The sequence below is a fragment of the Agelaius tricolor genome, unplaced genomic scaffold (assembly GCF_023055355.1).
Source record: "Agelaius tricolor isolate 1412-34295 unplaced genomic scaffold, bAgeTri1.0.p SCAF_18, whole genome shotgun sequence".
Classification (NCBI taxonomy): domain Eukaryota; kingdom Metazoa; phylum Chordata; class Aves; order Passeriformes; family Icteridae; genus Agelaius; species Agelaius tricolor.
In genome coordinates, this window is record NW_027269278.1 from 11,285,482 (window position 1) to 11,429,660 (window position 144,179).

The window sequence follows — 144,179 nt, forward strand, 5'->3', positions numbered from 1 at the left end:
CAAAAGCCATCCTAGTTAGGATATACACTGTTTCCAACCGTGTTTCAACACGCCATCGAACTGTTACACACAGCATAACTGGGTGGATCTTTTCATCAAGACTGACAAAAGGGAAGTTTTAGGGAAAGTTTCCAGAACTCCTTCAGCTACCTCAGACTCCCCACCTACAGCCAGAGGGTCCACTAGCATCATCTGTAAAAGGAGAGTGGCGCAGGCTTTCAAAAATGAAAATTACTTTTATTTTTCACTTTGATACTCATAAGACTACAACTGCTCAACAAGGTAAACATAACAGTTATACAAAACATATGTAATTATTTACAGACTTAACTGTACAAAATAATTTAAAGCTTACAAAAGTTTCATGCAACCTCTGCTGACTGACTGACACAGTCTAGGAAATCTCCTTGAAGAAGCATAGAAGATCTTTGAGTTTATTTATTTAATGGATCAAAAAAAGGATGCTGCAAGGCTTCATCAAGAGTAATTCTTTTGGCTGGGTCATATTCCAGCATTCTGCGAACAAGGTCAAACAGACTTTGATGATCTGTGTCTTGGCAATGCATGAATTCCTGAAAGAAAAAAGCAGGAGGTATTTTAGAGAGAGCTTTCCCAACTGCAGTCTAGCAGAGCAATAAAAATGCTGTCTCCTACCTTGAGAGGCTTACAGCGTCTCCTGACATAGCGGCCCGCAGAGCTGTGCTCGTCCCAGTCCAACTGGTCATGGTGAAAATAATGTTTTCTGCAGGGCAAGGGGAGTAACAGCAAGTTGGTGTCAGTGCACACAGCAAGCAGATGCTTTTCCAAGAAGCTTTAAAACACCATTAAGTGCTCCTGCATGTATCTCTGCATCTGGGAGCTAGCATTTTTTTAATGTGCATTGATTCACAGAGATCTGCTGGGCTTTTATTATTGCTGGACAATAATTAGAATACAGTAGCTGGTTTTTTAATTACTTGAATCTATTGCAATTGCTGCTATCCAAGCTTTTTCCTGGTTTTCAAAATGCACTATAATCAACTGGACAACCATAACAAACATATACATTATCCAACCCAGAGTTACTGGAATTCTACTTTAACATGAGTTACAGAATTATCTACATGAGCTGGCAAGAGGACAGCTTATGTAAGAAACAAAACAGACAATCAACTCCCAGGACCTCTAAACTTTGGACATAGAGGGCTCAGGGGAGAAGCCTGTGCTGGCTGCTTCTCCTTGCCCTGGGAGTGAGAAACTCCTGCTGCATGGAGTTATCTTTGAGGAAGAGAGAAAGATCACTGAAGCACATGTCTGAGAGATAGGGAGGGGCAGTAGAAGAGGATGTCAGCTGTATTAGCAAGCAAGGACCCTCTTCTTCCTTGCAGTAATTATTGTGATGACAACATGTTCTTCATTCTGAGAGTTTAAAGAAAAATTTATATCTCATACTGTTGTGGTGACCATACCAAATTTTGCTTTAAAGAGTTAGAAATATCCATACTCAAGTTACAGTTCAAGAGGCTGACAATTCATACTAAAATCAGAAAAGAGGACTACTGTCAAATAATTAAGGTTGCCTATGAATCTCTGTTCATCTGCAAGAACTCATAGCTTACAATGGAAACTTTACAATTTCTCTTGTAAGAGAAAATATTAGGGAACTTACCACTTCTACAATGAACATACCTGGATTTCTTGATCATGTGAGTGGGCAGAGGCCCCAGTATTCTTTCCATCATTGCCAGGTGTTCTTTACTATCATGAGTCTGTGTGGAAAAAGCAATGAAAGCACTTAGCACATTTTTCTCCTCTGAGCCACTTGGTAACAACAATCAAACCGCAAACAAGTTTTTGCCAGAGCACTGTCACAATATCTTTAAACTTTGCCACTTGCAATTATTAAAAACAGATTATGCAATGTAGATTATATAACACTTTCCACAGTGAGGATGACCCTTGACCAACAGTTCATAAACCAAGTATTGTCCAAGTGTTTTCTTTACTTTTAATTCCAGCAGTAACATGTCAGTCTTCTTCACTCAAAATGCCAGAAAAGATCATCTTAGATACTCTGAAGGAGATATCAAAGATGTAACATTTTCCTGTATGGATGCTGATTTTTCAATCTCATCTATATAATCCTTAAAAGCCCATGGGGGAGGGAGGGGGGGTTCTGCCTTTTACTCAGTTAAGTGCATGTCATTAAAGATTAAAATCAGTAGTCAGTAAGAAACACATTCTATTTAAGCTTACCTGAAACACTGTAAATCCCAGGTAATATTCAATCAGAATACAACCAATACTCCACACATCACATGGCTGAGACCATCCCAGTGCTGCAAAAAAGGCAAAGTTTGTTTTACTTTTTAGTATATTCTCAAAATGCGTATCCCACAAAGCACACGTCCAGTTTCCACACATTCACTGATGCCCAACCCATTCCCCATGCCCCCCTCAAGCCCTGCTGCTTGTTTCTGGTTTCAGAGTATTTCTTTTACTGTTTACTCTCAGTAATTTTACCCCCACCACCTGAGAGATGACTGAGTACCAGAACCATGAACAACTACTTCGGTTTATGAAGTAAAGACATCTGAATGAACTGCAAAGAACTTTCAGAAGGTTTAAGAGTCTTTACTGACCTAAAATAACCTCAGGAGCTCTATAATGTCGTGTAGACACTAATGTGCTGTGATGCTCATCATCAAAAGTCGCACTTCCAAAATCAACAACCTTGATGTCTGTGTTTTTTAAAGTGCGTTCATCTCGTTTCTGCAAGAAACCAAGGTGCTGTTAATACTTTTCAAAAGCATGCTTAGGCAAAAGGCATCATCACATCATCTTCAAAGTACCAGCTAGCATAAAATGTGTAACAAAACACTTCCTCCAAATACTTTAATTCCTGTGCAGCTCAATGCTCCAAGAAAGAAGAACGAATAACAAAGTGATTTAATCTCAATACCCAAAACAGCTGAGTAAAGACCATTCACAGTAACAAGAGTTCTTTTCCTCTTTTGTTATAACCTTAAGTTACTTGTTATCTCCTTTTTTTTTTAAGAGAAGTTTCAATGAAGACAGAAGTGCAACTCAAGTTGGGAGAAACAAAGAACAAACTTACCATTTTGGCATTGTACTTCACTATGTAATCAGACTCCACAAACAAGATATTTTCAGGTTTTAAATCTGTGTGAGTTAGTTTATTATGGTGTAGAACTACAAGAAAAAAGAGAACAGTATTCCATAATTTACACATTAAATTCCTAAAGGAGAAACCAAAACACACCCATATATTTGAAAGGAGTATTGAAATTTACTTACAGTTGATAGACTGGCAAATTTGATAGGCCATGTTTCTAATGTCATTAATATGAAATGGCAGAAAGCTGTTTTCCTTAATAAAGTCATAAGTACTGAGCCCCAGGAGCTCAAAAACAATACAGACATGGCCATGGTGATCAAACCACTCCAGCATCTGGACACAGCGGCTTAAAGGAGAAAAAAGAGAACAAATGAAAAACTATTGAATAAATCACCTTCCTCAAATCCTTGGTATGCTGACTACTCAAATCTCATACTTACAAGTTGCTGCTTGGATCCATGTTGTTCAAGTGCTCCAACACCTGTATTTCTGAACGGGCTGCCTCCCGGTACCGACCAACATTTTTCACTATTTTAACTGCTACATGCATTCCTCTCCTTGGAAAGAAAGGAAAGCATAGCAAACTGAATCAATTATTCTTAAATACCCACAACCCCAAAGCAGCTTGATTTTAATAAAAGAAACACAGGAAGATTAAAGGTCATGGAGAATTATGAGCTGGATTAGGGGAATTTGATTTAAGCATGCTGCACTCAACCAGGACAGGTTTTATAAAAAAAAAAGTAATCCTGATCTTTCCTTTCTCAAATACTTATAGTACATGCTTTATTAATGACTTCTCAGTGTTATCATCTCATCTGAAGCAGAATAAACATTAGGAATCTGCCAGCAGAATGATTAAAGAATTAACAAAGTTTTCATTTGAACAAAAATACAACACAAATTTGATGGTTTTTTTTTTCCCTGCAACTTGCTCAACTTGTGCTGGCTCTTTTCCAGTGTTCTTATGGAATCAGGGGAATTGAGTAATTTCTGAAGTTTGGGTTATGAGCAGTTTATACCAGTGAAAACTGCCCTGCACTGAATGCCTGCATGCATTCAGACTGTAAGGCTGTTACTTGAATGGAACACAGACACAGCTCCTTCTGTCCCATTTGCTCTTAGACAACTTTTGTCTCTGCAGAGCTCTTTGAATTCTAACAACTTCAGAACACTCTCTGCCCTCACAACATGACCTCAAACTCCAGAACAGACTTCACTTATGAAATGACAGAATGAACAAACCAAAGGTAGAGGAGAAAGTACTAAAACCATGTCATAGAACTGCTGATATAAAACATACAGTTAAAATAGTTGAGTTCTAACAACTGCTAGAACATACAGAATTAATGGAAATACAGTTAAGTTTCTTCTCTTTCACCAGACATGTCCCCCACATGGAAGCAATAATTTAATTTAAAAAGCACTCCATACTAGGTTACTGTTGATTAAAAAAACTTTAAAGGATAATTTTGATTATGAAAACTGAGGATAGCAATTTACAGCTCAAGCAATTCCAAGCAACTGCTTTCCAGAAACTGCTTCCACTAAGAGCCAAAAGTACTTTCTCAGTATGTCACTGTACCACCTTTAAAAGTCTCCCAAACTAGTTCTGCACTCTTCAGCTGCTCTCACCTTCTCCAGTTACAGCAGCAGTACTTAATAGAAACAGAAAAATGAAAGAAAACAGAGTTCTCAATCATTAAAAAGGGCATTTGGGCTGCAACCTTCTCTTAAATAAAACACCCTCGAGCTTTAATTTCTGATCTAAGTATATTTTATCATGAGATCCACTGATAAAGATAACCCAACACTTACATATCATGATCTATGCACTCCACTACTTTTCCAAAAGCTCCTTCTCCTAAAGTCGCAACAATTTCATCTAAAAAGAACAAAGATAAGTTAGAATTATACAACTACTTAAAGGAGAATGAACATATTAATGTAGATTTTAAAATGTGCCATTACAAAAGCATAATTACTTTAAATTTCAGCATCAAAATGCATTATTTTATTGGACAGGAGTCATGAAAACAGTTAGCCAAAAAACTATCTCTTGTTCTAATCTCAAGTTCATTTACTAATTGGAACTTTTTGAACACAGTATTTAAATTCTACAGAAAAGAAGATATGCAAAAAAACAAAAAAGCACAAAAAAAAACAGAACAAAAAGAGCAATGAGATTTCTTTAGCCCCCCTCCTCTGACATACTATTCTAAACAGATTTTTTTCTGAAAAGTTTTTTAAAAGTGTTGAAAAATGTTCTATACATCTTGCTCTTAGAACGTCTCCACTTTCACAGATCAGGTGACCCTCCTCATCATCCTCTACACTCCTGGATCTTTTCCTTCGGTGACTCTTCTGGGAACGGCACCAAGATCGTCCAGCCAATCAATATATCAGAGTGAATTCAGGGCAGAATACGCAATTCATTCAGCGGGGAGATATTCAGGCATTCAGTTACACACCAGGCCACGAACAGTTGGCAGGAGCAATTTCAAATTCAGTCCCCAGAAATTCACAGGGCACAGTTTATGTTACAGAAGAAAAACATGGCAAGGAACAGATTTTCAGATAAATACTTAAAGTGATACAAGCAACAGAAAAAAAAAACAACACAATTTTGTCTCTCAAACAGTGGCTTAATTGAAGACAGATTAAGACTGCAACACTGCTATTTCTAATTCTTGGCTAGCAAATAGCAGAAACCAGTATTTATGTACATACCTAAGCTCTCAGTCAGGTGAAATGTTTCTATTCTTAAAACATCCACTCATGTAAACAATTTTACTTCCCTCATGTTTAGAGAGGGGAGAAAAATTACTCTGAAGTCCTTAATTTGCATTTTATTATCTAATACACCTTGCTGTTCTACTGCAGAAAAGTGGTATAAAACACCTGGAAGTGTAGATGCATCAGTGGGCATCATGACAATCATGAGAAATTCAGAGAGTGCACCTTCAAAGAAGGCAAGCAGCAAACTTATCCCATCTCATAAAACATTAGGTGCCATTAGCTGGGCACAGGGCTTATCAAAGCTTTCTGGAATTAGGTGTAAAATTGTTCAAATCCTTTTACCAGACATGCACGTTCATACTTTCAATTCATGTTAAAAAGGCATGTCATCTCAATTGCTTTTAGCAATAGGGTGGATAGCATCTCACAATCTACCTGAAAAAACAGAGTTCACTATGCTGCAGAGCTAAGTGACAACTGTACTTTAAAAGAGGACAGCTGCCTGTCTTCAATTTCAAGATAACATTTTTCAGATCAACCCCAGTGATTTTGACTACCAACCACCTACATTCCCAGTGTACAGCTAGTATGATGATCCCACCCCCACCCAACAACGATCCGAGAATCTCAACTAACAACATATTCACATGCTCCACAAACAGACTCAAATAAATACAAATCCTTTTGCAATAACGTATTCCTTAAAGTACCGTGGATCAGGAATTGCAGCTCTAGCACTCATTTAAGAAGTCTATTACCACTAATTCATGAATAATAAAGTTAAAAATTACTCATACCGAATGCGATTGGTGACTGGAGCAATGATGTCTCTTATGCTTCCTTTTATGACTACTTTTCCTGCTCCGACCAGAGGATTTGCTATAGTGATGATGGTGACTCTTTTCATAGTCTCTGTGATAATGCCTGTGGTCATACACTTCACAGAAGTCATTTCTGTATTCCTCAACATATCTCCGGTCATGATGGTCTCTTTCATTTATGGCTCTATCGTCCAAATAATGACTGAAAATATATTTTAAGTGAATGTTCTCCACTTCAAAAACTTGAGGTTCCAACAAGATAAGTGACCTGAACTGAGTTACACAGTATCTGTCTTTACAGCACAAATGTTTTTTAATTGACTCCCTCCCCAAAAATGGTGGAGCTTTTGACGTTACTTTATTCGGAATTTAACAACATTGTCAGTCTCAAATACATGGCAGCCATCCACATGAACAATGTACAATCTGACCACAGTTTGCATAGTAAGAAACTCAGACTTAAAAAGGAGAAACACTTCCTAAAATTTACTTCAACTTCATTACAACCTTAAAAGTCACATGACAAACCACCTTCAATACAGAAATCATCCCTTCTATGCTTTCAAAGCTCCAGGTTTAAATAAAACCTAGAGACTGAGAGAAGTAGCATCGTTCTAAGTGCTCTGCAACCAACATTAAAACCTCAGAGGATCTGGAACGAGGATCTTTTGCACAGAAAACAGACCATTAAGAAAGCTGCTGAGGCACAGAGTTCCCTGACTGCTGTACGCCTACTCCTTCCAGCATTTTAATAAGCATGGGTATGAGCTTTAAAAAGAATTCCATTGGATCTTTTCAAGGGAAAAAAACCAAGACAAAACAGAAAATACATCTTTCCAGTGAAAGCAGTGTGGGAGAAAACACAAATCACTTGCAAATTAGTAAGAGAGATTCATACTTACCACTGTACTAAACGATTAAACAAACCTTCTCCTCCTTTTGTTCACATTAAATTAAAAGGCATCCTTTTCACTTGAAATTTAATACTGATTGTATTCAATACCAATATTTAACTGACACATCTGAGACAAACTAGTAACATTTACTTGCTTTTATCCAACAATTTCTATTTAATGGTTCAGGTGCTGTGTTAACAACTACCTATCAGGCTTGTCTTAAGTGAGCCAAACCATAAGGAACTGACAACTCTGGACATTCAAAAACTCCTACCCTGAAAACACACTTATTTAGACATGGTAAGAAACATTTGCACTACTCAGTTCAGAGGTTATACCTTTCTGAAACCCGACTGGGTTTATAGTGCTTGCTCTCCTGGCCACTGCTGTGGGACCTCTTTCTGCGCTTGCGGCTGCTGCTGTGCTTCCTCTGATCCCAGCTCCTCCTGTCGTCCCACTCAGGACAATGAGACTGCTTTGAATGCCTCATCTCCCACTGCAAAATACAATAATAATAATAATTCTAAAAAATCAACAAACACACATGTAGGTACAAGTTAACAATGGCAGTTTGATCAAGTATGACAGAACTAAAAAGGCCCATTTGTCCTCAGCTCCCTCCCCCCATTATTTCGGTTTGGCGAGCAGACCCAGCTCCCTCATCCCAACACTAACACTGTTATGAAACACAAATCAAGATTAAATAGGCCAACTCATCCTCATTTAATAGCTTCAAACATGTCATTAAAGCCTGTTTTAAATGAACTCTCAAGTGACTAAGCACAATAGTATCCTTAAAGAGCCTCCTGTAGGAAGAAACCTTCCTCTCCAAACATCCTCTAACAAGAAAAGCTGGATTTAGATCTTCCTACTGAATTGTAAAGTTACTACAGAAAATCAAGAATCAGTCTAAAAACTTCTCTCACTAAACTATTTACAGAACACCAGGACACAGTCACTTTTAGCATCAACCACTGTGAACTCTGATGGATTAACACAACTTTAGAGCACCTGGAGCCAAGTCACAACTTTTGCACCCTATTAGCATGCAGGACTGTGGGTGTTCTACAGTTCAGCTGATTTGCCAAAGACAAAACCCACCAGCTTCTGTTGCTGGATGTTAGGTGCAGGAATTCTTTGTTCAAACAGGTACATGCACAACTGAAAAAAAAAAAAAAGGCAAAGTAAAACACGGCTGTAGAATTAAAGAATGTAACAAAACCAACTGTTATTTTTTTTACTCATCTGCAGCAGGAGTTTTTTGAAAGTGAGAATAACCTTCTATGTCTATTCCAGTATAGTCCAAAGAATGAATTCATAGAAGATAATAAAAAGTTTCTGCAGTAAGCAGTGACAGTGAGAACAGTAGTTTAGAGACAATGACAGCAATAGAGTAGAAAAATCATGACTGTAAATCATGTGTAAATTGTGCAAATCTGTGTAAATTTACAGAGAACAATGCCTCTATACAAAGAGAAGGCATTAAGTCGGAAACTCCTAGAACATGCAAATGACGGGCCAATTCTGAAAAAAAGGTTTTTTTGATACTTTCAGAAGATCCGTGAAAAGCTGATAATTAAAAAAAAAAAAACAACCATAAAACGACAGACATCTGCAACAATGTTTTTAAAAATCAAAAACATATTAACAAACTTTGCAAAACAAGTGCCTTGTACACATTTTAGGTGCGGCATGATTCACAAAAATCTTACTCACTTGTGAGTGTCTAATAAAAACAAAAAATACTAATGTAGCAAATGACTAACAAAACCACCTGAAAAATTTAAACCGACTTGGTGTTTTAATTCACGTGCTTTAATTTCCTCTCTTCTTACACAGCTCCAAAGCTATTTTCCTGTATTTTCACCTTACATAATTCAGGTTCTGAAGCACACTCAGGTTTCAGTTACTCTTGAGGTGCAGAGCTCTAAACAAATAAACTCAGTTACGGATGAACTGAAAATTCTACTTATGGTTGCTTGGGATTTTTCTTTCCCTACTTGGAGGAAGGCAGGCTGCAGAAAAGCTCTGTAATTAACAACTATCTAAATAAAATCACCATTAAATCGTCCTGCAGAGCAGGGCTTGGGGGCAGGGATGGATATTTGACACAGGAAGCTGGAGAAAATGCTTGAAGACTAACTGCTGCTTAACTACAATCAAATGCATGTAGCTTTAGTGAAATTAAGACAAAAATTACAAATTTTGTCCCTAAAGGAGCCAAGTACACTTAAATGAGGAGGAAATTGCCAGAATCGCTCTGAGTCCATTTTACGCTAGAAGCCACCTTAAAATTTTTTAACTACGGTGCTCTATATGATTTTATGCGTCGAAGAACTTCACTTATGTAATACTGACAGCTGCCACGAACATATGCATTCCTGTAGCATGTGGAACTAATCCATATCGCAGGCAGTTTTCACTCCCACATTTTGCCATAAGGCTGCTCAGGCAGGAGCCATTCCCCTTTCGAACAGACCCATGCACATCAGGGCCACGAAAGCCCCGCGGTAAGGTAAGCTGCCTACACAGCACTTTCTAAATGCCTCTCCTCAAAATCTTGGCAGGCGGAGGAGGTCAAAGGCTTTTTCCCTCGGGATGGCCAAAGTCCGGCACAGCAGATCCTGGAGGGGACACCCGCCGCCCCAAGCCAGGGCACCGAGCCCGTTTCCAGGCCACCTTCCCCGGGAGGTCTCCGGGGCCAGCGGGGGAGGAAGGGCCGGTCCCCGCCGCCACCTGGGCGGGCGCCAGGCACGGCCGGGCCGGGAGAGCCCAGCTCCGCCCGCCCCAGCCCTCCGCACCTCCGCAGAGACCCCGGCAGAGCTGCTGTGCCGAGAATCCTCCTCCCACCTCAACCCTCCTGAAGTAGCGCCTGATGCGCCCCGCGCCGCGGAGACAACGCAAGCAGCTCTCCCACCCCACCCCCCACCCTGCCTCCCCTCCGTTTTCCCCGCTGCTTAGCCCCCCCCTGGAAACAGAAAGGACAGGGGAAAGAAACGAAGGTGAAAAGAGAACGAAGAAGGGCGGCCCTCACCACTTACAACTGGAACAGAAAGCGAGCGAGCTTCGTGTCCGCCCTGCGCGCACAGACAAAATGGCGGCTGCGAGCGCGGAGAAGCTGCTTCCTCCTTCTCCCTCGTTCTCGCGGCGTGTGTGCGCTCTGACGTCAGACGCACGGCGTAAGGGCCGGCAGGGCGGGAGACCCAGGAGCGCCTCCGCCCCTGAGGCGGTGCCACCGCCATGGCGGCAGCTGTGAGGGGCGCGGGGCGGTGTTCCTGCTGTCCTGTGCCACACCGTCCCACACGCTGGGCATCTTTGCCCAAATCGTCACGGCTTTGTAAGCCATCCTCATGGAGGAGTTCAAGCATGGAGGGCGAGTTCAGAGGCAACTCCAGATTTCCTCTCCTCATCAAACGCGTGTAGTAGTGCAGAAATCACCAATTAGCCCCAACCGCCAATTAATTCCTTCTAATGAACTCGCTAAACGCAGCGTTTAAGCAGTTTGATGATCCCGCAGTTAGGCCTGGCTTCAGGCTCACAGTTCTCTGTGGGGACCGTTTCTGTGTAAAAACGGTAAAAACCCAATAAAATATTTTATGTGCTGGAGCCTGCGGGCCGGCAGTGTCCCCTCGGCCGTGACTCAGTGCGGAGCCCGTGGGGGATGTGGGATGGCGGATCCCGCTGAGTCACGGCCGGGCAGGTCAAACCCCGCGTCCCGGGCCTGAGGGAGCGCGGGGTTAGTGCTGGACTGCACCGGGAAACTCGGCATCACCAACCCCTCCTGCCCTCAGCCAGGCACAATGCAATAAACCCAAAGAGATTGTTGCAAAGTAAAGAAAAGCACACCCCAAAATAGGGAAAAGTCGAACTGAAAGGCAAGCTTCAGATTTAGGTGCTCACCATTGGGGAAAATAGCAATGTTGAGGTGAACTGAAAATTCTACGTATGGTGGCTTAGGATTTTTTTTCTTTCCCTACTTGAAGGAATATAGCAGTCTGGGGAAAATAGCAATCTCTGAAGGTTAATGGGTAAATTGAAAAATTCCTGGATTTATTGGCACTTTCCCAGAATAATTTTAGCAAGTGTTACCTCTAATACAACAAGGTTTTGCAGCTGAAGCAAAATCCAGAATAGCTAAAGTATCATTTACTTAGAATTTAATGAGTGCTGTTGTCCTTTTAATGTTAGTCCCAAATAACATTAGTAAATTGTTCTAAAATAAGAGCATTTGTGGTTTTAAAATTGTCATTTAAATTCATTTGCCAACAAGAGTAAGATAACAATTTAAACCTGGTTTGCACTAGAGTGGAAATCCTGTTCCTCTTCTTGGGTTTTTTTCTTGTTTATTTCTTTTTTTTTTTTAAGAAGAGAAACTAAGATTCAGAGCACTGACACCTGTTATTGCCCTCTGTGTTTTTAAAAATCTTTTAACCTCATAATTCATGTTGTATACCAAATCTGTTAATGCCAAATATGGCTTTGGTGCCATTGCTTCACTGTTTGTCATTTTGCACCTAAATGATTGGTTATTATTTATAAAAAACTAGTAATATCTGCCAAGCATTAAGAGTTTTCCCAAGATCCACTGATATTGTTTGAGGAATTCTCTCAGACTGCAAGCAGCTGAAAAAAGATAGAAGCATGAAATTAAATTTACAGGGAGTGAACATGCACCTGTGAAGGGGCAGAAAATATCCATGTACCTGACATTAGCCAACAGTACCGCATAATTACAATTTTTCTCTAATTTCTTAATCCAAGAGGTGTGTCTAGGAAGATCATCTGGACTTTATGGAAAGTTTCTTGCTGGAAGGCTGATGACAAACCAGTGGCTGGTATTCCTGGCAGGGCAGAGAAGACAGGATCTGCCTTTCTTGCCTTGCTGCCTCTTCTAAGTTTTTACTGGGTTTTACCTTTGCTAATTTCATCTTCCCTTATATGTGGATGACAGGGCCTCTAACAGGGTGTAGCAGTTCAGGGACAATTTTGGGAAATCACATTTAGCGGGAAAAAAGGAAATGAATGCAGAAGACTCTCAGAACTGACTTCCTTTGGAAGCAGGAAAATTTTGGATCTAGGATATTTTGGTTCTCTCCTGTTAGGAATAAGGATCTTCAGCCTGGAATAGAAAAGGTAGAAATAACTATTGTGCATTGTGAAAACAGAATGAATGGGAGCTGTAAAATTTTACTGGTTTCAGTCAGAGGCTTTCAGGTGACAGTTGAAAGAAGAATAAACCTATCAGAAGTGAATAATTGGACCTTTTTGAAGAAGAAAAGCAGTGTATAAACGTTAAACCACCTTCATATCAAACATACATAAAGAAATTTCCCTCTGAAGTAAAATCCTTACAGTGGATTTATAGAATGTAGCCTCTCTAGACAGATTGCAAAGCAGTTTCTGCTCCTGCTCTATGTGCTGAACAAAGCACTTTCAAAACCACCTCTGCAGACCTTCAAAAGAAAAGCAGGATTAGAAGAAGTTAATTTTCCTTCCTGTTCAGGAGGTGGCAGTGGAGACACAGCAGTGGAGCAATGTCAGCTGGAATTTGGGTGGGGTCTCAGAGAAGGATAAAGTCAAGAGAAATTTGCTGCCCGTCACCAGGCTAGGTAGCACAAAGTGACAGTCCCTCTAGAAATGGCCATTTTTAAGTCAGGGATGAGGTGAAGAACAGTGAAGAATCAAACTAGAAAAATTCAGTCTTCACAAAGCTCAGGAAATTCATTTGAGTGCAGTTACAGCCAGTTCTGCTGTCAGCCCTTATGGTATTTACTTTTGTTGATGTGAGAGATATCCTTCTTTAATTAGACTTGCAATGCCAAATGTGTGCACAGCTTGTGGAGTGAGCAACACACAATGCAACTATGTTTTAGATTGCTCTGTACAGCAGAGTACATGACAATTCAGTGTTACTGTGCTGCTGGGACACATTTGTGAGTGTATGAAAAGATACATTCAAACCATTTGCTTCAAAATGCAATTTTGTAAGGTTCCTCTTTCAAATGTCTTGCCACAGGAGGTGATCCATCCTCACAGCAGCTCTTCAGGAGATATAGATCTTATCGAGTTTTCTCATTGTTTGGATACAAAATTTAAAGCAAGGGTTGTCTGCCTTCCCCAAAGCCTCAGAAAAACTCAGAGGCAGAGCCAAAAGTTCCTGACTTTCAGTACTTCCAGTGCTGTGCTTGCTTTCTTTTAATTACAGATGTATTGGTTTTGTTTTTCCTCCCTCTGGTCTCAGAGGGTGGCTGATTAGGATTTGTTCTTTGCCTTTAGTTGTTTATGGATTTCTGCAGTTCCATGGTTTGATTTTTACATTGAGAGAGAGATTTTCTTAGGTTCCCCCAACTGTGTGGGAGCAGCTCTATCATTGCTTGGGAGCTCAGGGACAGAGTAATGACAATACTGTCTCTTTATAAGGGACTGAACTGAATGGGGAAAGAAAAACCACCACGAGAATTTCTAAGGTACATTTCAGGCAAAAATATATTATTCATTTCACAAATCACTGTAACTACTGATCAAGGGAGCCAGTGTCCCAGATTGTTGTGGCATATGTAAATTCAAAGAGATAATAAGAGCTTGGATGTGTGGATCAGCAGAAAGGCAAAGTGAGAACCCACTGACAGTTGCAATTCCATTCCATGAGAGTTTATTTTTATAAAGGAAAATTTTAAAATAGATTAAAAAAAAATTAATATTATGCAGTAGAATAGAAAAAATGCAAATATACTCACCAGATGAAGAAGAACAAGGTATGGTTATGGCTTAGGGACACATTTTCCTTCTTTAGGAGTTATTAGAATTTTTCTTAGAAAGGCAGTGACCCAGAAACTTTGTGTGAGTGTGGGCACCTTTGTTCATTCCCATGTGCACTGGGGAGAAGTTGTGGCCAGGTAATACCTGAGCTGTGGCCAGTGGCAGACTGGAATGGGCTGTGCTACCCTGAGCATGTCCTGAGGTGAGGGAGACGGGGACACCCTGGCAGCTCACCCTGAGCAGGGAGTGTTCCCTGCAGAGGGCAGGCTGGGTTTTACAGGGCAGGCTTTGGTGATACAGGGACCAGCTGGGCTCACCTTGGGCTGAGCTGAGCTGATCCACTCCCTTTAACTGAAAAGCTCACAGGGGTGGTTGAAACTTGGACTTCTCTCACTCTCTGTGGCACAGCTGGGCCTCCTGAGGATTGAAATGTTTTAGCCTAACAGAGAATTAGGGGCTTCACATGGGGAAGCTTGGATAAGCCACAATTTACAGGAAATTCAGCCAGATGACTCAACAGTTCCTTTTGGCAAGAGGAGCTCTGGCACTGTGAGTAAGATCTCTGCTGAGGAAGGAGGTTGCACATCCATGCTGCAGGCTTTGGAGCCAGTGCCACCACTCCCATCCAGCCGTTCGCCCTTGGTGACAGCAGGCAGGACCAGCTGTGCTGAGCAGCAGTTACTCACAGAACCATCGTGGTGCAGGTGCCAAATGAGACATCAAGGGAACTCCACCACTTCTGTCTACACAAGTTTCACCGCCGAGCCTCTTTCTTCTTTATTTAAAAGGATTTTAAGCTGCTTGAACCAATGATGTGTCTTGCTGTACATTGTTACTGAAACGGGCCCCTCATTTCAGTAGTACCTCTCAGTTTATTATTTGCATTGCCATCAGCAAAACAAATATTAAAAGAAAGCATCTAAACATCAGTTATGCCACAGAGTTTTATAGAAACAAACTAAAAATACTCAGACCCAGTCTCAGCTTTTTCCTCCTATTATTATGAAGTTTCCATTCTACAACTCCTGTTTGGGAAAATACTTTGTTATGGGAACAGTGAATCTGTCTCCTTTCCTTGCAGTGCACATGCTTGAACTGCATGTGTGAGGATAAAGAGAGAAACAGTTAAGTGGAAACGAGAAAGAGCAGAAACCACAGGTTTCTTCCTACACATATATATGGGACATCTCTTTCAAAGCAATGTGAGTTTCTTCACAGCCTATCCTGTAGAAATCTTTCCTACATATAAAACCAAAGGAAAAAATCCACACAGACAAGTATTTTTTTAATTATTATTCTTATTTGACACTCACATTACAAAATTTAGAAACCATAGACAGTTCAGGCAAACTGTTAAAACACAGTATAAATTAGGGGGGTTTAATATATAAATTCTATACATAGGTAAGTTAGCTGGAACATGACTGACAAAAGGATTTCATAACAATCTTACCACAACTGTATAAAAAGGCATGGGAGTAGGATGGGCACTATCATCATGAATGCAGGTTAAGACATTTTCCACAACAGCTATAAAGCGTAACAATGACCATGCTATTCTCGCAGTGTTTATGTGGGCTACAGGATGCATATTACCAATAACATTTTGCAAGATCTATGTACAGTCACAAAATCATAACAGCCACTTTCAAGTAACTTTACTGTTTCCTGCCTGTGCAATTAATAAAATGTTGGTATTCTGGGAATTTCTAACAAATCTACATGGTTTGAGTATTATGGATGGGTTAAAAGTTGGACTCGATGATTTTAAAGGTCCTTTCCAACTTAATGATTCTACAATTTTATGATTCTATGGTAGAGAGATTTCAATTTGACCTGAAAATGCTGATCACAACATGAATTTTTTAATTTAATGAAAAAGATACAGGAAAAGTACAGTTCCTCATTGCTATCACTCACATGATTAATACATACCACTCTTTTAAGTCATATTTGTTTCTTAGCTTGATTATTTTTAAAACCTAAAGTGATAATTTAGTTCCCATTTATCTAAGCACAGCTGTAAAAAGGACTAACACCAGAAGAAATGTAAAACTAAAATTTGGATATCTTTTTGGGTAATTCTTTGAAAGGACATGCTTCCCAGGTAGCCCTGGGCCTGTCATGCAACCTTTGAATTTCTCAGTCTGAAAATAAAGATAGTTCTGCTTACCCATTTTTACTCTGTGCTTTTAGTCCGTGACTAAATAGTATCATTCTAATAGTTTTAAATACTATGTTCTTGGAGTTTAGTTAAGATGGTTGATATTCACTCTTAAAATCCAATCTTTCACCTTTATAAGCTGATGAATGCTAAGAGTTCTGGAAGCCAGGGGATAATTTGTTTTCCATCTATGTTGTCTACTAGTAATGATGTTTTTACAGACAACCTCCTAAGGGAAGTACTTGTACCTTTGTAAGAATCAGACTTTGAACCACTTGAATTTAATAGCTCTGCATGTGCATCTTTCACTAAGTTTTAATAATTTGGACAATGATATTGGAACAACTCCTAGTTCAAGGCAAGGACAGACAGTAAGTGATAACCCAGCTTGGGCTGCTAAAGAAAGACAGATGATGTCAATAGCCTAAACTACAGCCCCCATTTTCTCTATTCTGTTTGCCCACAGACCAATCTTCAGAAACCCATCATATATTCATTTCAAAAAGACTGGAATTTTTGAAGCATAATTCAATAATGAAAGCGGTGATGTAGTACTGACCAGTAATAGCTCACTGAGGAAGTTATGTTGCTCTGAAAGGTAGCTGGAATATGTCATTTTCTGTTCAAAATTCCATCAGATGGAGCTTTGCACCTTTTAGAAAGAAGGTTCCTTTACAAACATTTAACTTGCAGGACTCCTGAGCTCTGCACTCCTAAGTCTTCTGCATTCTAGGAGGCCTGGGAACATTGCTACACTGCAATATTAATCTGGGTTGGCAGTTTTAAGGCCATGGGGATGAAAAGAGAGAAGGATTCTTATTCTGTTATGACAGATCTGGAGTATGAATACAGAGCCTTTGTATGGCAGAGAGCTAGAAAAATGTTCCTTTGGCATTTTGTAAGAGCTGTTTATGGAGCAAAATACCACTTCTGTGGAGGGAAGGGCATCAAGGGAGGAGTGAGCAGTCCAAGCCACTCTGAATTTACAGCACTCCAGCCTGTGCTGGCCACAGAGCAGGGCAGGGAGCTCAGCAGGAGTGACTCTTTCTTAGCTTCTTCCTGCAGCTGAGGCTGCTGCCTGAGTTTGTGTCTTGCACCCGTGCAGAGTGTATGAAACACCAGCCATACAAGCTATCTGCTCCCTAGCTACACTGGCATAATGTAACAATGCAGGATGTGATGCCTTGTGTGGGCATTAGCTTTAGTGTACTTAGTCTTTTTTGCCTATCTGAAAATATGCAGAAAGAATTGTAAAAGAAATCAATACTAACCAGATTAAACTTCAGATCTGTTCCATCTAAAAACTGGTAACTGGTTCAGCTGTTACACAGAGGAGGGAGCAGTGGTTTCAGGGGAAGGGACACATTCTAGCCAATATTAAAACAAAATTATTGGTAATATTTTCTGCACCAGTATTTCACTATTCTCTCCTGCCTTTGCCTGCCTAGCTGCCACTAACAAAACAGAAGATATTTTGTTCCATTCTGCCACCATGCAGTGGAATATGAAAGTTAACAACCATCAAAGTATTTTTCATAATTTTAAAAATACTTATTTTTCTTAGACCTTAAAACCTCTGTCAACTAAGTAACAAATTCTTCACTGTTTTAAGTCCACTAGAGAAAACTTTTAGTTCAAAGAATTTTCTCGTAATCATTCTGTTGGGTGGGTAAGGAAGTATTTTGGTAATCATTCTGTTGGGTGGGTAAGGAAGGCTTTGCCTCAGGTGAACTTCCAAGAACTTTCTCTCCATCAAAAGGGGCATGTCCCAGAAAAGCAGAGTGCAGGCTCAGCTGTGAATGTGCACTGACCTTCGAGATCATCCCCTGGGGGTGCCTGTGCTGCCATCCCGAGAGCTGCGCACCCACACTTCAGGAATGCCCTGCACCACCTACAGAGGGAATTCCACTCCACAGGTGATGTTAGAAAGGACAAAAGAAAGGACAGCTTTGGCCCACAGTCAAGTCTCTGAGCAGTAACAAGGGGGCTTTTCCTTGTTTCTTTGTCACTCCCTAACCCCATTCTGCAACTACAACAATGGAAATAATCAGTTCACAGTCAAAGGGGGTTTAATTTCCAATGAAAGAATAATTTGAGACAGTATGGCTAATTTCTACCAGTATAAAAAGAGAAAAAGGTTCTTAAAGCCAGAAAGCCAAAAAGTAAAATTTTGCTCTCAGACATGAATTAATTCATTGGATCAGATTTAGTCCTTGAATTTGCTGCTGAAAGTTCAACAATGTCAAAGAAAACTTTTGCTAAGGCTGGACTTTCACCCTGTTAAGTGCATCTCCCCTCTGAGAGTTGCACCTGGCACAGAGACTACACCAGCTGGCAATACAGTTTAATACCTATGAATAACTAAAAACTGTACTCCAGTTAATAATTGCAGGGCTGCTCCAAAGCTCATCAGAATTAATTGGAGTTTTTCCTCTGGCACATAGCTGTGCTTGGAATCAGTCTCATTCCATGGAACACAGTCATTGCTAGGCCAGAGACTGTTAACTATGTAACATTTTTACATTGATATGCATAACTATTTTTTCTACTAATATGTCTTTTCAGTTGATAATTCCAATAGCATGTTCAGTGATCTGAGCTCAGTTCTAAACTGGATTTAAAGTCATGTGCAAACCAGTGCTCATGTGCTTAAAAAAAAAGGTGCATTATACTATTGCAATAAAACATGATGAAATAACCAAGATATTAGGAAGGGACAGGCTTAATTTTGAGTGATTATCTTATCACCACTGACCACATCATAAGGTGTTCTTGAGCTCAGAAAAATATCTCTACATTTAAATTGTTTCTTATTTGAAGTGCTTTAGCAGCTGTCCACACTTTTTTAAAGTGACACCTCAGCAGAAGCTGTGATTGCAGTTTGCTCTATCCACATGGGGAGCTCCCAGAGATGTACAACAGGATTGTGTTCATGTCCTAAGAGGGGGAACAATGACAGTCTAATCAGGGTGCTCTGGGGCACAGGATGCTTGAGTGCTTGACTCATTTCGAGTTTCTGTCCTGAAAATTTAGTTGTGCCCAGCTGCCCTATATCCATGCACCTTTAATTTGGTAATGTGATCAGTGTGAATGTGAAATTGAGGGCAACACTGTACAATTAAGTGTCTTTCAAAAGGCATTGAGCAAGTTCATCTACTGACTTCACACAAACTGAAGGCACACAATTCCCTCCTTGCTTTCCACTGAGCTTTATACCCATCCTTGCATTGCAGGATGGCACACACAACAAATGGAAAAATGGGACTTTTGCTACCATTCTGATTACACTGGAGGAGGTGCAGAAGTGATTTCGTGTATTTGGGTCTTTAAAGATACTGCTGTATACCAGAAACTAAGTTAATGCTTCTGCAAGACTGTGTCATATTCACATCTTGCCAGCTTAGGTGTTTGACACCAACAGAGCAGACTTACAGGTCTAGCTTTGCCCTGTTCTCTGTGTAGCATTAGTTCAAGCAGCTGCCAGGGAGTGAATCCACTCAAAGAAGCAGAATTAGAAAGCCACAACATTACTACAAGTAACTTGTCTAGATGTTTGTCTAATGACTGCACACCTTAGAGTGGTTTAGTGCTTAGTGGGAAGTGATCCTTTCAGCATGGCAGGAGTTCTTTATGCCTCTATAGCAATAAAAATAGATTACTAGACATGTATATGGTCTCATTTTCATGTAATATTAAGACATTTTTAGAAGAAATTTATTGCCCAAGTTGTCATTCTTTGTTTTCAGCTGTACTGGTGCTTGTTGGTGAAGCACGGCTCTAACGCCCTCCTGCCAGGAGCTGTTTACCCTGGTTAGGCCACAGATCGATTAGAAATGCAACTGACAGCTGCAACTTAAGGCTTGCATTGTTTCTGTTTAAATAGGATTCAGCTACAAAATTCTGTGAAGACGAGCTATGTCTCCTGAAGTCCGTTTTTTAAAAGCACTGTCTTCTCATTTTAAGTTGTTTTGCACTCTCATCTCCAAGTCATTTTGCAAAGAGCAGTGAATGTCTCTGGAGATCAAACACTACAGATTAATGTGCCATGCACCTCTACAAAGCAATAATTGCTTCACTATTCCCCAAGAGATGAGGATGTTTAGCACCTCTGAAAAAAGACCTTTTAAATGTCTGACTACATAAAGGCTTAAGAATAATTTAGTGCTTCTGACAGTCCCACTAAGCCCTTAATACCCACCTAGATCTGACCTTTATGCTTCCATTTTAAGCACTGAGGTCTGAAAGTTTTGGACTACAAAAGTGATTTAGTTTGCAACATTGATAAACTTTAGGAGATCTAATTTAACCTGTACTTGCAAAATTGCCCAAATTCATGGAAGGTGCCCCAAAAATATAAGGAATTATAATGAGAAATCATATTTTAATTAATTGTCATGGTTTTTAATCTCACCTGTACCAACCTCTAGTGGCTCATTAGAAAAGGAGTGAGGATTTAAATTTTAAAAAGCAGGTTTTAAGAAAGGGCCCATCCACCTGCATTGGGTTTCAGATAAGCAAAACCCCCATATTTCCACTGTGAAGTCACACTGTGCCTAATAAAGATATGCAGATAGTAAAAAAAAATGACCATTTAGGAAACACATTTAAACATTAGCATTGTTGTAGATACATTTATGGTTATTGCTCTGGATTAATCTGAAATTTAACAGGTTTTTAATGGCTTCATTTTGGAAATGGTTCTGCCTGAAGGAACAGCTATGTGTATAGTTCCTCTGTATAGCTCTTAGCTCATGTACAAAAATTAACAAACAGCAGATTCACAGTATCAGCAGAGCAGTCATCATTCCATAGCTGCAATGATGCTGTACCACCCTTACATCCTTAGTTCTTCCATACAAAGCTGGAATAAACACTTTAGAGTTTTATGTCCCCCCATCTGAATTCATCTGCTGATCTACAGGAAAAGGAGACCTGAAGTTCAGCCTCAAGCCCTGTTTGCAAATCCAGAAGAATCCATCCTGCTCAGCTCAGCAAGCCCAAGTGGATTCAGTGAGCCAGACTGGGCTCCCTCAGGCCACAGCCCAGCACAGAACTGCTCTGCAGACCCATCCAGCCTGGAGTGCACCACACAGAGCATTCCCAGGCTGCTGCCCTCAAACTCCAGCCTGCCCATGTCCCCAGGTCAGCAGCTCACTCAGGCATGGACAACTTTGAGCCTGGCAGAGGGCAGGAACAGTTCCAGTTTTCTGGCTGAATAGGCCAACACAGCCAGGTTTTGTGATTACCCTAATTTTTCAAAACACCACAGCCACTTGGAATCTCTCTGTGCTGAAATAAAATTATTACTGATTTCAAAGAAAGGGTTACATCCTTCTGTTGTAGGGAGAGAAGGACTGGAACATCTGAAAAGGTAGCACCAAGTCAGTAATAAAAATGCAAAGTTCAGTATGATGTGGCATTGAGGTTTCATTTAAGCTTTTTGAGATATTTTCTGGGGCAGTTAGGAACATTCCTTCCACACACAAACAATAAGTCTACTGTTAGGGCTTAGTTTTGAATCTAATATAGTTCATTATCATTTAATATACCTATTACAGTAGCACCTTGATTATTGTACAGCTTTAAACACAAGACATTGTCCCTATTTCATGTTATCTGTAAGGAAACTGTGAACTTTACATCCTAAAAGTAAAAAAGACAAAAATTGTTATCTGCTCATGAATGACAAATTCTTTAGTGCATTCATTCCAGTCTGAAACCCTTTGTCTTCTTAAAGCATACCATGTAGTTCCTAAGTTCAGAGCAATTAACCCCCATCCTCCAAAGTATCATGTTACAAAATAAACAGTACTGTGTCAATTGGAACCCCATAGAAATGGTAATGCAGTACCTTTTTTCTTTGAGTGTGATAAAACCCCTTAAAAGATGCAACTCAGCATCAATAAATTTAGGGAATACACTACATACATTAAATAGAGGTAAGTTGAGTCCAGAGTCATTTGCTTCTTCATTCAACCTCAGAAGTGGTGGGGATGTCTTCAAGCAGCACCATCAACCCTCAGTACCCTCCTTAGACCGGCCCAGATTCACAGTAAGGAAAGCAACAACCGCGGTGGGAAGATGAACTGAGCAAGAGTCACACTCCAGGCTGTTCTGTAAAAATCCACGGGGTCAGGACAATGTTCCCATGCTGACGTGGCCTATATGTGACAGACGTGTGTGTGAGCAGTGTCAGTCCTCATCCCTGCAAGCTCCAACCTGCAGCAGTCAGTGCTTTGTTCAACAAGGCTGGGGGACTGCTGATGCAAGGTTAAGTTCTTTTTTTTCTTTATTCAGCAATTAACCAGATTGCTGTTGTCTGTCTTTGATTTAATTTTACAATCCTCAAAGGTTTAAAGAACTGCTGTCTGAAGCACCTGCTTCTGAAATACTCTTGTGTATTTTTGCTTTCCATTCTTATACTTTTCCATTCTCTGTTGCAGTACCATGATTCTCCCTGCTCCTGGTTTTCTTGTATTTTCCTTCAGAGGCAAAATTACAGTGATCCTGATGCAGTTTGGGCACAGCCACAAATAGTCTGTCCTTCCTCTCTCTATCTCATAGTTAGAAAAGCATCATTGTGCACACAGTTCTGTTGATTTCAGTGGATGAATCCAGTTCATCCATCATGTTAGGCAGTCAGAAAAACCCAACAAAAAACTCAAACAAAATAAATTGTCTAAATCCCAAACAGGCATCTTTGGAATCAGTAGTGCAAAATGTTTGCGGATTTCTTTTCCTTGACCTACTGCAATAATCTCTCAATCTTCAAGTCTTTCCTAAAATAGTGGATCTGTAAAAGTAAAACATAAGGACAATTAAAAAAAAAAAAGCAAATGTAAAGGTTTGGGTTGTTTTAATCACTGTCTTCATATTCTTATTTATGTCAAACCATTTCACATCTCTTAGAAGAGTTCTAAACTGTTGGAAGATCCAGTTGACCTGGGGCATTCTTCATCTGTATCAGGCTTGTGCATGGGTACAGGAAGCTGAGGGTATTCTTTACAGGGAGGATAATTTGAGATTAAAATGAGCTTTTATCAGCGCAGCCTTAGCTGTGCAAATTAGTTTTAAATGGAAGAGACCTCTCTCAGGGGTAACAGCTTAAACACCTGGACTTCACAAGCTTTGATAGCAGAGCAGCTGTTTGGAGGTATTTTAGAAATGAACTGATAAAATGAGAGGTTACCTTAAGGATTTCCACCTGTCTTTTTCTGTCTGGTTCTCTGGACTTTCACTTTCATAGGAAGCCAGATACAAACCTGGAAACAGTAAATATGTGTTATTTCCAATAGCATCAGTAACCCACATCCCTCTGCATTGCTGTACACATAGAAAGAGAAACTGTAGAACTTCATGGTCCCTCAGGTAGCTGGTGATCAGTGGGACACTGATGTTTAGGTCACATGTCTACCTTGGAAAGCTGTTAGTTAATTTTGATGGAACAGTAAAGGAGCCCAGAGTTAAAATATGTTAGCCTGACCTTCTCATGACAATATTAATGGTTGAAATGTCTCTGGTTTTGCAGACAGAGATCTGGGCCCATTTCCTCCATCACAGCACTGCTACTCAAGAGTTATATGAACTTTAAAAATGACACAGTGAGAGCTGACACCTAAACACATAAGCTTTTAAAAACTAAGGGTATTCTCATCACATAACACAACTTTATGTTCCTCAATCTTTTTAAAGTTTTTTAAAAGCTTATGGGAACATGGTATCTTAAATGTATACACAATACTGTCAAGGTAAGACTGAGTTGCAGAAACCAGAGAAAGAATGCAGTGGAAGAAAATAAATCTGTTCTTTTGTTGCCCCTGCAACTCCTTACACTGTAGGATGTATTTTATGACACCAAAATGAGTCTATATTGTAGAGTCCCCTCTGCAAAAGCTGGCAGTGCAATAATATCTCACTGTCTTCACAGAATCACAGGCTGTAATTTGTGTTCACACACATTTCCTCATTTGACTGTTTCATGATGCTTTTTTCTTTACTGCTGGAACCATCTCACCATTCAAGTCTGTGCTACAAATGCATTGTATTTTAATATTCAAGTGTTGACCATTCCTCCACATAGTGACAAGCACAGTTCAGCTGCATTTCACATGCCACTGCTGAATCCTTCTCAGTTCTCTTCCCACCTTTCATTCAGGGCATTTCTTTCTGCTCTGCACTGCCCCTGGGCAAAGGGGGAGGTTTCCTGTGGCTTCTGCAAAGGGCATTTCACAAAAGCAGCATGAATATAGGGGAGGACATGAGGGAGAAAATCTGCATACAGTTAGTGGGTTGAGGTCACTCTTTTTTTAGTCCAGTAGTCTGAAAACCCTGACTTTCATTTTCTGTCCCTTTAGAGCCTAAATCAAGAAAAAAATGCCTGCATTTTATCTCCTTTTGATACATATTAGTTTAATCATACTAATTATTGTATTTTGGCAGTCATTCTTAAGATTTAGGCAAGATTTTAGAAACAGTACTTTGCTTTCTGAAGTAGTCTATAAAATAAAAGCTGTCTGGTCTGATTACCTTGGATTAGTACAGAAAGCTGCCTATAGAATGAAGAAGAAATAAACCCACCACCAGAATAGCTTCTGGGAAGGTTGCTGCAGACAATTCTGTGCATGACAATGTATAGAGAGGCAGCTGACACAAACCAGTATGAAGTGACACATACTGACATGCTGGATACCAAACTCACGAGGACAGAAAAGTACCAGAAGACAAGAGAAATAATTTCAGAACAGGGTTTTCATAGCTACAGCTGAAATGAATAGAAAAGATTTTCTTAAAAATTCTTTTCTGTACATAACATGTCATTGCTGTAGAGGAGGAGGTCAGCTGGGCTCCATCGCCCTGAGCTGTGTTTGCTGAAGAGATGACAGTGTTGGTTTGTGAGAGAGATTAGCTCTGGTTCCATCAATCACACAATGAGTGGCTAAGGGACAGCTGACATTCACAGGAGCCCATGACAGGCTTGTGTGGCCTCAATTCGTGATTAAAAAATGAGGCCACAATGGCAGCTTCCTAGACAGTGCCTTATAGAGAAGCTACAGACAAGACAAAAGCCATCAGGCAGCAGCTTCATGTGCTGGAAGGCTGTGTTTGCAAAAACACATTGATAGACTGGGCATAAACAAGCTGCTTGGCAGGAAAGTCAGGAAACAGCTGGGACAGTGAGAGAGATCACCAAAGCATGGATCAGTGTTAATTAGTAGTGATGAAGAAAGACCTTTTCAGTGATGAGTGATAGTACAGAGTCTTACCATCCTCAGTAAAAATGGGAGCAGTGTGCAAGTAGTGGATGATGTTAGGATCTTGCTCAAATGGACACTCCACTTGTTTCCATGTTATAAATTCTCCTACTTGCTTCGCCAGTTCCAGGAATTTCTGTAAACATAAATCATTCCACTCAGATACAGTAATATTACCTCATATTCAGTGTTTGATGGTCTGCACTGAAAATTGCAGGCTAATAGTCTCAGATAGTCCCTCAGCTATCAGAATGGGATAGGTAAAAACATTTTTCAGATCTTACTTCAAAGTTGACGTGTCCATTTGGAAGGCGATTAGCACATCCCTCATTCAAAAAATAAATGTCTTTGATCAATAGGCTGAAGAAGGGGATCACAATCTGTGGAGAGAAATGACAATACCATTATCTTTTCAGTTCAGTATTTTCTCTGCATGAAAGAACAACTCAATTGGGAGAGATGAGAATAAAGAAGTATTAACTTTTCAGTGTGCTGTGCACTTGAAAAGCAGTACAGCTACAGGCCAGCAAAAGGGCAGTAGTGTCTAGAGAGACCTTCAGCCACCAGGAGAGTGTGTGCTGAGATGAAAGTGAACTGAACACAATGTTCACTGAGCACAATAACATGACTAAGAAAGTGCTAAAAGCCCCATTTATTATCAACAACATCACTGTCTGATGACAACATCAGACAGCAAAGAGCAAAATAACACTGCAGAACTCTTCCCTTTCCTGTTGTGTCCTTGTAAGCAGAGATGTTGAACATAAAAATTGATCTATTTAAACTCAGATGGGAACCAAAGAACCAACATTGTCCCTGGACAAGGAAAGACAGCATAAAATTTGGTGACCAAGGACTTGTCTACAAACAGTTAATCAGGAGCTGTTTCATTTTCCACAGCTCCATGCACAGCTACCTCTTGAGGCATGTAATTTCCTTCCTGGTGCATGATTAATACAACCTGCTTCTCCAAATTAACCTGCAGACAACAGGATTGAAAATATTAATCTGGTTGACAGGAAACTGCTAACAGTAGCCAGAGAGACCACTCTAGTTCTTAAAACTAGCCCTGGCCATCATCCAGGGCAGAGTGGCATTCAGCAGTGACCCAAGCCTCCCCCCTAACCCATCAGAGTCGGGTCATAATTTGCTATAAAAGAAGTCTGCATAGGACTCTTGAAATTGATGGAATTACAAGCAGGGAAAAATAAATTTTATGCCAGATGTTCTACAGCAAAAAGCAGTAGCAGCGCTCCTGAAGTGCATCCTCAACCTCAGCAGAGATCCAGAATGAAGCAGACTCTCTCAGGGTCCTTTGTCTCACAGCTCCAAGGGCAAAGAAAGATAACACAAAGGACCAGTCGATGGAAGCTGCCAGTCAAAGCTCAGAGTGCCCACCTCTCCAGCAGTGACACTGGGACAGCAAAAGGCTGCCTGGGGGTTTGAGCTGAAGGTCAGCAATGTCTGTCGTTTAAAGCACCAAGTACAAACTTAACCACCATGAACACAAATGCAAACACACTGCATGGCAGTGCCCAAATGTTTCCACTGCTCTGTTTGTATATTAACTGAGCTGGAGCTTATTAAGCAGCACCAAAGCTAAAGAGCCCTCATGGCATGCAAGAACAGCCAAGAGAGCAATCCTTTAGTTAAGTATTTAATGTTATTCCATCTCATTAATGTTATTCCACCTCATGCTGTACATCAGCTGTAACAGGATATGAAATGGACCCAGAACAGGATTGGCAGCTGTTATTTTCCAGTTTACATGGATGCTACAATGCTGTGATGCTCCAATGAGGGTGAACAAGCCATAGAAGTGAAAACACTGAGGCAAGGAGTCCACAAGCTACTGCCAGTGTGTGTTGTGAAAATGGAAGCACATTTCTGTTCTAACTAAATTACCACATTCAGTAAACTTTTAAAGATCTGCATCTCTGCTGGCTTTCTTATGGGACAGCCACAGAACAACTCTGCAATGTCACTGCAAACTGCCATAAAAAAGCCTGGACTGATGCCCCAAGAGCCACTGGACACCTATCCTGATACATTCCATTGATAAAACTCAGGAATGAAAACAAAGCACAGCCTTATCCTCCCAAAATGCTGAGCCCTCCTATTAGAACCAGGTGGAACAATTTCTAGTCAAACTGAGCTGAATGTGTTTCAGGATTTATTTTCATATTACCCAAACTAGATCATCAACCTGGAGTAAAGAATACAACTCACTCTATGTGGTTTGTTTTCTCCCAAAAATGATGATGACTCTGTAACCAGCGTGGTCTCAAAAGGTGGGAAGATACAGAGAGCTGGAGCCAGACACTGATCCCCAGCTAGAAATCACTGCCAGGTTCTGTCTACATATTTTTTTTTTTTTTGCAGGCAGATGTGAGCTTGTTCTGTCTGCTCCACTGCCTGGGAGAAAGGTCAGCACCATTAGTGGTACTAAACATGAAGGAAAAGCCTTGCTGAGAGGAAAGGTACACAAATGTGGGCTGGATGCCAGGGTAATACAGCTACAGAGCCCCCAGTCAGCTCTGAACATGGCACAGCTTGTTGTCATCTCATCCAAAAGATGCTGAAAGACATACCCAAGGATACCAATTCTCTACACATTTCCATGGAATTGCTGTATTTCGGTCACCATTTATTTTCCCAATAAAAATATATTACCCTGTATGCTTTGCTTTCCAAATTTCTGTAGGAAAAACAACAAAAGTGGTTACAATTATACTCTAACACTGGCTTCACTCCAGGCACTTTGCTAGCATAAAACCTGGGTTCGTGCCAGAAACTCATATTTCTCTCCATTTTTATCCCCCTTCCATGCCATCCAACCCACCCACATGCTGAAAGACAATTGCCTCCTGCAGAAAGAGGACAGTTAATGAGATCTGACTTTTTCTTGCTCCACAGTATCAGACAGCAACAACACACAGTGCTGTGCTGTACATGCTCCCAACATTTCAAAGCCAGAGCTATACCATGAGTACAATGCAGAGTTTCCCAGTGGAATGACTTCATTTTGGAGCTGTCACAGGTCATTTGGCTGCACAGACAAAACCAGACTTGCTTACTAACCAGTATACTCCTCTGCAAGCACAATTCAGTTTGAAGATAAAAACTTTCTTCAGAGCGAGCTTTGCTATGAGTTTGCCAAGAAACAATGTAACATCTATGAAAAAGAAGTCATCATGTTCTTTTGGATGTGTTTAAGTTCATTAAAACAAATAAATTATAATCTTGCTTATAAAAAGAAACTAAATTCCTTAATCCTACAGAAAGCATTCCATGATCTGCTGTATCTGACACTGTAAAATACCCAGTATGAGCAGCTACCAAATCATATCCTGGAGCATTTTCCTGAACTAATGTTGTCTACACAAGAAAAACAGAATATGGGCTTTTTCTGATGTAAAATAGATTCCTTTCAGTCTGATAACCTCTCTGCCATCAGTATTAACCAGCTGGGGGTAGAGATATGACAGAGATTGCTAACTTCACAGGAAATTAAGTCAAACAATAAAGCAACTGGTTTGAATATCTATGATGGTTGCAGAAGAGCTAAACTGCAAAAGCATCTCAGACTGACAGGTCCTTACTGCAGTGTGTGAGAGTTGAAAGGATTGCTTTTCCAGTCACACACATCCAAATGATCCCTCCTTTGCATAGAGAAGTGCTTTTCAGTGCACTCCCATTGCAGCTGAGTCAGCCTGCCACCAGATGCTGATCTCATTTCACTGTAAATGCTGTGAGATTCCATTAGCTTCAGCAGATTTACATCAAATTTACAGGGGTGTGAGATTAGCATCTGGCTGGGCTCCTCTAGTGAATGAATACTAAATTCCATATTGTGCTTGTTCATGCAGCATCGACTTCAGCTCTGCCATGCTTAGTGCAGAGATTACCCATTTATGATTATGGGCAATTGCAGTGTAAAACACAAACCTTTTTTCACATACCAAAAAAATAAAGAATTGAATGGAAGAATAAGAAAATTAACAAGAAACATACTGGGGCCAGGAGGATCCTACACTCTAGCATCTTGTCAATCTGATTTTTGCAGCATCAGTGACATGTCAGAAAGCTCCACATCTGCCATGAACATTGATAAAACACTTCAGTTCTTGCTCACTGAGATGAGAGCAACAACCACATGAAATGAAAATTCACAAGGACAGAATATCACCCCAAATTTGCTGCAAAGGATTTAGGCTAGACTCCCTTGCAGGACTTGTGATAAATCATCTTTCCCTAATGTGAATGGAGATCCACCTCCCTCCATTGCTGTGCCCTTTGCTCTCCATCTCACCTCACACATCACACAATAGGGGCTTCTGTGCCAGAGCCTGGGGCACAGTTGTAACCAAGCACAGCTCCACCTGCCTCTGCCAGGCTCCTCTCCACCACCAAAATAAAAGTCTTTTCAGTCTGGAATACCTGTTCCATCAGGTTTATCAATCTAAACAGTGTGGATTTCCCAGGGATGTAGAGACATTTGCAACAAACTTCTCCATGGTGTGTGTCCTGCCCTCTCTAACCCTCCCAATGTCTGGCAGCAAGTCCACAAGGATTTGCTTTGATCCTATAGAGACTCTTTCAATCACTTTTTTTCCCCCCACATTTTACATTTCCAGTTGCATCTTGAAGCACACAGGCCTTGCACTGGTGACCCATGGAAGGGAGGAGAGCATCTGCATCAAGTGTTGGAGCCACTGACTCCCAGCAGAAATGCACATTTCTCTTCACAGAGAAAAGCAAGACACAATTCTTCCCAAGAATATTTCTGGGTTTCACATTCTCTGAGCCTCAGAGAAAGAAAAAACAATTCTTATCTCATTTGCTGTGCCTGTGTTTGTGCACAAATGGAATGCATTGTGGAAGATTGTTTACCTGAAGGGAATTGATAATTGGATTCTGGTGTGAGTGTTTTGATTCACTGACCAATTGAATCCAGGTGTGTGTGTCAGGACTGTTGGCTGACAGTCACAAGATTCTGTGCAGTGGAGTGCAGTTGAGTGCTTAGCAGATTCAGTTTAGATGTAATGTAATACAGTATGATAAAGTAATTAATTAGACTTCTGATAGGATGGAGTCCTCCTCATCATTTCTCCCTCCACTGGGGTTTCCCTGCAAACCCTATACCCCAGCCCTGTGGGGAGGATGGGCTGTGCTCACACCCACCTTCTCCCTGTTGCTGTGAGCAGTGAGGGACCTGTGAGCAGCTCCCCGCAGCGCTGTCCGGTAGTTGTAGAAGTTTCCAGTGGGGTCCATCTGGTGCTACATGCACAAAACAACACAGTTGGTTAGAAAGTAGCCTGGGCCCTCTAAACACAATTTTACACTCAGTTGCAGCAAACTATGAGCAGAGCCGAGCCTCCATCTTCAAAATGTACATTTCAAAATCCACATGCCTGCAGAGCCCCAAGGATGCAATCAGAGGTCTACAACTCATGGCTGTTTATACCTTTGATATTTCTACCGACAGCTTACTGAGCTTTTATGTGAAGAATAAGCACTGCACATTCTGTGTGTGCCAAATCCTGGAATTCTCCATGAAAAATATTGTGGGGTCTTCACTCAACGTCCAAGGTATAGACTGGGAGCTTTGCATTCAGTATTGTGCCCAAGGCCAAACAAAACATGCATCACTAGAAGCACTGTGACGTGCATATAGGTTTATACTTTGGGGTTTTTTTAATTCCTCTTATTTATTTGAGCACTCTGAATCCCCTCTACATATCATCAGCTTTACACCCTCCTCACTACACCTGGGGTATTTCAGCTTAGAATCAGGCTCTCTGCCTCTGAAATGTGTCTCCACACATCTCACACCTGGATAACAATGTAAAATTCCCAAACAAAAATATCCTGAATATAATTAAAGCAGTGCATCAGGGATTGATTTTTTTTTTTACCTCCAGAATGAAAAATTTGGCTGTTTTCACTTTTGACCAAGTCTTCTTTAGCCTGGAAACTGGACTCATGTTCATTCCAGCTATGAGTGAGAGAGAAAAAAACAGAGCCATTGATAAGAGCTGGGTTTGCTTTTTCATCTGTGACAGCTGATGGAGGACCTGGTTAGAAGCTGTACTTACAAATGATTGCCATCAGTGAATTAAAATTCCCTATGTTAAAGCACTCTCGGGCAACGTCGATGAAGAATTCGATGACTTGTGCTCGCTGCTTCTTTTTTGCAGGCTGTAAATTAAAATAAATGAGTCTCTGTAATGAGCATATGCAGAATTGGAGGTCATCCTAAGCATTTGTTCCATGCATTGTGGGGCTTCATGCACAGCCTGGGCCATCTGCTTTCAGTCACTGGCCCTAATTCTATTCCACAATCCAGTGGATGCTGGTGACTGGCAGCCTCTGAAATCAAAGCTTTCACTGCAGTGACACAGAAGAAATTCATGGCAATTCCCAGCCCCAAATGGAATGTCTGGAACAGGCAGCCCAAGCACAGCCTCAGCTCCCTGCTGGCCTCCCCGAGTCCATAGGCTCATCAGCACAGACTTCCCCAAGGGCAGGATTTCACACCCCTGTAACAGCAGCATCTTTGTTTCAGAAAGAGCTTGTTTCATTGCATTAATCCCTTTCCCCTCTCCTGTCCCTTTAGCAATAGGCCAGACCAAATGATAGCATTTTAAATACACATTTTAATTGGACTGGAATCACCCTAACTTTTCCAAAGATGATCTTCAAATGGTAATTCTTATGTGTCACAGGCTATCTAGGCTCTTTAAACTATTACTATTCTTCCCTTCCATACCCCTTCCAAAGAGGAAAACATCCATTTCATTTTGATGGGACCAAGTTAAACAAACTAAAACCACTACCGGTTAAGAAACAACAGCCACAGCTACATTAATGGGCAGCAGGACAGAGAGCCATGGAGTGGGAATTCACACACAGAGCAGATCTTTAGGATGACAGATAACAAATACGGCTCTGCTAGAATCTTTGCTGGCAGAAATCTCACAGGATAACTCAAGGCATTTTTTTCCTCTCTTTTTCCCTGCAGGGTTCATTATTCCACACTGTGCTCCTACTACATCAAGAGAACAGTGCATTCCCCTGTGTGCCACCACCTCTGTTTTGCAATATGTTTGTCATTTATCAGGTCTCTTCTGCAAGTGCAACACTACTAAAACTTACCATCAGATGCTTAGCTGGGTCATAAGAAATAAATCCCCAGGATTGCTTATTAATATAAAATCTCAGCGTGGTACTTCAGGTATGTGGTAAAACGTGGCAGGTACTTGTAACTTACCATGCAAATTTCTGTTGCTACCAGGTAGCAGAGTCTATTGAACCATTTCACATAGGCCTCAAGGTTACTTGTCTTCTTCTGCTCACTGAAACAAGTCTGGGGGGAAAAAAGCACAGAAAGATGTAACTGTGTTCCAGTCAGTGACCTGATCACTAAGATAAATACTGCACAAAGGTAATTACTGGCCACATCCCTCTCTTGCTCATGGAAGACTGTGCATTTAAGGGCCCATTTAAAAAAATCCTGTGGATACCTGGGTGTGTCACAATGCACAATTCACACTGGTGTCCAAAACCAGCCCCATTTTGCCTGCAGCAAGTGTTCACTGAGAGTCTGCACTGACCCTTGTTCACTGGGATACAAACAGCTGAGGCATTGCAGGATTCTGACATCAACAAGGACGTGCAGACAAAATAAGACAGGCACAGTCTTCCACAGCAGGCTCAGTTTGTGACTTTGATTCCAGGATTTCCTCCACCTCAGTAAATAAAATCACCCACAGTCCTTTTCTGGAGGGGAGGGACCAGAATTTAGTGAAGTGTACAAGAGATAAACAAGAGAAAACACAGTTCTGGTTGATTTTTTATGAAAAAAACACTATTTTCCTTAGTGAGTTTTCAGAAAAACAGGTTCTTAGCAACCAGCTCTGCCTGGATGGCTGTGTTTGAACAGGTCACTTACATGCCAGAAGCACTTCACTGATAAAAGCCATTAGAAGAAGCATATTTTTCACTTATTTATATAAAATTTAACATAAATTCCCATAACTGATACAGACTATGTGAGCAGAGACTTGGCTGAAGTCTTTGAGTTCCTTTGTCATCAACAGAAAATTTTTTCACACAGCCTGAATATGTTGCTTGGGATTGTAAGATTTCAAATGCTTTGCCCAGCTTTAAACTCTTAGACAATCCATCTAGGACACAGCTCTCTAAAGTTCAAGAGATTTGTCTGAACATTCAGGAACATCCACTAGAGGGTACCAGAGAATACTGATTTCTGTTTTATTAGGATGATCATTTCCCAGAGGCACCATAAACACATGTCACTAAGAGGAAAATCATAATGCATAAGCAAAGATCCATTAATGTCAATGGGATCACCCATATTATCTAAGGCAAACCAGTGACTAAAAACCCCTTAGGAAAAGTGGCTTAATATGATTCCCAAGGTAATTCCAGTAAGAAAATATTCACCTGTGATTCTGTATACAGACGTGTTTAGGAACAGAAATCACAGTACCATGCTGTGGAGGAGCAAAGCCTAACAGGACTGAAATTCTGAGCCACTTTATGAATAGACCACAAACACAATAAAAGTGTATTTTTAAAACATCTCAAAAGTAAATGTTAGCAAGCAGCACGTAAATATCAAAAACCCAAAGGAAACCCAAATCAGCCCCAGTCTAACTATAGCAGCTGCTTCTCACGTGCTGTTTCTTGTTTCCTATTACAGCAAAAAGTACACAAACCCCAGGTTTTGTTCTGAAAATAGTATTTCCATCTCAGAACTGCTGTCCTGTGCCAGGGCGTAAGAGCCACAGCTAATAATGCAAAACTTGTGAAAAATGTGCAACAGTAAAGTGGAGACAGACTGCTTTTTAAAGGTTAAGCTTTATAAATGGCAGCAATATTTAGCACCTCCCAAGCATCTTCCATCTGCAGCTCAGAATGCTTGATAAACATTCATAAGTGAAGCCTTTTGAAGCCCTCATGCAAGAAAGATGTTTAATATGATCTCCAGCTGGAGGGAATTCAGACCTGAGCCAACTCCCTGTGTCTGACAGGGATGTTCTCCATGGGTCAGGGAATATGACTCCACATAAGGTTGGTGCTACTTTGTCCCAAGATGTGTCCAGAGAAGGGCAGAGGAGCTGGGGAAGGGTATGGGGCACAGATCTGAGGAGCAGCAGCTGAGGGAGCTCAGCTTGGAGACAAAGAGGGGGAACCTTCTTGCTCTCCACAGCTCCATGGAAGGAGGTTGTAGGGTTGGTCTCTTCTCCCAAGTAACAAGCAGCAAGACAAAAGGAAATGCCCTCAAGTTGTACCTGAAGAAGTTTAGATTAGATATTAGGAAAAATTTCTTCACTGAAAGGGTAGTTGGGCATTGGAACAGGCTGCCCAGGAAAGTGGTGGAATCACCATCTCTGGAGGTGTTCAAAAAATGTATGGGTGTGGCACCTGGGGACATGGTTTAGTGGTGGCCTTGGCAGTGCTAGGTTAAGGGTTGGAGCTCATGATCTTAAAGGTCTTTTCCAACCTAAACTGTTTTGTGATTTTGTGTGCAATGCTCTCCCCTGGGCTATATCTCAGCACAGAAGCTTTGCTAAATCAACCACTCAGAGCCTGAAGAAAAGCTCCAGACCGTGATCCCACTGTGATCAGCCTTGCTGATATGAAGCCCAGGTGGCTGAAATCTCACTGTGGCTGGTTTGGTACTTGTGTTTCTGACACACATTTGCTGCCTTTGAGCTCTTTTCTAAGGAATGTGAACAATGCCCAGAATACCTGGAACTCCATCTCTCCCTATTTCCCTCATGCTGAAACAAACTGCAGAATCTCCACAAGTCCAAGGCAAGAAGGAAAGGGCCCAGTGTTGCACGTTTCATCCATCCATCCATCCATCCATCCATCCATCCATCCATCCATCCATCCATCCATCTTTTCCCCATTACAAGCTATGTTGGTGCTCTTTGTGCAGCAGTACAGACACAGGTCTTCCTGATACCTTTGAGGATCCAATGAGGAAATTCAGCCATTGATGTATGATCTCAGTTGGAATGTATACACACTCCAGGGCAAGAATTTTCCATCCTTTCTTTTCAGACAGTATGTGAAATCTCTGACTCCCTCTCCAGCTAGGAAGTCTCTTTCCTTATTGAGGCACTCAGTGAAATGTTACTTCAAACCTCAGTGGAATCAGTGGAAAGATTCCAAGTGGCTTTCACAGCCTTTGGATGAAGCCCTGATCAGGCACTCTGTTCCCTGTGGTGCTTTGGGTTATTGTGTAGAGAGAGAAGAGTTGATTCATGACTCACTGACTCATGGCTGTGGTGTCTGGGCACACACTGAGGCCATTACATCACACCCAGAGCCTCCAGTCCTTCAGCAAAGCAGCAGACATTCCCTGGCTGTGCACAGCCACAAGCATCTGTCCCTCTCAAAGAGCTTGGGAGGAACAAGGCTGAGAGCACAGCAGGGTGGTGGCCAGTTTGTCAGCAGGGAGGAATGGCAGTGACCTGCCAGTGTCAGCTCTGCCAGCAGGTTCCCATCCTGGCCATGACAGCACAGGCCACCAGCTGGCCTGGCCCATGTCAGCTTGTGTCCCTGCTCGTGGGGACCTCGTCACAACTGCACAAACTGTGGTCACAGGAGACACTTTGTGTGTGGAGAAACCATACCTTGGTGCCATCCAGAGGGTCCTTATGGACAAATGCCTGCACAAACTCCTCAGGTCCAATGTGACTTAGTCTTTCCTGTTGAGGGTAGGGAAGTGGGAAGAGAGAGGGAAAAATAAGAAAGCACCCCAGAATATCTTCTGTTTCTCTTGATAAAACAACATCATTTTCTGTCAGCACTGAGTGGTGTCACTGAGCTGCTACACAGCCAACTAACTGGACATTAAAATTCATAACAACAATTAGAACTATGTCAGCAGAAAAAAGAAAATTAGAATAAATACTGACAAGCCACAGTAAGAGTCCCCTCCACTGTGCTGGATGCACAGGGAGCCAGCAGACATCAGTTCTGCTTGGTGCTCCCTCTTAGTAAAAGAGAGGCCACCTCCAGCAGCTCCTGAAAAAATGTGGCAGCTCCAACAACACACTGACCCTCCTGCTAGGCTTTTCCCTCTCCTTAAACGTGTTTATTAGAAAAATAAACATTTTCAGTAGGTTGTAGGCCAGAAAGGTATTTTAGAGGAGGTATTTTGTAATTCCTACAATCCAAACTTAGAATACTCAAGCAACAATAAAATAAATGGTAATTCTGGTCAAGGGAAAATTTTATGTCTAGTCCTAGGCTTTTTCTCTGGCCCTCTCACCCAAACACTGATAACTGTATAGGGCTCTTACTAATCAATAACTGTTTTCAATAAGTATCAAATAATTCTTACTAACAAATAAGCATCAGACAGTTTCAGTGCAGAGCACTTGATGAATCAGACATAGCAATGAAAGAGAAGGTAGAGAGAATTGATTACAGTACAGTGGAATTAAAATCTCTGGCTGGATCTGTATTAAAAAGGCAGTGAAGCCCTGGTTACAGGGAATTTCCCCTTGGAAGACAGTTGCACTGTGGAAGAGGAAAAAAACAAAAGCAAGGAAAACCTCCATGCAAAAGGACTTCTACTCTCTGGCTTAAGTTACATAAAGCAAAGAGAGCCAAAGCTGCATGTTCTGAAAAATACCCATTCCATTTCTTGACAAACAGAATATAAACTATCATCAGAAATCTGAATTTCTGATTTCCTACTACTCACTCCAATCCACAGTGCATTTCATGTTTTGTTTTTCCATCCTTCCCCTGCAGGATGAGCAGAGGGAAGGAGGACAGGCAGCAGGGCACCAGAGCAAGGAGAGATCTGCAGATGGCAGCAATGTTTTATGTTCTCTGTGCACAGCCAGGAGGTCTGTGGGGAGGACCTGACCCTGGGAGAAGGGTGTGCAGCACAACCAAGGCTCCAGCACTGCAATTTTTCACACAAGAGCCTGTTTGGGAGCAGACTGCAGCCCAGCACAGGGGGAACAGCAGGAATTTGTGGGGGTGGTATCTGCACACCCTTATATGTCCATGCACAAAATCCCAAAGGGAAGAATGAAAGGCACATCAGACAACCCACTGCTTTGTGTATTTGCAGAAATGGATTTGAACTGCTAAAATTTCTTCCAAATTTATAAACAGCTTAATGACCAGCCTTTTATAAAGGCCATTTTAAAATGACCAGCCATTTATAAATGACCATTTCAATAGCACCTGCAGAGCCTGTGGAGCTCTGAGCACCTTATAAAAGTGACATTCCTAGGACTTGACTTTGCTGGGATAGATTCTCATTTCACAAACAAGCAAGCAGAAGTACAGTGACCTGCTCCAAGCTGCACAGGGACACTCTGATATATTGTTTTCTTGCCAAGCATCTCTTAACCTGTCAAACCCTGCCTCCTGCTGCAGTGCTGATACAGCATGGGATAGGCTGCAGCAGTGCAGACATTTTTTGGTTATGTCTGGAATACTTAGCAGCTGATGGCTTAAAATAACATCTCTGGCTGCACAAGTTGGGAACCATTCCCACTTACCAGCTCCACATGTGTCAGCTGCTGAGCCAGGGTGTAAGGGTCACTGCAGACACTCAGGATTTCTCTCTGAATTGATGGAGGTTTAGTTTTAAAGGCAACCAGCTTATCAGAGACAGCAGTACTGATCTTGACAATCCCTTCTTGCCCATGGCTGAGGGTTGCAAGCTTCTGATTCAGGGCTTGCAAAAGCTGATTCATCTTTTTCCAGTAAGCCTGGAGAGACAGGGAGAGAAACATAAGCAACCCAGAAAACTTGACATTGGAGTGGGTTTTTGTGCTGAATTTTCCTTTCTGCAAAATACTCCTAAGGCAGCAACAGGTTACCATTTTATTTCCAACAAGCCTATTTCAGAATAACCAGTTGGCTTAATTACAATTCTGTGCTCTGGACACAGAGACTGCAGACAAGAGAAGAGGCAGGCAGGACTGGTGGGTTGGGCTGGCACTGATACTCCAGATTGCTGCCAACATCAGGCTCAAAGGAGAGGCAAAGCCACCACATGAGTTACTGCAGCTCTCTGGAGCACAGCAGCTTTTGGTACCTATCTTTTATGTCAGCTGCATTTTGGCTGAGAACTCTACCTGTTAAGGCTGCTTTGTCACCTCTTATTTATTAGGAATAGGAAATGTTTCTAATGCTATTTTCTCCATCCTTTTGACCCAAATGCAGAAGAAGCTTGCAGCTGCTTGCTACCCAGCTGGAGTGGCTGGAGCATTGTGTAGCTTTGGGTATTTAATATCCAAATGTTAATTGCTGCTGAAGGAAGCTCATATTGTATTCCAAGCACAGCCATGTGCTCAGCAGGATCATCATTACCAACCTGCCCAGGTTGTTCTCAGAGCTGGAGCAACTCTTTACAGACAATGAATGGAGTCTCTGGCCATGGAGGATGGGCAGAAAGAAATTACTCCAACTGTTCATGACTGACAGGTGCAGACATCACAAAACTGAGATAACAGAACTGCTGGGTGGGTTCTAAGGATAAGGTGAACTGGAAATGTCCTTGGCTAGACTGTGCCTCACCACAGAGAACAGCACACACCTGTGTCCCAAGCTGGATGCAGCTTAAGTGAGCCTTTGGGAAGTCATCCCATGGTTTAGATCCAGCCCTTGTCTTCAGAGTTTTGTAGGCTGTGGATAGTCTTCAGTGTTAGGCATTGACAACATTCACATTTTAAGTGCTCAAAGAATCAGAGACCGTGCTCTTCTCAGCTGCACAGAATCCAATCTGCACATTGGAGACAGCACCTCCTCCTCCTTCACAGTGAAGAATAACTTCTCACATCTACTCTGTCTTCATGACAGGGTAGGAAAGGCTGGAGACCTTTACAACATCCCAAGTGCTTCAACTTTTGCCACAACACTTTGTAACTTTGATGCAGCTTTTCTAACAAAAGGTTTCACATTGCTCTCTTGGACTCACATTGCTCTCCTTTCACTTAAGGAAGATGCTCTCTTGAGCTGGGCTAGAACATGTACCAGATGAGCAGGATAAGTCAGCCTTTTATTTGTAAAGCAGCTGTTAAGTCTGAAATGAAGCAAGTCCCCAGAAGGCAGGAGGGACATTTCTTGGAGAATGACAACACACAATGTATTTGGAATCAAATCCCAAAGGTGGAGTGAAAACTGACTGAGGAAAGCCCCACTCTTTCAGTTTCTATCTGTTACTGATGTATATTAGCTGTAAAGGCCTTCTTCATGTAAATCCTCATGTCAACAGATGGTCACACTTGTGTTTAACAAAGACTGTTCTGGACCCAAACTACTGAGCACCACCTAAATATTTCTCTGTTTTACATCCAGGTGTGTTTGCAAATCTCAACACAGCTTATGAAGCTCTGTGAACACAGTGGGATTTTTTAGTGAAAACTCAACTAGAGACACATTTGGCATTTTGTGAACTTATTTTGTAAATGGGAAACTCAGTTTTTTGGGGGTGGGGTACAGTACTGAAAGCCAAACCTCCTAATGAATAAAAAACATCTGGCTAAAAGACTTGGCTGGAAACCCAGCTCCTCTATCTAAAAGGAGTTTGGATGAAAAATCTTGGACCAGCCATGTCTATGCAGTATCAAATTCTTCATAGTTTGGACAAAAAGCTGCATAAAATTGCTTGAAAGACATGCATATTAGCCAGTCTTTCAATAAATCTTTATCAAGAGATCTAGTTTCACCTCATTTTTTAGGGAATATGGCACAAAAAATAGATATAGACAACAGTAAACAAAGACACAGGTATGCCAACCACCTAATACAGAATGAAAAAAAAAAGAGACACACTGAAAGGACAAAAACAATTACACAGAAATCAGAACTCTTGAAGAGACTCACTGGAAATCAGTTGGGTGCACCCATGCTTAGAAAGCTTTTCTGTGCATATTGAGAGAGAAATTAAAAAAAAAATCCTGCTTTTGCCTTTCTAAAAGCCTTTCCTGCCTTCTTTAAACTACATCCACGAACTGAAAACAACATTGTTCATTACCTTCAACGTGCTGGTAATTATCTTGGCACAAAGTGACCCCCCACTGTACAGGGGCTGCATGCTGGACTTATCAACCAATTTCACTTCCCTGCCACATTAACAGTCAAAAGAAGCACACTACTGTTTAATATTTAAAGAAAATGTTTCGTTCTTAACTAGGAAAGTTCCTCTGAAGACAGCAGGCCTCAGCAGGTGGCTTAGGAGCTCAAATTTTAATTAAAATTTCTAACTCTAAATGCAAATCACAGCACTTACTAAGAAATGCTTCTCAGCATGGACACATTTATAAGCACATGACAACCTTTAGAAAGTGGACTCTACAAAGAACAGGAGCAGACACTGCAGGGGAAAATCCTGCACTGACCTACATGGACTGGATGACATCACAAATCTTTCAGTCTTTAACTTCTGTGATTCACAATAGGAACAAGTTCCTTCCAAAAATCTAATGGTCACCATAACTGTTCTGTTCTGTCCCTTAAAAAAAAGGAAATTTGCATTTGGAGGATATGAGCTGTTTCTTAAATTAATTATTGATCTTGCTCAGGCATAATCACTTGCAATTACAGTGCCTAGTAATATCTGAAAAACAATGATTTGAAACTAATGTAGTCTGAGGGCCCCCAGGGCACCCACAAGGATTTGTACACAGCTGTGCACGCTCCAGAGCAAAGGTGGGCAGTGCTTGCTCAGGTTAGGCAAATAAACCCCTGCTTTGCATGCAGAAATTTAATTTATAGCATTTGTGATTCTTCATCAGGGCAACTGCTGCTGTTAAAGAGCACATTCTAAGTCCCTGTTCTCCACCCTTTGGTGGACACAAACTGTTGACACAATTCTGGAGGGTCTGCATGGGTTTCCCTCACTCCTGATGCTGAAGGGCTGCAAGGCATCTTTTGCTGTGGCTGGCCAGGAGCAAGTCCATTGCCTCTTTTCCTTGAGGGAATTCTACTGCTCTGGTTAATGGAACTAAAGACACTTTGGCTCTTTCTGAATTATTTGTTGCCTTCACCTCCACCGTGTCTCACAGCTTCCCTGTCCTATCCCTTCCCTCCCAGCCCAGCCAGTCAATCCATGCCAGCCTACAGCTGCCAGCCCAGTCCAAGAGCAGCTGTTTCCATTTATATTTCATGTGCATGGGAGAGCCCAATTTCATTGTTGTTGTGCTGCAGCCCTGCTAATTCCTTCTGTCCTCTCTCCCCTCTTCTCTCTCTCATCCTCATGGGTAAGTTCTTGCTGTTCTGCTGGACTGCACCCCTCTGTGGCTCGAGGCCAGGCCTTCATGTAGCCAGTGGAACTGAATTTTTCCACATCCCACAGTTAACCTAGAAATAATTAGAGACTCTCAGTGTACTATTTGCTTATTATTTTCATGAACTTTGTGGTCTTTTTAATGTTTCCGAATTAATTTATGGGGTTCACCCACCTGAATTTGCCTCTCCCAGAGGCTCCATTCACTGTGGCCCACTGTGCCACACACAGAGCTCACATATTTGAACCCCAGGACCATACAGACCTCTAGCCTGAGTCTGTGCTCAGCAGGCCACACACTGCTGTCTTCTGCCACCTCCATGCTCCCAGACAAGCTACATGTCCACTAATATTAGTATTTTCTTTAAATATAAGAACTTGGATCCAGAGAAGGTGTGGATGCTCCACCCTTGGAAGTGTTCAAGGCCAGGTGGAACAGGGCTTGAAGCCACCTGGTCTAGAGGGAGGTGTCCCTGCCCATGGCAGGGATGTGGAACAAGATGGTCTTTAAGGTCCCTTCAGCCCAAAGCAGCCTGTGATTCTATGATCATAGCTTGGGAGATCACAGCTCTGCTACTGTTTAAATTGTCACCAGCAATGACAGTCTATGCTGTGCCTTCACATATTCCTTCTATAAAATGGGAGTGCTGCTATCCTACAATTCCATGTGCAGGAGATAAATTCCAATGCTCACTGCTCCAGGAGCACCTAAAGAGAGATGTAGCTTTCAGGGAAGATACTCCAGGTTTTTACATTATTGGGAAAAAACCCTCTGGGAGCATCCAGGAAGAGGCATGGAACAGAATGCAGAAAAAAGAGGAAAAGGAGGAACCAAGTGGGAAAACGAACTCAATGTATCAGCAGAACATCCCAAGTCAGGCATCCTCACCTCATCACATGGAGCTATCCTGTGAATCATGTCTTTGAGATGGCCAATCATCCGCTCTTCCTGAAAGTCATATGGGAATGTCTCTGTCCACTCTGTCAGCAACTGTAAGATTTTGGGTCCAAACTTTCTGATTCGAGCCTGAAATGCAAACCATTGAATGATGGACTGAAACATGATTACTCATTAAAGCCTCTCACTTTCTGTGTGTGTCACTGAACGTGGGACCAGGTTTTCAAAGAAGGCATTTGTGTTGCACCTGCAAAACCTGTACACATGCATACAGAGTGTGGTGCACAAATATTACATTTTGGCATGCAAAATGTACCAGAACTCAGGTGCATGCACAACTGCCTGTTTTACATGCAGATTTAAGTATTCTGCACATGCAATTGGCCTGTTTATTGTTGGATGGACATTTTGTTGGTGCAACCTTTATACCTTTTTTAAAAACATCTGGCTTTTCTGCTGATTTGAACCATTTGTTCTTCCCTTTTGTACTTACAACCCTTCTATATTTTCGTCCTTCTCTGAAAAACTGCATTGACTTTCTTGACCATCAAAGAGGGTTTTTTGCTCCTTTGCTTTCTGGCTGTATGAAAAAAACTGTTTAGTGACCAGTGGCAGATGCACAATGAAGAAAAAGATGAACAGAACAGCAGCACTTTTGTAACTTTATCTGGGCTGCTGGTAATGTTGCTCTCTTCCCACATGAGCTCAAGGTCATGATGGGACAAGGACACTCACACAGCTTAAAGCTGATGCCCACTTCTGGTGGAGATTTATCTGAGGATTGGGATGGGGCAAGGAGGGAAATGCAGAGAATGGCACAACTGGTGCATTAGTGTTGTCTCAAAAGACAGCCAGTGTGGCTGCTCCCAAAGCTTTCATCCTCTGTTATGTGAAAAGGAAATGGTGTTAGAAAACAAACTGCATTTTTATTTACAGAAAACACAGACTGAAACAAACAGCCTTCTGCATCCCCACGTACTGCAGCTGAAGTGTACCCTGTAATCAGGAAAAATTATACTCTTAAGCTCCCTGGCTCTTTGTTTTTCAACCAAGGTGGTCAAAATGCATATTTCAGCTTTCCACCAACAACAGGTTTCAATGAGCCACATCTCTAAAAATAACTGCTGTCAGCTAGCATTAAACTCAGGCTCAAAAGCAGCAGGTGGCTGCTGAAGGGAAAGCTTTATTGGAAACTACAAAGGTCTGGGGAGACATTTGCTCCAGCTGTGTAAACTGCATTATGAATTGATGGAGAGGACTTTGTGCAAGTCACAGGACATGGGATGAGAGGTTTTGAGTGTACAAGGTTTCAAAATCAGCCCCACTTTCAGGAACACAAAATCAGCTGTGTCCCACCAGCCCTGTATTGCTACAACACCCAGATGAACTTCAGGCAGATAAGAAGTCTTCATAATAACACAGTGTTTTTCATTTCTTAAAAGTTTAATGAGCAGCAAAACTTTGCAATGCTCACATTTAATTCTTCTAAACCTGTATCTCATAGAACTGGAGAACGGAACCTCACACCTTAGAAAACTTGTTTTGCATGGTTCACCCCATACAGATACTTCTATTAACACTGACTGTATGGGTAACCCAAGTCTGGGATTGCTGAGCATTCTGGAGAATGGCTCTCCACAGTGAAGGCAGAGCTCCTGCTACCCATGGAACCAGCTGTCTGTGCAAAAACAAGCGCATGGTCAGATGTTGGGGACTCAGTATTTGATGCCAAACTCACAGTTTCAAAGCTGGAAAGCCTGATCCTGAAAACCATTTCAGAAGTTCTGGAAATTTCCAACAAATGCATGTTCTGTCCCTCTCCCCTGCTCTGAAGGTGCATCTCCTGCTCCAGATAAATAACATACCAACCAAGTGTTCACCAATGCAGCAAGGAGAGCTTGGGCAGAACCCAGCACTGATCAGCATCCAGTGGGACCCATCACCTCTGCACTGTCTGTGGCACTGCCAGAGGGTGCACATGTGTTCCCATACACTGTACCAGGCTGCACAGTCCCTGGGGCAAAGTGGGAAGAGTGCTGAGGCAGGAGCAGCTTGGATTTTCTCATTCTGTTCACCTGTGAGGGCCCCACTGCTGCTCCTGCCCATTCCTGGTGCTCTGAGGGCAGAGGGCAGCAGGGTGGTGGGCACCTGTCCCCCTGTTACATGGTGCTCAAAGTCACAGGGAAGGCCAAGGGGAAATATCACTGTACCAGGAGCAAGAAAGCAAAGGGGCAGAGACAGTCAGTAAAAATGGGAGAGAGAGTGGTGTGTGGACATCAGCACCCAACAGTGTGTGAGGGTTATGTCCTACCTCCTTGCATCCTCCAGGCTTCCCCAGAGCCTTAAAGGAGTTAAGAAGGAAAGTCACCTGGGAAGACTGAGACAGGGGGAAAGGGAAAATTAGAAGAAGAATTGAAGTGACTACTGCCTGAAACATTGCTCTCAGACATGGATACCAGGATGCCTCAATGGCAGGACCTCAGTGCAAATCCTTTATGAGAAAGATTCCTTCAATCTAAAGGGTGGCAAGGGACACACACCAGAGCCCCAGAATCTTCTATCCACTGAAAACACCTCACATTTTTCTGCTGTAAGCATAAACTAACCTTGTCCAGCACGGGGTCATCCAGCCGCTGCTGCTCGATGCACTTGTGACAAACCCGGGACAAAAGCTCATGGGGTTCAATGAAGAGTCTGGAACTCAGCAGGAATGTAAAGATATAGGCTTTCTGCAGGAGAAAGACAAGGAGACCTACTGTAAGCAGCCGCACAGTGGGTAATATTGACTGTAAAAGCCTTGAACTTCACAGCTTTTTCATTTCTACTTGGCAAGATCTTTAGGAACTAAAAGACAAAACAATTCCTGACCCTGGAACTGGTTACACTGGGCACAGGAGCAGCAGCATCTCCTTCCTCCACATCATCTACCTCCAGCCCTTGGTTGCCTAAACTCTGGGCAAGCATCCAGTGAAGAGAACATGCAGGAGCAAGCCCAGGCACAGGAGACAGCCCAGCCAGGGTGCTGGAGACAGTACAGCTAAATGGGCAGGAAACTCTGTCTTGTACTGGGTTGGGAGCTGCAGACTCCCCCACATCGGCCACATCTTGCTATTGCCCTGCAGATATCATCCAGCCTATTTTAAGCAATCTTTCATTTATTCTATTAACTCCCCAAATTTCATTTCTATCAGCCAAGTCATACCATATGCAGTTCCACATCTGTGAAGCTGTGGGAAGCAGGTCTGCTGGATAAATCCTTGGATTATTCAAATTATTCCAGCAGTGAATTTAAAATACATGCATGAAGTCTCAGCTGTTGCATCCTGACCCCTTCTTGCATCCTTGCACCTGAATTATCTCCTTTCCCCCAGCCCCAGCCATGCTCCCAAGCAGCAGGTATAATATTACATATCATGCATTGCCTAATGAAAATCTCACAGCCTGATCTGCCCATTACCTATTTTTATTGCCTTTCTGTTCCTTTTTTTTTTTTTTTTTTTTTTAATTGAGATGCTTCTTTATTACTTATTTTTAGCTGATCAGAAACTGAGCTCCGGGTAATTTAAAACATGCTGCCTGCTCTGCATTGATAACTTTCCCAGTCTCCTCAAGTACCCAGAAGTCAATGTTCCTCTGTGCTTTGAAATACAAGCCATGGAGATATATTAGCACTTAAAAGTCTTCCAGTCAAACTCTGTCTGAATTCCACTGAGGATGTCTGAATTCCACTGAAAATCCAGTGAAGTCAATAGCTTGCAGGACCATAAACCTGCTTCCAGTTTAGATCCTCACACTCTTGGCAAGGAAACACTTAATTTCCACTGATACAGCAACGATTGGGATCTGGATTATGCTGTCCAGTGACTGCAAAGTTGTGAATACAATACAGGTAAATTATAAACCCACCAGAAGAAGCATCTCTGTTATCACCAAGGGAATGCTCTGTACATACAGGCAAACCTGGATGACTTCAGCAGCCACTGAAACTCAGCTAATTTAATGCCAGTTCAGACTTGGGAGTTCTTTGCTTCAGTTTTTCTCTAAACCTCTCTGGGAAGCGCTGCTATTTTTGAAAAGCTCCAACATTAGTGCTACATCACTAATTCATCACCACGTCAGCTCCCCCCCAACCCTGTTCTCTTATTTAAAGGCAGCATCATCTTTGGGATCTGCTTCTTCATGGGAACAATTATAGAGCAGTGAAACAGCATTTAAAGCAATGCATCAATTTACCAAGCTTTAATTGTATGCAGCTTTTAAATGAGCCCTCTTAATTCAAAATTTAACATATTTGCACTTTTGCATAAAGTGCTGCCCCAATTCATCAAAATTAAACCATTTATTATACTGTGAATTGCTTACTTCAGGGTAGTAATCAGTGGTAGGTATCAGATGCTGGATTAGAGCATCCAGAGATGCTGAGGTAAGGTTTCCATCCTGGAAGATCAGTCCTCCTTGTTCACCTTCTTTTGAAGTATGTAGATGAGGGCTGAAGCCACATGGGGTAAACATACTGGTAGAACTCAGTGTTTGGGGCATGCCTTCCTACAAGAGACAAGGACAAAATCCATCAGATCCACAGCCACATTTGTCTTCTGGCTGATTTGACCAACACAGCCACTAATGAGAGCTTCCTGTGCACAAAATTAACATGATCCCTTCTTGACAACCTCCACATCTCTTTCATTGCTGGCACTGGCAGATCACGCCTGCAATGGGCAGAACACAGAAAATGGGACATTTTGATTTATGCTTTTGGGCCAGAAAGTGATGGCAGCTACTTTGGGCTCCCCCCAGTCAAGAGTGGATGTGATGATTCCCTTTTCACTGATATCTCTGGGCAGGCCCACACAAGAGAAGGGAGATACTTGGGACAAACCTCAGCAGGTTCCTGAACAGGATGAAGCAGTTTGTTTGAACCTCTGCCCTCCTGAGAACGAGGCAGGGAGAATTTAGGGTGTGAGGGAGAGAAAAGGGTGCCACATAGAGCTTGCTTGGGATTGGAGCCCTGTGGCTCCCATGGGACAGCAGAGGTGTCAGAGTGAGCGAGGAGATGGGAGCAGGAGTCAGCTGGGGGAGGATGGAACAGTGAAGGGAGTTGGAGGAAACAGAGAATGTGGGAGCTCATGAAGAGATTAAATAGAAAGGAAAAGAGAAATGAGGAAGAGTGAGAAGGCAGACACCTGAACTATATTTGGAGCCCAAAGTTAGTCAGTCCTAGATCTATACTTAGGTACTAAATAAATGTTTCAAAGAAATCCTGAGCACTCATCGCTTTCACTAGAGCTGCTCAGTCCTCAGCACTTCTGAAAAGGAGGCCAGGCAGACTCTGAGCACATAGCCCAGATTCAAATCCCTATATTTCACTTATCTAGGGTTTTCTGGTTGCATTCTAGGTTTCATCTTGATTTTGTGGTTTACAATCAGCTTTGAATGTTCCTCTTGTTGAGCAAAGTTGTTTTGTTTTTGAATTTCTGCAGGGGGATGAGAGATTTTGCCCTGAGAACTTTAAAGCATCTCCAGCTGCCTCTGAAATCCCTCCCTGGAAGCTGCTCCTCTCTCAGCTAGAGGCAGCATTATAGGACATGGATGGGAAAAGAACATTGTGTGCTCCCTTCCAGGTCTGCAAATGCATCATCCAGAGCAAGGGACCCCTCTGTGACATGACTATTTGTTTTCATGTTTGATTTTACCTCATAAAAGGGAGGATAGGAAAGAGATAAGAGAGGAGCACCAGAGCCAAGCAAGATCTGCACCCTGAGCCCTGCTGAGCCAGCAGTGACCTCCCATGGCAGAAGGCTCAGGTGACAGCACAGGGCTCAGGCACACACACCTTGGGCTTTAATACATTCCTCTGCCCTTTTCTGTATCCTGTTCCCTCTGCTTTTCTGCCTCTTTACTATCCCATACCATTTCAAAAGCTGACTCATGGATTTGGCTTAGAATTTGGAGTTTGCCTTTCTCCCCTATGGATATCAGCAGCTGTGCTGTGACCCAGGCAGCTCAGCCTCAGCTCCAGGTACAGCTTGCTGAGCTCTCTCCTGCAAAAAACCCTTCCCTTCCTGGCACAGCCCATCTGCTCCCCCTGCTCAGGGCCACCAAGGAGAAGGGAATCCTTCCTGTAAGCCAGGCAGGGTGGGAAGCCCTGGGAGAGGCTGGCAGCTGAGCCCCAGCTCCGTGGGAGATCAGGCTTTACAAGCAAAACTTGGGTGACTTCATCCTTCAAAGGAGGGAGCGTTCCCTGGAGCCAGCACTTCCATCCCTTATCTCCTTCTGGGAGGCTCACACAGGCTGTCTCTGGCATTTGCAACCAACAAAAAGGAACCAAAATGTCAAAGCTGACCAATTCCTGCCTTGACTGGAAAATAAACTAGATGTTGGATTCTAGTTTAAGGACCAGAACATGTAAGTGCCATCCCAGCCAGGATGGAAGTTGAAGCATCCAGTTCTAATGAATGTGCAGATGTGCCTGTTAATAAAGCTCTGAGAGCAAGTAATTGCTGCTTTTTGTAGCACATAGCTCAGACTCTGTGCAGTAAATGGGAAGGACTGCCAAATCCCATTTGTTACTTCTAACACGCTCTATGTTATGGCTTGTTTCTATGGCAATAATCCCAAGAAGGATTTCATGTCCACATAGATCAAGAAATAAATCTCATGGACATACAGCTGTCTAGATGAGGAAAAGAAAAAGTTAGAACAGCTGTGAACTTACAGGACACATCCTGGCTGCAGCATAAAACAGAACTCACAACGAATGATTTATTCAGTGCAATCTCTCACTGTCAATGCCATTTTCATTATCAGATAGAAACCATCTAAACAGGATATTGCCTGAACTTCTGCATATTATTAAATGAGAAATCTTGCTGAAATACATGGTAATGCTTTTTAAGAAAAAGTACATTTTTAAAAAGGAAATAAAACAGCTGTACAACTGTCACTGAGACATCAGTCTTGGGTATTGTCAAGAAATTAAATTTGACTTATTTATTATGAAGTTCCTGAGTAACCTCAAGTTTTCAGGCAAGGCCTGTGTCATACCTGAGCTGGTGCATGATTGCCACCTTACTTGCCACCAAAGAAGACTTGAAGGTTTTAACAGATGTCTTTTGCTCCCTTTTATGTTACATTCACAGCAGGATGAGGCCAGCTGTACAAAGGATAAAAGCCTCTTGCACCACTAAGCTCAAAAATAACTAACATTAGCATTTGGTAGACATGAATTCAGGACAGGGACTTCACTGCCTAATTCCTTTTCCTGTTCATACATTTCCAGAGCTCTCTTTTCAAGAGTACTAAATAGAAACAAGATCTCTCTTTGAAAGAACCCAAATACACAGACGAGGTTCTGCTGTCGATCACTCACAGAACATAGAAACAAGGGCAGCACTGAGAGGAAAACAAACAAGCAAACAACCAAGGAGATTTGTCTTATTGAGCTCTTTGGGTGATGGAAAAGGCAGCACAGGCAGAGGCAGCCCCTCCCATGAGAGCAGGGACAGGATGAGAGGCAGCACTTCCAGGCTGCAGCAGAGAAATCCCAGCTGAAGAGAAAAAGAAAATCATCCCCTGAGCACTGTGGAAGAGGGACCTGGAAAGGGTGTTCAATTTCCATCCTGGGAGGTTTTCAAAACTCAACTAGGCAAGACTCTGAGCAAACTTCAAGCCCTGCTTCAAGTGGGAGCTTGGACTGATGAGTGCAAGAGGTTGCTTCTGATTAGCTTCTCTGTGACTCTAATACACACCTTTCCACTCAAGTATTGCCCCATTTCTGAGCTTTTTTATATACACCCTGGCAAAATTGAGTCCAGAATATTAGATATTTGTAAAGAAGTCTGTCTTGGCAAAAAAAGGTTTTTCTGCTTTTCCTGGAAACAACAGCCCGAATGTGATAAAAATGACTCAAAACCTCACTTGAGAACCTCTTGGACTTAACCTGAAGTCAATGAGACTTAAGCACATGATTCAGCAGGTGCTTCCATGAACTTTCATCCAATTCAACACACAATGTTTTGCTGTTCCTCTCATTTCAGAAGCAAATCTGATGCCAATTTCAGTTGATAAATGGTGCTCTTGAGGAAGTGAGATGGTGAGATGTTAGTGAAGGGCAAACTTCCTCCCCCAACATGCAAAATGACTGATGATACATGTGGCTGCACACACACAGCATTTAAACTACCTCTGTGCTCTGAAGGGCTGACACCAGGAGACAGGAAAGTGTTTCTCCACCGGCTAAAAAATCCAAAAAGAAAATCCAGGGGCAGACTGTTTCTGGGACTGGTCTCTGTTACACAGAACCTCCCATGTGGCAGAAGGCAGGGCCTCCTTCCTTGCCTACAGGAAAGGAATGTGATAAATTGGAAGCAAAGGCAGATTGGACTCAGCACTACCTGGAAAAAGGAACACCAAATGCTGCTGGGCTGGGCTGGCTACATTTTGTGTTAATTTTACCAAAATGTCATGTCCACCAGCAGTGGCTAGAGCAATCAGCTCTGCCACCATTTAAAAATAATGGCAACACACACCTTTTTATCTGCCTCCACTGGCCAGCACCAGTATTTCAACACAGTGATAAAAAAGACTCTTGTCACTACCAATGATGCTGCTTACACAAAATATTCCAGGACTTGATTCACTGAGCTAAAGCACAGAACCAAAGGATCACCAGTGCTTGGGACAAAAATTACCCACAAACCCTGCACCTATCTACATCTACAAGTGCCTTGAAATCTCTGGAAAACCTGATGGAAACTGTGGAGAAGTGCCCAGACCTGGAAGACTGAGGAGGCTTAAAGGAGTCCTAAGCATGCACATGGGAGAGGTTCAAGGTGCCAGAGGATGGCTGCAGGCTGCAGCTCTGCCTCCCTGGGCCAGGCAGGTGACCTGCAGCACAGCCACGAGGGCAAATACCCACCAGCATCCCCCAGCTCCACCACTGGCTGATACAAGTGTCCCCATGGCAAGTGCAGTTAGTGCTTACGTGGACGCGAAATGTTCAGGAAACATTTCATGTGGTTTTCAGCGCCTTTGATGTGATAAGTGTTTTATCCTTTATCAAAAACCTAATCACACTGTTTACTTTTGATCTTCATTTCATCTCTGCCTTCCATCTGCTCTGCCTCTCTCAAGGGGAAACAAGAGCTGGTACCATGTGATGAAGGGAACGGGGCTGCCAACTTATCTTCCTTCCCACCCACTTAACTTTTGGATTAACCAAATAAATAAAAGCCTTCCCACTTCAGGGATGAAAGGCACAAGGTTCTGACAATCTCCCAGCAGAACTACAGGATCTAGAGAGGGTGGCAAGGGGAGGTGTGGAGGCTGGGGTGCCCATGTGTGCCATGAGAGAGGCTCCAGTGTCACTCCAGCCAGTCAGCATTCAGGGAGCATGGGCAGGGGACACACCAAGGGTATGGCAGACCCAAGTGAGGCATTCACTTGGCAAGGCACAGGCTTCAACAAACATACCTAATCCAGAGTGAGTTGGGAATCAGGGTAAGAGACATCTCCCATCCCATCTCAATCCTGCAAAAGTCTTTTCTGATCAAACAATCACCAAAACCATAACTAAAGGAAGATGGTTTGCAATAGAACAGTTTGGAAAAACATCTTGATCAGTTTTAGTAACCAGGTCTACTACCCAGCCATCACTACATGGGGAACAAACCCTCTCCACAGCCCCTGTCAGAACAGCACAAGCCACAGAGGTCTCATCAGCCTCAGTACCTGCCCACTGCTGTCACACAAGCCCCAAATACCACTGAGCTCAGCAGAAACTGCAGCAGCAGATGCTCATTTTTCTTTACATTACTTTCAGTAATTTTCCAGCTATTCATCTTTGCGACAAAAAAAAAAAAATTGGGAGATAATCATAACAAGTTAAAATTCAGATTTTTCTCTGCTTCTTTTGTAGGGAGGGAAGCAAGGGAAAGAAGAGAAAAGAATTCTGGTGTTTCAGAATACAAAAGGAAAACCACTGCAAAGTAATTGCTTCCAGTCACCAAGGCCATGGTTAGAAATGTATTTCAGCAAGAGTACCTGGCACTAACAAACTCAATGTATTTGATGATGATGTAATTAGGAAAGTGGGAGCAGATGTAACTTTCTTATCACCTTTTCACCAGGCCCTAAAACATTCAATTTACAGCCCATGAAGTTGTGAGATTGCTGAAAACTCAACCTGTCAATCCCAATACTGCTGGAAGTGGTTAAATGAGCAATATAATGAAGTCTCTACATGAGTTAGAAACACAAAGGAAGCACAAGGGATAAGAACAGTGGGGAAAAACATTTAACTGCAACATTCTCCAATCTCAATAATGATGATTACATCTCAATGCAGGTTCCCTCCCATTTCCTACCCACTCCTTGCAGCAGCTGAGGACTTCACTGAGATTCCCATGAATGAGGCTGCAAGAGCAGTAAGTGAATGTGTGGCTTTGGATATCTAATCAGAATTAGATGACAATTGTGTTTCCTTTGATCCCACCTGGTTCTCACCTCTTACTCATCCACCCACGCGTATCACTTCCCTAAAGAGTTCACCCAGTGAAGGCTTCTTAGAGAGGAGGGGAAGGAAAACTCCTCACAAATCTAAACCAGCTATCACAGAAAGCAGCCTTGGGTAAAGGAAGGGGAGCTGAGCAGCAGGGAGGACAGGACAGGACAGGACAGGACAGCTCCATGATGTGTTGTGGCAAACAACACTCAGAGCAGGGGAAGTGGGGCAGGAGCCTCAGGATGCCTGGAAAACTCTTCTTCTTTTTCTCCTGCAAAATTGAACTCCACCGAAATTACTGGGCTCTCCAACTCCACAGATTTACTCCAGGCTAGAACAAAATCTTTTGTAATTCCCCAAGAAATACACATAGGTGCATTCCAAGCTGCAGCAGAGCCAGTGTATGTCTGCCTGCTGAATTCATTCCATCATGCCAGTAAAATGATCTTGTACTAGAGGTTTATGAGAAATACCTTGCAGTCAGAAAAACAACCATGCTAACCAATTACCTCGAAATCTGATGGACATGCCTCAGAAAGAGGCCCAATTTATAGGTAAGGAGGCATTAAATCAATTACCAGCACGGTGCAAGCAAGAACAAGGTCACCTTGCTGAAGGAATATTTCTGTTTGTGCTCATGTCAGAGTATTTTGCTCAATAGAGAAAAATGAAAACCTGATTATCATGAATTTGGTAGACTGATCTGAAGTAGAATGTAAATCAGAAAAGGGAAGATTTATGGCCAATTAAATTGAACTCCAATCAAAATCCCATTCAGGCAACAGTTCCCCGGGGGCTTCAATTTGTTAGTGCCACATTTTTTTAATAACTTTCTTTTTCATGTAACATCAGCAATAATAAAATCCCTTCAATAACAAGCAGAGCCATGAACACTTTATTTATCTAAAAATGCCATCATTGCCTGGAATCATAAGACATTGAAAGGATGAGCTGTAATCGCTCAAGAACAACCCCCCACAGCACTGCAATGGGTGTAAAGCTTTTTTTCTTAGTCTCAGAGCAATTTCTCTTTTCATTAGTCTGGTTCAAGTCTGAAGTATTTCTTCTGAGTAACAGGGAGTTGGTGCTGACCCTGCCAGGAGAGCAGCACAGCCTCTGATGTCTCAGGCCCTTCCCAGGGCTGGGTGTGCACGTGGCAGACACAGCCCATGGCAAATCTGTGCCTCATCATTAGCAGATTTTTAGAATTATTAGAAGGAGAAGGCTATCAACATATTCCAGATGCCCTTGACAATATTCAAATGCATGCCAAAGGCAGCAGTCTGGATTTCTCTCTTTAGGCTAGGAAATCTATTTTCTGCTCTCTCTCCCCTTACGCCTCCCCTTCCTCCAGAGTTCCTGGTATCTTGGTAAAGCCCTTAGACAATATAAAAACTATTCTGGTGCATAGAATTTTTTTTTAAAGTAAAAGTTATCCTTTCTTTATCTGCTCAGAAATTATCCATTATCCTTTTCCTCCATTTTTTAAGAAAAGAAAGAGGCTAAATAGAACATAAATGAGAAAAGGAAAATGAGAGTGCTTAGGGTGGGAATGAATTACTGTACCTTTTGTTAAACACTAAATTGCAAACTTTCCCCTGAGAGGAGTCAGAGCTCAACCAGGCATGGACAGAGAGGGAAATCCCAGAACAAAACCACAGAGGCAGCATTCCCAGAAACCACTGACATCAACAGGAGCCTTTTGGCTCAGTTCAGTCATCACTGACAGGCCACCACTGGGACTGCCTGGAAATCAGTCAATGCTTGGATCTTCTTCCTTCAGCAGTGGAAGTGGTGAGGAGAGGAAGTTATTTAAGGATAACTAACACTTGTCAACTGCAGGGCTGTGTGGTTTTGTTGGGCAGCCTGGGCTGTGGCATCATCAAACTCACACCTAAAATCAAGCGAGCCACTGTGGAAATTGTATTTAAATCCAAATACCCAAGCATGACATCCTGACTGCCTTCAGACCTCAGCAGCCACCTCCTCCCAGGAACAGCTTCTGCCAGAATCTGAGGAATCAGAGAGGCTTAAAATCAGCATGGCAGAGTCTGGACCTGCAACCCCGACAGCTTTGCAGGAGCAAGGCTGCCTCTCTCCAGCTAAATGAATGCTGTCTCCACTGCATGCTGTCAGAATTACAATGGAAAGCCCGTAAATAAAACAAAAATGCAGATCTCAGTCCTCCTCTCATGACATCTTGGTGAGAACAAGCCCTGACAGGAATAAAAAATCCTCCCACACTAAGCAAAGCAATTCTGCTATTTATGCAGAAGGAAGAAGGAAAGCTGTATATCAAACAAATAATTACAAGAGCAGCTTTATCAGTCCCTGCTGATTACTCTCAGCTCAGTTTGATGATTCTGCCAGCGCTCTGCAGGTTGTTCAGAGAGGTGGATGTCACAACATTTTACTTGCAGTTCTTTCCTTTATTAGCACCTACTGCTACCTGTCTCAGTCAAAAATCTTGGCATACATTTAGAAATTGGTCTCCTGGAATCTGTCAGGGAGGTTTAAAAACCTAGAAATCATATTTTTATACATACACAGACATCCTCAGATAGACACCACGTGAATATGAATGCATAATGATGTATTTTGGGTGTTACATACGTAAATGCAGTTATATAGAGACATTCATGTAAGTGCACCCCTCCTCCTCAATATGTAAATACAGAAATTCAAGTAACTTCCTTACCACTGCTCCAGTTTGAGTGGGACAACATTTCTGTTGACCTACTTTCTTCCCCAAATTTGCTTAAATAATAAATGGAAGAGGGTCTCATTTTTATCTCAGAAAACATCAACACGCTGATGAGCAGCATAAGCTCTGACTGCCACCAATGTCAATTTATCACCACTGTTCATTACAGGGTGTTCAAGCAATGCTCAGTTACCACATTAGGAGCAAAAATTTAAGTGACATTTGTGCCAATTACCAGGGTCTGGAGACATCCCTGAGATTTATGTCCACCTGCAAGGCATCCTTTGTGTGGAGCATCTCTGTGCCCCAGTGCGCAGTGCCTGGCTGAGGGGACAGACAACCAAGCTCCTGATTTATGGTGCTTACATCCCTGAGCTTCAGCTCACCTGCAGGAGCTGTGCACAGGATTGTGGGCAGGAAAACTGAGAGGTCAGGGCTGAGCCTGCCTGTCAGTGATGGATCCAGCCATGCAGGCTCCCTAGCAGAGCCCTCCCTCAGCCTGGGCAGGAGAGGCACTGAACACTCAGACATGGAGGCAGGGAGGGTGGCAGAGCACAGGGGCTCCAGCACCGGGCTCCAGCTCAGACACAGATCCAGGTTATTCCATCCCAGCGGCCTCAGAGTGCTCCAGACTGATGAGCAGGCTCTCATCCTCCATGGGTGACATATGGACATGTCTCCCTAAAAGAAATGAGCTCTTGAGCTTCTGGATTTCCCCTTCTGGAGCACCATCTGTGCCTGCTCCCATCCCACACCCGCTGCCACAGCCTGACCCCGCACGGCCCAGGGAGCAGCACAGCATCCCTGGCTGCCCCAAATTTCAACACATTCACGCTGGAATAGGCTCAAACCCATACAAGTTCAGCCTGCATTTGGGCAGGCAAGGAGTCTTCAGCAGACAGATTTTCTCTGGCTGCATTAAGTATTTAAAAAAGAAAAAAAAAAAAAAAGAAAGAAGAGACTGCTGACATTTGGGATAACACTGCAAGTCTGTAGCTGGAAAATAAATCCCTCTGCTTCAGGAGGAGGAAATCTGAGCTGCAGCCCAAGCAGCAGTGCAGGTGAGGGTGCTGGGCCCACGTGCTGGGGCTCCCAACACCCCAGGGAAGCACCATGCTGAGCCCTGACCACCCCTTCCCCAGGGGCCACGGGCAAGGGAGAGTCACTGCTGAGCTGACTAATTGCTCATTAGCCGAAATTAACTCTGCAAGACAATTCTGTGATCACTGCTAGAAGTCTGTCATTAAAAGGGACTGCAGACATCAGTTCTTAGCTTCCAATCAAAGCACCAGCAATGCAATGCCCTGGCTTTGGGATCAACAATTTGCTCTCAGAGACACATGGGGATTGCCCGTGGTCCATCCAGCCCTTCCACCTGCCTCTCACGCTGGCCACCACCACTGGGTGCATCTTAGACAGGCAAGAGCACTGCAGGGGCAGAAATGCAACACTTTGCCCACTACAGCTGCCTCTTTCTACTCTGAGTTAGGACAACACTTTGTACCCTGAAGCATGAGATTTAATATCCATCCAAAACCTGCTCCTGTTAGTGATTCTCAGTGCCCATGCAGAAATTATAACTCTCAGGAACCAGCACCAGAACTCTAAGAGCTATGGCAGGGAGCTCAGTGAAATACACTCCTGTCAGAGGAGCTGTTTCTAAATATTAGGAGATTAATTTTTTTCTTGGCATCATTCCACTGATTTTTGTGGTATAAAACCCAGGGGTGAACATGGTCCAAGATATACACAAAACTAGCTAAATTCTGAACTGCACTTGCTGACCTCATAACTCTTCAGCAGTTGAAATGTGGGCTACAAAGCCAATTTTCATAAAGGACATGTCCAGTTAACAGTGGGAGACTGTGCTGACTCGAGCTGTGTGAGCACACTACTGAGATATTTCCCACATAATCTACATTCATTCCATACTTTTTGGAAGCGCTCCTCAAAAGATGATGTCAAGGGTGCAAATCCTGTAGATCAAAAAGATATGTGGCCCATCAGAAGGGTTTTAATCACTCATTATTTTGTTGCTCTGAGAAGCCCCAAACAACACACATGGGTTTTCTTCCCCTCAGCCTCAAGACTGCAGGGTAGCAGCTTGCCTAAGGTTTAGGCAGCCCAGAGGGGGACACAGACACCCCTCTGGAATGCTTGGAAAAGGATATGCTCTACAGAGACAGTGAAAATCCCAATTTGTGTCTACTGATAGCACCTAACATATAAAAAACTACATTCCTTCATTTTGCATATTGTTTGAGCAACAGTGATGTTTTAATAACAGCAACTCTCACTGTTATGAAATTGCACTATTTTAATAATATAACAAACTGGCTGATACAAAATTTGAATGTACACCAGAGTTGTTACCCTGTGGCTAAATGTCTCACCCTTAATCTTCTCAGGCTCCAGACCTGCACAGACAGACACAGGACTTTAAATTCCACAGGGGAATTTCTGGTAAACTGTGCACCTACAGATATGCAAACAGGGAGTATTTGCAAAAGGAAGAGTCTAATGTCACCTGTAATCTCTCAAGCCTGTAGATTTATACCTGCAATTGAAGAAAACCCTTGACTTTCCACTCTGCGTGGGAAATTGGATGATTCACAAGCTCATATTTGGCCTGGCATCAGCTCATAGCTGGGGCCATATTCTTGCCATCTTAATTCTGTTCTGTGGGCTCAAAAAGCTCTTGAAATCAGTGTGAGTATTCCACAAGGATGCTTCTGCTCATGTGGGTAATGGGAGTCACCTTTGCTCCCCAAATACAACTGAAGGCTCATGTCAACATTTACAGCAAAAAGGTTGGAGATCACATTTAAAAACTGTCTCTGGTATTTGCAAACTTTCTAAGAGTGCTAATACCAAAAGCAGAAATGTGCAACTTGTCTTGAAATGTTTATTCACTTAAACAATTATTTCAATTTGAATCATTATAAAGAAGCTGAGACAGCATCCTGCTGCAAACAAAGAATATTGACAAGAATCCTGCTTTATGCTCAGTTTAAGGCAGTAGCTAGAAGATACACACAGCCCTTTGTCAACAGGAATAACCCAAGTAGGAAAATGGGATAGCACAGAGTGGCCCCAAGGACTGTTTTAAGAACATTTATAACTTAAATAATCATAGAGATTAGGGGTCAAGCCAGCAGCATGTGCCAAAACCTGCATGGGGGGTTCCAGTACAACACACCCTCCATGGAGCCATCTTTGGAACAGGACTCAGGTTGTACTCACACAAACATTTACTGCTGCATGAGTTTGCAGGAGGATGGACAAGCAGAAGTGAAGATTTCATTGCTGAATGCTTTGCTAGGATGTCCCAGCTGCAGCTATGATGGACACAGGGCATGGGAATCTGATTAAAAACCAATGTGAACTCCATAAAGAGAAAACCGTGGAAGGGAGGAATGTTGTGAAGTGTGCAGTATTGAGTGAAACCAGGGGGCTGAATGTTTGTAAATTACACTAATTAGACCAGAAAACATAATAATGGCAGAGCCACACAAACCTCCATTAAAGTTTCCAGCAGTAAAACTGAGTAGCTGAAACACCACATCCAAACAGCAAAGCCCTTGCTCCTGGCTACACTACAACTCTGCATTTAGACAGAGTTATTGTTATTCTGTTCTTTGGGAGGGCACTTTCAGATCCAGTAAAATTTCAAATTTTCCAATTCCCATTTCAGCAGTCCCTGCTGTACTTTTAGATGGCACTGAAATTTCACAGACTATATTCCCCTACTGAAAGAATCTATTTAGGAGGGAAGCAGGAAGGTAACCAGCTGGAAATCCATGATGGAGGAAAGACTACTTGTTACCTCCCCAAGGGAGACAAAGGAGAGTAGAAGTTAATGGAAGGATAATCAGGAACTCTTCAGGGATATCAGTTTATATGCCAGGAGCATATATAACTGAGACTTGTTTGCATATCAAGAAATTACAGGAGAAGGTGTGACAGCCAAATGCAGCTTATGAAAATGTGGCTATCAGTAAAGCTGATAGCTGCCTCGCATGTGAAAACCCAATCCTAACACTCAGCCTGGCAAGGGAAGCTAAATAACATCAATATGTCTGCTCTGGGCAGCCGTGCAGTGAAATCGCTTCTTATGACATTTACAGTGTTTTCAGAAGACGTGCCTGGGACTCAGAGAAACAGGCTGGTTTCTTAGGGATTTCAAGGATGCCAGCTTAAAATATCCACAAAATTGAAATACTCAAGCTTTAAAACAACATGGTAGAAGCGGGCGCCTTTTAATAGTCAGTGGAAAAAAACCTCAACCCAGCAACTCAGAGATTGCTTGAAAACACCACACTGTGCTACATGAACAGGAGAAGACATAACTCAGTTTTTGACAGAGCTCTGCATTTTTAAGTTCTTCAAAGAGTTTTAGCAGAATAAACTCCAGAGAGGCTGCACTGTGCAAAAGCAGAGATTTATCTGCTGTTTATCTGCTCAGCAGTGCACACCTGCATCACATCCCCTCACCCGGAGAGCTCCATGTACCTCAGTGGGGCCAAGAGTCCCCATCAGTCCTGGCATGGGAGGGCTAATTCCCTTTGGGAAATAGAAGGAATTCATCCACATCTGAATTCCCTCCATATTGTTACAAGCATTTCTTTCAAGAACTATCTTCTAAAGAGAAGTGCCCGTGAAGATCCTCCCTTCACACCAATGCTCCCATTCACTTCCATCCCACACATTTAATAAAGCTCCCAGCTGGTCCCTGCAAATGCCACTGCACTGTGGCCAGATCTGTGCCCTGAGCTTCCTGCCAAGGCCAGCACAAAGCTCTCCTTCCCTCCCTGCTCCAGGCTGGTTGGCAGTGCTGCTACAGCCTATTAAACACTGTGAAAAGGAAGGACCACGAAAAGCCTTTCACTGGGATAAGTGATCAAATGCAGGATATTATTATTAGAATCTGTTTTGCCAAAAAGGAGGATATTGGCCAAGATTATCTCAGTCCATTTTGTGATCGTTTCAGTGAAATCTTTCCCACTGGCCAAATCCGGAAATGTGTGGGAAATTAAGTGATTTAGCCTATTATACATCTTTTACCACACTAATGACCAACATTCTTCTTGATTGTCCAGGACATTTTTTAGTGTGTGCCTGCCATTCATAAATACATAATTGCTTTCTTGTTTAAAATCTGTATTAACATAGTGAGCAGCTAGATGGCTACCACAATTACCTGGGGGCAAAAAAAAGTTCCATCTCACATATGGTACAATCCACCACCATTTTTCAGGGCTGTAGTCCATTTTGCCAGCTGAGTAACTTCTCTGTGAGAACTCAGTTTCAAAATCCCCAAATCCTCTGCTTTTAAAGCTTTTCATGTTACACCAGCTCTTGATTTTGCTTCACTGCCACACCACATACCATGAGAAGCCAGAGTCAAGAGGTTATTGTGGAGCTCAGTCCATCATTATTCAACACTCATTTCTACAAAAGCCTCCAGGAGCTTCCAAGTTCCAAGCGACTCTTCCACAAAGAAAGAGTTTGGACCAGCACCATGCCTCCATCCTCTGTAGAATCCTTATATTTTTTTCCTTCTCTCTCATATCTCCAAATCTTTGATAATTTTCACCTTCTCTAGGCAGTTCAATGACACTTTTGATTTGCAAGTGAGCTCAGGCACGCATTTTACTGGATGAGTAGTTTCACTACCTGCATTTCAGTATCACATCAGTACTGGCTTTCTTCCAACCAGGAGACCCAGAAGAACCCTGAAGAGGTCTTTGTATTCAGACCAAGCCTTCTGCTGAGCTGCAGGCACCATCTGTAAAGTGACTCCATGCAAATGACATCACGGCGTGGCCGGCGTGTTCTTCCGACAGTAAATTTGTTTGGCACACCGAGTCAAAACGGAGCTTTTTCAAATTGTCAGCATCTTGAGCTCAGTCTTGCAGCTAAACACCACATTGTGTTCCTTCTACTCCATGTCTCACACTTCAGCAACAATGCAATCTCAGCAATCAAACCTGAGCTGGCACTTTTTGTGATGACTCGCAGAGGTGATGAAAATAAGATTGCTCTCCCAGACTGGCTCAAAGTGGCACCAAACCTATCACAGAGGTGTCTCTTAATTCCCCACCCTTTGTTCAAAGAACTAAACATGCACACAGAGAAGAGACAGATGCAGCAATGAAAGGGCCATTTTACCCTCATTTGTCACCAGTCTGACTCTTAACTAATGGGGCTTAATGTAGTTGTACATTATGGTTTCAGATGGGTGTCTTTACTCACACTGAGTTATGCACTTCATGAGGAGCAGCAGCAAAACCATGTGCTCACCAAGCAAAGCACTGAGAAATAAGGCTGGAGTGAGACTCTGTAAGTTAAAGTGACATTTAGTAGCATAACAGCCACATAACCTCCAGATGGAGGCTCTTAACCCACAGCAGACTTATTTCTAAAGCTGCGTTTGTCACAGGTGACACGCAGCTACATGCTCCCCAGACACAGTGACACACAAAGAGAAACCTTCATTCTCTCTGAAGGCACAAATGTTTGTCCTTGTCACCCAGTGAAAGATGGCAACTCCAGCCTGGTGTGTGCTGCAATCACACCAGCACAGGGAACCTGGCGGGAGGAAAATTAAAGCAGCCAAGAGGCAGTGCCTACCTTTTGAATCAATTTATCTCAGGGCATGCCTGGAGCCCTCCTCTGTGAGACACCACAGCTGTGCACTGGCAACGTTACTGAAATAGTCAACAAATATCGACCTCTAAAACACCAGCCAGGCTGTTCTGCAGGAACCCTGCATGTGACTCAGCGTGGGAATACCTCTTCAAAAGCAAGAGTTTCAGGCACCGTTCTCTTAGAAAAAACTGAAACAAAAACCCAGCTCCCAAACAAACAGTTCATTTCAAACCACTCTTCCTCCTTCTTTTCATTTTTAATGCACCAGGAATGAGCTTTCCTGGAGTACTATTTTAAAAGTCTTGGAAAAGTTCTGCCAAGTCCTAGAAAAACACAGTGTAATTTTAAAATTACAGTCTGACAAACTGCTGCTTTGAGAGAACAACCATCTTCTAAATGACTGAGCAGGAGGCCTCAATCGCTGCTTTACACGGGCTAGAGAAGGGACTGCAGGAGCACGTAGTGGTCACTGCTCCAAGTCCATGCAGGCCACAGACTCCAACAATATCTGAACATCACCACACTGGTAATGAAAATCTCAAGGAATTGCTCTGCGCCATCTTTGCTGGGCCTGAATTTGGTCACTGTCCTGAAAACATCAGGATGGTACCACTGCACGTCTGTGTCTTGTTACAATGATATCATACAGCTCCATCAAATAATTATTAAATCCATTTGTGTTATTTCAGCCTGAGCTGGACTGTGCACTAGAGAATGCTACACAGAGACAGGGCACAATGGGTGCAGCAATGATCACCTGAATGAGCTCATGGTCCAGACAACCTGGATTGAAGCTGGAGGTGGGACACCAAAAGCAGTGACAGATGATCTCTGCCTCTTACCACAGATGGGAAAGTAATTTATTTTCATTTCTACAAATCCTCTGCAGCTTTCAGACCTGTCAGTAATAAAGCACTTCACAGCAGGAGCAAAGTGGTCTAGGATAATCCTGCAACACAACACTTCCTAATAAACTGCAGTGATGGGCAATGGCACCTTTGCTTACTAGCCCTGCTTTGGAATCCCCCTCAGCACCCGTGGGACCACATCAGGCAGGGAGGATTTGGGGAGCTGTCAAAGGGCAGAGGAGACCCAGTGCCACCAACCCTTTCCCTGCACAGCCACACTACAGGTGCCACAAAGATGTCCCACACAGGACAGGATGACAAAGAGCAGAAGCTGGCGGTCATCCACCCTGGGTCCAAGCAGAGTGACAGTGTGTGACATGTGTGACATGCAGCCCCACTGCTGACAGCCTTGCTGGCAGGAGATTAAGAGCTTTGTGTTGCTGGACATGAACCCACGTCCTTCAGCTGATCCAGAGGCCATCAGACTTTGAACCTGTGTATCACTATGTCCCTATGCCAAGGCCACCACAGAGCCACCCAACACCAGCACAGCTGCTGCCTCCAAGGAAGCTGCAGGAGAGGGTGAAAGCAAAGGAAAATACCATTTGTCTGGTGAACATTTGATTGTGGCACAAGACAATTTATCCAGGGTGGAATTCACCCCTGAATTTGCCCCATGGAGGAAGGGCAAATTCACTTTTAAGCTTTAAAAACAGACTTCAAAAAAATTCCAGCAGCTGGACACACCACATCCCACAGCAGGAGTGGGTCCCGGTCTTCCAGCTTTAGTGATCCACCAAGCTCTGCTTGCTGCTGGCTGTAACCTAGGGTATTAACAGTACAAGATTTATGTCTAAAGCATATTAGTAACACTTTTAAATGGTGAAGGAGGCATTTTAGCAAACACTAAATTCTGCAGAAGCTCTGTTTGGCAGAGTTATCGATAATCCTATTAATGACAAGGTGCAATTTACAGCAAACTGGCAGTGGAAAGGAGATACAGGACTTATGTGAAACAAAAAGATAATGCAATATTATTCCATTGACTGTGCTTTCTTAATTGCCTTGTTATGTATGCTCAGGGCTCACAATCTATCACGGATGAAGTTGTTTGTTCATAAAGCAGCACACAAGAGGTTTTTAATCCAAGATCCCTCCAGCTGCATTTCAGGATTCATTTCAAAGTTGTCTTTAATTTTTCTGTTTTGTGTAGGTTTATCCTAATATTAGCAAGCACTCCTCTGAAAAGAAATTGCTGTGCTCAGTTGTGCTGCTTGTCCTGGATTATTTGACTGCTTACTAAGGCTTTACTCAGTAAGACAGCACAAAGAGACATAACTTGCAAAGCAGACTGCAGGGTTCAAGTCACTCATCCCAGGTTTGCAGAAGGGCTGCTGGCCCTCAGGACTGAATCCAACTCATTTGTGCATTTGCACAGACCTTTTGCACAGTTATGAAACAACTCTATCAAACTGAATGCATAATTCTAATGTAACAAGCAAACTCTACCTCTAAGAACATACCTCTCCTATTAACACATTAAAAATGCATAGGAAATTTTTAAAGGTTGCAGAAAGATGCATTTGAGGCTTTAAAATTACTTAAATTATTTGTTTTCTTTTCAACATTATCTCATCTTCAGGTGTCTGTGTGGGAGGGCAGACAGATGGTTACTCAGCTGAGGAACTTGAGGCTGCTCTGTCTTTGTACAATGGCATCAACCATCAGTCTGGAAGGAAGATGGGCTTCAGCCTGGGCCAAAGTCCAAATTCAGGAGAAGAGACTGTGGAAACATCCTTTATGGGAACTGCTCAGATTCAGCTTTTGTGTGGTTTTGCTTCAGCTTCAATTCCCAAGACTCTCACGGATGGATTTGGTCATTACACCATGAACAGCTAAAAAACCCAAGGTGCACATTTTTATACCATATATAGTGGTAAGAATGTCAGCTATGCTGGGAATGAAGATGATGAATGAATTTATTTTATTTCTAGTTTTAATTATTGGGTAAATTCCATTTAGCACCTAGAATGTGAATGTGTTTTACTGCAATAATTCGCTTCCGGCATGAAGCCAAGATAGAGCTTCCAAGCAAGGGGGAGGGGGCATTAAACTGTGCTGCTGGTGTTGAAAGCACTTGACATTTCTCCATTTCATTTCCTAGGTGCTACATCATAAATAAGCTCAATAAATTGTTACTTACAGCCCTGGCCAATTTGAAATCCTACCTGATATTGGTAGGATTTATTTCAAGTATACCCTGTCCTCCAAAGCTGCTGGGAAACAACAACTTGACACTGCCAACCGGTTATTTCTAGATCTGACAATGTCTGTACATCAGTAATGCCATTTCCAGTGCTTGTTTGCAGAGATGCTGAAAGTCACAGGAAGCTGATGGCTGCCTCCATTCTTTGCTGAAGACACAACAGGTAAGCCAGGTGACATTCAGCTGTCCTACATCACAGGCACTGCCCAAAAATGGACACCACAAAAATGAAGAAATAGATTTGGGCTTTTTTTCAATTTGTATTCCACAGTTTAGCCAAAATAGAAAAATATCCCTTGCTTAGGATTAACAACATTGGCCAAACTTTACCTCTAGCTCTACTCACATTGCAACCAAGTTGATTTGCACCAGAATAACTCGAGTTTCTCAGAACCTTCCCTTATAAAAGCCATCAGCTGGCATTACCTGCCTCCAGCAAATGCAAAGCAAAAACCCCCAGGTGTTTCTCTAGCTGTGTTCTTGTTAAAATACACACTTGGCTGGTGTCCTCCATGCAGATTATTGATGTGAAGAGGACTGGGACTGGACTTTCCAATTTGCAACAGCCTTACCTCAAAACAAACCGCAAATGAGAGTGACACAGTCACAGCATTAATTCAGGTACATGGTGAAATTAGTGAAACCAATCAGTCCTGGGTCTGACACAGGCAGGGCAACTGTTTCATACAGCTGATGTAAGCTGGGAGCTCACACCACAAGGACCATCTGCAACCACACCTTTGGGCCCTCCAGCTTGAGCTGTTCCACACTTGAGCTGCTCTGGCTGAAATTTCAGCCTCAAGTCAAACCCTACCCTGTTCATCCCTGGACAAGGCTGCTCACCACCAGCACCCTCTGCATGCCCAGAGTCCTCCAGCAGCATTTGCTTCTCACACACTCAGTGCAGCAGTGAGCCCAGCTGGAGCTGCTGGCAGAAGGAGACAGCCCAGGAGATTTCCATGTTATCATGGCTCTCCATGAATGACTGTGAAGGGATTTAGAGATCCTGTCTTCAGGAGACTGGCTGGAAGGGCACTGCCTGTGCAGGCAAGCTTGTTCCATCCAGACTTTTATCTGTAACTTGCAGGATCTCCACACAGCTGAGAAAATCCAGAACCACCCTTGCCAAAGCCTCCTACACAAGGCCTGCAGGAAGGTCATTTCCAGCTGCCAGGGCAATAAAGGAGGATGGGACAACACAGCCTTTCCTATTGGATAAAATGTTTATTCCAACCTACACATCAACCACCATTGTTTTCATTAATAAGTATTCAAATCTCGTCCTGTTATGAGTTCCAGAATTACTTTTACTAGCTAGTTTACACAACATACATAATTACATTTCCATGAACACAAGCCCCATTTCCTGTCGTGCCTTTACACCCAAAGAAACAGCTCAGCAATACATTAATGCATGGCTGGAGGCTGCCAAGTCCCTGGGAGCTCTGGGTGCCTCCTGACAGGAAGGAACTTTGCCTGCAAAGCGGGGAACAGGAGCTGCACCTGCCATGAGCAGTAACCAGAACTGTTGTGCAAGGGTGCTGTGGGTTCCTGTGCACAGCTGTGGAGCCCAGGGGAAGCTCCACATGCTCGGCAATATCTGGTTGGTGCTGTCAGACAGAGGCTGCTTGGCTCTGCCCAGGCTGCTGGGGCTGGGACAGTCCCTGCTCTCCCACAAGGCAGGATTCCAGCAGCAGCTGCCTGGTACTCAGTGAAGCCACTCACACCAGTGCCTCTGGGTGCACTTGTAAATTTTCACAAGTGTCTCAATGTTTGGCAGACTCCCTGGATCCCCTACCACTGAGGAGCCAGGCACAGAAGAAGGGCCACTCTCCACACATTTCAGCCACTGCAGAAGTTATCAGAGAGACTTCAGTGAAGGAAACATGAGTTGAGCTTCACCTCCACATTCTGCTCATGCCAGCTGGAAAGGGGAGGATTGGGCAGAGAGAGAACAAATCACAAGGCTGTGGTTTCCTTCCAACAAACAGAGCTCAGTGCAGTGGCTGCTCTGGAGCCAAACCCCCTCCATTCCTCCCAGCCTGTGCACTCTCAGGGCTCCCAGCAGGGCCTGCCTGCAGGATGTTTCTGTTCCCTCATCTACACTGAAATGTGAACAATCCTCCAAGTTACAGGGTGGCAAAGATCAACACGGTGCAAGTTTCCCTTTCGTGGATGAGACATCAGCTCATGCCAACCAGTGCTGCATTATGCACGTCTCAAACTGCTCCAGCTCTGCATTAGCATTCTGAAGCACAGCTTCATCCTCCTGCTTCAGAGACCAGCCCCTGCTTTACATAAATCTTTAATGAAACGCTCTGCCTCAAGCACCGTGCCTGGGAACAAAAGGCAGAGTTGAAGGAAAACAGTTTTACCTCCAAAAAACCAAAGCAGTTCTACAAATAGCACACAGAAATTACATTTGCTGCACCAATCTGGAGTCCCTGGAGCACCACTATAAAGGAGGCAGAGCACTGAGAAGTGTGAGAAGCTGGGACAAGTGTAAGTGCTTTCCAGAAAGAGAGGCAGGAGAGCCATCCTGCTGAGCTTCATGCTAAAAACACAGCAGGACAGACCCAGCCTCCCAGTGCTCGTGTCTGGCTGATGCCCAGTGGGAGGCTGTGAAGCTGCATGTGCCAGGCTGGCACCAAATGCTCCCCCAGCAATGCAACAGGTCAGGAGACTGATGTTAAAGCCTCGGGATTTAAAAACACATGCACAAGCCTATCAAATTCCTATTCCCTAACCATAAGAGTGCTTATGGTTAATGCTGTCAAGTGTTTCAAGTGCTTCCCTCAGGAATTTGAAGGCTGTAAATGTTCATCACCCCCTGCAACACATGCTAAGTAGAAATAGGACTAGAAACTGAAACTGTACGGATCAGGATGAGGAATTGTTATTTTAAGGTAAAACTAACTAAGTACCATGAAGCTAAAGATAAAATTCCAGGGGCTGGCAACACAGTGTGATAAGCACAGTGAGAGTCCTGATGAAAAACAGTGACCAGGAGATGTTACAAGATCCTCAGAGCTGGGAACCTGCAGTGCAAAGACATCCAGAATTTAGGGCTTCACACTGCAACACTTAATGCTTTTCAAAGCAGTCTATAGGAGTTAAGACATGTATCTACCATTAAATTTCATGGGAAATGTTTGCTTAAATCCTCAAAACTGCCTTGAAAACATCTATTTCAGATTCACAATCTGGACTGGATGCTTTAATTTTAATTTTTAATATTCACATCTGCATGTAGGCCCCAGGTCAGTAAATCATTTAAATGTGTGCTTCAAAATGCAACAGCCAACAAAGCTACTCATGTGCTCAAAATTTAGTAAACATATAAATGTCCCATCCAGCAGAGATGGAGCTGCTCAGATGGTTCTGGGCTTTGCTGAACTGATGCCTGAAGCCTGCAGAGGCTGCCACAGGGAGTTGCCATTTTGCCAACACGTATCCCAATGTTACCATGCTAAAAACTATAAATCAAGGGAAACAGCAATGCCAGAGACGTGCTCAGAGACAGCCTGGTGTCTTGGAGACATTGGTTACTTGTGCACTTTGGCTTTCTCACCCACATTTTGGGTTCCCTAATCAGGGATCTGAACTGAGTTGAAAAACTGGATCCAATTGGATGTTTTTCAATTATGCTTTAATTTTTACTGAGCAGCAGGAATCCTAGACTAGGTTTTAGGTATCACACAAACATCTGTGGAGAAGATTACAAATAAAGCACAAAACTGTCCAAACACCCAAACCAATACCATAAAATAACAGTAATGTAGTGTAGAACAAACCCTCCTCCCCAGCTGGATTTCAAATACACAAGATACAAATGGCTCTGGCAATTCAAAATGCCTTCAGGTTTGTCTCCCCCTTAGCCCTGCAGGACATCATGGGATGACCAGGGGCAGGAACTGAACTCAAGAACTTGAGCTGAAGGCCCAGTGGTGGGCAGGGAGTGTTATGCCCCTTGGGATGAGGCATTTTAGGAGGGATCACCATGAATATTTGAGCTTAACCTCCAACTTGGGAACTGAGGTCTCTGAAAGTGTGGAAGTATTTGGATCTCACCATCAGCTTCTCACTTACCCCAGCCAGATTGAGTCTGACAATAAACAATCACTACATGCACCCAACATTTTAGCTTTATAGAGCCAAACTGCTATTTGTGGTTGCGTTTTTGTACTCATAACTCAAAATTAACCATATAAAAGCTCAGCAGTTTCCACTTGCAGTCACATCCAAGGTAAGAAGTAGGCAAGACAGCATTTGGATGTTAAACATGATGTGGTGTGACTGTGCAGAGAGTGCAGCAGAGTTCCTGCTCTCCCACTGCTGCCTGTTGCTGTCCTTGCAACAGAGAGCAGCTGGCAGAAAGTGGGATGGGGCTGCTCAATCTGCTGATCTAGCACAGAATGGAAACACTGAGAGGTAAAAACCCCTCCAAGGACTGCCCTGCCCCTTAGCAAAAGCAAACATTGCCCACAGAGTGAGCCCAGGGAGCCTGCTGCTGTCAGTCCCACAGCCTGCAAACATGAGCCAAGGAGAGGGAGGAGATTCACAGCTCCAAAGGAGGGAGGAGACTCCCTTTGGGCATCAGTTCATGGGCAGGGTAAAACCTTCAAGCCACGCTCTCGGTGAGCAAGCGGCATCCAGCACATGTGGGGAGGAGGCAGCGCTGTGGGATTTTGGCTCTAGTCAGCAGACACAGGCAGGTTTGCAGAGGAGCACATAACACCAGTGCAGGCAGAGATGTGCACATAAAGATCCCAGCACGGGGCTCACAATGTGGAGCTGTGGATTGCTCCCCACAGCTGAGCCAGGCACGCTCACACAGGGCAGCACATTTGGCTTCCCCTCGCACAGCTGAGCCTGGACAAAGCCCTGCCAAGCACAGAGCAGTGCCAGTTTCCCACCAAATCCCTCCCCACCCCCTGAAATCCTCCTTGTGCCCTTGTCATTTGGAAAGAGGAACACATGTGAGAGAGGCAGGAGCTGCCCACATGCTGAGTGTTCAGTGCCTGGTGCTGCAGGTATAAGGAACATTTGCATGGGGACAGACAGCAGGCTCATGCCAGCAGGTACCAGACACAGCAGCTCACAGCTGGACAGCTGCACAAACTCCCACCCAGGCTGTCATCACAGTCTGGGCTGTGCCACACTGTCCTTGAGACACTCAGCTGGGCCCCACTGAAACCATCTCTTATCCACTGCACTGGTGCTGCTGGCAGGCAGACAGCAAACTGCAGGGCTCTCTGCAGCCCTTTATTCCCATTTTCTCAGTCAGGTTATCACCCTGGCCCTTCTGCTTTGGAATCCTCATCCTCCCAAACATGCAGAGACCCCTACTCCTACATCACAGCAAGGCAAGGACTTCCATGAACAGGTACTCTGAGCATGCCCTGCATAAAGAACAGGGCTCCCTTGAACTCATTTCTGTGTGAAAGACAGCTTCATTTTCAGAAAGAGCAGCTCATCTTGATCCTTCTGAGTAATTCCACTGATTGGAGCCACCAGTAGATTGCTCTGTGGCTCATTGATTAAGCTCAATGTGAATAATTGCATTACTGAAATAGATTGGCTCAGGCACCACTGAAGATAAGTGAGAGCAGCCAGGAGTGGCAGAGGCAGTGCACCCACCTGCACAAGGGCCACCCTGGCACCCTGATTCTGGGAGGACAGGAGAAGGGGCCTGTGTGGCTGCCCAGAGCTGACCTCCAGAAGGTCAGCAGCTTGCCTGTTCTTCCCCATGGCTGTATTTCACTCCCAAGTGCATGGGCCACTCCACCCTGTGGCCCCAGACGTGGATTTAGTATGCATGGCAGTCCTCCTGGGGGCAGTGCTACACGGAGCAATGCTAAACATGCTGACAAAGGCAAGGGAAGTGACCTGGAAATGACAAAGTGAAGCAAGGGAAGGAGCAAAGATGAGGTGGCTGAGGAGAAGCATCTGCACAGTTATTTCTACAGAGCCCACTGAGGAAACACAGTGAGGTTTGTCTGGCACAGTTGGTGCAGTGCAGGCACTGCTGGATGTCTCTGCTGTGGGCGAAGCTCTGTGGATTGGCAGCCAGAAGATTAATCCTGTACCTTTCAGAAGTGGTGGGGGCTACACACAGAATAAAAAAACAGCTACTTTAGTTTTTCATCACGTAGAAGATGATGTTGAACGGCAGAGACGCAGTGTCCTGAGCACAGTCCCAGCTTCTGGCAGCATGCACAGAGCTGCCACACAACTCTGAGCAGCTTAAACTGTAATTCTCAAAGCTGAGGTCCCCTTTTCATAACAAGAAACAGCAGGAAAATTACTTTAATTATGCAGAAGGAATCATTTATAAAATCAAGGATGAAATATAAAAAACCAAAGAGCTCCTTTTATGATAGATGAAGTTTTAAACACCACATGAGAGAAGAGACTTCCCTTAAATAGGTGCCAGTTAATTAATGAGATTTGGTAAATGAGTGCATTTCCTGCGCAACAAACTACAGGCTTCCACTTCCAAAGTACATTATGTTAAATTGGACAAAGGCCCATTATTCTGGAATAAAAGATTGCCCACTGGAGGGTTCACACTGAAGTATTCCAAGAATATCTTCATCCAGGAATACAAGCTGTGTGTTTGCAAGCGGAAACCAAGCAATCCTTAAAAATACCAATACCTCCTACAGGAGCTGGTACATTCCAAGATTTAGCACTTAGTTGTAAAAAAACCCCACAGTAGCTCAGCCTATTGGCATTACAGAAGCTCAGGAGACAGGGATGAGCTGCCTCCTGTGACCAGAAGGCTCTTGGGGCAGGTTTATGCTTGGCAGTATAAAGCAGTGAAGTGGCCCCATACCCTGCACAGATATCACATCTGACACTGTCAGCACCTGGGGGCCGCAGTGTGAGCTGGTTTGGATGGGGTTAACAGCACTTGTGCAGTGTACCCACTGCAGGGTATGGACAGGGCAGGCTCAGCATCATCCCCAGCACTGGGCAGAATCCACAGTGGCCTTGGGCACCAGCAGCAAGGGCTGAGTGCACGGCTTGAGCACACAGAATGGTGGAGCCCACCAATGATACCTGCTCCCACTTCACTCTGGAGCACACAGCATGGCAGCTTTCCATCACAGCCCCCAGACACCCTAAACCTGCTGGGAGAGGGCAGGGGCATCACTAACAAGGTCAACAGCAGACAGACCAGTCACGAGTGCAGAGTGGCTTATCAGGTACCTGCCCAGCTCCACCTGTAACACTCCCAAAGCCACTTCCTCCAAATTCCTCCCCAAAAAGCTTTACAGGCACAGAGTGCTCAGCCCAGATGAGGGGACACTCAGAAGGCTGCAAGGCAGGTAAGGCATTTGGGACACACAACATCTTGGCCACACAACTCCAGGTGTTCACTCCCCAGGCCAGCTGATCATAACCCTTAGCAGACTCTGTGCTACTGATAAAAGACTATTTGAGTTGTTCTGTGCAATAATAAGCACCAATCTGGCCACCTTAGGTGCAACTCTGAGCACTCTCACTACAAAGAGTCAAAGTCAACTCACCAGGATGCCCAACTCTTGACTTTCATTATGGAAAATTATTCACAGCAGAAGTGTCATTTCAGCAGTGTACAATTTCTTGTCACCATAAATATTTTCATATCATTACTTTCTTTCTCTTACACCTGTGGAGTCTTAGACCACACTGATTTGTTCACCTGTGCAAAGCTTTTCCCTGACAGAGGACAATCCTCAGCTTCCTGGAACACAGAGCAAAATTCACAGGGACCCACTCCAGACTTTTAGAAAGATGTATTAAGAACATCTCACAGCACTTTCAATGATTCTTCCCATTTCCTAAAATTCATTTTCCTTTCCTACCAGAAGACCCATCTCTGCACACACTCCACCTCCAGTATAATCAATAAATTGATAAAGAAGTGAATGCCTTCCCATACATCTTTTTCCTGCTGACTTCTCCCTATGGCTGTTTGAACTAAGTCCATTCTAAACCCTTAACTGTATTTCTGTACCAATGATTTCCAATTCAAAGGCTTTGCTTTGTCAATTACACACATGCATGCACACACCTACATGTGCATCTTCTGTTAATGCTTTAAGCAATACTTGAATCCTTTAATATTCTCTTCAAGGCCTTTTACAATTTTCCCCACAATGCTATTTAGACTAGCAATTAACCCCCCTGAAACACCACTGCTACCTAATGCTCTTCCAGCAGCACTCAGAGACAGGACAATGTGACAGAAAAACACATTCATGTCCTCACATGCTGGTATGAAGTCCTGGCTTGCCCACAACCATGTTTTTGTTAACTTATCTAGGGATGAAAACCCTTAGTTATTCACAGCTCTGCTTACCCTGCTCTGGTTTGGTAGCTCAGAGCAGGAGCACTGAGTCATGCTGGCACAATCATCCCTCTTTCTCCAGGGATGTTTGGCAGGGCCAGTGCCATCAGTTAATTTAACTCACAGACTGACCTGGGCTGTGCAGCAGCAGCAGCAGAGCATGCAGGGGTGCTAGAGCAGTGGCACACAGTGCCCCTCACCTCTCCAGGTGAATGGCAGCAGGAAGGAGCACTACTTTCCATTTCCAGGGCTGCTTTCATTCCCCCAGCCACCCCCAGGCATGGACGTGGGCAGCAGATGAAGCTGCCACAGACAGGACACAGCTGAGGTCTCCAAAGGGCTTTTCCTCCCTGCAGCTCCTGCCAAGACAGCTGGGGAAACTCCACAAGTGGAGACTCAGGCACACAGACATTGCTCAGAGCCCCAGTTTACAGTCAGCCTTCCAGGGAACTGCTTGTGTATCTATGGAGTCTCCAGGAACAAATTGCTTCTCACCTGTAGGAAACCCAGAGTAGAAAGGGTCCCTCCCACAAGCCATGGCTGCCCAGGTGTTCCTGCTGATAGCAAATGTTGGACTCCAGCTGGATTTTAAATTGAAGTTCACCTGTCTGGAAAAGTATTCCCTAACGTGTCTATGGGGATAAATGCACATTTCTGCTTAAAAACTGAGACTTTTCTGATCAAAGGAACTGGAACTTCTCTACTGCATAAAAACAACAAATCAAAATACACTTTTTCCTATTATGAGCATGAAAAAAAGAGAAACCTTCCTACATAAACATGATAGAACAGACACTCAAGTCACATACTAAGCATTTTTCAGTGCTTTGGGAAAGAAAAGAAATACAAAATGTGAAGTTAATATTCCTACTGGAATGAGATGAAAGATATTATTTTACGCCCTACTTGAAACATCATAGTAATTTTCATCTGCACTAATAAAAATAAATCAGCAGCTGATCTTCCATGCATTACAATTACCATTTCATGCAACAGTCACAATGCTTCTGAGATACATTTGCCCTTTGGAACTCCTGCCACAAATAGAGCTGAATTTAGGGACTGCCGAGTGCACAAATTTATAACATCAATTCTTTGAGGACATTGTCATGTAGAAAATGCAATGTGGGCAGCTAGAGAAAAGCATCCAGAGAAAAGCATCCAACCCTGAGTAAAGATTTTTGAGAGGAAAATAATTAGAACTGAACAACTGAAAAAAGAAAAAGTCATCTTGCACGGCACCAACTGTTGGGTGGCCAGGAGAGCCCTGTTTGGAGCAGACTCCTCACCCAGACAGGAATTCATGAATTCCCAAGCAGCCCCCCCTGCCTGCAGCTCAGCCTCTTGCAGAGCATGACACAACTTGCTGTTAGACAGGAGAAGTTCAATATTCATTAACCAAAAGAGCCCCCACCTTGTGCTGCTGCTGCCTGCAGTACAAGTCACCCAGCCTGGGTTTTATCAATCCTGTCACTCACTGTCCCAGGAACCTGAGCCTCAGATGCAGCAACACTCCCAGCCCTCAGCTGGGGCATTGGCACAGCCAGAGCCCAAAGCTGGGGACCTGTACCCTCTCTTTGAGCAACTCAGACAGAAAATGCTGGAAACACAAAAGGTTTAATCTCAAATTTGCATATAGCAACTCATCCTTGCAATAGTTCACTGCTAAAAAAGGAGCTGCATGAAAAGGAAGAATTGAAGCAGGCAGCTGCACGTTGGGAGATTTACTCCAAAGCCTCCCAGGAAGCCTATGGAAGCTTGCAGCACATGCTTTTCTTTTACAGCCCAGGACAGTAATACATTCAACTGTGCTAAAGCAAAAGTGTCAGGCACAGAGATTTAAGGAGATAATACAGTGAAGGCTCAAGGACTAGATAAAATCATAAAAAGATGCATGAAAAAGCTGCTTCTTGCTTGCTGTTTACTACCAGTTGTCCCTTTGTATTGGACAGGGAAGGCAGAGCACAACAGGGGTGGCTGGGGTAACCTTCTCCTTGGCTGCCCAAATCCAAACCCAGCTTGTCCCTGAGCACCCCTGTTCTTCTGGCTCAAAAAACCAACTCTGGTCACCAGTGCAAACATCTGCACCCAGCAGTACAGGGCAGCAGATGTACAGGGGTGCAACCTGCTCCAGTCAGCAGCTCCAGGTGGAAATCTACATTGCTTTAGGGACTGACTACAGCCTTGGATTCTGCTGTGTCTGCTGAGCTCTGCAGCACGTCCTGGCAACACACAGGTTATCCAAGAAGATCAGTAAAACATGGCTAAGGTAGAGACCCAACAGCACATAAACTGCCAAAATAAAAAATAACAAACAACCAAACCAAACCAAACAACCACCCTGCTTTCAAATATCTGGAAGCTATGCAGAAAAGATCTTCATGGCCATCTGCTTGGTGCCTGTAAGCACTTTGTCCCACTGGGAAAACCCAGCAAACTGGAAAGCCCCACAGCCATCCATCCATCCTCCAGCAGCACTTGGGCTGAAACTGCCCCAGCGCTGGGGATGCCTGATCACACACTCTGCCTCTGCTGGGAGCCTGGAAATGCTCCCTTCAGGACCCTGGAAATGCTCCCTTCAGGACCCTGCTTGGCCAAATGGGTTTGTCACTGTCTCCCAAATAACTCACATGAATGTCTTTCATTTTTCAAGCGGTGCCATCAAACATGGGGCTGCACACGCCACAAACACTGACATATTTCACTAAAACAATCCAGCAGCAGCATATGGGGAGTATTTATACAGGCCTTTATTATTATTTATGGAAGGTAAACGACCCTCTCCAAGATGTGGTGACTTGTGCTGACAGCATCTTTGTTTTTAGGAAAAAAAAAACCAAGAGGGGAAGGTTGAAGGCTTTGCAAGTCTAACCCATGGTACAAATTCCTCCAGTCCTATTACCAAGCATTCTCTTCTTCCTCTGTTTTTATTGTCATTCATCTTACAAGCTGCTCTTATTAAACGTGTTACTCAACACAGTAATTAGTAGAAATAAAAGATATATATATATATATATATATATATAAATAAAATCCAGACATTGGCTATAATTAAGTCTTCTTAAGTGTTATTTTACTAGTTGGGGTGGAGCAATTTTGTCACGATTGAACTGTTGAGGAACAATTAAGAAGAATGCAGGTTTAATTCCTTCCTGATCTCCTGACAAAAGCCAACACACATTCAAACTCGAGTGAGAGAAACCAACACCAATTAGAGCAATGTGACATTGCACGTTGTCTCACCAGGTGAGAAGCCAAGCTGGGATGGTACCGAAGCCTCAGGTCTTTGCACTGGAGCTTTAATCAGTGCCAGCAGCAATGCCCTGGGGCAGGGGCAGGGCCAGGTCTGTGCCAGGGGTTTGTTTGCCCTCCCCAGGAAGGACAAAGGCACCGTGTGGCCCAAAGGATGAGCGATGCACAACTCGTGGGACCAGTCTGGCTTTTAGGGTGCCAGCACTTCACTCTTGAGCTCTGACACATCACACAGCAGCCACTGGACGAGTCCCAGAATCTCCCTGTCCCTGTTCCTATCACAAGTGGAAACCAGCCCATCTCCAGCATGGCAGGACACTTTGATAAATGCAGTAATTACCACCAGACACCCCACCCAGCCAGCAAGAAAATCAAGGCCATTTATTTGTCCACCTAGTTATAAAACTACCACCAGAAAACTCTGCAAATCAAGCCCCTGGAATCTGATTTAATTAAATCAATGAGAATTATATCATTAATTCATCAGAAAGCTCAAAGCTAATAGGAAATTGTTTCTATCGACTACAAACTCCTTCCATGGAGCTGCCTGGTGGTGCCCCCGCTGTGGAACTGCCCAGCTGCACCTCTGCTGCTCCATTTGTCATCTCAATGCACCATTTGTTCCTCTGAACACAGATCAGCTTACACAAAGCAGTTGTCATGCTTCTTCCAGCCCCTAGCATCCCAAGCACTTTGCACATTCCCCTCCACACGTGCTCATAAAAATCACTCGCCATGAGAGCTTTTAAATGGGACTTGTCAAAACATCAGGATGGAAGGTGTGCAGGAGAGAACCTCCAGTTTCCTTTGCTGAAACACCCAAACACACAGCCTGGTACCATCAGGCTTTTCTTTCCTCAACATACCCCTGAGATGTGGCTGTAAAGAAGAATTCTGACGGGTGGGAAGGGAGACACAACAATCTTAAAAGGAAACATCACATGTAAAAGCCTACAAAAGGTAAAACCTGGATACCTGTAACAGAAACCATCAGGAAGTGATTTAAGGTAATTTGGAAATACAGCTTCAGTGGTTGGTTGAACACCTTTAGAATACAAATAATCAGCAGGCTATTTACAGTATAAGGGGAAAAGTTTCCACCTTCCCCAACCCCACAGCAGAGCACAGTCTATTCTCAGTGAGGAACATAAATTTTGAGCAAGTCCAAGAGACATGAAGAAGTCATTGGCTTTATCTCAGTTTAACTGATTTCAGGAAACTTAAGCAATACTCAAGACGAGGGCTCTCAATCTCAAAGACACTCAAACCCTGCTAGACCTGCCATTGTGTAGACAGCAATTGCTGATTTATTGACTGCATAGAGCTGTGGATCAAGCCTTAGTATTTGCTAATATCTCTCCTGGAATTGGCCTTTAATGGCCCGATTCAACTGCTATTAGTGAGAAAGGAACAATGCCCCTTTCCTTCAACAGAGTTGGACAAAGTTGTATCACTTAGCAGCTGAACTGGAAAAATAAAACATTTGGACCAATTAAGCTTTACTGCCAAGATATTTAGCACACATTTTATCTGATATGAAAACTTCAAATCTAGGGCTAAACCAAAGAAATTATAGTACAGTTTGCAGATGAAAAAGAAAGGTGTTGAGAAGTGGAAATCCCCCTCTCATTCCCTTGGGTGCAATTCAGGAGTTACCCTGGCGAGCCCAGGGCAGCTCCAGGAACATAAATACGAAGTGACAGGGAAATCCAGCCTACTATTCACATCACATATTCCATGGTTCTTTCTATTTCACAGCAATACACCAAGTTAAGCTGCTTATTAGATGGGCACATTCTCCTAACCACAGCCAGGCTTGTATGTTATGTTGGGCTTGCCATCAGTACTGACCGCCCTTTAATCCTAATTCTGCTGTCATTTGTGGTTCCACTTCAGAAGATCCTTGCTTTAATTCACAAATGGGATCGCTGTTAGCACTGCTGCAGCCCAGAAGAGAGGCATGTGAGAAATGCCACGAGAGGGACTCCCTGTAACCATCCCTTATTTATAAAACCCTCCTGCACATTTTCCTAACAATCTATACTTTCAAATTCTTCTGTTGGCCTACAGGATGTTGTGGCATATGCTTCTAAGCCCCACAGCATGCCCATTAGCAAATAATGACCTTCCTAAAATGACCTGGTAACAGCTAATAGCTGCCATAAAGCATAAAAAGGCTGTGGTACAGGTGGTCTTTTATGGAATGAAAAAAAAAACCACCAAAATTTTTATTAGCAGAATCACTAATGGACACAGAGTCCTCATGTGCTCCATTTACTTTTAGGAAATGTCTGGTATCAGATAATGAAATTATCTCCCAAAACAAAAACAACCCCCAAAGCAGCACTTTCCAAAAGCACACTGCAGTCTGGCAGCTCATGAATGAAACACTCCGTAGGTGTTTGTGTACATTTATAATTCACTACACCACATTAAGAAGTAAGACAACTGCAAACGACAAGCTGCTGCTCTCCCAGCTGTGCACACTATGCAATGATACCTTTCACCAGGGCTCAGCCAGCCCTGATACCAACCTTCCAGTTGGGAGAAAGACAGGAGGATCCAAAGGATCCAAATCAGTTCCAGCAACTGAGTAACAAATGGCAGCAACTCTGCCTTCATAAAGTTCTGAAGCAATACACACTGAAATGCTGTTTAGTGTGTGCACATGCCAGGAGCAGAAGCACAAATCCCACCCCTGATACAGAGCAGCACCTGCTCCAGACCTTGCTTTCATCCTGCACCCCAAACTTGTATAAAATCACTGCTAATCTCACACAGAGGTGATATCCATATCTGGCAGCTCACGTAGCACCAGGTTCAGCCCTGCTGGAACAAAGCACCAAACCCAGTCACTCACACACCTAGCTTTACACATGTTCCCAGCTCAGAGGGAAATCTCCAGGTGCAGTTTTCAGCACGTAATTAATCCTACAAAACACAGCAAGACAAGCTTTCCTTTATGCCCTCAGCAGGAGAAGACTCAATGTAGCTGCATGGAAGTGCCTCACAGGATATTTTCTACAACATTTTCACCTGCTCTTGATCTTCCTACCTCAATTTCTCTATTGGACCCACTGTTTGCAGTTGAACCTGAAACCCTGGTGAATTATTCCATGCAGGCTCATCCTAATGGCTGAACCATAAGTGACCCACACAACCATAACTCCAAACTCTTTCTGCACCCAGGTAAGGAGGCTCTGCAGAGTTTCAGTTCCATGAGCAAGTTGACAGATTTGAATGAAGCGATGGAAGATCTGCAGATCTCCACAGTCATCTTTTCTCTCTGCAGATCCACTGATTAGACTCAGCATCTTGTCTGTGTTCCAGTTTCAGTACAGCTGAAGTCTCCTGGCAGCACTCCAGGGACAGCCATGGATCCCTGATGCTTTCAGGGACCTTCTCCAGCCCACAGGGCACAGCAGGGACTGTCTGAAGACATTCCTTGCCCAGCATTCATACCCCTGCATGATCCCATTCCTACACCCTGTCCTGAACTCCAGCCCTGCAGAAAGCATCAGGCCTTTCAACAGCGTCCATGTGGAACATCCCAACTTCCTGCACTTGTGGCTTTCCCTTCTGTTTGTTTTTGAGCTGTGGAACATGATCCTCGAGCCAGGTGACCAGGTTGAACATGGTGTAGGATGTTTATACACATGCACTGGAACAGCCTACACCACGTTCAAAACTGCTGTAATCAGGAAATGAGCCATGAAATGTGTAAGCGGCGGCACATTAATAATCTGGTTTATAGCTTAAATTAGAATCTTTGGAATTTCACAGCCAGACACTTTTAAATAGGTCAAAAAATACAGTAATCACACTTAATGATCACACTGTGATGTGCACAGCATCAGAGCTGGGAGTGAGGAAACCTGAGCAGAATGGATATGAACTACTGCCACACTCAAAAAAGCATTTAACAAACCTCAAGAACAAAACACATAGCTCAGGCACCAAGTTTTTTATCTTTTGATCCTGCTCTTCAGAAATGAGGTGTGAGATTTCATGTGATCACAGACAACAAATGCTGTTCTCTGTATTTTCATTTTAGTTCGCACTGCAGATTAGCAAAGGATTTGACCACTTGCAAGTGGTGAGAATTCAGTGATGTTAACAAAGCCTTCCCCAACTGAGAAACACAATTTGCCCAAGCTCGTGTCACCCCCAGTGCACAGACTTGAAACACATTCCTGAGTATCAGCATTTGGGTTTCTTTTAAAGAAAAGAACAAGAATCCACAGATCAATCTCAGTTATCTTTTAGTCTTCAAACCAGGGAAACCCTTCACAATTTTGCTAAATTTAGACACATGCTTATGTTCTCTCTACACCAACTTGATTTCAGGTATGATAAACATGATGGAAAAATTGAATAAAGAATGAGAATTACAGCAAAAGATGCAATCATTGACTAATTAATCCAGTCCTGTCAAGCTACTGAGGCATAACCAAAAAGGCAAACTAGAAAAAAAAAAAAATCTGCTATATTCTGTGAAAACAAAGTCAATGTTTGTCTACTGCAAAAGTACAAAGTCAGCAGGGGAGACTGCTTGGAAGCTTGTAAGAAAGCAGTAGAGAAATGTTTTTTTGGTTTCTTTTTTCCTCCAGTCAAAACTGGGCTTCTTCTAAAAAACAAAGCAAGGCAAAAGATGAAAGGCCTTCTCTTCTGAAGCCAAAGATGAAGAATACAAAGAATATTAATGACTAACAAGTCTGTCTGTAAATGCCATGAGCTTAGCTGTAGAAGGGACTAAAAGGAAGAACAGCACTGCTATTAACTAATAAGTTTCTGATCTAACAAGCAGTGATGAAGGCTGATTGGTCATTTATAGAAGGGAACATTAGTTCAGAAGAACACAGGTTCCCTACAGAGGATAAAAGGAAAGAAGAAAAGATGCCATTATATACATGAAAAGCTCAGGATGGCTCATTTACCCAGCACATAAAGGTAGTAAATTTCCAATTAGGGCTTGTCTGTCCCTCACATGTTTGTGTGTACAGGTACAGCAGATGGCTGTCTTTTGGAAAACTTGAGAATTGGTGCAGATTTGTCATCAGCCTTATATTACAGAACACTGGATTTTGATGAATCTCATTTCCTAAAGGAAAAATTCAACAAACACAGAACCTTGTTTTTGTCACAGCAAAGCCTTATTACTGGACCCAGCACAAACAGGACACAATTTCCCAGTGTCCTGGAATCCTGCAGTGGCCCAGGAGGGTCTCATGGACCAGGGGCAAGGGAGGCAGGCACTGGCCTCTCACCTCTGCACAAGCACAATGAGACCAGTGCAAAGCATGTCCTTCCATGTTTGAAGTTTGCCCATTCTCTTTCAAGAAACTCTTCTAATTTAAACAAGTGAAACACAATAAAGCCAGGAAGATGAAAAACAACCAGCTCGGAGCCAAAAGCGACACCACGCCAAGTTCAGATTTGGAAACTGATTCATTTGCCAGCTCACAGGCACACACACCTAGAGAGTCTATATTTATACACATGGACTCAGGCTCCCTGCCTGGTACAGGCACTATGAGTATTTTTAAATCAGCAAGAAATCAAGAATCACTGAGAAGATGGAAAAATTCCCTTTCCTCTAAGCTCAGATTAGAGGAGTCTTGACGCATCAGCTCTGCCTGCAGCACCCAGCAAGACTGAGAGCCAGCACGGACACAATTCCCTCTGAAATTCCTTCCCTTAACAGGCCACTGCTCACTCCTGCAGACAGGCTGTGTTTTGCACTGCAGCCTGATCCAGCAGATGACATGAGAAGCTTCTGTGTCAGGATGGAAATCTGGGAAGCATTCTGGCAGTGTGAGAGATGGCAATGTTGGACCCAGCACTGCCAGAGAGCCCCAGTGCTGCTGCCCCTTCCAGGCTGGGAATTCACAGCCCCCTGTTCCATGCCCAGCTTTGTCCAGAATCCACAGGGGTCTCAGGAGATCACCAAACTCTCTCAGCATCCCCTTCTGGAAAAGGGGGATAACAAGATGTCTCAGCAGCACCACAAAGGTTTGTTAATGCTTGTAAGCACTTTGTAGATAAGCAACATCAAGACAGCAGTTAGCAGAGGGATTTGGGGCACAGACAGACATAAATCCAAAGCACTCATATCATATATTCCTTTCAGACAAGGATAGCAGCAGATCAGCTCCCTGCATTTAGTGGTTGTGGGCTCCATCCTCTCAACAGACTGAGCACTCTGCCTTTGATCCAAAAATGAGTCCGTGGAGAATATTCACATGTTTAATGTTAATCATATGCTTAAATTCTCTGAATCTATAAAGAGAGTAAAAGAGAAAAGTGCTCCCCAGCTCCAAAACAAACACAAATTCCCAGAAGTTATATTTAGGACATGAGCAAACATTTGGCCAGCAAAGGAAAAGCCTTCAGTATACACCTGCTAAGCCTTTGCATCCCTCAGGAAACCTGCAGGTGGGAAAAGTGTCCAGAGTGAATTTGCTTAGACAAAACCTTTCAAAAATAACCAGCATGGTGATATTTAAAAGAAGCATCCCAGAGCATGTGACCTACTATTCTTACACACAGAGCAGTCCTTGAGCAAGGAAATCAGAAAACAGAATAAATGAAGTTAATTAAGAAATTCACCACACAGATTTGAACTTCTGACTAGGAATTTATAGTTGCAAAAGAATGCAATAATCTATTAACTGTCTACAGTTAGAGAAGAGGCTTTCCTCAGAGGACAGGCACTGCCACCCAGCCCTCACAAGTTCCATATGCCTTCAGCAGCACCTAGAAAGCATCTTATAACTGTATCAGAAAGGAACAACACTGAGCAAAAGGAATGGAACCCCCTTAAAGCCTTGTTCATTTTCAGCACATGCTGCTCTCACATCCTCACTATCTGAGACATCTAACTCAATTTACATCCTGCTAAACTCCTGGGCTAGCTAATGGCTTGGGGCTACCAGTCTGCTAAATCAGCTGGCCAGAGTGCCCAGGAGTCTCTGCTCCTGCACCAACCCCACCCTGACCCACCCTGCCCATGGATCAGGCGTGTGGAGCGAGGACAGAGCTCCTGTGGTGCAGGCAAGCTGGGCAGGGTGAGAGCAGGGAGCTGCAGTGAGCTCCAGGCACTCCTGCAGAGCAGAGCACTTGCAGCTGCAGCCTGGACACAGCCCTGGCCAGACGAGCAGCATAAACACAGAGCTGGCTCCCAGAGATGATTTTCAAACCCTGCTAAACAAGCATGTATAGCAAGAAAAGCCTCAGGCAACCAAAGGGCCACTATGCAGAGCTTCACTGCTGTAGCAGAGCCATAAACATCATCCAGCTTACTCACAGCAGCATCACCTTTTGCCAGCCATGTGAAATGGACAAATCACTCTCTCACCAGCATAAATTGTCCAAGAAGTTAAATAAGGCTGCTAATTATTTCTAAGGATTTTAAAATGATCTTTCAAGATTTCCGCCCTCAAATTTGATTTAAAAATGCTGTAAATATTTTCAACCAAATATCATTAGATGAAATTGACTTCATGGTATAAAAGAACCTTGTCTTTTTTAAGTAAAGGCTTTTTGAGAAGCATGTTGTATTCTAACAGTAGACAGCACTTTTACCTTAATAAACCAGAGGGAGCTGTATTAGTCACACCTTACAAATGGTTAACAAGGTGTTTATCTTCCTTGTTTGGCTGAATTAGAACCACACAAAATGCCCTGACTCAAAGGAGGCAGAACAAATCCCTACCTTCACCTGCCGTGAGGGATGGAATTAGAATGCTGGGTGAGGCTCTAAGAAGTCCAAGGGAAGTTAAGACATCACAAGGAATCCTGGTTATACTTCTCCACCTCCTTTGCAAGACACTTTGCTGTCCCAAGGTTTGCAGACACTACAAAGCAACACAAAGGTCACTGCTGTTGCAGTTATCAGCATGACCTGGCAGACCCCACCTCTGGAGAGGGCTGAAAGCCCCAGACTACACATCCATGACTTTTTTTCACCAGTTTCCTGGAGGAGGAAGCACTGTCTCCTATGATGGGGTAAGCTCCAAGCCTGTGCAGTGTAGGGCATCTCTCACAATAAGCTCGGACCTCTCAGACATCTCTGGTGCCTTTGCTTTGTTCAGAGCCTCCATTAACATCACCCAGGACTTCATTAGCAGGCACTTCCCCCTGGCTAGAGCCTTGACTCTTCCTTTGCTCTGCCACTTCTTCACTGAAGTGCACAAAGAGCCAGAGTGTAACAAAGAAATGCACTCCCCATCCTCACTCCTGTACCAAGTCATCCTCCCCATCCCTCAAAGGCAGCCCACCCTACTCCCATCCCTAACAAAACAGGGAGATTAAAAGAGTCCTGGGAAACAGAGCAGCAGCAAGGGGCATCTTTCAGTGCTCAGAAGGGCAGACACAGCCCCAGGCACGAGGTGCCACTGGCTGCAGCCCAGAGCACGGGTGTCCCACAGCAAGAGCTGAACCTGGGCAAGGACTGCTGGATACACCTTTTTAGCTACACTGGCTTGAGAACAATAATTAAATTCCAGTCTAATTTCCTCCTGATCTACAGCTCTAACTCCTTAGTGACTCCTATGAAGCCAATTCCCAACTGTGGTACCACTCTGGGTGTTTGCCTTAAATAGAGAGCCCAGGAAGCCACTAAACAATAACTATCTTTCTTATCTGGAAAATACATGCCCAGGTAATTTCTCCTGTGGAATACAAATGTCAGGATTTCAGGTGTCAGTAACATCCTATGTGCCATCACCACCCTACTCAACACATGGGCAGAGACCATCAAGTCTAGAGAATACAATCAAAGCCTAAACGGTTCCTCCTCTGCGCTTCTCTCTTTCCTCATCATCTCCCAGTGTTTAATGCTGTGCCAGAGGGAGCAGTGCCCAGTGTGGGTCCCCAAAGAGCCACCGGAACGCCCGAGGCTATGCAATGTCACCCAGGAACACCGCGGGCATTAGAGGCGCACGGGCTGAGGAGGTTGGTGCAGCTGCTCCCCTGTCCTGCTAATTGGGTACTGCGGACACGCTCACGCCGTAAGCGCAGCTTTGACATAACACAGCATGACAATTTTTCCAGAGTCACAGAAATGCAGAGCATACAAATAAACCTGAATGCTGAAACCATTTCATTGTTCATAAGAATATGCACGCTGCACCTGTTACGACCAAGGGCACTGTCTGAGCCTTGGAGCTGATTATTTCAGGCTCTAACAAGCCTGTCTGTCTTGGAGGACTGTTAAACTCCAGGAGTTAATAAAGCACAACAAAATCATTTTGCAAAAAGAAATATACAGGGGAAGAGATCTTTAAATGTAAGGCAAAGAAAACAATCCTCAAACTGACATTCTCCTGTCAGCTTCCCACAGCCGCTGAGTCAATTTAAATCAAATTCACTGAAACAAAATAACTCTAAAATTGATACCGGTGAAGTCCTACCCTGAAACACATGTTCGGGAGCCCAAGTGCAAGCCCAGCCCGGGACTCCCGATAGAGGAGGGCAGGAGCGGGGAGCGCTCCCAAGCCCCGTCCGGCGGGAGGGAGCAGCAGCCGGCGGCGCTCCCGCAGCGCCGAGAGGAGCCGGGGCCGGGGAGCCGGGGAGCAGGTGGCAGAGCCGGTCCCCCCAGCCCAGCCCCGCCAGCAGGCGCGGGGAGCTGGGCCGGGGCTGATTTTTCGTGGAGAGGAGCCGGAGCAGCGCAGCGAGGAGCGGCAGCCGCGGCTGCGGCAGCGCGGTGCGGGCAGGGCGCGGCGGAGGGAACGGGACCGGCACTCACCGAGCTACGCGCGGCTGCTGCTGCTGCTGCTGCTGCCCCCGCTGCCGTCCATGGGGGCGGCGGGGGGACGGGAGCCCGCTGCGGGCCACAGCCGCCCCGCGATCCACCGCATCTGCCCGGCGCCGCCGCCGCCGCGGAGGAGGAGGATGAGGAGGAGGAGGAAGAGCGGAGCGCGCCGCCCCGGAGCCCCGCACGGCCCGGCCGCAGAGCGCCGCCTGCCTGCCCGCCGGGATGGGATGGGATGAGATGGGTTCGGATGGGATGGGCTGGGGAGAGAGCGGGGGGGCCCGGCCGCGGGGGCAGGTGCAGCCGCCCGGGGCGGGGGGCGGCGCGGAGCCGCAGCCGGAGCTGGAGCCGGAGCCGGGCGCGGCTCCGGGGCGGCGCAGCTGCCGGAGCCGTGCGTGGAACGGGGGCGAGGAGCGGCTGGAAGCGCCTGTGTGTAACGTGGCGGGGCGCGAATCCGCCCCGCGAGGGCTTTTAATGAAGTACAGATGTTCCCTAATATAATTATATCGTCCTCTCGCCGATAATTGGCTTTGGCAGGCGCGCTGATCAAATCTCCCCGTGCCGCTGCCGTGCGCTCCCCCCGCCGGCACCGCAGAGCCGGGGCCGCCCCCGAGCCCGGGCACTGCCCTGGGGACCCCGCATGGCCGGGGCCCCGCTCTCACCTTCAGACAACTGCGATTATTCTGGCTCACAGCAGGCGAAGATGAGGGACAACGCTTATTTACTTATTTCTTAAAGTGTGTGTCCTCAGAGAGCATGGGCTTAACTGGCTGCCCGTAGCCAGGGAGGAGGAAACACCGTGGTTGTAGGATGGAAAGGTTATTGCACACACTGGGGAAGGAGGGACCTTGTTATTGAGCAGGAGCTCAGCTGCAGAGGATGCCCTGGCTGGCTGAGCAGGACCAGCACCCCCTGTGCAGCTCTCCTGCTGTACCTGTGCTCTCAGCGGGCCAGGTGAGCTGCAGATGGTTAAAACACCCCGGTTCTCCCCAGCCTGGTTTGTCTTCAGGGAAATTGCCAATAAGGACACGCTAATACAAGTCAGATGTGTGGGCGTTTTATGCATCTATGTGAGGAAAATGGATCAAGCCCACAAATTCATCTTGCAGAGGACAAGCAGCCAACACAAGGTAATGATTTCTAGTCACTACAGGCCCCAGACCACACTGCTTTCACCCCATGACTCAAAGCTGAAACCCAGCCATGCCATTCCTGCTGACACCTGGACACTACGAGGTGTGTAAATACTTCAGATAAACAGGATTAGGGAATTCTTTTAGCCCAGGGCTGCAGAGGGGAGCCACAGAGAGCTGACACATCTGTACTTCTATCAGCTTGGGCAGTGTCTGAGGGGATGGGCAGTCCTGCTTGTTAACACAAAGTGCAGGTTGGAAGTCAGCTCCCCCATCCCCAAAAGAGATTCTATCCTGCCCAGTCCAGGGTCTTAACCAACAGCTCCTATCAATTTAAGTGAAGGCAAGAGATTACAGTTCTTTCAAGCAATTACAAATTTCTCAGCCTGAGCCCACAATGATAGTCACACTCCCATTTCATATTTACCAGTGGTACTTAGGTGACACCTGTGAACAGAGAACCATTTTGGACCTATGGAAAGGGTCAAGAGGTGGCTCTATGCAGAGTCTGGAGCTACATCAGCATTAATTCTGCTCTCAGCATGAGGAGCTCTGCCTTTGCCTCAGCAGGAACAGTAAAATGCTCCTTGTTTTCCCACCAGTGCTCTGCAGATTTCTGAGGGACCAAAACAGAGAGAGGGCTTCACAAGCTGGGCAGGACATGGAGCATCCTTGGTTTGCCTTCAGCTGGGCCTCTTTGGGGTTTTGCTCACCCTGGAATAGGCCCATGGCTGCTCAGGAGACAGAGAATCCAACACAATCACAGAGACATAAGTGATGCTGGTCTCCCAGACACTATTTTTAATGTCTGCTTTTTGTTCTTGATTCAGTTCTGGTCCCAGAGGTGAAGGCATGGGGAAGGTGTCAGAGGCACTGTGTGTGTTCTTAGAGAGCAGATGCCTCTGCAGTGCATGTCTTAGGAGGCAAGATGGGGACAAAGAAGCTAAGACTATCTTTTCCTCCATTTTCCCTTCAGTTATAGTAGAATCTTTTCTTAGAAGGATATAAATATAGAAGAGTGAGGGAAGCACAAAGGCAATATAACCTGGAACAACATGACTTGTAACAGAGGACAAGCAACCTGACAGACTGACTCTGCAATTTCTCTTTCAAGCTCTTCTCTTTAAATGTTTTTTTTTTTTTTTTTTAAATTTTAAAAACCAGCCCATCATAATTACAGGCTCTCACTTAGACTTCCCAATCTTCCTTTAAAACCAACACAGAAATTACTTCACAGGGAACTACCTAGTTTAGTTTTCCCTCAAGGGCAGATGCAGAAGAGCATTCACCTTAAACAGAGGAGCTCTCCAGTGGAGGTAGAAGCAAACTCTCACACTTACCTTATCCTTGCTTTTCTTATGCTTCATGGCTGACCTCTCAGCAGGAGCTTTCTGCTGCCCCCAGTTCCACAGACACTTTCCAGCTCTCTCTCACTGGCTGAGTTTCTCTGCTGTCTTTCCAGGTGTTAAGCTGATAAGTGTGTGATTTCCAAGGATGAACTCTGTCAGAGAGAGAGGGAACAGTGGACTTATTCCTCTCTGACCTCTCTTATATTTCCTGTCCTCCACCCATTATTAAAGGTAGATGGTTCAGATCTGGCTCCACCTTGTCCCTCAGATATTCCAGGGTAATTTTCTTCAGGCTTTGCCATTTTCAGTGTACTTTTTGTTTCTGTGCCCCTCTGCAAGTAGGGAGGTGTTGTTTCCAGAAAGCATTCTGTTTGTATTTTCCTGGAAGCAGAAAACAGGGAAACTTACTGTAAAATTCAACCAGTAACAAGCCAATCATTGATTCTGTTCTTTATTTCATTCCATTTTTAGAATAAATGCTTTCTTAAAAGGAACAAGGTAACATAACTGTTTGATCCTGACCAAATAACAATGCCTTTTCCCCCAGTACAAGGCACCTGTCCAGCATTTTATTAACTTTGCTAATTGCATTAAGCATCCTGCAGTGCTGAACAGCCATCAGCTGCTAAATCCCAGATCACTATAGCTGAGCTGGCTGTCAAATGAGAAAAAAAAAAGACATTTTACACCCAGAGTAGTAACCAAATAATCATACAGTTCTGAATTCTGCTCAGCTCCTCACAGTGATCATATTTTATGAACTACAGGAAGATGGTGTTAGGATTCACACAATAAATATGAGCTGTATGGGTGCTGGTGAGATTGATTAATAGATCTCACATGTTCAGACATTTCCACAAACAAGAAAAATTAGGTTTCTCTATGTGAATATTTTATGCAGATTTTTATGCAGATAATTTGTACCTGCTCTTTCATTTTGTTACCTGTAGTATTACATGTGAACATAATAATAATAATAATCTAAATTTACATACACAAATTACTGGAAGGTCTGGATCTGGCACACTGGGGAATAATTTCTGGCTGGAAACATTAGCAGTGTGATAACTATTTAGACAACTATATGAAATGAAATAAGCACTTGTCAAAGGAAAAATGCATTGTTATGAAAACTGGAATTGGTACAGTCTCAAATAAAAATGGAGCTTGTGAAAACGAGTTAATCAGAAATTCTCTCCTGCCACTCCCCTGCCTTATTGCTTTTTCTGTTTCTTTCCTCCTTTTGTTGGGGTGAAATCCTGCAGAGCAGAGAGCTGGGGAGGCAGAAGCAGCCAGACCATTGTGAGGATGTGGAAAAGCAGTAAATCCTGGCTCAGAGCAGAGGGCTGGCAGGATCCCTCAGTGCAGGCTGGTGGCTCTGCCTGCAGGGATCCAACATGCCTGTGCCAGAGGGGGACCTGCCCCACACACACAGGGACTGCTGCTGCACTCACAGGACATTTGACATGGGAAATCTTGGCCCCAATTTTGGTCCTGATGGTAGTCAAGACCTGAATTCTGCTCAGGAGCTAACCAGAGAAGCAGCAAGGTTAGAGAGGACAGACAGAAGAAGCTGCAGCTGTCCTGCAGGCACTGTCAGGCAGTGGGTTTCAGCTGACCTGCTTCCATTTTTAAGAAGAACAAGGGCATTTTGACCACAGGTTTGTGAAAGTAATATTATTTCTGCCTTTCTTTATTTGTTCACCAAGAAACCCATTCTACAGCCAACCAGAACAAGACTCAAAAACAAGAGAAATGAAAGAAAAAGCCAGTCAAGTTATTGCTAATCATATTAATTTATATGTGTTGTTCATAACTAGCATTTTAAGCATTCATTTTCTTTCTTCAATAAAGGCCACATCTCTCCAGGACCCTCACCATGTCCATTGTTTTTATGACAGGCAGTAGAGATAGATACCAATTACTTGGCTCTTATTTAGTGACTACTCCAAAGTACTTTGATGCAGCAGCATTGTAAAATCTCTGTAGCAGCTAATTGTCTCATTTTAATTCATTTTTAGTGAGACACCTGGGAGAGTGAAGAAACATCACAAAACCACAAAAATCCCAGAATACTTTTGAATTGGTCTCCCAATGTCTCCTTATTTCTGCCTTCCTACAAAAGGACTTTTTGGTCCTAGCACAGAAAGGTGCAGCTTCAGGCAGCTGTGGGACAGCATTGCTCCCTGGCATATCATAACTCTCTCCCACAGGTGAGGGAGGATGGTGGTAGAATCTACAAAACACCATGGAAGAAATCCAGAGAGGTGTCTCTTGTCTTCAGATGTTCTACATCTTCATCACTGCTGTCTCTCAGACAGCTGAGCCACATCTCCTCTGCTGGCAGATGGGAGTGCAGGGTTCTGAAGGAAGGGTGGGGTTCTCGCTCATCATCATTTGCCATGCAGATGTGACTTTCAGATAAAAAGAAAAGAGGTGGTAAAGAGGTATATTTTCTTCATCAGCAGCTGATTCATTGCATGCTTTTTTGTGAAAGGAAAAATGTGTCCTCTGACAGTCACCAGCATGGTTTCCCCAGTGAAGAAACCTTCTTGGTTCTCACTCCCATGGCTCAGTGCTGCACTCTGTGCTAACTTCAACATCCACATTTTAGTGACTCAACAGGGGAATTAATTCCAGTAAGACAGAATTGCCCAAAACTCTTTCAGCAGTTTGGCTTCAGCAAGTCCCTGTCACAGCATCCCTGGTCTCTGCTGCTGTGGTGGCTGGGGGAAGAGGAGCAAACTCCAAGGCAGCCTTTAACCAAATCACACGAGGAGCTCCTAGATCAAAACCAGCACTGCAAGTGGAGAAAGAGCACTGGCCATTGAAAAACATATGTGGGATGTTGCCACTTTAATTAGAAAGGTACCTGTGGTGGCAGATTGATGATGGTAAAATCACTGAGGGATTTACCATGAACTGAAGGCACACCCAGAGAGCTGTGTGGTTTCACTAAGAATATTCCCCTCTCAATTTTAGTAATTAGCTGTGCTCTTTTGTTAGTGCTGTGATAATTTTTCCCAGGTGAGGCCCATCAGCAGCCACAGGGCAGTGGGGCTGTCCACAGCCACCACTGCAGTTATCACCCCTGGGGCAGAGTCCCACCTGCCCCCAGGGTCAAAGTCTGCAGCACCTGGTGGTGACTAAACCCTATCCTTGCCCCACATTTCACCTGGCATTCCTCATCTTAGGCTCTGACACCTTAATGAGGATCTGGTGAGTGGTCAGGGCTGTGGGAGAGCCCACAAGTTCCAGCAGTGGCTAGAAAGCAGCTGTGGATGCTGATTCTGTGGCTGAGGACTGCCAGCCAGGCACAGCAGCAGATGTGTCCCTCTGGTGGGTGCTGGCCTGCCCAGATGCCACAGCCTGCAGTCACTGACTGCTTTCAGCAAGGGACAACTCTGTCCAAGCTCAGTTCCTTTCATCTTTAACAGTACAATGACATTTAATACTGTGAGCATGCCAAAAAACTGGCTGCTTCTTTTGTCCACATTTTAGCTGCTTTAATGCATAAAGGAGCCTTGCACATTTGGAGCACTGGGACAAGGGGCTTGTTGATTCCAGCAGAAGAGCTCTCAAGCCTTTGCTGCAGGCATGGGGGAGCACCCAGCACAAACACTCCAGGGTTTCATCCTCCTCAGCTGCAAAACTCCCATTTTGCTGCTTCTGGGAACTGAGTACGGGTAAGGTGAGCTGGCCCCTTGCATAAAAGGCTGCCAAGCTGCTGAGTTTGTCTGCAGTGAGGGACTGGGGGTCATGTTGTGACCAAACTGTCAGGGAGGGCATCACTTTTGGGAATGAGCATTCATGCACTGAATCTACTGTTACAGGAAAAAAACCCCGAAAATCCCATAGCATTTAAGAACCCTTTGTTGATGAAGATTATTTTGACAAGAACTCTAGGAAACTTTCTTTCCCACTGAAAACTCATTTTCAGGCTATTTTTGTCTTTACTGTATTTCATCTCCTCTTCTAAGATGGATTTTTTTTTCACCACAGACAAGATCCCAATTTCTTTTCAGACTTGGACAATGGTGCAGTTGAAGAGGGTGACAACAACAAGCTGCTTCTCAAACTATCACACAAAAGACTTCAGTCACGATATTTACAATAAATACAGGCCCCAAGTGTGAGGGCTCCCGTTTCCTGGCAGCATTGCTTGACCAGTTTTTTCTCTGGAAGGAATCTATTACATCAGTGGCCTCGGGAATGGATATTGAGATGGTTTAATCAGAGCTGAAAATCACAGCACAGAAAGGGGCTTCAGTTCCCTGGCTGAACACGATGTCCCCAGTTTGGGAGCTGCTGAGGAATGTCTCTTACATCACAAAATCCTTAGCTCCTCTCTGTCCAGTGTCAAAGTGGCTGGTGGCAGCATTATGGCCCTGATTCAGCAAAGCACTGAAGCAAACTTTAATTTCTTCAATTAGGCTTAAATACATGCTTAGGGCTGAGGATATGCCACAACAGCCACAGAGATCACAGCGCTGTTCGACAGGTAATTTGTTTTGGCCAGTGAATCCCTCTGTAGATAAAGGTTTTGTCAACTTTCCTGTGCTCCTGTCTGTTGCTGGGATCTCCCTGTTGCCTTTATCCTTGCATTGCCAGGCAGTCTTTCAGGACACAACACTTCCTCCTCATTAGATATTCATACAACATCAAGTACAAATAGGGCTGTAGTTCCTGTAGCTCTCATAACACCAATAATTACAACAGGAATGGATTTGAGCATGGGCTTTATTGTCCTCCTAAATGGAGGTTTATATTTAGAGGCCTTATCTTTCTTGTGTTTTCCTCCATGTGTGAAATGGGTCTTTACTCAATCCAGCTTGCTTTAGATCCCCACGAGGCAAAGTGTCTGTGGGTGGAATGACATCTATTTGAAGGGAACAGTATTATGTGAGGAGTAAAGATTAAAAGGTCTGGAAAACTTCTAAGACTCCAGCTGACATATTGAGTAATGCCAAGGCTGTGGCCAAGTTCCTCTGTGGCTTGGAAGCTATGGAAATGCAGAATGTTTCTGCAGTACGTTAATCTGCTGATAAGAACCTGAAACAGAGTTAATTACAGAGCAGGTTCAAGGGAAAGCTGGGCTGAGCCTCCAGAGTTATTGCATCAGTGACACAGCCTGAGGTTTGGAAAGCAGCACAGAGCACAGAAAGGTGACCTGGGAGAGATGGCCCAGGCCCACCCTGCTCCAGCAGGGTCAAACTGATTGTCAGCAGGAGCAGACCCAGCCTGGAAACCCTGGGAGCTCCAAGGAGTGCTGGAATCAGCTGCCTGACTGCTGAGAGTTGTGAGGGAATGACAAAGGTGGATCCAACTCATCATCCAGGGGCAAGTTCTAACACTGCTGGACAAACATTTTGCTGAAGGGTCTTTCTTAGCTATCAGGTTTTTATCTGAATCCTGTCGACTGCATTCCTTGGAGGAGGAAAAAAGCCTGCAAGGGCAAACCCTCACCCAGACAATAGTATCTGTTTGATTGACAGTCATGTACTTTTTTGTTTGAAATTAGATTTTTCAAAGGAGTAGGGTCAAGGGCTTTTTCTTGCAGAAGATCAAAGGTTACATCCTTTGCTCATCTAAACCAACTTGGCTTCAGTGGCTCCTCTGTTGATTTGTAGCAGCTGAGTGTTTCTACCAAAAATACAGCCCAGACCTGGAATCAGCAGCACACCCATGCCTGCTTTCCAACTATGAAATAAAACATGATTCATACCCCAAGCACAGAATTGGAATGCAAAAAGCAAACAGAACACAAGGTGAAAAGTAATTATATTCCCTTAATTGCAGATAAAAAAAAGTATAACACCAAAAATTGCTCATGAGATTCTTTCCTTTAAAAACCTGTAAAACATGAAAGCAGCCTTTTCACTGAATCCTGGGTTTTGCTAGAAAAAGAAATATTGTTGTAGGGATTATTGGAGCATACATCTGATTAAAATCTTCAAAAAATGCACTGTAAATGCAAGAGCTATTAAGCTGGGCTGAAATATATAGATCATATTTAAGCTGAAAGGAGGTAAATAATCCATTGCTTAATATGATTGCCATTGGCAGAAAATAAAGTTATGTGGAATTATGATAAATAGTGCAGCCAGTAATGGAAGCTATGGCCAACATTCCCAAAGGAGACACCACCCACAAGTGGCAAGCAAAGAAGTAAAGTAAATAAAGTAGTGGCAAGACTGGAAGTACAAAATCTATCTTGTAAACCACAGGTTTGAATGTGGAGAGTTCTGTTGTGATGGCTGAAATCACAGCACAGAGTAGCAGTGTGGTGGCAGAACTTCCTCTAAGTTGACATTCTGATTTGATTCTGAAATTTTCACCATTTTCTCCTGCTGTGTGACTGAAGGGATGTGTGTGAATTGGGGCAAAGGCTACTCTCCACTTCAACCCAGCCTGGGAGGTGATGGTTTGCTTTAATTAGTTTTAACTGGTTCAAATTATGTAAACATTGATTTTCACACTTACAGGTTGAGTAAGTAGATACTGTCAAAAGAAAAATTAAAAGAAAAATGAGTGCATAAGAGTAGAAAGGGCTGAGCAGCAGAGAGGAGAAGAAAACTTTGAAGTGCTCCTCAAGATGAACACAGCAGCCACCTTCACCAGGTATTGCCCCATTTTCTCAGTGAGAAGAGAAAGTGATTTTGATTTTTGCCACAGAAGACATTTAGGCTTGATGTCTGTGATGGAGTCTGTGTGACTTGAGAACCAGCAGAATAATACTCTGTGTGTCCAGTATCATAAAAAACAATTTATTTGCTTTTTCCATCAGAACAGAGTATGTTCCTGTGGGGGCATAATTTCAGAGCTCAACTCTCATGCTGGCTCTGAAAGCTTCTATTAAGACAGAAATCTCCCAGATAATAGAAAACTGTCTCAGGCCCATTCTCTTGCACATCAGGCTCTGTCTGTCCATCTGGGAGTTTATAGCAAGCTCATCTTTGCAATAATAGAGACTTTAAAAAAGGTCTTCAAAGGCCAATGATTTCCAACAGCATCCCTGTTTCCTTCCTCTGCTGTTGTCTCTTTTTCCTCCCTTGCTCTGACAGTCTGTTGTCAGTACTGGTAGAGAAAGGGATATTGCACTGGGTTTGGAGGGGGACAGGATTATCCAGTGGGGAGGATAAATTCAGAGTCCTGAGCAAAGCTGAAACCCCCCAGGAGCAGCATTCTGTGCCTCCACATCTCCCCAAATGCAGCCAGGCTTTCCCCAGAGGGGAACCTACTCCTCCTTTTCCCAGAGGGGATCACAGACCCTGGGCTCTCTTACAGAAAGATGAATAAATGAAAGAGGAAAGAGGAACACAGCAGGCAGCCTCATTTCATTACTTTTTGATTTAGTCATCCAGAGTTACAAAGTGATAGTAAACACTGTTATCTCTGTGTTCTGGGTGGGTGTGAAACATGGCTTTAAGGACACACTCAAAGCTGTTATTAACTCACTTTGTGCTCTAGACTTTTCTAATAGAGCTGAATTAACTTCTCAGTACTGTATCACAGAAAGAGACCAGGTTTATTTAATATCTAAAAGTATTGTCCCAAACAGGTGGCAACACTGCCCTCCATCAGCCAGTGGAGAGGAAAAACACAGCCTGGTTTTTTTTAGTCTATAAGTTTTAACATTTTTCATACCCAGCATTCAATTAGTCAGCAAGGTTAATCTTTAGCCAGAGCTCAGTGGAAGGACTGTGTTTCTTTCCTGCTTTCTGCTGGAGCTCCTTGTGCCCAGAGCCCTGAGTTTGTACATCCCCACAGCAGGGACTGACCTGGGGAAAAGGCAAAGCTGAGCCCTTGTCCCCCAGACTGTCCCTGAGCAGGGAAGGTGAGGCTGCCTTAGCACATCCCCTCTGTCCTTGTGCTTCCCACTGACCAAAGCCGAGCCCAGAACAGCAGCCCAGCCAAACCACCAATGATGTTACATTTGCTCCTAAATATCAAGCTGAGGAATTTGCCCCAGTCATGTCACTTCCTGTGCTGAAATCGAATTTCAGCAGCCTCACTGTCTGCGCCGGTCAGAACTGGCTCTTGGTGCAGCTCTGAGTGGGTTTATTGCAGCTCAAAGCTGTCAGGACAGACAGGGCAGAGACACTTCAGGAAAAAGAAAAATAGTAATAAACAGCGCTCATACTTCACACATGAACTCATTATTTTTTCTGAAAAAGAAAAAAAAACTTGCTAAACCTCAGAAGAAAGACTCCAGATTGTGAACTTTAGATCTCTTCCCAGCAGAGCTCCTTTATCTTGCCCCAGACTGAAAGGCAGGGTGAGAGCCCAGCTGAGATGGGATCGCTCCTTCTCCTTTTGTTATGCGGAACTTCGGGGAGGACCAAGCCAGGAGAGACGATTGCCGGTGCATTAGTCAGCCAAGGAACTCGTCCTCTTGCAAAACAAAACCACCACCAACAATAATTCAGGCTCTCCGAGGAGCATGCCAGGGAATGTAAAGGCTGGAGAGGAGGGGGAATACTTTCCTCCCTTTGACACGAGCAAAACATTCACATCACTCATCCCAGCTGGGCAGAGGGGCTGAAGCACCTCAGGTGAGAACTGTACTGACCCCAGCACCTGGAAAGCTCCTGTAGGAGAGCTCAGCTAAAATCAGGCGAGATAACAACGCCATTCTCGATTGCACCATAGGGACCCGTGCCTTTGTATCTCAGAAATGCATTTGGGAGTTTATATTTCTTGACACTTCAGAAAAATAAGCCCTGCACGACATTGTTGGTTACATACAGATGCAAAACATTGAGCAATGGGAGAGGATTTTAAAAAGCTCTTTACAGGAATTTGTTATAGGTCCTCTAAGCAAGGAGGATAAATGTAACCAGTCACAAAAAAAGGATGCAGAGAGCCCAAAATCCTAGCAATGGATTTTCATCCATCCAGGCAAACTAGAAAACACCATCAGGGAAAATTAGATTGGAAGTCTTTGTTTTTGGTGCTGAATCATGGTTTTAGAGCTAAAGCATATCCAGTAGGGAATGAAGTTGTATGAAATTTAATCAAGCAATACAGGGGCCAGACTGAACTTGGACAGAAGGGGCAGAACAAAGCACAGGCTACAGAGATTTTAGAGGCAAACTGCACCAATGGAGAAAAGCAACCTTCTCTGAAAGTTAGGCAGGCAGGCAAGGTAGTTTTCCAAAGTACATTATCCTGCCATTGATCTAGACATGATATTGTTTATTCCCAACAACACCCAAAACTTTTATCAGCATTATTTACAAAGTCCACAGCTATTTGGTAAACAGGACTTAAGAAGTGTCAGCTGTAAGGGGATCCTGCTTTGAAGACAAATAGACAAAGAGTCAAGGAGGGGCTCCAGTGTTTCAGCTGCGTGGCCGAGAGCCACTTCTTTGTAGCATATGGCGCACACTAACAGGTTTATTTTCCCCGAGGAGGATGTATAAACTGTCTGCAACTGCTCTTCACACTTGTCACTCTAAGTCAGCTGATTTTTCCAAGGCCTCCTGCCGAAAGAGCCCCCACCTGAAGCCGAACAAAGAATTTGTGGACGCCTTGCAGGTTGTTGGGGGAGCGAAGGGCTCTGCCCGCACAGCCCGAGCGCGATAAGAGCAGATGGGGAAATGTGTCATGAGATCCCAAACGAGAGCAATTAAACGAGGAGGGGCAGGGCTGGAGGGGGCACTGCTGGGAAGCGGAGTTGGATTCGGGTCAGGGCACAGAAGCAGCAAGTGGCAGCGTGTCCCCGCAGCTGTCCCAGCCCCGCCAGGTCCCGTCTGCGCCGGCAGCCCCTGGGCTCTGTGCCGGCACCAGGCAGCGCCGCTGGGTGCTGGGGCTGGCCAGCACCTGCTGCCAGCCCCACCGAGCTGCAGCCTGCCCCCAGGCCCATTACACACCGTGATTAATATGCACAGGCCAGAGCGACTGGCAGAGATAATTACACAGCGAGTCAATTGGCTGGCAAAGTTAATTATGCGGGGAGTCAAATGAGTGGCAAAGCGAGTGACTGAGGCAGAAGAAAGAAACATTTGGCAGTGACAAATGGCAAAACAAGCCGCTCAGACGGGGGGTCAAGCGGGCTGGACGCTGGATGGGCTCTCCGGCAGCGGAGGCTGGCGCGGTGACAGCGGTGTCGCTGCCGGGCATCGCGCCCGGGGCAGGGCAGGGCAGGCTCAGCTCCAATCACCCCCGAACCCCGAGGCTCTGAAGTTCCCCGAGCCCCGGGACTGAGCGCTGTCCCCATTGCGCCACACGAGGAAGTGTTTTGCATTCTCTCCAGCCGAATATTAAGCAGACGCATCGACCTGGAGAGCAGAAATGTGAACTCACCCGGAGCGAGCCGGGCGCGGTGCCGGGGCCGGCACCAGCGGTGATCGCCCTGCGCAGAGGCAGCGACAGGGAAAGGAAAGGTTTTCCTGCTGCCATTACCCATCCAAAGCAGGAAAACCCTACTGACTCAGAGAGGTGTCTACTACGACAGACTAACAAGCCACATTTTATCCAGAAACCAGCTAGATCTACTTTTCCTGACTGTGAGCAAATGTGTATTTTTCAAGGACTTCGTGAAAGAAGATGGCACAGAGCTTTGAGATCCCTTTGGGAAATGTTACATTCTATTCTATTCTATTCTATTCTATTCTATTCTATTCTATTCTATTCTATTCTATCCTATTCCATTCCATTCCATTCCATTCCATTCTTAGTAAAACCCCTGAAGTGACCTTTAAAGGGCTAAAGGGAAGCAGGTAGCTCTGACCTTTTTTATTTCTTTCAAGGTATAACCAAACCCAGAAGTATTGATATGCTGGAGTGCTCGGGACTGTTCCTTACTTTCTTCTGCAATAGTTAACTTACATGAATGGCAGAGCCAGAGTTCCCAAAAATTATGCTATGCCTAGAAATTACTGGAACAAATCATTGAAGAAAAGAGAATGTTTAATCCTTACAATCTGCAATAGTTTTGGTTTGTTAGCATTTACTTCACTCTGCTGGCCAGTTAGCATGGTTGGACAATGAAGGGCTTTGAGACCACACCTGCTAGGAAAGCTCAGGTACCTATAATGCACATTTACACACAAGTTCTCTGATAAACTGAAAGAAATTAAAGTCAACTTTTGTTAACTGCCTACAAAACCAGTTTTCCCAAACTATATCTGGTGTTTGCCAGATAAATTCTGTTCTTTGCATGCAACACTTTCATATCTGACTCCAGCATTTTATTTGAAAGCAATGTATTTCTTCTAAGTTGTGCTACTATAATCATGAGGGGGAAAAAAGGGAAATAAAAAGAAGGAAAGGCAACCCCAAAACACCAGGCAGTTTAAAACAAAGAAGAACAAATAACAATAGCAGAGAGTCAACGTGGTACATGAAAAGTAAGTAAGTCCTTTCTAGGTCACGCTTAAATTTGCATTAATGGCCTTCTTGTCATATTATCTCAGGGGAACTTCAGATTAGCATGCAAAAGAAGCATGGTACAAACTAGAGCAGTAATACTTGTTTTCTTTACCAGACCATTTTTTCCAAAGGAACTAAATATGAGAATTTTGAGGGATCTGACTTTCATCTTTTAAAAGGAAGCACAGTCAGGAAGAGCTCACCGTAATTAGCAGCTAGTCAAATAACACATAATTCCTCTCTGTATTTACTCAGCAGTGTGTACTTTAATCATGGCAAATATTAAACTGACCCTAGCCACCTCCTTCTATAGACTGGCTCAGGAGCCCATTTGTTCAGCTATTGGATTAACTTTTAAGAAAACAAGTGTTACCAAGTGCATTTAAAAGTAAACACGGGGTATTCCCAAATCTGTGCCTGAAAACTTATCTGATAAATAAGATAGAGAGTGGAGGGGAAACAAAAGAAGTCATAAGGATTTAGTCTGGCAGTCCAATAGAGATGTAATAGAGATGAGATGGCCACCTAAGGGTTGCTGCTGTTGTTTTGGAGGAGCAGGGCAGTCTACTGGCAAGATCTGGGAACCAGTGGAGCTCCTGGCTTTTATTATTGTCGGGTGTGCCAGTGAACAGCGAGGATCCCCAGACTCCTGCTGCTCCAGCAGATCGTGTGGGACCCTCACCCACTGGGTTTTGGCTCACACACCCCATCAGCATCCAGAGACCTTTGCCCCTCTTTGTCTCCCCTCTCAGCAGCTGGAAGCATTTCCTGAGGATGCTCCACACCCCCAGGGCTGCCAGGAGGTGGAATCTGGAGGTGGTTTCGTGCTGTAGCCTCAGGCTGGGAGGGTCAGGGTACCACACATCAACTCGGCTTTTATTTAGCAAATCTGCTAAGGTTTGCTACAAAACCAACCAGTTCCTTGCACAAAGGCAGCCTGGAGATAACAAATGGACTTCAGCACCCAGCTCTGAAGGGTGAGAGAGCACACAGACATAAAGGCTGTCTGACCTCTAAAGGGAGTATCACTCATGCCATCAAATCTCTGCTGTCAGAGCTGGGAACTGCAACAGAAAACCTTTTCTCAAATGCTGAAGTCCCAACACTGGCCTAGGAAGATACCAGATACAAGAACAATGCCATTATCATTACTTCAGGATGAGAAAAATGAAACAAATCTTTTGAATTAACACTCAACTTTACAAATAGCCCAGAGCAGTCAAGTTCTGGCACTTTCTTGAAACTCCTCTGAATTTTAAAGCTCATCAAGACTTTGCAGCTGGAGTGGGAGTAGATAACCCAGCCCAGACAGTGCTATGGGAAAGAAACTCAACAGGGTGAGACAAGAAACTGCACCTGGCAGAAACTATTTACACCCAATTCATGGAGTCACCAATTGCTGCAGGGGGCACAAAGTACTGGAAAAAACATTCATTTAAGGCACCTAGGGCAAGAGACAAGCAAGTTGCTAAAATCATGGTTTTTATAGATGTGCCTCCAGGGAATACACAGTTACCTGTTTGCATCCTGGTATATTCAAATGCTGATTTTCAGAATTACAAGACCCACATATTAACGTGGTTTGATCAGCAGTTTTACACTGTTCAGCCACGGCTGCTTTCATTATCTGCCACCCATCTGTACTGTTGGTATGCTTGGCTCTTTTACAGTGTTGATCATGTCTGATTTAACATGCCAGGTTATATTAACAGCTCTGAAACCCAAATGGCCACACAAGTCCTGGAAAAGCGCTTGGGCTGCTCTGCTGTTGTTACACATTACATTCCCCTCCTCATTGTCACTAAATCCAGCCCGAGAAGCACTTCTAGGGGGAGAGACCATTAGCCACCCAACACCCCAGGGCATCACAGCAGCCCACAAAGCTGATACTTTCTGCCAGCCGACTAGCAGCTCTAAAATGTGCAGAGCTTGTCAGGTTTCTGGGCACCCCTCCTCCCCCCAATTAGTCATACCAGTGACTTCTCTGTACAAGGAATTAGGAAGAGGGAAAAAAAAAAAAAGAGCTTTTCCTCTGGCTTCCAGTTTAATGAAAGGCTTAAAAGTTCAGTGAATTCAGAGAATGTAACCTTTGGGGCTCTCATGAAGAACAATGAAAATAATAAGAAAATCTAATGTTTCTTTTATAAGTATATCTCTTAAAACTCTTATAAATCTTAGCCTTTTTGGTGGAAAAAAACTTAAACCAGAGACAGATCAGAGTCTTGTCAGCCTGCTATAAGATTAAATAGTCTATTAATCAAAAATCAGATTAACAAGACTTTGTTAAAACCAATTATGTGAGGAAAGCCAGCTTCTTGTTGCATTGCCAAAATATTGGATATACATTTTTTTTATTATTCATTGCATCATTTTAGACCAAATGTTTTGGCAGCTTAATTAGAGGCAGGTGGTGCCGTTGCCATAATTACACAGAATTCCTCATATTTTGTCATCATGCTTATTAGAGCCCTTGATTCAGCATGAAAGGGAAGCATCCTGGCCAACCAAATATTGCAGCAGTTTTTATGAGAAATGCAATGCACCTTTACATGAGAGCTGCCTTGCTTAGAGGATGCCAAATATTTATTTCAGCTGCGGAACAATAGTGCCTTTTCCAGTAGGAAACAGTTAAATGAGACCAAAAGCTCTCAACCCAAATGAAACCCAAAAATGGCAGCATTCCCATTGACTTAATTGGGACCAAAACCCAGCTGGCTTTCCTGAGCAGGGTAAGACTGATTTATATAGGATGGATATGGGACAAGTCCACAAACACAACTGAGATCAGAACTTGGCTCATTAATCTCTCGGGAGTTGGTCTGGCTGTGGCCAGGGAAAGCAGAGCTGGATTTGGCTTGCAGGACAGCTCAGGATCACAGCCCTCAGCCCACTCAGCTCCACAAGGTGAGAATGCTTTTTTACGTGGTCCTGATAAGGTTTATGCTGAGGCTGTAAAGAGAAGTGGCCGTGTTCAGTTCAAGGTCACAGAATTGTTTCCTTAACCTGCACATCTGAAAAAACTGATAAACTTTAACTGCTACTGCCACCTTCACAGATTTCTGCAGTTAGAACAGTCCTGAGACTTGCATCGCACCAGCTGGCACAAAGGGGGAATTCAGGTCTCATGCCAGGCACAGGGCTGTTTTTTCAGAGTGACAGAGCACTTGTAGATGGCAAAGTCACAGTCTGTGCATCCCTGGCAGTCAAATGACCTCTCAGCCTTGGATGGTCCTTCTGGGCCAGGGAAATGCTGCCATGGCACACAAAGGAGGGCTACAATCTGTATCACATCATGGTTTTCAGCACTCCAGATGCAACTCCATTCCAAGTCCCAGGTTAACAGCCAGACTGGCACCTCTGAACACACACCATGCACCACAGCTGAGCCTCACTGAAATGGAGCTAAAAGATAATCCATATCTGCATTTTGAACACCTTTGTCCCCTTTCCCATTTCTACTATCTTATTTTTTCCAACCACACAAATTATTTTATGATCATGCCCCTTAGAGTGAGATCTGGGGTCTCTGTGTGGAGCTCCCTCTGATGTGGATATGGTGCTTCCAGCATGACAGAGCTATTAATGAAAATCAGTGCTACAGAATGTAAGCAATAAATTTTTTTAAGCACAACATTTCCCTTAAGCCTTCTCATTTATCCCTGGGACCTTACACTGCCTGTTCAAAGTTAGAGACAGGACTGAAGTTCCAATCTCTGCTGGCCAATTTCTTGTTATCTTAAAGGTTTCAGACCATTCAATCCAGGCAGCTCTTCTACAGGGAACGGGGCCAAGACAACATATCTCAAAGAGCAAACCAGGAAATTTGGGAATTTCCCAGTTGTTGGCCATTTGGGAATCACTTGGAGGAAATCAGTGCTGTACTTCCCTCTACTTTGAATTTGGAGCCCACACCCCACGTAGGTAAGACAGAAAGCAGCAGCAGCTTCAGTGGGATTTTGGTTCTCCCATCTCAGACTTTTTCTGTGGGCCTGATTCTGTTGGTGCAGAGCTGATGGGAGCTCAGCTTCCCTCAGCATGATCAGCATTTTCCTGGTTCATTGGGTTCATTGTCTTAAAGAACTGTGAATAAATTCCAGTGTAATCAATATATTTTATCCCCTTTCTAATGCATGCAACAGTTTTAAACCCTTGTGGCTACTGTTATTTTAATGCCAATAACCTGGCAATAATCATCTTATAGCTGTAGCTTCAATGAAGTACTTAAGATGTCACTGAGTCTCATAAGGTGCAATCAACTCAACAGCCTGAGTAAAAGCATTACAGATTATCAGATTTTAGGGTGTTTTCTATATACACAGCTAATAAATCCTGAAAGGTATTAGAAAAGACCAACAACAAATAAAGATTATGATACCATAAAAGACATTATTTAAGATACTTATGTAACTAAAAAACCCAACAAGTATATCCTGGCCCCTCATGTAACTCTAAAGCTGCAATGAAGAAAATAACCTCCCAAAATGAATCTTTGGGCTTCTGAGTTTTCAAGAAATAGAGCATGGTTTTCAAGAAATAGAACTTGAGCACTGAAATGAGTGTTCAGCTGAAAAGGAAAGCAAGACCAAGGGCTTGAGATGAAACCTTGTGTTGTTTTTCTGCACAGGGAGAAGGGATGGAAGGACAGGATTGAGCAGTTGTCACAATCACAGCTTGTTCTGTATTTCTGCATTTCTGCTTTGGACAGACTCCAAGCTCCAAATGAAAATACTCTGCCCTACACTACAAGGGAGTTTTAATCCACCCCAAATTTAGCAGCCACAGCATCTCTTCCCCTGTGGCAGTGAGCATTTAACAGAGCACTGCTGCAGTCACTTCTGTCTCTTCCAAACCCACCACACTGCAGAGGAAGCCTCAAAGTTTCATTTTTCTTACTTCCCCAAGGAAACCCAGGGAAGTTTCCCCAAGGGAGAGCTCACCTCCCATTCCTGCTGAGGAGGGGTGAAAGCACAGCAGAGGCTCCAGCAGGAGCTGCAGGGCCCCTGGGAGGCTCAGCCCTGGCACAGCTGCCTTTGCCCAGGGTGGTGCTCCCAGGGCTGTGTGTGGATGCAGCCCAGGCAGGGAACCTTCCCTCTCTATGAACACCCAGCTGGACACATCCAGCCCCGCTGGGAAATGGGCAAAGAGAGCTTTGGGAACTGCAACAGAGCTGAAATGAGACTGTCACTCCTTTAATTTCTTGGGAAGGGAGAAGAGAAACATCAGTCCTTAGCACAGTCACAGCTGGATGGCACATTCCTTGCTACAGCATTTTGCTTGCCTTAATTACTCAGATTTTTTATATTTAAATTAAAGGTATTTCCTGGAATTGAAAGACACAGCACAAGATTTGTTTGTAGACTTTAAGATGAAACTTATGACAGTCATAGCCAAAATAGTGTAACAGATCAGAAACACTCCACAAAGTTCTCAGCTTGTTTGGACAACTGTACCTTTAAAATATTCTGAATTTGTCTGCAATTGATGGAGAATCCAGCCCCTCCACAGACTTTGATCAGCCTCCCCCTAGGACAGCATATCTCTACATTCTTACAGGGGACACTTTCCAAATAAAAGCAATTTTTTATCAGCAGGCACTTGGAAGCCCAGCCAGCCATAGGGCTGACTTTCCTCATGGAAGAGTCAGAAGCAAAAGCAACCATTGTGTTTGCCAGCTCCATGGCACACCCAAGTGAACCAGGATGTTCATTATCACTCTGGCCATTGAGGTTAGGAACACAGCACTTCCTGAAAAGCCCCAGTTCACATGTCAGTAAAAGTTACTTGAGACTGATTCTAAATCCATAAATTACTTTAAACAAGAAAGATTCCAATGAAGAAAAGAATTTTTTACCAAAACACATCTTGCTTTGCATTCACCAGGACTCAGAGGTTCCAGCTCAGCTCAGCCCTGGGTTTTCAGTCCCTGCTTGAACTGGAGGAGCACCTGCCCCCAGCTCTCTCCCACCACTTGCAACTTATTGACTTATTTCCAGTTCTGACTTTCAGCAACTCCTGCAATGCTCTATGAAATGTCTGGTTTTCCCTGGCCATTCTCACACCTACACTGTGTAAGGTTGGATGGAAAGTGTTTTTCAATCAAAGAAAAATGATCCCTGTCAGTTTTATTCACTCCATATTTCAAAGGAATAGAGAGGCCAAAGTGTGTATTGCCTTGGCAATTCTTATTTCTCCCTTGCCAGCTTGAAGAAAATCGATCACTGCCACTCCACAGGTGTGCTTGGGTAGGGCATGGCAGGTATTCCATTAATTAATGTAATGTTCTTATCATTAGCATTCACCCTTTGATCATTCCCTATTGCCTTGTCTGCTGTTTGATTCAAACTCCAGGTCAGTGACATGAAAGAGCCCAGGCTTCTCCTTGGTGAGGGCTTTGTGACAATGTCCCAAGCCTGGTGTCACCCATGGGAGAGTGCAGCAGCCATCCCCCCTTCTGCTGCCAGCTGTTGCCTCCCAGAGCAGGCAGCTGAAGGAGCTGCAGGATGTGTTTGATTATGAGTGAAGGATTTCTCATCCTGCTGCTGCAAGTGGTGCTTGAAACAGCCAAGGGGGGGAAGATCTTCACAGTGTGCTCAGCCCTGGTGTTCCACTGCACTGTTCAAGTCAAAATGAATTAAGGCCATCCTTGGCAGCCTCTGTTTTTTCCCTAATAATTTTCCTTGCTGCTATCCTGCTCCAGTGCTTCTTGACACAGTTAATAGAAGTTCACTGGACAGAAGTGCCCACAAGACAAGGGGGGGTTCAGAGACAGCTGCTCCTTGGATACCCAGCCCAGACCTGGCTGTGACAGGATAAACTCCTTCCCAGAGCAAGGGCGTGTGGAGAAGCTTCAGGGCTTTCTGTGTGTGCTGAACAAGGCTGCTCAGCAGCTCCCTCAGATTTCAGGGGATTTCAGGGATATCAGGACCAATTTCAGGGCATTGGTCCTGCAGCCACAAGCTTGGAGAAGCACAGAGTCACCTTTGACAGGGACTGCAGTCCCTGAGTGTGAGAATCTGGGTGTCCATTTCCCACTCCCCCAAGCCTTGGCTCTGCCCCTTTTGTACTTCAAAGCCTTCACCTGTACTTCAAAGGCTTCTGACCCCACAATCCTTTATCAAGGAAATCAAAAGGAATTTTACTAGATTAAATCAAAAGCAGATTTACAGGATTAAAGACTGTAGGATCAAGAATTCAGGTTGAAAAGGAGAAACTCTGAAGTATTCAATGTACAGTAAAGTAATATAGTCATCCTTACATACCTGGGATGGGAATTTCCAAGAAGTGTGAGGCAGGAAGGCACCCAGATCCCACTGAAATTCCTGGGAGCCTGGCACATAATTGCATTAGGGCACTTAAAAAATCTCAATCATGCTTATTAACTGTCTGTTATAACATTTAAGCTATATATTTGCCCTTCTGTTTTACAAGGCAATAACCCAATTAATGTGTGGATAAACTAGGAGGCCAAAGGGAATTGGATTATGTCTGAGGAAAACAGAGGAGCAATTAAAGTATCACTGTTCTAGGAGAGATTGAATTAACATAGTAATGAAAACATTCCTGCCTGTTTGGGAAATGGGGACTGGATCTCCAGTTCTGTGTCTAGGGATTAAGCAGCAAGAGCCCCTTGTGATACTCCATCAATTGACATCTCAGCCATCATTCCATTGCATGTGAGGTGGCCCAACAGGGAGACTGGAAGAGCAGGGATTTAAAGAGTGAAGGTTCTTGTACTTCTTTCTGCCCCAAAGCTGCACCTTCCCACCAACCTCAGCCTCCCTCTCACATCCACACCCAGCAGCTGCTGCTCTCCTGCTTCCAGACAGTATTTCAGGTTTGAGTTCAAGTGAATGTTTTAATTAACAGAGAGCAACTTCTACCTGGAGCAATCCCATTAAACAGATGAATCCAACACTGGTCCCCTTTTCATTTGCCCTCAAATTGAAAATGGTGCCTCCAGGAAAGCATCAGACTTTCTTATAAACCCGCAGAAAATTATAACCATAAACCAAAATGCCTTGGAGTAACAGAAAAGCCATTTTGCCCAGCCTGCCAAGCCTATGGCAGACCTGCAGTTCTGTTTGGCTTTCCCAGGTGTAAAAGTGCTCACAATGGTTAATGTTGGTGTTTGGCTTCCCTTCCCCTGGGGTGCCAGTGCCAGGGTCAGGCTCTCAGCCCTGACAGCAATATTGGTGTGCACAGTGGTGGAAAATGAGTTATTACTCAGGGTAACAGGATGGCTCTGAAATCAGTGATAATGTTTAATTGTGTACTCCTCAGATGTGCTCCCCAGAGTTATAAGGATGCAAAACAGTGCTGGAAATACATTAGCAGGAGAAAGAAGAGCTTCCATCCCTCTTCTGGCTTTGTTAAAACTCTGCATTTTGTGTTATCCTTTTTGGCAGTGTGAGTTTAGTCCTGGGAATACTCAACAAACTGACAAGCTAACCAGTTTTGCCAATGAATAGGATTTCACATTTGAGGCTAGGGGAGAGTTTGTTTTAATTGAGGATTTTGATAAAGACATTTTCAGCTGTGTGCTGAGAAGTACTTGCTCCACACCAGCGTGGATTATTTGGTTGCTCAACCAGAAAAGTAGGAGCAGAAAATTACTGCTCATACCCCAATATGGATTATTTCATTGCTCAACCAGAAAAGTAGGAGCAGTACTCCTGATCCCCTTGTGTTAGCAACATTACAGCAACCATACAGGCTGTGATCATGTGTAAACTAGATGGCAATAATTTTTGTGTGTGTGTTTTCTTTGCTTGACACTTTTTGTTTGTCTGGTTTGGGCTTTTAGTTTTATTGGTTTGTTTGTTTGTTTGTTTGTTTTAAGGTGAAGACAAGCCAAATTTTAAGCCAGGTCACCTCTGTGCCCTTCTTGGGCAATGTTTTCAGTATCCAGGCTCAATTTAGCACATTAGGCTGAACATCAAAGCCAGTTTTATGGACTTGCCTACTCAACTGAAAGGCATCAGCATCACAAAATGCACTTCTAAGACTGAAGACAATTTGTAGGTGAACAGCCCTCTTGGGGGATGACAGACTGGTCCTTATAGCTAAAAGATTTTTTTTTTCTCAATTAGAATGGAAGGAAAAACTCTGATGTTACAGAAGTCAGGCTGGATGATTTAAATGGCTTGATTCAGTCCCTAAAATGTACCACTATCATTTTCAAAGCCAGCAACACAAATACATGCCAGGATATTCTTTACTTGCCTGGAGATCTTTATCTGCCGTGTCAGCCAAGCAATCTCTGGGGCTTTTGCAGAGTTTCAGAGTCCAGGGTACCTTAACCTGAGGCTCTGGTTGCAGAGTCCTTGCCAGATGTCTCCTCCTGTGAGTCCTGGTGTGCCAGGTCAGAGCAATGGGCTGTCCCAGCACAGTGTGGGGATCTCTGCCTGTGTGCTCACAGCAGCTGGGGGGGAACAGGAGCTCAGCTCAGTCCCTGTCCTGCTCCATCCCCACATCCCAGGCAGGGCTCAGTGGCATCGGCTCAGCCTGTGCCAGCACGTGTACAGGTAAGCCCTGAAATGCAAACTAGACTGGAATGGGGAGAGATTTCTTGCTTAAAATCCAATCTAAATAAGAACTACAGATGAATAATACTAAAAGTCCAGGGCAAACATTCCCACTAAGTCTCCCACAGAATATGATGCATCTGTCAACAGACTTTGCCATCTGTATGCTGCTGGGAAATGAAACAGGGGCTCCTTGGGATCCCAAAGCTTAGAGCTGAATGAGTGACAGTCTGCACTTCAAATATTAATAAATCCCCTTCCATATTTTCAGCTCCCCCTTCAAACTCTTAAACCTATCCTCCTAATCCACACTGATTAACAGCAGAAGTGTCTTTAATCACATGCAATCTAATTGAATTGTTTCAATATCTGTGCCTGTAAACCCTGAAACAAGCTAAGGTTGCACACACATCAGTGCAGTTTTTCAAAAGCAAAGGTGCATTGCCACCTTTCCTGCTCCCAGGGCAGGATATCTACTCCACAAACTTGTAATAACCTCACAAAAATTAAGACACTTGACTTAACAAATCTTCCTTGTTAACTCTACTTCCCAGTTAGGGACCGAGAGCTGAGAGAGCAGCTCTGAGGGCAGAGGTGCTGCTCCCTGCCCTCCTTCAGCTCTGGGTTCATTGGAGCCTGTGCTGAGCCAGCTCTGGGCCCATTCTGCCAAAACCAAACCAACCAAAACCTAAACCAAACCAAAGACCACTTTTTAAAAATTAATTTTAGTTAATCTTAGTTAATTTTCAGTTGGATTACCAAAAAGATTCAGCTCCAGGCAGGGTCCAAAAAGCTTCAGATCCAACCCAGCACAGGTAAAAAGAGCAGAAGGCTATTTATGGCTATTGAGCAATAAATAAAGAAGTTGATTAATTATTGAGATAGAGAAGCCTTTTTAAAGCAAAATGTCCTTATGAAAATTGAATGCATCACCCACTGCAGCCTAGATATTTGAGCTGGTTTTAGCTATGAGTACATCCATTATTCCTAAATATCCATCCAATTTTGGATCCAGTTGCTGCATGAGACCATTACCAGTGCAATTAACCTGGGCATGTGCACACCAGGTCTGGTGTCCCAGTGCAGACATAAAAGACTGATGCTCATAGAAGCAGCCAAACAAATTTTCTGCCTCATTTGATTTTAAAGTGTGTAACAGGAAGATCTGAAAGGACATTTATTTTTCCTCAAATTGAAGTGCTTTTAATCTTTCTTGGAAAGAAAGTAAGGAATGCATCTGAAGAATCTTTCTTCTTTGCCTCCCCTCCAACAGCTGCCCCTCTGCTATTTTAACAAGCTCTCAGTCTCTTAACACTTCACTGCATTCAAACATTTCTTAACAAGTGCCTAGAGAGAAAACAGGAAGAAGAAAAATTATTATTTTCAATCCAGTCCCTAGTCAAACTCTTACATTTTAGCTGCACTTAACATGAAATTCATTAGCAAATTATGGGTAAAGACTCGAAGCAGCTTTCTCAGAGATGATTCCCTGCAGTCTGCTTATTGGATATAAACATTTGTCCTTTGAAAACACTGTTTAAAAAGGCTATTCCTCTACAACAGCAACATTTCTCTTTAAATGGTTAATGCTAATAATTTACTAGTACTGAAGGGATTCCAGCATTTTATTTCATTTTTGAGCTAGAGCTTTGCTTTTATTTTTAGAGGTTTAAGTCAGCCAGCATATAGCTGAGATTATGTTCACAGAACAAGACTGAGATCATTCTGCAGTTAAGGCCCTACTTAAGGCCCTTAATACTCAGGAGCTGTAAGTTCAATTCTGCTTCTGGAGTACATGTGAGACCCTGGGGAAGTCATTTAATGGGTTTGTTCTCAAAGGCACATTTCCTCCACCTTTTCTATTAGGCGATAAATAGAGCTCACCAGAAACAAGACTTTAACAAACAAAGAAAAAACAGCAAAAATTTCCAGGATCATTTTTGTTCAAGACCTCCTGCCTTTAAAAGAAACTGAAAGCCTTTATTATTCATTCCATTTGTGTGGGGTTTTGGAAGGGCTGGGGTTTCTAGGAAAGCAGGAAACAGTGTTCATTCAGACATGGATGTGCTCTGGCAGAGTCAGGGAAGTCAGGTCATTGCCACAGAACCACCCAGCTCTGACTACTGGAAAATTCCCCATTCAAAAAGTTCCCTGTGAGTCCTGTGCACAAGCTCAAGCTGCAAGTTCTTCAGGACAGAGATGAGCTCTGACTACCCAAATGTGGCTGTTAGCACAGGGACACCTGCCTATTGTTGATACCTTCCTGTCCTAATGACAGTGTGTGTCTAACGAGGAACAGCTTCTTCAACATGCAGGATTTGCACTATGGAATTAGGAAGGACTTGCTGGCAGCAGCCTCTCATTTCCACTGCAAAAGCTGCTGCTTCCTGCAGTAACCAGGATGGAGAGGAGGCAAAGCCCAGGTAAGCTGATCCTCTCCCCCAGGTGCCCCTGCCACAGCACAGCAGGGTCACAGGAGGCTGAGGGCAGAACTTCTCCACAGAGAACCCACTGGAGCAGCCCTGTGCTCAGCCAGGACCCACTGGAACACTCCTTGTGCTCAGCCAGGACCTGGAGCACACCCTGTGCTCAGCCAGGACCCACTGGAACACTCCTTGTGCTCAGCCAGGACCTGGAACACTCCTTGTGCTCAGCCAGGACCTGGAACACTCCTTGTGCTCAGCCAGAACCTGGAGCACACCCTGTGCTCAGCCAGAACCTGGAGCACACCCTGTGCTCAGCCAGGACCTGGAACACTCCTTGTGCTCAGCCAGGACCCACTGGAACACTCCTTGTGCTTAGCCAGGACCTGGAACACACCTTGTGCTCAGCCAGGACCCACTGGAACACTCCTTGTGCTCAGCCAGAACCCACTGGAGCACAGCCTGTGCTCAGCCAGGACCTAGCAGGTCTCTCTGATGTGCAATAAAAGCAGATAAAAGCACAAGGGGAGAGCTAACAAAGTTTTAGAATGGGTGGGAAAGGCATTTACCAGCCCAGGGTAGTTTAATGAAACTTTTGTGCTTTTCTACAAGAGCCCAGACCCCTCTCAAGCATGAAATGATGCAAACAAAGGCACCTTTTTCTGAGTAAGATAATGAGAGAATTTAAATCCACATTTAAAAAAATTAAATAAAGTTTAGGCTGCTTGTGAAGATTCTTATGTCCTTAATAAATTATTTTCTGCTCCTCTCAAAGATGTTACTGATTTGGGAGAAAGAATATGATTACTGAATGCACTTGTTAACAGCTCTGAATCAGCCTTCAGTGAGTGACCTCATGCTGGTTTAACCTTCTTAATCCTACAGAAACCACCAGCAGGACAGATTTGGCCATCAGCATCACCTCCAGGAGAGAAGGGAGGAAAGCAGCTTGACAAGGTAGATGGTAAATAATAATGGCAGTAATAATGGCAGATCCCCCCATCTGAGATCATCTCTGCCTTTGATACTGAAAAATTCCTGGTACAACTGCAACTGTCACTTGCAGCAGATGACAATTTTTTAAAATAAATTTTGACACCCTGGCAAACTTCAGTTTCAGACAAGGAGTTACAAAATTGTCCTAGGAGACTACTCTGCATGAGCATAAATCTAATAATAACCTTGGCCTTGTCCAATTAGCTTTTAAAACACAGTTTTTAAACCACAGAATAAATTTGTTTGAAAGGAAAAGGATTTTTTAAATAACAAGATGTCTATCATACAGTTTTAACAAACTTCACACAAGAGGATGCCAACACTTCTCTGAGCCATATGTGGATTTCTGTTGTCAGTTAAAAATCTTGACTACCCCATGTAGTAACTACTGAATAAAGCTGTTTATACTATAGAAGTAAACAGAAGAAATTTGGATGGTTCTCTGTGTTTCATCATCATTACCAACTTAAGGCACTTTCAAACACAATAAAGTTTGTTATGTTCAAACCCCAACAAGTTTCATGAATGGGAACAGGCACAGATTTAATGTGATTTCTTGAGCCAGCACAGCTGTAGCTGACTGCAGAGCTGAAGCTTGTCAAGCCAAGAGCCATCTTCTCATGTTGTGATTACACATGGGAAGTTTATCCTTAAACCCCCACTCCTCTGATGGAGGCTTCACTTTGAGGAGCGATCTGGCACAGAACTGGCCAGCCCCATGTTCCCCTGCAGCAACTTCCTGGGACACTGGTGTCCTGGGAAAGCTGAGGATTCAAACTTGCCATCACAGAAAAACCCTGAAAACAATAAACTCCAGGGTGTCAGTTCCATCCCCATCATCAGAAACACAGAAAGCAAGGGCCAGCACCACAGCCCACTGGAACTGAAAGCCACAATCCAGCTGCTCTGGCTGGTGCAGCCCTCCAGCATCTCTGGAATTCCCCAGGCACTGCTCTCTCCTGAGTGGGATGAGCCTTGTTTGTGCTCAGCACAGTGTCCCCAGCACAGAGCCAGCTCAGCTGGGGTAAAACCCACCCACAAGAGCAGGGAACACTCCTTGAGCTCTAACACCACGTTCCTTGCACAGCTCATCACCTGTGCCTCTCTTTTCCTGGGACAGCTCAGCTCATCCCTGAGTGCTACTGGCACTGGGAGCTGCTCCAGGAGCACATGAAGTGAAAATCCTGGCAGCATTCAGGGCAGCTGCCCCTGCACTGATGGACTTTGCAGACACCAGAGGTTTCAAAAGAGGTTTTTAAAATCCCATGGTGGGGTTTTAGCAGAAGCCACTCCCCTGCACCAGTGCTCACCTCAGATGTGGGGGCACATTTCTGCTGGAGCAGATCAGACTGAGGTTAAGCAGAGCTGTAAAAGGTCTCAGCTTGTGTTTTGTAAAATGAGAGTACTGGGATTAGCATCCTGCTCGATACTTGGCTCTGCTGCCAGTGTTTTTCCTGCTCTAACCATGCTCTGTGGTTTCTGGGGGATGTGAATGGGTCCCTCCTGTGCTGGGCAGTGATTATTATCCCAGCTCTGGGCCAAGCTACAGAAAGGACCACTCCTAGTTACCTTCTTGGGCTGGGTCTGATGTTTCTGAGGTGTTGCTGGCATGCAGGTGCTTCCAAAACAGGAGCACCTGAGCTCCATTCCCAGAGCTCCCACTGACATTTGATGTTCTTGGTCACAAACTCTTCTCCCTCCACCATGGGCCTCCTCTTCTGCCAGGGCACAGCTCAGTTCTTTGCCACAGCACTGCCCCTCCTCAATTCCCCACCTCATCTTCTTCTCCATCCTCAGCTCCTGTGAACTTCCAGCTCAGTGTAGTCTGTCTGCACCTCAATGTAGTCTGTCATTGCATTAAATGACAGCAATAAACCAAGGGCTTTATCCAGTGGATGCTGCAGTTAGAGTCACTGTTTTGAATTCCTCTCCTGAACTACAAAAACCCCTCTGAATTCCTGCTTTTTAAAGAATTTTCACTGACAGCAGCTTCCTTCCTTCAAAAAGGAATATAGATTTTTATCAAAACCTACTAAAATGCAAATCAATGAATCTTTGCTATTTTGGAGAACGATAGTTATGAGTTGACAAACAGTCTACTCACCATCTGAGAGAGCTTGTCACAACACACATAAATTAACCCTCCCCCCCAACAAAGTATGGTAATCTCAAAAAATGGATTTTTCTTTTCTTTTCTTCAACTACAGCCCATGGAGAATTATCTTCTTTGCAGAGCTTCTTGTGATGTATTGCTGCTCAATCATGCATGCACCTTTGAAACAGCATCACAAGTTCTTCCTGACAGAAAGGAATGTGTTCCTACTCCAAGGTTACCTTTGTTCAAAATAGACAATAGGAACTAGATGCTAATGAGAAAATAAATGCACAGCACAGTCTTTGGAAATGGCACTGCTGCAGCCATCACCTTGCCTGAAGCAATAAATTCCAGGCAAGCACAGACTGTATTTCTGAAATTTATCACCCCACAGATGAGCAAGCCTTCATTGATTACATGTTTTCCTTTGAGTAATTGCCAATATCATTAATGTGTTCAAAATTACACTTAAAAAGAAAACACATTCTGAATGTTTTTACAAAGGAGAATATGTCTGAAGAGCAAAGACTAAAATGTCTCTGCCAAAGGAGGATCCTGACAAGTCCCCAGCTATAGTTAAGTGGGACAAGCTCAGTGAGGAAGCAAGATCATCACTGAAGTGAAGAGCAGTGAGAACAGGGAAAGCCCCCTGGGCCCACACTGGGCCAGGCACCTCCCTCCTGTGGGAGCCAAGCCCCCTCAGCAGCCCCAGGCTGCAGCCCCTGCTCAGGACCCTGTGGAGAAACAGAGAGCAGCAGCTCTGCAAGTGCTTCCAAAGCAGGAGAGTCCATCTCCCACAGCCCCTTCACCTTCTAGTGGAACTGGGTTGTGTTTTTCCGATGACTACATCATTTCCATCAACTTACCCAAAAATTGTTCTGAGGGCTTCCTTCTTCATTTGGTGGAGAGAAGCCAGAATAAAACTCTCCTTCAGAGCTGATCCTACAATAGTATTTAACACTTAGGTCAGCACAACCTTGCAGTGAAAGCCAAGGCAAGGGCAGGGCACGGCAGTGGCTCAGCTCCCACTGCACCCAGGACAGCTCAGGAACAAAGCAAGGAGAGGAAAGCACCTTCTTTCTCCTGCATTTCAGAGGTGCTCCCTGCTCTCTGCCACAGCAAGGAATATCTGCACACAGCAGCCACATGTCTCCATCTGGCTGGCAAAGAATTGACTCTCAAGTAGTACAGAAGGTACTGGTTAAAATTCTAGATCAAGCAGGCTCCTCAGCTCTGGGAGAACAGAATTAACAGCATTTCCCAGGGGAAGGGCTTGCCCTGCCTTCCTGAGGAAATTCTGGGGGTGCCCTTGGGTCAGTGAGACAGAGACTTAGTAGAGAGAGGCTGTGTGGAAGCCTAACTTCATAACTCTCTTTTACCCTAATCAGAAGAGCCCCTCTTGATCCTTCACACACCCTGCCTGCTTCACCAGGGCTTACAGAATGAAGATGAGACCTGGAGTAGCATTTGTTGCACCGGCCTCTGTCATATTTCTCACACTGCCACAGGATGTTTCCACTGAGATCCTTAAATCCTATCTCAAAGAGGCAGCAAAAACAGGAAAGCTCTGGATAGAACTGACAAATTTTTCTTCACACAGCATTACAGATAAGAAATGAGCTGTTCGCTTCTTGATTTTCACCATTGTATGAATGCTAAAACTCTTTCATTTCTGAATATTATCATTAAACATGTCCTGAACAACTAATTAGTATAAAAAGAACAAATTAGCCAGTCCACAGTGCAGATAAGAGAAGCATCTCTGTGGAAGAGGAACCTTAAGAAATCTAGAGAACATTAGATATAGATCACATATTCTAAATTTAAGACTGAGTGTAGTTATGTTAATGTTGAACGTTCAATCACTGCTCACCCTACAGAGCTCCCCCCATGGATTTGAGTTTGAGTAATGTAGTAATGACAGCATTACCACTTGTAATAGAAAGAATCATTACAGCATCATTTTCAAGAAATTACTCTTGCAATTAGTAATAATTCCCACAGTCACAGTCAAATAAGTAACACTTTCCCCAGTAATTCCCACAGTCAGTGTCAAATAAGTAACAATTTCCTCTTTAATTTAATTTTCCCTGTAAATCTAGGGTAAGCAACTTTCATGACTGTTTTAAAATACCTGTCTTCTCCTTTGTCTAAATAGTTCCTAATCCTCTACTTTTGAAGAGTGCCATGTCTAGTCAGATAATTTCCCAAAGATCAAACTACATGGTCTGTCATGTTAGCAGGCAGGTAAAAAACCAAATTCCTCATGTTTGACCTGGTTCTATAATGTACTCCAAATGGGAATCACACCCTTCAGATGCATTTACAGCAGGAGAGGCATGATAGCTGAGGACAGTGTAAAACCTCATCCTGTGTTCATCCAGTTGTTTGCAATGGCTCCTGAGTGTTGCTGTGTCATTTCTGGGAACACATTCCCATTTGCAAGGCTTGATCCCAACCTACCCAAGCTGTCAAGAAGAGCAGCCCAAGTTCAGAGCACAGGCTCAGTCAGGACATGGGAAGTGTTTTCACTTGTTCTTCTGAGTCTACACATTTCTCCAGGGAGGCCGAGTGAGGTCTTTTCCATCCTGTTTTATCAGCCTCCCATCATGGGCTACCCCTTCCAGTGGAATAGCAAAGAACAATCTAGACAGGCAATTTTATAATATCATAAAATCATTAGTGTTGGAAAAGACCTCTAAGATCATAGAGTCCATCCATTAACCCAGCACTGCCAAGGACACCACCAAGCCATGCCTCTACATCTGCACATTTCTAGAACACTTCCAGAGACATGGATTCCACCACTTCCCTGGACATCCTGTTCCAATGCCTGACCACACTTTCAGTGAAGAAATTTTTCTAATTATCCAATCTAAACCTCTTCTGGCACACTTTGAAGCTGTTTCCTCTGGTTTTATCACTTGTTACATGGAGAAGAGACCAACCCCCACCTCACTGCAACCTCCTTTCAGTTAAACCTGTGCATGAGGCCTTTTGTAGCACAATGAACCATGAAGGCTCCAGATGAGGACATCTCCATCTTGCCAATACAAAGCAGGGATACAATGCGGTGCAGAGGAAGGATGAGAGCTTTTCCTGGTACTTTCAGTGAGTCCACTGGCAGGGTTAGCTTACAGAAACAATCTGATGTTCCCTGGTTGTTTATCTTGGATAAAAGTTTGGCAATTCACTCAGGTAAATTTTTTCATGCAAAGTTGCCCTGGTCAGTGCCATCCCACACCAGCTGCACTGAAGAAATTGCTGCAGCATTCCAAACACTGCACTCCCTTTGTCCTGTAACTCCCCAAAATGCCTGTAGGCAGCCCCCTCAGTGCAGGCACTGGGAGCAGGGCACTGATCTGTGTGTGCCCCATTCCTCTGGGCTGAGCGTGACGAGCAGCATTTCCCCATGGCAAAGCCAAGGAGAAAGTGCTGAGCACAGCCCTCCATTTGAGACCCTGGCTCCTTTGTACTGGGCCTAAGTGGGAGCTAAAGTCTTATCCTAGATATTGATGCTGAATTTCTGAAATGCTTTTTTAAGTTCTAAGCACAGAGGGAGAACAAAACAACCAACCTTATGACACAGCCCATGTAGCACATTAGATGGATGTGCCAATCTTATGTATAATTCTATTACATTTCCCTTCATCCCCCAGCTTAACTCTGCAGAAGCCCTCCTCAGTGAGATCTTACAGCTGCTTTGTATGAAAGCTGATGAATACATTTATTGTTCTTACACAACTCCAAGGCATATAGTTCCTTAGTAAATCAGACATTCAATACATAGAGGAAAACACTGTAAAATAGTACAAGACAGAGGAAGAAGTACTTGGATTACTATCAATAATTAAATAGAAACCATTGGCTAGTAAATCTGCTGATGTTCCTCATGTAGATTTTTCCCCACTTCACTGATGTTACACAGTCTCTTTATTTCAGCTTGCATTCCCCCAGGACTACAGAGGATTTTGAGCCATCACAATTCAGCTATCACATGCTCCCACGTCATGCAATCCTTCAGATACTAATCAAAAGCCAATTTATTGCTATTTCAGGTGCTTTGCCTGAATACTGTGAGCCTTTCCCAGGGAGAAAGCTCTCATATTTGGAATCCTCCTCCCACTGAAACCAAATTTATCTCAACTTGACCGTAAGTCAAGTCCCAAGCATAGATGTACCACAGCTGCTGTGGTCCAAAACTAGAAGAAAACCAGAGTCTTCTAGGAGAAGTAACATCTTTCAATAATCCATTCATACAATGGGAAAGCACTGGGCCAACTGACAGATACACAGGCCAACAACAGAGTTCTTCTCCCTCCTGCCATCTATTCCTCTGGAATTTATAGTCAGCAAGCACATTCTCTCTTCAGCTCTCACTTCACAAAGCAGTAAAAGCTGTTTCTCCTGTGAGAGCCTCAACCTCCCTCTCTCAGGATTAGAAATTCCTTGTTCTTCATAACAAGACCACCCCTCACAGCATACCTGTCCCAGACTGGGATGCAAGTCCTCCACTCTACCCTTTCAAACACTGAACAGCTCAGGGCCCACCAGAGGAATTCTGCCTGGAGGAACCAGAATTTCAAGCATCCTCTGAATTTATTTCTTTTTGTTTTATTTGCACAGTCTTATCACAAAGGAAAACCATGACATGCTCACATTAACAATTCTAATATCAGTAACAGATGCGTGTTGTCTGAGCCTGAGTGATGATTTCCATTGCATGATACTTAAAACAGCCTTGAGTGATTTGCTTCTGCTCTCTAATAGTATTCATAATTAGGGATCCACTTCTTGCCTCTCTCATTGTGAAAAACAATGTTTCCCAGCTTTAGCATTGATAGGAAGGAGTGGTGAAGGGCCTGTCACAAAAGTGATTAATGAAACAAGTAGGAATTCTGTTCCTGCACCACTTGTAAAAATGAATATGCAGCTTGCTTCATAGGAAGTTCTCATTCCTGGATGATTCTAGTTCATTGCACTTTGTAATGCCCTGAGGTCAGGTAAGTTTTGTTGCTAGAAGTGAATGAAAAGAACTTGGCATTCTTCCAATCATAGTAAAATGGAAAACATTGAGATCTCTCAAAGCAATTTGTTCTAGCAGAGTATTCAGGCTATGGGACTTGAGCACAATCCTGCAAGTCAAAGCTCTGCAAACAAAGCCCTGTATTTATAGCAAATCTGCTCCTCCCAGTGTTGGAATTCCAGTTTAGAAGTACCATACAAGGACCCAGCTCTGCTGTGAGATGCTCCTGTTTTCTTCTGTTCAGGGCATGGTGCTCATAGCAACATTCAACCCAGAATCCGGGAGCCAGGTAGAATTAAGATGGAGACTGTGATTGGGATCAGGTTTCTGCTCTTAGAAAAACAAGGAAAGGAAGTCCACACCCAAGGGAGTGTGAAACAGTGGCCTCAGTGGGCTTTGATTTTAGCTCCAGAATTTGCCTGTCCCCCAAAACCAACTAATAAATATTATTACAAAGCAGCTTGATTGTTTGCATCAGAAACACTGCTCTGCCATTGCTTTGCACAGCACCCAGCATGAGGGGGAAGGAGGTGAGAAGGGTTGGAGAATGTTTGTTGTTGTATTTGTGTTGTGAGCATTTTGTTTACAGGGGCAATCACTATGCTCAGCAGGCCAAGCACAGTGTAAAGATCATAAGAAGAACTTGCCATGAATTAAAAATGAACAATTGTTAAAGATCCCATTTTCCTATTCTCTTGGCAGCATGCAGCACAGCAAGGGAACTTTTCAAAGCAAGCCTCAAAAGTTCTGACACTTCATAAAATGCAGAGCCTGACCTGTTCAGCATTTACATGGTTCACTGATCAATTAGGATGCAGCACTAAACAGCAGTGCTTGGAGCACAGATATTCTCCACCTTGGCCCTCTCTGACCTCCTCGTGCAATAATGAATTTTCTTCCTGCTTGCCCTGCAGAACGGATCAACCTTAATTATCCCACAAACGACCAACATTGACCCAAATTTATTAGAAAATTGAGGGACTGTCATACTAAACTGGAAGTCTGATGTCACATTAAAGCTATCTCATGGCCCTGTGTCCCTGCAGGGTGGCTCTCTCTGACTGGAACACGTGGCAGCCCTGCAGGGAATCAACACCACAACACTGTCAGCAGTCTGCTGTCCTCCTGTCTTGCTCTGGGGTCCCAGCACCCTCCAAAGTCACAGCTGAGGTCTCACTAGAGCTGCTGAGTGCCATGAGGGTGAAAGACAGCATCCACAAAGCCAAGCTTCTGGGACAACAGGGGTATCCACAGGCACAGGGCACTCGACTCATGGGATGGAAGTCTGAGGACCACTGAGCATGAACTTGGTTGGGAGACCAGGGCTCAGAAGAGACCTTGAACAAGTTATTCACCTCCTCTGTGTCACAAAAGCTGAGATCATCTTCAGTGGCTGCTCCATTCCAGAATCTAACCTTAGATTAATTTAAAGCTAGTGGCTACAAGGGTATTTCCATGTACAGCTTCCACCAGTGTGAAGCTTAGATTGCAAGGCTCAATTAAGTATATAGGTAGGATCCAGACAAGAGAAGTTAATTAAAACCCAATCATAAATCACTGTAATTAGAAATTAAATAAATGTGAGAAATAGCCATAATGAGAGAGCTGTTCATGAATACAGAAGAGACAAATCATGCAAATGGGTCTCAGTGCAGAGGTCGTGCATTGTCCTATGAAGTGAATTTCCCAAAATCCAAGTTACAGCTGAAGTGTTTGGACTCTGTGGCTTTTGTTCCATTTTTTGGTGCCTTGTCCTGTGCATGCCCAGAGCAATGGCAGCTTATGAATACAATCAGTCTGGGCTGATGCACACACAACCATTCTATTTAAAGTATTGAAATTTCTGAGGTGTTGCTGGGACTGAGAGCTGATCTGAGGAACAGCAGAGCTCCTTGCTGGGAAAATTCATGTTGTTTTATGTATGATATGGGACTATGGCTGGAACATCAAATGTGCACCATAAGCACAGCTCACTGACCATGCAAAGCACCACTGCTGCAGCACTGCTCTGCCCTACACATTCAAGGCAGAGGTGCCTTGATTGAGCAGTGCTTTTTCTGGGAATTGATGGGAAATCATGATGTTCAGTGAGTGAAATAATCTTTGCATATAGGGTCATTCAAGTGAAAGGTGCCAATTTTATCCAAATTACAAAGAATTATTACAAATCCTGTTTCTGGACAGATTTTTTTTTTCCTTCAAGAAATAAACATTCTTCATATTGAACCAAGAGCATTAAAATGCATTGGTGAGCCTGCCTGTGAATGAGATCCTGAGCTAGCATAACCCTCTGCTCCTGCTGGGCCCAAGGAGATGCTCAGACCCCAGCAGGTCACATTTCTAGGGACATCTGAAGACCCAACAAGGTCACACAAACCAATCCAGCCTAAGAGCTGAAGGATGTTGAGGCTTATGTTTAGGTTTTGCACCTCTGGTTGAGTCTTTCAAGAGAAAGACAACACTGCCAGATGCGCAGCTCTTGCTCTGAGCCAAGCACCCATCCTATGAAACTATCAACAGTAAATCCCTGAGCCAGGGAACTTGTACAGTGGGACTCAGACATGCTATACAGCCTCCTGAAGGGCCCTTAAACAGTGTTTGGAAGATTTGTTTGTCATTTGGAAATTGTTTATACTGCAGCAGTACCCAAAGACTTCAGTTAGAATTGGAGTCCTATTGTGGTAGATACTGTATAAACACAAGAAATTATTCTCCTCTGTGCCTTCTTCCTCAAGCACCTGCAATTTTACTGGAGATGAAGCTTGGAAAATGGAAACTGCCCTAATGGGAACTCATAGGCTGCAGCAATGCAGATGTACAGTCCAACAGCTCTGAAATGCTGACACCTTCAAACTTACTGTATAGTGCATATCAGCAATACCTGCAGCTCTGTGAACTATCAGATCTACCCTTGCAGACAAGGAACCACTTTGAGTCAAACTGCAAAATATTTGAAAGCATTTTTTTCAGACTCTTAATTCCATCTTCATTAGTGATTGTTTTACAGTGGAGTAATGGAGCAGGAAAATTATGTACTCAATATACCAAGTAGCCAACTGAAAGTAGCTCTTTAAATTCATGTGCTGCTCAGCTCCAAATCTAATATAAATTGTTTCTTTTTATTTTTGTCAGCTTCTTTGCTGGGGTGTATCTGTGTACCATTTAGGGTGTGATGCCCACTTCCATCAGATTAGAACACTTCATTGTATTTTCTGCCTGCCCAGAGGAGCTGGCTAAAATATCTGACTCCCATGGGTCATTCCAGTCTGCAGAAATAATTAACAGTAAATTCTGATATCTTTGACACAATCCTGTTTGCTTTCAAATTATGTACAAAGCCTCGTTTCGCTTCACACACCGGGAACGGAGCAGCAGGAGAGAGCTCCAAGTCCTTTTTTAGCCAGCAAAAAGCTGCACTCAGCATTTTCTCCAGGCTGTGCTGCCAGTGCTTGTCTCTGGCTGCTTACACACAGGATCTGCTGCTGCTCTGCCAGGACAAGGCACAGCACAGCACCTCGTGAAGCCACTCCAACTCCTCTAAGAGGCGATTTCAGCTGGTGACTGTGCTGGGTGCTTTGCCAGGTGGGAGGGGACACCAGGTACTGATGCTGCTGTACCTCCCCAAAATGCAGCTCAACACAAAGGCTTGCTGTGACTGAGCAATGCCTGGATTTCACACAACCATAGCAATACAAATTACACTTTCTGCATAGCAAATTGAAAGAAGAGGCAGAGACACAATCCTGGTGGCTTTCAGGTCACTGAAGGGCTTTGGGGTGTGGAGAATGTTGCTCTGATACATCAGCTACATCTGAAACCTCTCCCCTTGCCCTGCCTGACCCAGGACAGGGAGTTTCACTGTTAGCTAAAAGGCCAATATTTTGGCAGTGTAACCATCTGACTGAGGCTTTCACACACAAGAATTTGAGGCACTCAGCTGCCTGGCACCAAAACACAGGCAGCTCAAAAGCACTGCATGACATGTGCTGCTTCTTTGTGTTCAGCTCTGCTCTTGCCACAAAGTGCTTCAAGGTTCAAACCTTGTCACTGCCTTTATATATATATATATATTTTTTTTTTTTTTTTAATTGTCATCATGTATTGTCGCCATCCTAGTTCCATTATAGCCCACATGCTGAGGCAGCATCCCACTGTTTTACTGCCTGTTCTTCCCAGACTGTGGGCTGCATCTCTCAAACATGCACTCACATGCACAGGAGGCAGCCCTGTATGAGCCTGTGTGACCCTGTGCAAGTTGTTTCAGGACCACACATTCCTCACCACCCCACACTACTGTGCTTTGCACATGGGAGACATTTGCATTCAGATAAGTCTTTAAAAGCCCTTTTGCATTTGTTACAAGAGGCATCATTGGAAAGGTGGTGTAAATCAATGTGCTAAGGGTGGGATATATTGATTTCTCTCTGAGGTTTATTTGCAGTATGGCTGAGAGACCTAATATTATTAGACAATAAATTGAGCCACCTCCCCACTCAGGGGCAGTTTGGAGAGGGTTACATGGGTGCAAGAGAAGCACAACAAAGCAGGCACAGTGTTACCTGCAGAGAAACACCCCCAAAATCCAGACAAGTGCCAGGAGCAGCAGATTTGACCCTGCAGCAGAAGCCCCTCCATGCAGCAATGGGCTACACACCACAGGAAAAAAGGCAACTTTTTTAGTGTTTAAACAAGGTATTTCCCTTGTTATGTTTGCCTCATGGGGACAGCTCCTCTGCAACGGTTCCAGCAGCTGCTGCCCTGCTCAGAGCCTCAGCTGGGGCCAAGGGCAGGACAGGGCACCTAACCCTGCCCCAGGAGCCTGGCACAGGGGAGGGGTCTGCTCCTGGCCCCCAGGCAGAGGGGACAGCCATGGGACAAAGCCCCAGAGCCAGTCCCTCAGCACTGTGCCCCGGGCAGGAACAGCACCTTTTTAATGTTCCTGACCTCTGTTCTCCTTTACTGGAGTGCACCAGTGCCTTCCCCCCAGAGGCAGCTGTGGTAATAATAAAGAGCCTGACCACAATTGGCATTAGGGGAGATACCTCAGGTAAAGCCAGGGGTGCCTTATCCACGGGGACACACAGATCTCCTGCATTCCTCCCTCCCATCAATCTCCTCAGCTCCCAGGAAGTCTCCTGCCAATACAGGGCCCTCTTCCAAGGGAAGGACAAGCCAGAAACAGCAACATGGGCCAAGACTGGGGACAAAACTTTCCCTGTCCCTCACATTGGGTGATCCTGTTTCTTGCACACCCCTGCTTTTTAAAGGGAAAATGGGATTGTGGTGTTTGTAGTTTGCTCAGTCCTGGAGGAAGGGTTTGGAAAAGGCACCTGGCTGTGCCAAGATGGACATGCCACATCCTTTCAGTGAGCCACAAAAGCCAAGAAAACCAGCTCCAAGATCAGCACAGGGGACACAACTCTTCAACTGCTCCCACAGGGAGGCAGAAATGCTGCCAGGGGCTGTGCAAACATGGAGTTTATTCTGTTGCTTCAGGAAATTAATTTCTACTGAATTTTACATTTTCCCTCTTGCTCCCTGGGCCCCATGATGGTCATTTGTCACCACTGCTCACAAGAAAGGCGATTTTCAGGAGGGCAATGAGGCATTTGACAAGGTCTCCAGTTAAGTGTGGAAACATCATGCACTGTCAAATAATAGAGCTGTAAAAGCAGCAACACCTCTCCAAGTTGTATGGTCACATCTCTGGCTAGTGATGAAACCTCCTTTTGTTACATTAAGGAGAAAGCTCAAGGAGGATATTCTCTAGAGCAGGCAAAAATAGAAATAAGCAGGAGAGGATTAGACACTCACAGACATCATGCAAATAAATTGGTGTGGAAATCAGAAACCCCTTAATAGAGTCAAATTTTGCAGCCCTGCCTCAGCCCAGCCTCCCTGCAATGGTTCAGCCTCAGATCACATCCTGGTGATAGTATTGCTTTACCAGTTTGATAATCCACCTTTCCATGTACCCCAATTTACATAACATAGACAAACCCTGCCACTGACATTTGCTACAATCTTTCCCAAAGCCTACACTGAGTGAGCTTTTCTTCCCAGCAGTCCAGGCCTGTGTTGAAATCCTGCAGCATTTCCTCACAGAGCAGCTGAGTCCTGCCTGACATAACCTGCAGGTGTTTATGTAGTGCAAGAAACAGGCTGCAATGAAAGCAGCACCCTTTTGACCTTCCTGAGTAAAGGGATTGCAAAAATATATAAATATTCTTTATTTCAGAACCTATTAGTGAATAGTGACCAATCTCCTTGCCACTGAAAGAGAATAGGACTCCCTCTCAGCAGAATGGGAACATGGCTTCCTTGTCCTGGTAACCTCCCAACCCTCTGCTGCTCTTCCATTTTCCCAGCTAAACACCTCCAACACAAAGATTTAATTCATAGCCTGGATAGCACACAGAGGTCAGAGGGAAGATACAACATGGTGTATGTTTTAGTAGGAATAAATTTAACACCCTGGCTCCAGTGGAGAGTGAAATCTAAAAGGAGGTGCAGCCTCCTTCAGTCACCACTTCTTGTCTTTCTAGATATATCCTGCTCTTCTGGCTCTTCACACAGAAACTGCTCTTGCTCAGGTAAAAATGACACAGTGCTGTAGTTATGTGGGAGTAATTATAATACATGTGGGTGTCAACCAAAGGGCAACAGAACTGGTTTCACTGGCACACCCGAGCCTGGCAGAAGGCGTGAGTGACACCAGTTCTGGCTCAGTTGTGAAGTTACCATTGTCACCTCCATCACAGTTTACTGAGACATCTCTGTGTTTTCACTCTTGTTAGCCAGCTCTTTCCCGTTCTGAATGGATAAAATATAGGGCTTATTTCCATGTTGCCTTGTGCAGTTCAAGATCTCATTTTGTGGAGCTCACAAATTCCAGCCATTTTCCTTTCACATTCACCTGTGCCTTCACTTGCACTGCACCACTAAAGGGCTAAAGTCCAAGGCAAAGTTTGATGTTTGTGATAAACAGGAAGATGCTGACCTCAGACAGCAGAATTGTTTTCTTTGGGAACTAAAGAGCATCACAACCTCTCCATCTCCTATCCAAACTACCAGCTGTGTGTTCTCCAGGCTGACTTCAGGAACAGCTGAAGCAAATCCCATTTATAGCAGCAGAGCTGAGAAGAGATGCAGAGAGAACACTGAGTCCCTCATGCAAACAGCACACCTGTGGTTACAGGAACATGCTCTCACACTGGTTTTGGAGGTTTTGTAAGAGCCTACATGGCTAAACATAGAAAAATGGAGATTCAGAGTGCTCATAATGATGTGATCACTTTTTCCTCATGTCCCTGTTTAACTTGCACTAAATGAAATGTTTTCTACTCCAAGTTTCTGACATTCAGTCTATAGTTTGGGGTGTACAGGCCACCTCAGGGCAGCCAGTATTTTGCATAGGTTTTGCTGATTCTGGCTGTCTCCAGAAGAGATTTGGTCCAACTCCAAGCTGATGTCTTGTGAACAGGCAGGTTGAAAGATGGAAAGAAAAAAAAAACAAAGCCTATTAAAAATAAAAGTAGCTGCCTGGAGGAACTAAGTGTCTGAACCTTCAGATTTAAAGCTAGAGATCATCTGTAGCCTTAAATGAGTCCAGAGAAGAACATTTCTGAACTCCTGAGGGAGAAATGCATGTGCACATTAAATCTTTAGCTTCCTCACCTGGTTTGTTCCCCAAACACCCACTAGCTCAAAAATGGTCCTGCAGTACACGAGTGCATTGTGCATTCAGTTTTTAATCTGTATCCTAATTTGAGAACTTGAAACAATGAAAAGCAGGAACAGGACACATTGGATTTACTCCTATTCCCAGTCACAAATTTTTTTCCTAGCTCCTTCAATTTCAGCAAAAGCTGGATAAGGTTCAGAAGCACCAGTTCAAACTGGGACAATGCTTAAGCAGGTACTGGCTTCACCGGAGTCAGGAAGCCTCAGACTTCCATCTGAACACATCCTTAGGTGTGATTGCAAGCTGAATATCATTATGGAACTCCATGAGAAGGGAATCCATCCCTCTAATCTCAGACATCTGTAGAAGTGACACCTTTTTTGCCCAGGGCAGTATTATGGGTTGTCTCAGTTTTTATCTGTTTGCACTCTGAGTGAGATTTGTCACGTTTCCAGCTGTTCAGAACATCACGTCTCTCACTGAAATGGCCATGAAACAAGACAGTGTTTGTAATAATTTAAAACAGTCACTTACCCCTAAGCAAGTCATTTGTCTCTGAGCAGAACAGCAGAGTAATAACCAGGATTAAAGATAGAGCAGTCAAGACAAAAAAAAGGTAAATCAATCACTGCATTAGGATATTTGAAGAATTATTTGCATGCACTCAGAAAGTATGATACTGGCTATTAAGCCCAGCTGTAGCAGAGTCACAAATTCATAAATATTCATCAAATAACCTTTTAGCAAAACTCTGTGACTATGATGGTGGCCAGCTACTGAATTCAATCTAATTGAAAATCTGAGAAGTAATGAAATGATTGCATGTCTGTCTCTTCATTAAATCAGTGTGCAAATTTGCATAGATTAATTTGCGTCAAATTAATAGCTCCACTCTTGGCTTGGAGCCAAGAGGACTTATGATCAATCTATAGTTTTAATTCAATTCTGCACTCTTAAAATGTTGGGTGGCTTTTGCTGTTTTAGAGACGGAAAATCAGAGCTGAATATGATTTTCACTTTTGGAATTTCTCCCCCTTTCTTGGGTTATGCTGATTAATTATAATGAAATGTGCATTATTTAGAAGCAAAAAATAAACATGTAATCTCAGCCATGGAGAACTGAGGTCTGGTTTCCTTCTCTGGAAGTCACATTGGAAGGCTCAGCCCCCCACCTGCACTGAATTCAAGCACAGGGTGTGAATGTCTGGGGCTGATCAGGGTTTTGTGGCCCAGAGCAGCTCCCAAGACTGGTGGGGCCCTGTGAATTTTAGCACAGTCCTGCCTGTCCTTCACCAGGCTCCCAGCCCATCACACTCAGCCTTTCCAGAGGATTCAGAATTTGCTGTTCCTATGCTTGATCTCCACAGTGTTTTAAATCTCTTTAAACACTCTGATGTTGCATGTGCTAAGATCTGTCAGGAAAACAAGGATTCCTTCAGCCTTCAGTTATTTGAAGTTAATGCAGTCCCTGCATTTACATTGTCAGCTTGCTTTTAATTTTTAACCTACTTTTTTTAAAAGAAAAACAATCAGGCTTTAATTCAGGACATTTGATTAATCAAACTCAGGCCATCTGCTGCAGTCCTGTCTCCTGCTGATCTGCATTGCCTGAAGTCAGTGACATGATTCAGGGCTGCAGTCTCACACTGTCTCTTCCCCTGTCAGCTGTTCCACTGCAAATCTGCTCCTTTCACCCAGCACACACTGACTGGGCTTTGTTTACTGTGATGACCATTTAGGATAGCTCTGGTGCTAGACAATTTGTATCAAAATACAGGACATGTGCAAACACTGGTTATACAACAAATCCTTGTATCTGCATGAAAATAGCACAAACTAAGGAAATCACAGCAAGTCACTATGACCCAAGCAAGTCAAAGAGATTCTTTACTAAAAAAAAAAATCTCTTCACAAGCACTTCTAGTAGCAGTGCAATTTTAGTTTCATTATATTCTGTGCTTTAAGTCAGTAATGAATATCTGCCTTTTTTTTTTCCTGCATTCAGAGATGTACTCAGGAACTCAGAGCAAAGAGCTAGGCTGTCTGAACTTGCACAGCTTGGGGGTTTTAATGGGATTAGATCAGTTTTAGTCTAACAGAGCATGCCCTCACACTGGATATGGCAGAGCTAAGAGCTGTGACTTCCTCATGTTTGTGGGTGTGAGCACTGCACTGCCCAGCTGTGTTAGGAAAGAGAGAAAGGATATGGCCCTTCAAAACTCAGCCATCCAGGGATTCATGGCATTTTTCAGAGGTGTGTGGGGGAAAGGAGCTTGCTTAGATGGCAATAATGAACAGGATCAAGTTCAGTCACCATATTAAAACTCAGTTTTGGTGACATACAGGCCTTCTGCAGATGAATGAATGTCATCTCTGTTGACATCAGATGCTGGAGTCAACCTCAGAAGTCAAGTAGGAACTTGACCATGTGAGGAGAGTCAGCCCTCACTTGGTCATCAAAAGCAGCAGGCAGATTATCAGCAGGTATCAGTACATGAGATTTTGAAAATTTGGTTACCTCGTTTCCTGTAATTGCAGGATGACAGAGTATCAAAACACCAGTTCCCAAAAAGCTGACCTGGTTTTCACTCTTGTCTTGCTGGTTACAGCCAAGACACCTGAGCCTGTTGGGTTCCTGAATGTCTGAAGATAGGACTCAGCACACAATTGTCAAGTCAGGAAACTCTGCAGGAGATTTATTGCTGCATTATCAGAGGATCAGGCTCTGCCAAATGCAGCTTGGAAGAAAAGAGCCATGCCCTGCCCTGGAAACATATAGGCTAAATAAACAAATCGAGGCAGGAAAAGAGGAGCCCAGAAAGGTGAAGGTTACAGGAGGAGTGACACCATTCTCATTTTCTGAGATAGGTGTCCCAATTCACTGCATCCAATAGTTTCCTCAGAAGCTGCTTTGCCAACAGCATCTGCAGCAAAGAAATGGACAGAAGTCTACATCACACAGACTACATGAGGAATGTATGAGAGGCTGGCACCCTGAGCATTAAAACCAAAATAAAAATGCAGTGTTGTTTGCTACTTGCCACAAGAGTAATCAGCAGAGCTTGGGGGTCTCTGTACCTGCACAGCCAGTCAGAAGGCACGAGAGGCAAGCAAAGCACCTGATTTCCAAACAGGAGCAGTTTGGAAGCTAGCAAAGCACCTGATTTCCAAACAGGAGCAGTTTGGAAGCTAGCAAAGCACCTGATTTCCAAACAGGAGCAGTTTGGAAGCTAGCAAAGCACCTGATTTCCAAACAGGAGCAGTTTGGAAGCAAGCAAAGCACCTGATTTCCAAACAGGAGCAGTTTAACAGGCCAGGAAAGCACCGCAAGCTTTGAGTCTGCAGTCTCAAACAAAACCATCCAGATGAAAAGTTTCTAGCAGGGGTGAGTTCCTGCCATGGGGAAGGCACAGCTCTGCACACCCCTGGGTGTGAGGCAGCCCTGGCTGGTGCCCATGGAGCTCCATCAGGAACTGCCCACACTCTGCTCTCTGCAGGAACAGGACGAGAGATTTCTGACTGCCTGCAATATCAAGCATCCTCCAGCCACCAAGGCTAATGCAATAAAGTGAATTTCATTTTGGCATAAGAAAAACCAAGGGAACAACATGATGTATTGGCAAAATTTTAATCATAGAAGGCCAAAGAGGCAGCTTAAAAGAGTTTGGCTATTATTGATTGGGTCATAGTGATTCAGCATTTCAAAACAGGCTTAACACCTGCTAATTTCATTTCAGTGCTGCTGAAGCTGAGTCAGCTAACAAAGCCTCTTCTGGATCAAGCACGTTCAGAGCAGTCCAGCAGTTCCTTGCACTCATGAAAGTACTTCCTCTCTTTGGTAAGGGCACTAAGAGGGGAGAAAGGATGATCCCCTCCCTCCTTTAAGCCTGCCTGTGCAGCCAGAGCTGGGAGGAAAGAGGATAAGAGGCATCATGGTATTGAAGAAAATCCCTTAGATAGGGGCTATTATATTTGCTACACTGGTGAAGCTGAGGAAGTGTTTCCCTTTCCCTACAAATGGGGACTGAAGAAGTCAATTTGTGTTTCCCAGAGTCAGAGCAGGTCATTGAGAATAGGAACAGATCCAGGCCCTGATCGCTGCTATTGCAGCAAACCACACTCATCCTCTCATTGCCCTCAAACAACCCTGATTAAGAATTATCTCCCTGTTGTTCCAGTTACCTTTGCCCTGCCCTTGACTTTGGGAAGACAGCACTGATCTCTGGATTGCTGTCATGAATGCAAGAGCCTGATGTGGAGGAAGCTGCCCTGGAAAAAGAATGAAAACTGGCACATCAGCCAAGCAGTGTGGAAGCATCCAACCACTTCTTCCACTACCCACAAGCAGCTCAGCAGGGCAACCATTCCAGTGGGACTGAGCAGCCCTGGGCAACAAAATTGGTCCCTTTCTTCTTTATGAAGGGAACAGTGAATGGGAATGTTCCATTCCTAGTAAACCCTGATCTTATCAAGAAGCCTGTCACTGTCATATTTTCTGAAAAATTCCCTTGCTCAGGATTCTTCTCCTGGGAAGCTGAGAAGCCTCAGAGAAAGAGGAAAACAGTGTCACCTCATTTGCTTCTCCTGTGTTTTGCTGCTTTGGAATGTGGTTGGAGATTGTTTATCCAACATGTGAATTGTTTTGACTTAATGACCAACCACAGTCCAGCTGTGTTGGGACTCTGGCAAGAGTCACAGGTTTTTCATTAGTATCTTGTTAAGCCTTCTGTCTGTATCCTTTCTCTATTCTTTAGTACAGTTTTAGTATAGTATTCTTTAATATAATATAACACCATAAAATAATAAATTAGCCTTCTAAGAACATGGAGTCAAATTCATCATTTCCTTCCTGCCACAGGGAACCCTGAAAATACCACAGAAGCTCAGGACTGAAAGAAGTTCACCTGTGCCAGAGATCACTTTTTCATGTACACCCTTCTCAGTCACATCTCTTGCATGCTCCTAACCCTGTGTGCTGCTGTGGCTGCCATACAGTGCTCCAACACTGCTGTCCTGGTGCCTTAGGGACCCCAGGACAACCATGGCCCAGATGTGGAGCCAGCCCAGATGTGGAGCCAGCCTGAACCCCGCGGGGCTCATGAGCAGAGGTACAACATGGTTGGAATGTGACAATACTGGTGGCTTCCCAGCACCATCCTGGCTCAGAGCAGCTCAGTGACTCCTGCCCACTGCTGAGAGCTGTTCTGGATGAGTTCTGCTGCTTGCAGAGTACCTTGTTGCAGTTCCCCACGGTTGTGAAAAGTTAAGGTCTCAATAATTGGGCAGAGGAAGCAGATTTCACAATAGAATGACTGTGGTAGGGAAAATAATTTATTTTCTTACTGCTTTCTTTCTGTTTGGAAACAACTTTCATCCTAAGGCTAAAGATGAGAACACTGAGTCAGAATTTTATGGTGAAAGCCATTTTGCATCCCTAACTACAACATTTGCTATGAGTGGAAATTACAATAAACCTGTGAAATAACTCAGCAGTTGGCAATACAGCATCCACCTCCTCTTCCTTGACAGAAATGTACAGTAACAGCAAGAAACACTTCAAATCAACCATAATATACTAAAAACAGGACTCACTTTACCAGGATTGGCACTTGCTACAGGCTTTCTGCTCCATTTACATGGTACAAAAGACAACTGTGAAATGACTGGAAATGTAATATGGAAGAATATAATTAGTTTTGCTGGAGATAGAGGATAGATGATCTTTTATGAAAAGTAACCATCAGAAACAATGGTTGGATTGTCTTCTCAGTTTCACCAAGGTAAATCAACCTGATTATGAGAGCAGAGACTATACCAGATATTTACTGTCCAGAGAGATTAGGCTGATATAAAGCAACTGTTTCAAGAGGGAAACTTTTTGGATGCTCCCACAGTCCTTGCCAGCCAGCTGGAATTTTGATATGCACATGTCTGAGGTCCAGAATTCTCACAAAGTACCTGATTCTGATGGATTACTTGTGTTTTCCCAGCCAATAATTTCAGTGCTTATCACATATTGCTTTGTTGTTCAAATACAGATTTCTGCTGTCCTAAGTAGGGGAATTTCCTGAACATCTCATGTGAGGTTCATTCCTAGCATCAAAACAAGGAACTTTGAGGTTCTAAACAAAGACCTTAATTTTTAATTTCTTATGTAATTTCATTTAGGTTAGTTAAGTGACAGTCCCCCATCTTTGTAAGAACCCCAGGGTTACAGGGCACAGGCAGCCCCTGCCTGGCTGCCACACACTTGAAATATGCAGATGAAACACTGGAAAGAAAGTAATTTCTGTGCAGTGAGACACTGAGCCCTTTGCTCTGGGGCTTGGAGGAGCTCTGCTGTGAGCCAGAGGTCCTCAACAAGGCAAGGAGAGTACAGCAAATATTCAGGTGACCCCTTAGGCACTAGTTACAGACCAAGAACACTTCACTGCCAATTCCACACACCCCGCCCTGACTCCCCCAAGAAACTCAGAGTTACAACAAACCAGGTAAAGATTTGTTTCTTCTCCAAATATTTTTTTTTCCTCAAGCTTCTGGTCCTATATAAGTTGTCTGTTCCTATACCAGGACAAACCACCACAAACTGCTATGAACTCCACCAAGAGAAAACTGTTATAAATAAAAGGAAGACCTGAATGGCTTAGAAGTTCAGAATATTAGGAAAGAAGCCACAAAAAAACCCTTTCTTATTTCAGGTGCAGAACGGGTCCTTCACAAATGTGTCATGTATCCTACAGCAACAAGGACAGCCCAGAGTGACAGGAGGGTGCAGCAGACACAAAAGGTCAAGTACTTCCCTACCTCAGGATCAAACACCTTTCTTCATCTGCTCAACTTTTTTTGTATTTTCAGAGCTGTCAGTACAGTAGATGTTGAGCACTTCTGGAAAATCACTGGGTACCTACCCCCCAAGAGCTGCTAAGGACTTTCATAGCTTCACCCACTTCCCAAGTGAGCGTTATTTGATAGGCTCTGTACCAAAGTTCAAATATAATGACTGTGGGCAAGAAGCCAGTAGAAGCATGACAAAGAAAATTCCAGTAATACATGAATTAATTTGACCATATGTCACTAAGCTTTATTGTATGCCCAAGTAACCCACAAACAGTAATTGCTTTTAGTTTTACAGAAGATGATATGGAACCATAAAAAAAAGTAAACACAAGTCTCATGGTTTTTTGCTGTCCATGAAGAATGGGAGAACTTCATCCCACTTTTACCTTTCCTAGGCACAGACATGCTTCCCTGGCAGATGGTCACAGAGACCTCACGTGAGCCTAGGAGCAAACTGTGGGAAACCAACCCACTTGATCTCATCCACTTCAAAACTCACAGGAGTGAAACATTCAATGAAAGCTCTCCACCAAATGAATACAAGAACTGCTGCTTACTTGTGACTGAAGAGCCACACAGGCTGTAAGAGAGCTTCAGAAAGTAGAGTGCAGCCACAAGGGGAGAAATCCCCCTCAGACACACTTTGGAGCAGCTCCAGCCCCTTAACCGCAAGGCCACAAAAGCTATCCAGCATCTGGGACAGGTGTGTGGCAGGGTGGGGACAGAGCACTGCTGGCAGTGATTCAGGGCTCCTCCTCAGCTAAAAGATGTTCCCCCTCCGTCCCCACTGCTGGGAGGCAGAGGGAGTGACCCAGGTGAAGGATTGTTCACACCTGGAATAATTTACCCAATTAACAGCTCTCAGAGGCAAAATGTAACCCCTCTTTAGATCCAGCAGCCTGGAGAGGGGGGTTCACTGTCAAGGTGAACCTTCTGGGGTCTCTGTGCCTGCCTGGCCTATGCAGCAATTAGAGCAGCTGAAACCGAGACACGGTGGCTGACCTGATTTCCAGCTTGATCTTTGGCATTTTATTGCCAGCAGTGCAGCAGCCTGGGCTGCAGGACAGCACAGAGGAGGTGCAGTGATAGAACACAAGAACCAGAGCAGCCACACACATTCCCTTGGGAGATTTTCCTTCAGCCTCTATCAGAACAGACAAGATGTGAACATGAATGAGTGTCCCATCAATAGCACAGATCTGCCTGGGAGCAGAGAATTCCTGGGAGAAACAAGCTGATCTTTCTAGGGGAAGAGTTCCTTTTTCAAATGACTTTTAAAGACCACATGGCCCCTTTGTGCTTCAGGTACAATAGCTAAGCAATAATATTAATGCTTTGACTTTGAACTTCCCACCAGCAGTCCTAGAGTGCTTGAGAAACACAAGTGGCCTTTTCCAGAGTATTTGTCAGAATTAGTAGTGCAAATTACAGAATCTGTGATGTTTTAAAAGGAATTACACTCCTAATGCTAACTTCCTTCTTGTGGTGCTTGTGTGACTTTGGTGTAATCAGGGCCAGGGTTCTCAGTGCTGGTAAAGTTGGGCCTAAATGAGAAACGCTGAATGGCTCCTTAAGAGGGAAGTGCTGGTGATTTGAGATGGGATGCTTCTCCTCAGGATGTGCTGTCTTTCTCTGCTCCTCTCTGAGGGGTGACTCTGCTCCCTCCCTTCCCACTGGTGGAACAGCCAAGGCCACTGTGGGGGTTTCTCAGCCACCCCTGTAGCAGCCAGGCACAGAGAAATCCAAATTTATCCCTGAACTTGGGGCAGTGAGCTCCTGCCTTCCCTGTGGTCCTTATTGTGACAGGCACAGGTACAATCTGTGCTAGAAAAATGATTTTTCACCACGTACCAGTGGCTTTGGCTGCTCTGCTGGACCAGGGCTCTGCTGGGAGCTCTGGTGGGAGCCAGACCTTTGCCAGGCTAATTTATATATTTTGGCAGCATGCTGGAAAGGAACCTTTGGATATATTTTCAGCTCATGTCAAAACACCACACATGTTTTTCTGGTCCCAGCACTTACGTTCTAAAATGCTTTGAATCTGTTTTCATACTTGATATTTTTAAAGAAGGAGTGTTTACATGTACAGCACCATGGTGACAGGAAAAGAAACTCAAGGAAAAAGTGCACTAGTGCATCAAACCCTGTTTAGAGCACACACTCAATTAACATATCTAAATTAATCAGTAGGATTCAGATGTCTTGTCACTACCATTTCAATCAATAACAGGATAGGATAATGATAAACTCCCATTACAAATACCTTACAGATATTAAGGTCTCTATGCAGTCCATCAGCATCCAGCATGTAATTAACCCAGAGAATGTGAATCAATCTTTTCCTCCAGAGCATGTTCTCCAAGATCTTCCCCCCACCCTCTGACCATGGTGTTCCAACACAAACCAAAGCCCATGTGAGCCCATTCTTTCTTGTGCCTTGCTCTTGGGAACACTGAGGTACCCCAGTGCTCAAGGAACACAAACAACACAAGTACACTCATTTATAACATGAACATTTGCAAAACATAAATAAATATCCTTAAAAAATTTCCCATGTATCTAAGCAAAAACTTACTTTCAAGACAGTTCTATTTTAAAACATGAGAAACACAGGAAAAAAAAAAGTAAAAAAAAGAAAATAATAATTAAAAAAACATTGCTCCACAAAGTCAATTTTCATTGAGCCCTGAAAGCAAATTGACTGCACTTGCAGGCAATATTTTTTAAAGTCTGGTAACAGGATTGGAAACACAACAATCATCTTCCTCCCACTGCCATTTGGTATGGGAGTAGTAGACTACAGTTCTACTACTACTTGGATCTTAGCTATTGAAGTCACAGCCCCTGAGGGCTGTAAAAAGTTGCTGCTGTCATGTATAAATCAGTCTTCTTCATAAAAATGACATGGTTGACATGTAGGGATAATATTATAAGGTAACTACCATGGAGATTTCATGCTTGGATATGTTCAAAAAGATGTTTCTCTTTATCCCTGACCACAAATACTTATTGATGGTTTCTTGTCAGCTGTTTGAAAGCTTTAAAGAACTGCTGTCTCTGCTGGGGTCTGCTCCTTGGCTGAACTTTTCATTAACCTTTGATCACTCTTCAGAGCATTTTTCTAGCAAGCAACTGAAGAATTTCAAGTGCTGCAGTGAGTCTGTATGTGTGGGGGAGAAGAAGAGGAGGTGAAGATTTTTATAGATGTACACATATATCCTGTACAAATACACACCCAAGTCTTTAACACTGACAGGACTAGAGGAAAAACAAATGGGTACTTCTATTTTTAAGATTTTGCAAAAATGTGCAAATAAACAGGATTTCTTGTCCCTAGCTAAGTTCCCTGTCTTCCAGCATCTTCACCCCAGGGAAAAGAGCAGGAATGGCTTAAAGAGACTTGATTTAGCAGATACAGCTGGTGATGCAAATCCAATGAACCCAGCTCTCCTCTGCCGAGGGGATGAGCACTGGCAAGGTTGTTTCTCTTCCCAGCCTCTCAGATTTGCAAAAAGCTCAACTTTACCCACTCAGATAGCACCCAGCCCCACTTTGGTGCGGGAATGATGGGCGAGGTGGCTGCTCCCTGCCGGGCACTCGCTGTGCCCTGTGGTGGCAGCTGGCGGGCAGGACTGGCCCCGAGCCTGGCAGCAGCACAAAACCCCTTTGGGGAGGGCAGCACGGGTGTCACAGAGCTGCAGCTTGTTGGCATTGTCCCCAAAACGTGGAACACGGGTTCATTCATTAGGTGGAACAGCTCATTAGTGCGCTCGGGATGCCAACACCCATTGTGACACAGTTCAGCTTTTGTTCTACTCCTTTGCAAGTTTGACTTAAAGCATTTTCTCCAAAGCACTAGCATTTGCTCACAGAGGTGCTTTTTTTTTGCATTTAAGTACCTTCCTGGGTTATCTCAGCACTTACCCAGCCCTCCACCAGTCATTTTTAGCATCCCTTTTCCTCCTGACAACCAGCACATCAAACAGCCTGCAAATTTTCACTAGCTGAAGGTGCAGGGTTGCCTTGCAAGCTGGCAGCTGCACCGAATTTTCAGGAATACAGAGCAGCTGTGGCCATGATTCTTCCCACTCCCCCCTGTTTTGCCAAGGCAGGTTAATTGCTTCTTCATGCAAGCTGTCACCCTGGTTCCAGAAATGCCATTGCATTTGGTGCGTGCTGGGGGCTGTGGTTTTTTGGGAGGTTTGTGGGAGGATACCAGACTGCAGTGCAGCTTTGGGGACTCACCTTGGATTGTGGGTTAGATATAAACCTTCAGATGTATCTACCAGTACAGGGTTGTAATGAATTTTAAATGCCTGAAAATAAATATGGCTCTTCTTACCACTGTTTCTAAAGAGGATTAAATAAATAACAGCATGCTGCTTGATTGTAGCAAAATGTGAAAGATGAATTGATTTGAGGATTTAAGGGTGTTAATTTTGTTTGGGGAAATGCCTAAAGAGAGTGCCATTAAAGATAAATAAATGGTTGTGGTCTCTAGCTGGCTGCTGGAGGATTGTATGAAGGTTTCAGGTCAGGTTTTTCACTGCTTTCAGGCTTTGCTTTGGGAAGTGCCTGTAAGCAGCAGCAACAGCCTTTAGCTGTGTCTGAAGATGTGGTTCCAAGGACACACTCCCCATCTCCATGGCAGGGGTCAGTGCCCCCCTCTGATGTGCTGAGACATGTGTTTTCAGAGCAGGGTTTCATCCACAAGGATCATATTCATGGGGACCCCACTTCACCCCCCCCCAAGGTACACGTGAGGGGATGGGAACTGTACATGTGGGCAGAAAGAGGTCAGGAAGGTGGGAATGTCTTAGATTGGCTCGGCTGCAAGAGAAAATGCTTGAATAGCTGTACCCAGAGCTTCCTTGTGATGGGAAAAGGCTCCATTTTAATGATGTATTTGATATGAAAGGGCACGGTGCTTCAGTGCATAGCTTGCAATAAGAGGAAAGCAGATATGACAGCTGAGGCTTCACAATGTTAGAAATAGGCCTTTCAGACTTTGAGACAAGAAAAACAAACACCGAAGGACAAATTTATGGTTGGAATAATAGACTGGTGGGTTTGGGGGGACAGGCTTGAAATAAGCTTCCCTTGACAGCTTCTATATTTGTCTCATGCTGCCTACTTTTCATGCAGCATCCCCACCCCCACAAACTGCTCAGCTCTAGGTAGAGCTGGAGGTTTAACTAATTCCTCAAAGCACAGCTAAATTGTCCTGGGAATTATCACTGCAAGTGCACACACTGTGCTGCAGAGCAGGAGACACCTCAGTTACAGCCTAGAGCTTGTGGGGTGCTCAGGGTGTTAAGGGCCAGAACTAAAAGACACAGAAAGTTGCTCACAAAAGGTAGTAAAATATTTTTTGGTCAATGACCACAAAAAAAAAAAAAAAAAAAAAAAAAAAAAAAAAAAAAAAAAAAGTCCAGCTTGTATTCAGGGAGGGAATTGGGAATTGTAGAAATGGGAAACCAGTTTAAGAATCTAAGCCAGAGTACTATTACCTCTATTTATATATGGGAAGGAAAGGAAGACACTTAATACATAAGTATGTACATATATATATATATATGTATATATATATATGTATATATATATATATATGGAGTTGCTTGGTTACTCAGGCAGTTTGACATCCAGGCACAGCTTGGCATTTGTGCCTTTGGGAGCTAGGAAGGATATGGAGAGATGGACAAGCATTTGATGGCAACAGAGTAGGAGAATTTTTTTCCCCGCTACCCTTCCCTGCCAGGCATTCCTCTCTTTCTCAGGTTCTCCCAGACAGATGTCACATTACTCTGCATTGCCATTAACCCCAGAAATTAATTGCTGGTAGCTCTTTCTAGTACACTCAATATTCTGTTTACTTTGAATATGCTTCTCTCTTCTTTTTATCCCCTTGAACCCTGGGGGCATTGTTAGTACTCAGTCACTTAACCTACCCTCTCTTAAACTTGACTTGTCTATATCTGAGTACTTTCTTTTTTATACATTACCAAGTCTTAGCCATTTAAGCACCTTCTTAAACACATTAGAAGAATATACACCATTATTGATTTCTTTTACTAAGCTCTGGATTTCTTCTCAATTTATTTTCTTTCCAAGAATTGTATATTTGCCTTTGCTTAACAAACCCTCAGCTTCTGGTTACTGACTTTTTAGACACATCTCTGGATGAGCTAATTGCTAAATGTTCTAAAATTGAACAGAATGTCATTCCAATTCCTAAGCATACCGACAAATTCCATGCATATTGTGGCCTTTTAAAGTAATGATGAGTTTGATTTCTACATAACTACACAAAGCTTTATAAAGAAACTGTGTCATGTTCTACATTTTCACAAAGTTGAAGGGGTAGAAAAACTACCAGGGTGACTGCTGAATAAATGACTGTACAAATAAAGCAGCTCAAGCGTGTGACACACTCAACTTTCAGTATCTCCTGGTATGCCACAGACAGATTTCCATTAATAATTCTTTACTGTCTGGACCCACCATAAAATTTTCAGAGTTACACATGCTCAGGATTTTTTGTTTCTACAAAACAAGATTTTCAGAGAATATGACCGTATAGAAATATAGTCATGGCTTTTGCAGAGACTCACACATTTTTTCAGATACTGAGGCCTTGAAGTGATTCTAATTTTCAGGAATGGGGCCTAAGTATTTCAAGCTGTTTCTTTTGTCTAGCAGAGAGATCAGAATACAATAGAAAAAATTTCAAGATGAAAAAAACCCTCCACCACATTTGGAATTACTGAAGGTTTGCATTCCTTTACTGGACATCTTGGGGATCCAAAACCAATGAGTTCCCTGTTCTTTCAGTTTTCACCCTTACCATTATAACTCTGTTTTCTAGGAATACAAACTCACTGTATCCATCAAAATGTTTTCTGTAGTAGCAGCTATTTACAGCCAGGGGAATATATTTGGCTGCTCTTTCTGCTGCCCTGTCTGGTTTCCTCTGACTCCAGGGAGTCTGTCCACACTGTGTTGTCAGAGCAGGGTCAGTGTGGTGCATGGACAGCCAAGCTACTGGAGATTCATTTTAGTCCCCCTGCTTTCCAGGATTACCCACATGCTGTGATGAGTTTTTCTGTCACACAAACCTGAACATGATGCTGCAGCCTCTGGCAGGAGGGAGAAGCCCAGAAGCTGCCTGGAACACCAGTGCCCTTCAAGGATAGCACAGCTAGCAGAGATAATGCACTCTCTATTATCTTCCCAAGTGAAGGACTGTATGTGCAAGGAATATTTTGCTTTTATAGTATTTAATTTGGGATTTCACTCTTGCTGTGTGTGCTGCTCCTTTTTCATGTTAGAGGAGACGAGTCAGTGCAATGGGCTCTGCTTCCAGAGCTGAGATCTAAGCTGGTGCTCCATTCCTGGGGGGCACAGCCACCCCCTGGGAACACTTCACCCATGTGGTGGGATGTTTCACTCTGCCTGAGGACAGGTGGTGTCAGCTGTAATCTTCATGGAAGGGTTTTCAGTGATGTCTTCCTTAAAAGCAGTCGAGGGTGTAAGCTTTTCAAGATGAAGCTTAGATACTTTAAAGGCTTGATGATGCAGGGCTATTTCAGTAGTCAGGAAACCCTGAAAATATCTTGTCTTTTTAAAAAACACCTCTCTCTTACATAACTGCCTTGCAAAAAATATACTTGAACCTTTCAATAGCAGCAACCAAAAGCTAAAATGAAGTGAGTGCATCAGCTCATTTGCTGTTGTGACAGGTAATTTTATATATTGGCTTGCTAAATAATAAAGTAAAATAAATTAGTTCCTATCAAAAGTTTCCTGGATGCATTCAGCTGGAGATTATTGTTATTTATTCATCTCTTGGATTGCCTTTGTAAAAGCCAAAGCTGCTTTGAGAGTGTATGTGACTGGAATAGTCTAAACAGAGAAGCTGTGAGTTGGGAAGGAAGCCAGCAAGTCATTAATTAAGGAGCTGTACAGTTTGCAGTCAGACTTTGTGTATTGGGAAAACTGCCTAAAAATCAGTGACTGAACTGCTCCAGTTGCAGAGGTGTCCCCATGGGGCTGTCCCCAGGTGAGCAGCGCTGGATGTGCAGCTCCCTGTGCTCCAGGTGCAGGAGCCTGAGCTCAGAGCAGCTTGGGGTGAGAGCAGGAGTGTCCTGTGCAGGGCAGGAGTGTCCTGTGCAGGGCTGTGGCCACAGGAGTGTCCTGTGCAGGGCAGGAGTGTCCTGTGCAGGGCTGTGGCCACAGGAGTGTCCTGTGCAGGGCAGGAGTGTCCTGTGCAGGGCTGTGGCCACAGGAGTGTCCTGTGCAGGGCAGGAGTGTCCTGTGCAGGGCAGGAGTGTCCTGTGCAGGGCTGTGGCCACAGGAGTGTCCTGTGCAGGGCTGCCCACAGGACTGGATCACCCATCCCACCCCACCAGGCTGTGCAGGGCTCAGGGAGAGTTACACTGCAATGGATCAGCTTTCTGCTTCTGGCTTGACATGGTTT

At 43.9% G+C, this 144,179-nt stretch overlaps 2 protein-coding genes across 7 annotated transcripts; both read right to left on the bottom strand.

Moving 5' to 3' along the window:
- Positions 1-216: 216 nt before the first annotated feature.
- On the bottom strand, positions 217-10,765 carry CLK4 (CDC like kinase 4). 4 transcript variants are annotated; one of them, XM_071443274.1, is made up of 14 exons: positions 10,616-10,760; positions 8,676-8,735; positions 7,913-8,070; positions 6,655-6,880; positions 5,392-5,482; positions 4,937-5,003; positions 3,559-3,675; positions 3,298-3,464; positions 3,098-3,192; positions 2,622-2,751; positions 2,236-2,318; positions 1,669-1,748; positions 655-742; positions 217-572 (listed from the first exon to the last, which is right to left on the bottom strand). In XM_071443274.1, the coding sequence occupies exons 2-14, from the start codon at positions 8,727-8,729 to the stop codon at positions 435-437; spliced, it is 1,494 nt and encodes a 497-aa protein (XP_071299375.1). In that variant the 5' UTR covers positions 8,730-8,735; positions 10,616-10,760; the 3' UTR covers positions 217-434. The 4 variants fall into 4 exon arrangements, with proteins under 4 accessions (XP_071299375.1, XP_071299378.1, XP_071299377.1 ...); XM_071443277.1 differs by having other exon boundaries at positions 10,609-10,744; XM_071443276.1 differs by lacking the exon at positions 8,676-8,735 and having other exon boundaries at positions 10,616-10,765.
- A 4,846-nt stretch (positions 10,766-15,611) lies between these two features.
- RASGEF1C (RasGEF domain family member 1C) lies at positions 15,612-87,648 on the bottom strand. 3 transcript variants are annotated; one of them, XM_071443271.1, is made up of 16 exons: positions 87,255-87,400; positions 85,221-85,362; positions 47,309-47,491; positions 45,553-45,675; positions 45,258-45,323; positions 42,938-43,075; positions 38,315-38,527; positions 36,422-36,496; positions 33,022-33,117; positions 31,847-31,949; positions 31,667-31,746; positions 30,933-31,028; positions 26,033-26,128; positions 25,761-25,884; positions 23,687-23,759; positions 15,612-23,290 (listed from the first exon to the last, which is right to left on the bottom strand). In XM_071443271.1, exons 3-16 carry the CDS (start codon positions 47,483-47,485, stop codon positions 23,266-23,268), a joined length of 1,485 nt encoding a protein of 494 aa, XP_071299372.1. In that variant the 5' UTR covers positions 47,486-47,491; positions 85,221-85,362; positions 87,255-87,400; the 3' UTR covers positions 15,612-23,265. The 3 variants fall into 3 exon arrangements, with proteins under 3 accessions (XP_071299372.1, XP_071299373.1, XP_071299374.1); XM_071443272.1 differs by lacking the exon at positions 85,221-85,362 and having other exon boundaries at positions 87,255-87,648; XM_071443273.1 differs by lacking the exons at positions 45,258-45,323; positions 85,221-85,362 and having other exon boundaries at positions 87,255-87,646.
- Positions 87,649-144,179: the final 56,531 nt, after the last annotated feature.

What these genes read in the sequence shown, in the direction of transcription:
- RASGEF1C (XM_071443272.1), bottom strand. Translation starts at nt 47,485, where the DNA reads ATGCCCCAAACACTGAGTTCTACCAGTATGTTTACCCCATGTGGCTTC. An exon ending in TAGCAACAGAAATTTGCATG is followed by an intron (nt 31,950 to 33,021) that starts GTAAGTTACAAG and finishes TTTAATTTACAG; the next exon opens with CCTGCAAAAAAGAAGCAGCG. An exon ending in CCAAATTTTTCATTCTGGAG is followed by an intron (nt 31,029 to 31,666) that starts GTAAAAAAAAAA and finishes TTGTGCATGTAG; the next exon opens with CACCAGATGGACCCCACTGG.
- CLK4 (XM_071443274.1), bottom strand. Translation starts at nt 8,729, where the DNA reads ATGTACCTGTTTGAACAAAGAATTCCTGCACCTAACATCCAGCAACAG. An exon ending in GAGTGCATAGATCATGATAT is followed by an intron (nt 3,676 to 4,936) that starts GTAAGTGTTGGG and finishes TTTCTTTCCAAG; the next exon opens with GAGAGGAATGCATGTAGCAG. An exon ending in TGGGATTTACAGTGTTTCAG is followed by an intron (nt 1,749 to 2,235) that starts GTAAGCTTAAAT and finishes TTTTCCACACAG; the next exon opens with ACTCATGATAGTAAAGAACA.